The sequence below is a fragment of the Rhinoraja longicauda genome, chromosome 27, assembly GCF_053455715.1.
Source record: "Rhinoraja longicauda isolate Sanriku21f chromosome 27, sRhiLon1.1, whole genome shotgun sequence".
NCBI classification, from domain to species: domain Eukaryota; kingdom Metazoa; phylum Chordata; class Chondrichthyes; order Rajiformes; family Arhynchobatidae; genus Rhinoraja; species Rhinoraja longicauda.
Window position 1 is genome coordinate 24874090 of NC_135979.1, and position 101662 is coordinate 24975751.

The following is a 101662-nucleotide window of genomic DNA, read 5'->3' on the forward strand; positions in this document are numbered from 1 at the left end:
CTTTTAGGGCCCAGATGAGAAAGTTTTTTTTCACACAGAGAGTGGTGAATCTGTGGAATTCTCTGCCACAGAAGGTAGTTGAGGCCAGTTCATTGGCTATATTTAAGAGGGAGTTATATGTGGCCCTTGTGGCTAAAGGGATCAGGGGTATGGAGAGAAGGCAGGTACGGGATACTGAGTTGGATGATCAGCCATGATCATATTGAATGGCTCGAAGGGCCGAATGGCCTACTCCTGCACCTATTTTCTATGTTTCTATGAAACAACCAAAAAATTTTAAGAGGTTGATAAGAACATACAAAAATATTGTAATAAACTTCAATAAATCTCAATAAACTTCAAACTTTAAAATTCAAACTTTAAACAGAATACGTGAAAAACATACAAAACCTAACATCATTTATGGACACATTACACTGATGGGTAATCAGATCAAGTCCACACTTGGAATTCACTGAAGTCAGCACCGGCGACAACCTAAATCACCTGGCGACAACCTACGACAGCACCTATGTCACGATACGTCAAGCTACGCTCATTGGCGTCAAACCCACTGTTGCAGAAAAATTTCCAACATTCTGAAAATCCAGTGGCGACCAGAAAGATGCTACGACTCTTTGGAGACTATTCACGACCGCACAGGCGACACCTCGGCGACCTTATGGCGACAGCCTAGTCACCTGTAGTCGCCTAAAAAATCACCGAACTGGGACAGGCCCTTAAGGCTAACTGGTCTATAATTCCCGGTTTTCTCTCTCCCTCCTTTAATTCATGGTGCTCTTTTCATCAACTTGTCAATGTTATATGTGATGATGAAAGCATACTGTCGGGTTGCATTAGGATAACCCAGTGTTGGCTCTGCCTACGACCGCAAGAAATTGCAGAGTTGTGAATGTAGTCCAATCCTTCACACAGACCAGACTCCTGGCCATTGACACCATCTGCATTAGTGTTGCACTGTTAAATCTGCTGGGCAATACTGGTGGGCCAGATCTGTCACCAAATTACAATGGCGTACGATCAATTTTTAAATAGGGGAGAAAGTATTATTTGATTGCTTCTAATTAATTATCAACAGTCTCCAGGACCCTGTGAAACCTAGAAACAGAGGTCATCTACATTCGGCATAAACTGAAGCAATATTCCACGCCATTCGGAAAACACTTCAAAGCTTGGAGGAATCTGAAATACAAAGTACTGTTGATACTGGAAATCTGAAGCAAGGCAGAAAATGCCAGGAGTATTCGACAAGCCAGGCAGCATTTCTGGAGTGGTAACTGGAGTTAACATTCAAGTCGACCTTTCATCAGCCCTGATGTGGGACCGTCAAACTGAAACATTAACTGTATTTCTCTCCGCAAATAGTGCCTGACCTGCTGAGTATTTCCAAAATGATCTGTCTTATGAAAGACTTGAGGTCATGAGCACGGTGGGAAGGATCGCTGAGGTACATTTAGTGTCCGCCCCAGTCCCTGTTTACTGGCACGAACAGGATTAGTCAGACTCGTGCCTTAAACATGACCAAAGGTATCAGTGTCTGCTTATGTATGATTAAAACTTGACCAAAATAATCTGTTATGCTTGATTACACAATCAGGCTTCTCGTGAATGGTCTTCATGAGTACGGATGCTAATCTACCCCTTTCCTCCCCACAAAATCAATTATTGAACTATGAGTTAACCACCATTTCATTTTGACTAAACTTGGGAAAGTGATTGTTCGTATTCTTTGTGTTTTACACCCCTGAGTTTTAGTAACTTATCCCCTTACCGTGTTCCTGCGATCTTGAAGATTGAACATCAAGCTCCTGTACTTGTTCTTGTATCTGGCATTTGTGCAGAAGAACAACAGGAACAGTTCCTTCTCAATGCTTATAGCTGTGGCCTGTACCGTATCTTCATTTATATTCAAATCATTTGCTTCTTGCAACCTAATTTTAAAAAAACCAAAATAACATTACTGAGAATGAAGGCATGAACGCTCTGGACAGGAAAGATTGAGAGGAATATGGGCCAAATGTGGGCAGGTGGGACTATTGTAAATGAGGCATCTTGGTTAGCATGGACATGTTGGGCTGAAGGGCCAGTTTCTGTGCTGTATGACTCTACGCTTTTACTTCCAATGTTCCCTCCTCATTTCTTTAGTCTTTAGAGTTACAGTGCAGAAACAGGTTCTTCGGCCCACCGAAGAACGCCAACTATATTATTAACTATGTTATTCTTGTCTGCAATAAATACCTGTGCAACAGGATTGCCGTCAATGTATTGCACACTTTAATCCTGATTTCCTCGCTGGACAGCTGTGGCAGCACCACGTGAGTAGTTGAAACAATACCTCTCCTATTCCTCCTGTATCTCCTTCCAACTTGCTGCATCAGAACTGATCAAAATAAAGTAACAGCCATTATAAAATGCTCCAAACAATCCAGGCAATATCCAGACTATAAACCAGGGGTCTAGTACCGTGACTTTCACCCTTGGGCCTGGTCTCAAATCTACACTCAACCACTCCGATTAAACTTCTCAATCTGCTGTCTGCCAGAATCCTTCATGTAATGCAGTGATGATGAATACTTCATGCAAGTTGCAGCTAAACGGTAAATTCACTCAGAGAGGACTCAGAAACAGATAAGATGACAAATGAAATATTTTAGCCTAGAAAATGCCTCATTAATGCAGAGCAGAAAGATCTCTCTTCTGAAGGTGGAGCACAGCAGTTAACCAGCACGATGTTGACGCTGGATCCCTGCCCAATTTCCCAATTAATCCATTCTTCAACTTGATGAGCACAATATGTCTCTTTAAAAAAAACTAAGAGTGAGATTTGTTTCAATTATTTATCTGTGTGATTTCAGGAACAAGCAGGAAGAGGTAATGTTTGGGGTGGGTTTGTATTTCATACCTTCCAACCCAAACAAGCATGAGCAAAGGAGGAAATAATAGACAATAGACAATAGGTGCAGGAGTAGGCCGTTCGGCCCTTCGAGCCAGCATTGCAAATAAGGAATTGAGCTTTGTGTTTATACACTACCGAGAAACAGACCTGGCAAACCTCCACTGCACTCCCTCCATGGCAACCCTGTGCATCTTTGTATGAGAGAGCAGACCTGTGCACATTGTTCCAGGAGTGGTCCTACCAGAGCTCTGTATCATTGGCGCCAGACATTTCCACTCTTTTGCTCAAATCTTCATGCATTAAAGGCCAAGTCACTCCATGAGTTCCTAATTGCTGCTGTACCTACATGTGAACCTTAAGTGATTTAGAAATGGAATAGTAGGGGACAGGAAACAGGCCCTTCGGCCCACAATGTTCATGCTGAACGTGAAGTTAAATGAATCTCCTCGGCCAACATGTGATTTATCTCCCTGTATTCCCTGCATATTCATGTGCCCATCCAAAAGATTCTTACAAGCCATTACTGTCTCCATCATCATCCCTGGCAGCCACCACGCTAAAAGCTTGTCCCTCAGATCTCCTTTAAACTTTGCCCCTCTCACCTTAATGCTATGTCCTTTAGTCTTTGACATTCCACCCTGGGAAAAAAAGGTTATGACTGTCTATCTTATCATTGCCTCTCATCCTTTCATATACTTCTAACAGGTCTCCCCTCAACCTCTGACATTCCACAGAAAACAATCTAAGTCTGCCCAACCTCTCCTTGGAGTTAATGCCCGCTAATCCAGGCAGCATTATGGTAAACCTTTTTGCACCTTCTCCAAATCCACATCCACCCTTTAATGGGGTGAGCAGAACTACACATAATTTTGTGTTCATGGCCACCCAGGTTGGCCTGGACAGAAACACCTTTAAATCTTTCACTATTTAAAAAAAAGTATTCTAGCTTATTATTTTTTTATATATCACACAGTTTCCACATCATATTCCTCCTGCCCATTCACATAAAAACTGCCTAAAGTCTCTGCAATCTCCCAACACCCTGCACTGTTACCTAGTATTATTCCACAGCAAAATTGGATCTTTTACACCTGGTCCCTTCATCCAGATCAATGAAAGAGATTGTGAACTTGTAGGGTCGTTGAACTGATCCCTGCAGCGTTCACTAGCCACAGCTTACTTCTTCAGGAATGGCCCATGCATTCCTAACCTTTCTTTTCCATCCATTCCTAACCTTTCTTTTCCATCCATTCCTAACCTTTCTTTTCCATCCATTATCCAATCCTCAGTTAAGAAATACAGGCAAGTTAGACAACACATGAAAGGTACCTCCTAGACCGGGTCCATAGATGCATGCCTTCACCAGGATGGCTGTTACAGGAACAACCTACAATGGTGCTCCTGAGATCAATCAGACTTCATTTCCCCAGTGTATAAATTCATGAGGGGAATAGGTAGGGTGAATGCACAGTCTTGAACCCAGGATGGAGGAATCAAAAATAAGAGGACATAGATTGAAGGTGAGAAGGGCAAGATTTAACATGAACCTGAGGGGCAACTTTTTCACTCAGAGTATGGTGGATACATGGAATGAGCTGCCAAAGGAGGTAGTTGAGGCAGCATTTAAAAGATACTTGGACAGGGTAAAGAAAGTTTGGAGGGATCTAGGCCAAATGCGGGCAAGGAGACTAGTTTAGATGGGGCATATTGGTCGGCATGAACAAGTTGGGCCAAAGGGCCTGTTTCCATGCTGTATGACTCTATCTCTCCACAGGAGCATTGGTATGGGGAAATAATATCACCCCCTGTGTGACTGACTTGGAGATAACATCGTAGGCACAACGGGAAAAGCCTGGTTAAATTTCCAGGGTAGCAAAATTCAATCCGTTCCACTCCGGAAATAAACAATTGACTTTTGCATGGTCTTAACCAAAGTGTACGCTCTGAACCTCGACATTTAGCCAGACCAAATAAAATGTTAACAGTTGTGTACGATTGTGGAGTCACTTTAGATCAGTGGTGGTGCTCTCACCCTACCTTTGTGCAGGTATCAGGTTTGCGTGTTCTGCCCAGTACTGAGGGAGCGCTACACTGCCAGAGATGCCATTTTTCAAGAAAGACCTTAAACCAAGTATCATATCATATATATACAGCCGGAAACAGGCCTTTTCGGCCCTCCAAGTCCGTGCCGCCCAGCGATCCCCGCACATTGACACTATCCTACACCCACTAGGGACAATTTTTACATTTACCCAGCCAATTAACCTACATACCTGTACGTCTTTGGAGTGTGGGAGGAAACCGAAGATCTCGGAGAAAACCCACGCAGGTCATGGGGAGAACGTACAAACTCCTTACAGTACAGCACCCGTAGTCAGGATCGAACCTGAGTCTCCGGCGCTGCATTCGCTGTAAAGCAGCAACTCTACCGCTGCGCTACCGTGCCGCCCCAAGTAAGGACAGTCCAAGTGCTTGTACAGAGAATGGTCCACAGATCTGGAAAATGCTGCAATTTCCGATTGGCATACTGCATTTACCTCGTCTAACCTTGACTTCACGTGCGGCCGCCTACTTTAATTATTATTTTTTAAAAAGCTTTAGTAATCTAGTTTTCAACTTTTTTGAGGTCACAAAAGAAGCACTGGACATTAGCGTTGTAATCTCTACCTTGGTTTGAGAAGAAATCTGATACCACTTCTGGAATCCCTCCCAGTTCTTGATATTCTTGCTGTTGAATAATATCTTTGGCGCAATCAGACTGCTGCAAAAATAAACGCAAAAGCGCCTTACAACAAACTGAAAAGCTCAAAATGGAACAGTGTGGCTCTCTATAATTTATCCCTATATCATTTTTTCCAATGTGAATAAAAATCTGCTCCCACAACAGCCAAGTTGCCCTCACGATAGATCAATCAATCAGTCCAGCTGCTGTGTGTAATCAAACACTCCAAGCAGTATTTTTACAGAGGAAACATTCCTTGCATTGATGCATTGTGAATCTAATGTAACGATTTGATGACACAACTAATGTAAAAAGAGACATGGACCAATTTTGTTTTGAAAAATACAGAGTGGAAGCAGGCCCTTTAGTCTACCGAGTCCAATGCCTCCAATGATCACCCTTTACACCAGTTTAATGTTATCCCGCTTTGTACCTGCACACTAGGGGCAAGTTTACAGAGGCCAATAAACCTACAGGTCTGCATGTTTTTGGGATGCAGAAGGAAACCAGAGTCCCCTTGAGGAAACCCACGCAGTCACACGGTGAATGTGTATATTCCAACCAAGACAGCACTGAGAGAAGGATCGACCTCAGATTTCTGGCGCTGTGAGGCAGCAGCTCTGCCAGCTGTATCACTGTGCTGTGTATTTCTTGTTTTTAAAAAAAAATAATGAAAGGACATGTGTGACAGGAGACTTGGTGGATAAAAAGAACACAGAAGCTCAACAGCTCAGCCAACCATGCGCGGGTTCCATGCGCTGTGAACGCTATCTCTGGTTCAAACACCCACAGCCCCACCTCACTGAGATCCAGGAATGGAGATAAACCCATGAACAAAGAGGCAGTCAACACCAGCTTACTGCCAAGGACCTCCCCACTCCAATTCAGATCTTGCCGTGAGCACCCTTGACTCCATCCCACAGCAACCTATTCACACCAGTCTTGCTGCCAACAAGAAGCCCACATCCCAACTCAAAAATAATAAAGCCTCGGGAGCAGACAGAATCTCTAGCAAAATCATAAAACTAATAGCTTATATTAGTTTTAAAGTAGTTAAAGTATGGAGAAGGATTGGACTGGCCCAAAAGTTAAAGTTCTAATTTTGAACATTTCTATCAAGTCCTCTAGGGCAGCACAGTGGCACAGTGAAAGAACTGCTGCCTCACAGCGCCTGACACCTGGGTTCGATCCTGCTAACGGGTGCTGTCTGTGCAGTGTTTGCACGTTCACCCTGTGACCGCATGAGTTTTCTCCAGGTGCTCCGGTTTCCTCCCACACTCCAAAAAAGTGCGGGTTTGTAGGTTAATTGGCTTCTGTAAATTGTAAATAATCCCTAGTGTGTAGGATAGTGCTAGTGTACGGAGTGATTGCTGGTCGGCGCGGACCTAGTGGGCCGAAGGGCCTGTTTTCATGCTTTATTTATAACGTCTAAAGTCCTCCCTTCACACCATTTATTTCTGCAAGCCAACCTCTTGTTCAGTCATCTTAGAGCTGTTGCTTCTGTTCACACTGTCCCTCCATGTCCCTGTTTCGGCTGCATCTTCTCCGTTTTGGAAGAGGCCCAGCTGAGTATTTTGGTCACAGACGCCCAGCAGTTGGATCATGGGTGGCTTATTCACCTGAAACCGAGAAACAACGTCCTCGATTAAGTGAAATTTAGAAAGACGGTTGCAGATAAATCTCAGAAAGGCAACACAATTATGGATAGAGGTGTTACGACAAAGAGAAGCAACACACTTAAGCCACACCACTGAGAAAAGTCGTTATTTAAATCACCGAGGAAGCAAAGAAAGGAAAGAGTTAAAGTATAAGAAAATAACTGCAGATGCTGGTACAAATCGATTTATTCACAAAATGCTGGAGTAACTCAGCAGGTCAGGCAGCATCTCGGGAGAGAAGGAATGGGTGACGTTTCGGGTCGAGACCCTTCTTCAGACTGATGTCGGGGGTGGGACAAAGGAAGGATATAGGTGGAGACAGGAAGATAGAGGGAGATCTGGGAAGGAGGAGGGGAAGGGAGGGACAGAGGAGCTATCTGAAGTTGGAGAAGTCGACGTTCATACCACCGGGCCGCAAACTGCCCAGGCGAAATATGAGGTGCTGCTCCTCCAATTTCCGGCGGGCCTCACTATGGCACTGGAGGAGGCCCATGACAGAGAGGTCAGACTGGGAATGGGAGGGGGAGTTGAAGTGCTGGGCCACCGGGAGATCAGTGGCGTTAATGCGGACCGAGCGCAGGTGTTCAGCGAAGCGATCGCCGAGCCTGCGCTTGGTTTCGCCGATATAGATGAGTTGACATCTAGAGCAGCGGATGCAATAGATGAGGTTGGAGGAGGTGCAGGTGAACCTTTGTCTCACCTGGAAAGAATGTTTGGGTCCTTTGATGGAGTTGAGGGGGGAGGTAAAGGGACAGGTGTTGGACAACCGCACGAGATGCAACACCTGTCCCTTTACCTCCCCCCTCAACTCCATCAAAGGACCCAAACATTCTTTCCAGGTGAGACAAAGGTTCACCTGCACCTCCTCCAACCTCATCTATTGCATCCGCTGCTCTAGATGTCAACTCATCTATATCGGCGAAACCAAGCGCAGGCTCGGCGATCGCTTCGCTGAACACCTGCGCTCGGTCCGCATTAACGCCACTGATCTCCCGGTGGCCCAGCACTTCAACTCCCCCTCCCATTCCCAGTCTGACCTCTCTGTCATGGGCCTCCTCCAGTGCCATAGTGAGGCCCGCCGGAAATTGGAGGAGCAGCACCTCATATTTCGCCTGGGCAGTTTGCGGCCCGGTGGTATGAACGTCGACTTCTCCAACTTCAGATAGCTCCTCTGTCCCTCCCTTCCCCTCCTCCTTCCCAGATCTCCCTCTATCTTCCTGTCTCCACCTATATCCTTCCTTTGTCCCACCCCCGACATCAGTCTGAAGAAGGGTCTCGACCCGAAACGTCACCCATTCCTTCTCTCCCGAGATGCTGCCTGACCTGCTGAGTTACTCCAGCATTTTGTGAATAAAAGGAAAGAGTTAATGAGGGCAGGAGTGGCAGTCAGGGGAGTGATGTCTGGTTACATCAGTGCCAACTAGAAAATGTAACTAAAATGGACACAGACACATAAGACACCTATATTTTGCAGGCAGATATATTGAGATAGATCTTCCGCCAAGTTCTTCTGTGTAGGCTGGAGAACAGCAGGAAGTAGGGGCCAGTAGCCAGCATTCCCTGATTGCACAGAAATGAGTGAGTTACGTTTCCTATCATTTGTAAGAGGCACTGCTGGAGCTTTTGATCCATGTTGAGACCTTTGCCCTGACTGCTCGGGGACTCGGTGGGTGGGTGGAAAGAGTAAAGGTTTGGTTCCCAAGTAATTTAGTGTTCTGTGGAAACAAACCCGATAAAAAAGTACTTTGTTTTAACTAGCTGGTACGTGACTGTTTTTAAAAGTGAAACAATCCCCTTAAGGTTAAACTTAATGGCCTTGGATCTCTAATATGATCAATCAAAAGGATTGATCCTATTAATCCAACTGATCAGTTAATAATTAAGTGATATTGGGAAGGCAATTTAAAAAAGGAATAAGAAATATGAATTATTAAAATATTTCACTTAGCCTAGAATAAACTATTGAGAGCTGGAGAAAATGTAAAAGCTTTATTCATGTTTAGGAGGCAAGATCACTGCAGTAAGGCCATAACAAAAAAGAATCACTGTTTGATCTCGACATGAATAGTGAACAGGAGCAGATAAGCCAAATAAACAACCAGGGCCATCTGGGCCATAGGAATTATAGCAACTGCTTTAACAAATATTTATTTATTTTTGGTAGCATTGATCATTTTGACAGCTCTTGGATATATGCTCTTCTGAACAGTTCTTCTGGTTCAATTTTCTCTGATTCCATCTCTCCTTCCAATCTCAGCCAATGCCTCGATTTCCAAAGACGTACAGGTATGTAGGTTAATTGACTGGGTAAATGTAAAAAATTGTCCCTAGTGGGTGTAGGATAGTGTTAATGTGCGGGGATCGCTGGGCGGCACGGACTTGGAGGGCCGAAAAGGCCTGTTTCCGGCTGTATATATATGATATGATATGATATTAACCCCACTGACGATCTGCTCTCTGATTCAGAATGATCCAACCTGTGCATCAGTCCCGGCCTCATTCATTCACATCCCCACCGCAGTGAGCTGTGGTAAACACTGACTGACGTTTGTCACGTCAACACCACTTCTTTTTGGCCAAGGCAACCGTGTCTCCACAGCTGATCAATTATACTTCCCAGTCCTCAGGGTAGCATGAGAGCCCGGCTTCTGTTTTTAACGGGTCTGTCTAGTCCCTGTGTTACACCACCCAACTGTGCCTGGCTAAACCTGCTCTCACATTGAACAATTTATCCTACTCACTTCTCCACGATTGCTGTTACTCTGACAATCTACATGACTCCTAACAATGCTTTTGAGTCTGAAGGAGGGTCTTGACCAAAACATCGTCTGCCCATTTCCCTTGCAGACGCTGCCTGACCCGCCGAGTTCCTCTAGCAGTTTGTGTTTTGCTCAAGATTCCAGCATCTGCAGCTCCTTGTGACTCCTAACCACACATGCCTCCTTGTGGGACAGTGGAACCTTTCCTCGCCTCTATTTCTGGGTTAGAGATGGCTGTGTTGACACTGTTTCATCTTCTGGGCCAGACGTAGAAAATGTTAACAACGTGGCTTCCAAATTTCATCAACCTCTCACCCTCACATTGAACAATGTTCATGCCGAACAAAATGCCAGGTTAAACTTAGCTCCTCTGCCTGCACGTGATCCATATCCCTCCGTTCTCTGCCTCTCCATGTGTCTATCTAAATGCTTCTTAAATGCCAGCATTGTATCCACCTCCCCTACCATCATTGGCAGCACGAACTAGGCACCCACCATCCTCTGTGTAAAAACATTGCCCTGCAAATGGTCCATTTTCAATTCCATCCTTTCTTTTCTGCTATTCCTGGGGTTAATTTCCGGATATATTATCACTAGAAGCCCACGACTTTGATCACTCTTTCCCAATCCCACATTCACACTCCTTGCTTCTCCATCTGCGACTGACAAAGTTTCCACCATGCCCATCTGATTTCCCCATTTTACCCCTGTCACTTCTACTCTCATTCCTTGCCTAAATTAAAACTAAATGATATGGTTTCCTGTGTTCTCAGTTTTCACACCACCAGACTCCACATTTAACAGATCAGCTTCCATCATTTCCGTCACCCAACTGCAACAGGCCGCTAACACCAAATGCATCGCCTTCTTTCTCTAGGGAAATAACTGCAGATGCTGGTACAAATCGAAGGTATCACACAAAGCTGGAGTAACTCAGTGGGTCAGGCAGCAACTCAGGACAGAAGGAATGGGTGAAGAAGGGTCTCGACCCGAAACGTCACCCATTCCTTCTCTCCTGAGTTGCTGCCTGACCCGCCGAGTTACTCCAGCTTTTTGCGATACCTTCGTCTTCTTTGTCTCTCTTTTCAACATTGTCAAGTGAATGTTCCTTCTGGGACAGTCAGGTTCCCTTGTCCCTCACCAACAACACCTTAATTTGCTTTTGTTAGCAATCGGAGATGCAATACCTCCCCTTTTACATTCTCCCTTCCCATCTCCCACACCTTCCTTGGAGTGTAACAATGATTTAATGCCACGACCGCCCCGACGTGCAGCAGCAGCGGCAGCGACAGCGTGTTCGCCCGCCCCGGATCGCGGGGCTTGGGTTGGCCCGCTGCGGACCTTTCAACGTCCGGTGCGGCCTGCAGCCACAACAACCTGACCGCGGGAGAAGACGGCAGGGGAAGGGAAAATACATTGTGGCCTTCCATCACAGTGAGGAGAGGACTGGAGGAGACTCACTGTGATGGATGTTTCTTTTTTTTGTGTGTTTTTGGGGTTGTGTAATTTGCCTATTTTAATGCTTTATTGTGTAATCTGCCTAATTTAATGTTTTATTGTTGGACTGTGGGTGACTGAATTTCGTCCAAAAAAATCGTTTTTTGGATGACAAATAAAGCTATCTTGAATCTTGAATCTTCATACTTTAGTGGATGGGAAAAGAATGACCACTTAAGCTAAAAGTGATTTCAGTCCGGGCTCTCTGAAGAAATGGGAGTAAGCTAAAGCCACAGCCAGGGTGCTGTCAAACAATTGCCAAACAGCACAGCTAGATTATAACAGACAGTTTGTCTGTTTGTTTCTATGTTAATTGTTTTTGTAAAGCGCTTTGAGCATGCGATAAGGCGCTATATAAAATAAATGGATTATTATTATTATTATTATTATTATTATAAGTCCACCATTCTTTAAAGAGCACCAAGAGTTCAAAAATATGAAATGCAGACTGAATTAAATAGAAATTAAATAATAGAAAGACTTACATAATACACAGCCAGAACGCCGTTGTTAGAGTAACGATGAACACCTTGCTGAAGCAGGGGAAATGCAAAATATAACATAAGCAGGGTAGAAAGCAGTCTTATGCAGGTTATTGAGGCAGCGGGAATGATTTTGTACAAAAACATTTATATCAATCTTAAAAGACCCACGACAAATGTTGAGAATGTGCAAGGGATTCGCGGGTTTTGCAAGGGTTTCGTACTTTAGAACTGTTCGTAAAATAAATATTCCTTAAGACAGAAACAAAAAAATTCCGCAATATCAGAAGTGAAATCTTTTGCCTTGACATTCATTGAAGTCTGATTTACAAAGAGTACACTGGGGTAAGTCAGCGTAGGTTACAGGAGATGTATCAACAAGTGAACTATGAAGATAGGTCCCTACCCGAAACAGAGATGCTGCCTGACCCGTTGAGTTACTCCGGCACTTTGTGTCTTTTTTTGTAAACCAACCACTGCATTTCCTTATTTCTCTGAATGTTTGCCTGACTGAAACCCGGGGAGCTGATCTACTAATCAGGGATAAAATCATCGTCCGTTTAACCAAAGGAAGTGTCCGCTAACGAGAGAGGGCTCGGGATTTGTAACAGAAGGAGGGTTTGAAGAAGGCGTTGGCTTTTACTATTTGTGTTTTCTGCACTGGTTCCTGGTGCGGTGATGCAAGTACAATGCCGGGGAGCAGAGTCTGGGAGAAATTGCATAAAGCTGGATTTCTATAAAGTCAGGTTTTCTGTAACCATGGGACCCCTGTAAAGCTAAAGTAAAACATGTCTAGAGATGGACAGGAATGCCAGGTTGTACTCCCGATGACAAATTTCTCGGATGAAATGGAGGGGCAGGTAAAACAGGAATGGGTGTGGCAATGCTGGCTCAGGAAACATTTACAGCTGTGCCTGACAATGTGATGTAAGGATCAGTGAACCATGTTTGCTTCTCTGAGAGCCAGATGTCAAGGGCTGTACTTCAAAGCAGCTGCTACCCAACACGGACAATGTCCAGGTTATTAACTTGTACGTCATTACACTGTGGAGAGACTTGATCGTAATCATGCAGTCATTCCACTGTCTGGATAGCATCCAACAAAAGCTTTTCATTGTTCCTTCAGTACACGTGACAATAAACTAAACAATTCCAATTGTAGATATCACCCATTTAACAGGCATGTACAATTCTCAATAATATAACTCCTGCTGTTTCTAATCTGCCTTAGACTTGAAATGAAAACGAATCACCTTTTCTCTTCCATATCCACCTTTTTCATTTTTAATACCTTATCTACTCGAGTGCCTCCAGTATGTAGTTTCATCATCTCCTTCTCCTTTTGGTGATGTACCTCGGATTTTGTCAGTCTGGACACCAGGCCGCTCACATTTAGAATGACCTCTTCCCAAGAACGGCACCCTACGATTGCCGACGTCAGCTCTTGGTCCCCCTGCTCTGCGCTGAGGGGGGCCTCTGTGGGAAAGCAGTCTTCCTCTGAAGTTGCTGCAGTAACATCTAAAACCTCTACCTCCACTGTATCCACAGTCCAAGCCCCAGGCCTGGCGCTGTCTGGCCCATTTGCTTGCGGCGATGAGTTAGTGGAGATGCTCTCTGGAGCATTAACTTGTAAAGCCATTGCCTTTTCTTTCATGTACTCATTGGGTGATGAATTTGAAGCTCTCTCCATAGTTTCCAGTAATTAAGGATAGTGCCCTTGACTTGTTAAATAACTTCTGTGAGTCAAAAAGATAACCAGTTATGAGGAAACATTTAAGGCAAATGACAACAATAAATAAACTTACATTTCTTTGTTATAAGTTAGTCTGTTCGCTCTCCCTGTCAGTGAGGGGAAACCACCCTCCCTTATGAATACTCTCTCCACTTTACCTCTAACCCTTATTATCCCACTTATTATTTTACATTTAGGAAGCAGACTGACTGGTTGCATCATGGCTGGGTTGGCAACTCAAATGCCCCGTAACAAAGGAGATAACCAAGAGTGGTGAACACTGCCCCGGTCCATCATGGGTATTGACTTCTCCATCATCGAAGGGATCTATAAGAGGCGCTGGCCACATTCACATTTCACTCCTACCATCAGGAGAAGGCACAGGAGCCTGAAAACTGTGTCCCCCAGGTTTAAGAATAGTTTATTCCCAACAACCATCAGGCTCTTGAGGTTACACAACATTAACCTCAACTATGAACTTCTTTGGACTATCTTTGGTTGCTGAGACTATGAACTATGGCTACTAAGAACTATGGGTTTTTTGCACTCTTATTATGGTTATTCATTTACTGATGTTTATTGTTTAGAATACATATTATCTGTGTGTGTTGGGTTTACAGGCCTATTATGCTGATGCTCCAGTTTCCTTCCACGTCCTGAAGTTCCTTGTGTCTGCATTTAACTGTACAGCTCCAGCTATCCCTGCAGATGCTGTCATTTTTTCCATGCATGCTCCCTAACCCTGCCTTGCCTCTACCAGCTATAATTGCCATGCAAATAACCCAATGCACGGTCAGCTCCCAGGACTCGATCATGTCCTCCTTGAACATGGCCCACACGGTCTGAACAGTGAGTCCTTCAGCAGCCAGGACGGACAAGGCCTGGGCTTGAGTGACCAGGGTTGGAGGCTGCAGGAGGACCATCTCCAGGCCCAGGCCCAGGCCCAGAGGCCCAGAGGCCCAGGCCCAGAGGCCCAGAGGCCCAGAGGCCCAGAGGCCCAGAGGCCCAGGCCCCCAGAGGCCCAGGCCCCCAGAGGCCCAGGCCCCCAGAGGCCCAGGCCCCCAGAGGCCCAGGCCCCCAGAGGCCCAGGCCCCCAGAGGCCCAGGCCCCCAGAGGCCCAGGAGGCCCAGGCCCCCAGGCCCCAGGCCCCCAGGCCCCAGGCCCCCAGGCCCAGGCCCCCAGGCCCCCAGGCCCCCAGGCCCAGGCCCAGGCCCAGGCCCCCAGGCCCCCAGGCCCCCAGGCCCAGGCCCAGGCCCAGGCCCCCAGGCCCCCAGGCCCCCAGGCCCAGGCCCAGGCCCAGGCCCAGAATGCGCGCCCCCCCCCTCCGGCCCGCGTGCCCGCGCTCCTCACCAGCCCGCCGCGCGCCGCTCCCTCGGGGTCCGCGCCTCCCGCACGTGACCTCACCCAGCCACGTGCGGATTCGAAGCAAAGGGGAGGAGGAACTGTCCATCATTTGCCTTGTCCGGATGGTTGCAATGTTTGCACCAGCCAGTCCTGCCAACACTCTGCATCTGCTACCCGGACCGGGTAGTGCTGCATGCTGCATGTTGCATGTTGCACGCTGCAGGCAAGCAAACCTGCATTCAGTTCTCAGGCCAGGGCATGCATGCCCCACATTCAGACCAAGCAAAAGTGTAGCCAGTGCCCAGACTAAGCAAAACCACACTCAACACTCTGTGCACCACTCTGTAATATCACAAATGCACCACTCTGTAATATCATGTCCCGTATCCAATGAAGGGGAAAATGCATTCAGTTCCATGTACCATAAAATTGTATATCCAGTAACTAGTCCATGGAATACTGCATCCAAGATCCAGTGCAGGAAATTCAGCTTTCAGACCAAGATAGACTGCGGCCAGTGGTATTTTGTCTGCAGTACTGTGTCCGTGGGGATACTGCATGCTGTGCTCAGTGCAGGGAATGCTGCATCCATTCTCCAGTCCATGTATTCTGTACCCAGCACAGGGGGGCACAAGGAACTGTAGATGTTGTAATCATGAAGAAAGCGAATGGTATGTTGGCATTCATAGCGAGGGGATTTGAGTATAGGAGCAGGGAGGTTCTGCTGCAGTTGTACAGGGCATTGGTGAGACCACACCTGGAGTATTGCGTACAGTTTTGGTCTCCTAATCTGAGGAAAGACATTCTTGCCATAGAGGGAGTACAGAGAAGGTTCACCAGATTGATTCCTGGGATGGCAGGACTTTCATATGAAGAAAGACTGGATAGACTTGGCTTGTACTCGCTGGAATTTAGAAGATTGAGGGGGGATCTTATAGAACCTTACAAAATTCTTAAGGGGTTGGACAGGCTAGATGCAGGAAGATTGTTCCCGATGTTGGGGAAGTCCAGAACAAGGGGTCACAGTTTAAGGATAAGGGGGAAGTCTTAGAGGACCGAGATGAGAAAGAAAATGCATTCAGTTCCATGTACCATAGAGTGGTGAATCTGTGGAATTCTCTGCCACAGAAGGTAGTTGAGGCCAGTTCATTGGCTATATTTAAGAGGGAGTTAGATGTGGCCCTTGTGGCTAAAGGGATCAGGGGGTAGGAGAGAAGGCAGGTACGGGATACTGAGTTGGATGATCAGCCATGATCATATTGAATGGCGGTGCAGGCTCGAAGAGCCGAATGGCCTACTCCTGCACCTATTTTCTATGTTTCTATGATCAAAACACAAAGTACTAAAGTAACTCAGCAGCAATTCTGGAAGATGGATAGATGATGTTTCAGGTTTCTTCAATCAAATTCTGCAATAGGGAAAACTGCAGGATTCCTGTCTCTCAAGACCAGTGCATGGAATCTCGTTCCCAGACCAGAGAGTTCTGCATCCAGAACCCAGTTCATGGAGTTGTGGATCTGGTAGCCAGCACAGGGGATTGTACACCCAGTCCTCGGAATGCTATATTCAGTTTCATTTCACTGCACATTTATGTGTATGTGACAAATAAACGACTATTGAGTATGGAACGCAGGCAATTCTGTCATCATTGTGCCGACCTGGGAGTATAGGTGTGGAAAACTGCATCAAATATCCAGCATTGGAATTCTGCATAGTTCTTGGCCCGGGGAATACTGGGATAAAGGTTCTGACTGTCTACCCTTTCTATGCCTCTCATAATTTTATATACTTGCATATATTTGCCTTGCATTTGCCATGAAGGAACTGTCAGAAGCAGTTTGTCCTTCCAGCACAACTAATGCAACAAAATGCAGTCTGCCTTTACAGGTGGGGGAGGGAGAACATGATGGGGTGGGGGTTGCCTGGGCCTTGAGAAGTTCTTGTCCAGTTACTCATAGCTTTCTTTGTGGGCAAATGTTGGGCATCGATCAGACTTCAGTCACGGAATATTGCAAGATACAATTTTTATCATATTTTAGCAGGTGAAAGTTAGTTTTTGTGAAAGCTCTTAACAGCCTAAGTATTGAATGGGATGCAAGCTTCATGGAAGCTATTGCCTTCGGTTGCAAGGGATGAGGCCATTTTTACCAGCACTTTGATTCCCTGACTGCAGTCACGACAATAATGCTTCTGTGGCAGGAATTTCTGGAATGCCATTTAATTAGAAGCTCTGCAGCCTCATTGACAGTGCCTTCCATAATGTTTGGGACTCAGACCCATCATTTACTTATATGCCTCTGTACTCCACAATTTGTGATTTGTAATAGAAAAAAAATGACACGTGGTTAAAGTGCACATTGTCAGATTGTAATAAAAGCCATTTTTATACATTTTGGTTTCACCATGTAGAAATTACAGCAGTGTTTCTACATAGTCCCCCCCATTTCAGGGCACCATAATGTTTGGGACATAGCAATGTCATGCAAATTAAAGTTGTCATGTTTAGTATTTTGTTGCATATCCTTTGCATGCAATGACTGCTTGAAGTCTGCGATTCATGGACATCACCAGTTGCTGGGTGTCTTCTCTGGTGATGCTCTGCCAGGCCTGTATTGCAGCCATCTTTAGCTTATGCTTGTTTGGGGCGCTAGTCCCCTTCAGTTTTCTCTTCAGCATATAAAAGGCATGCTCAATTGGGTTCAGATCGGGTGATTGACTTGGCCACTCAAGAATTGATCATTTTTTAGCTTTGAAAAACTCCTGTTGCTTTAGCAGTATGTTTGAGATCATTGTCTTGCTGCAGAATGAATCGCCAGCCAATGAGTTTTGAAGTATTTGTTTGAACTTGAGCAATTAGGATGTGTCTATACACTTCCAAACTCATTATGCCACTACCATCAACAGTTGTATCATCAATGAAGATAAGTGAGCCAGTACCTTCAGCAGCCATACATGCCCAGGCCTTAACACCCCCACCACCGTGTTTCACAGATGAGGTGGTATGCTTTGGATCTTGGGCAATTTCTTCTCTCCTCCATTCTTTGCTCTTGCCATCACTCTGATATAGTTAATCTTCGTCTCATCTGTCCACAAGACCTTTTTCCAGAACTGTGGTTGCTCTTTTAAGTACTCATTGGCAAACTGTAACCTGGACATCCTATTTTTTCAGTTAACCAGTGGTTTGTATCTTGCAGTGTAGCCTCTGTATTTCTGTTCATAAAGTCTTCTGCGGACAGTGATCATTAGCAAATCCGCACCCGACTCCTGAAGAGTGTTTCTGATGTCGGACAGGAGTTTGGGGATTTTTCTTTATTATTGAGAGAATTCTGTCATCAGCTGTGGAGGTCTTCCTTGGCCTGCCAGTCCCTTTGCAATCAGTAAACTCACTAGTGCTCTCTATCTTTTTAATGATGTTCCAAACAGTTGATTTTGGTAAGCCTGAGGTTTGTCTGAGGTCTCTAACAGTTTTATTCTTGTTTCTCAGTCTCATAATGGTTTCTTTGACTTTCATTGGCACAACTTTGGTCCTCAAGTTGATAAACAGTAATAAAAGTTTCCAAAAGTGATGGAAAGACTGGAGTAAAGACTAGGTGCTGAGAGCTCTCTCATACCTGCATTAAGGAGGCAATTAAACACAACTAAGCAATTACAAACACCCGTGAAGCCATGTGTCCCAAACATTATGGTGCCCTGAAATGGGGGGACTATGTAATTTCTACATGGTGAAACCAAAATGTATAAAAATGGCCTTAATAAAATCTGACAATGTGCATTTTAACCACATGTGATTTTTTTCAATTTCAAATCTCAAATTGTGGAGACAAATAAATAAAAGATGGGTCTTTGTCCCAAACATTATGGAGGGCACTCCATAATGTATGTGGACTGCTCCAGGAAGAACAAAGGTAGGAAGAAACAGGCCGAAAGGACTAGAAGAATATTATATTTGGAATACATTAAGAAAAGGCTGGCATCACAAGCGTTGGCTTCAGTTCTTCTCTTTGCCCAAACTGGTCGAGCTGCTCCAGTGCTGTTTCACGAGTTCAGTTTAAAATAAAATGAATGGCTTTATAAGTGATGCAACAATAACATTTTTGCATTTGATCTTTGACATTGGGAAGAAATACAAGCAGTGCGATGGAGAGGGAGCGAGAGAGATTTGAATCTATCTACTCCACAGCCAAGGTCAACAGATGGTAAGACTGGAGATCTCTGTTCAGAGTGTGCATTGGGCTCCTGGTGTGCTTCCAGAGTGGATGCAGCTAAAGATCTAACCAATACAAGTGATATTTCGCCATGTAAATCGGCTCATGAAAGAGCTGTGGAATTATACAGCAAGGAACAACAGTTTAAGAATAAGGGGTAGGCCATTTAGAACGGAGATGAGGAAGAACTTTTTCAGTCAGAGAGTGGTGAAGGTGTGGAATTCTCTGCCTCAGAAGGCAGTGGAGGCCAGTTCGTTGGATGCTTTCAAGAGAGAGCTGGATAGAGCTATTAAGGATAGCGGAGTGAGGGGGTATGGGGAGAAGGCAGGAACGGGGTACTGATTGAGAGTGATCAGCCATGATCGCATTGAATGGCGGTGCTGGTTCGAAGGGCTGAATGGCCTACTCCTGCACCTATTGTCTATTGAAACAGGCCTTCTGTCCAACTTGATTATTATCTAGATTTTATTCTGTGGTATCTTATTTTGTGATATTGATCGAAGACTGAGTATTATTTCTGACGTTGTATACTTTTGGGTTCTAATATTACGCTTGCAGCACTTGCTAATTTGTAAGTAATATCAAGTATAAAATGGCCAATACAGGTGACCTCTTGGTTGTGGCACTTCAAGTAATGGAGTCACCCTAACAGTATTCATAAATCACCAACAAATATGGGATATGGAATAAAAACTCCCCCACAGAATTTGTGAAAGTGAATGAATAAACAATTTTGTTTATTCACTTTCTTTCACAAATTCTTGAAGCATGTGCAGATGATATGGGTTTGCACCACAGAAAATTACAATTCGGATTGGTTCTTTGTAATAATGGGGTCACTGCATGGTCAATTGCCATTTTGTGCTGCAGGATTTTACACATTAAATTTGCACGTTTACCTTTCAATGTACAACATTAATTTATCACAGTTGCTAATTTTTCTTGCAATAAACAGTAACCTACACACCAAACTTTTTTTAAATTTTGGACAATGAAGGAAGGAGTTGCAGATGCTGTAAGGCCAAAGAAGGGACCTGACCTGAAACATCGTCGGTCTATTCTTTCCGCAGATGCTACCTGAACTGCTGAGTTACACTAGCACTTTGTGTTTTGCTTAAGTTGCTTCTACTGTCAACAAAATTTATGATCAAAAATTCATTGGACAGCTGTTCAGGACAATCTGAAATGACCTGCTTTATAATGCATTAGCATTTCATTACATTAGATGAAAAGGCAGTGCACAATAATTGACAGAAGATTGAAGCTTCAGTAATTAATTTTGGTCAGTGGCGCAGCATTCAGCTGTCCTCAGAGGCCTGGGACTGAAGGGATGATTTCTGCTGCAAGTTGTGAGAATTGTCATTTTCTTTGGTGCAAGATCTTGAATCACCAGAATCACTGTTGAACCTTGGGTTTTGTTGGCGTTTGCTTCCCATTCTAATGGAAATGTCAGACACGTACACACCTTTCCTAACTGCATTAAGACACCTCAACACGCATTTAAACCTTGCAAAGCCAGCAAACTATTAGCTTTTATTCATTTGCTGTGCTGATTACCTTTCAGAACCTCGCATACATGGACACCACTCTGTGCATTCCCTGCTTCTGCCTGGCAGAAGGTTCAGAGCTTGAAAGCGCGCACCACCAGACTCAGGAACGGCTTCTTCCCCTCTGTCATCAGGCTTCTGAATGGTCCTTCAATAGTGTAAGAGCAAGAGAACTAAGCAATTGCAGTAGATTTGATGTCAGTGAATTTCCAATGCCACATTGGTGTCTAATTTGTGGAATATTAATTTGTTACAATACTAATTAAAACCTGCAGCTTGTGTCCTCCAGTGTCAAAAGATCAAAAAGATGAGTGCAGATGTAGTAGAGTTGTGTGAAAATTATATCTGTGCAAAAAGCCAAAAGTGACTGCCAAGCTTTCAAAATAAGCTCTTGAAAACCCAATCCAAAAGGATTACAAGGATTGATGGAAAACTGCCATAGAAACACAACAAGTAACATCTACGAAAAGAAACGGCCACTGACGTGTGTATAAGCCCGAGCTCTTGTCATAGAGCACACACACACATACCTAAAACATGAATTTTCTCTTTGTAAACACAAAACAAGGCCTTTCAGCATTTCATTTTCATACCAACATATTTCAATTTCAACATTTTGGTGAAAGGCTAATACAGTTAATATTTGCAAATTTTTGTGCTGCATTTATTAGGATTGCTACTTTGGTTGCATATTTAATTGACTGCAGAAATAACACACAGAAGGCAATCGGGACAGGGTTTGTGTGAAAACTAATCTTGCTCAAAAATGGCACTTCTCAAGTCAAGTCAAGTCAAGTCAATTTTATTTGTATAGCACATTTAAAAACAACCCACGTTGACCAAAGTGCTGTACATCTGATTATGTACTAAGGAAAAAAATGAAACAGTAGCACACAAACATAACAGCACATACAAAACAGTTCACAGCGCCTCCTCAATGAGCCTCAAACGCTAGGGAGTAGAAATAGGTTTTGAGCCTGGACTTAAAGGAGTCGATGGAGGGGGCAGTTCTGATGGGGAGAGGGATGCTGTTCCACAGTCTAGGAGCTGCAACCGCAAAAGCGCGGTCACCCCTGAGCTTAAGCCTAGACCGCAGGATAGTGAGTAGCCCCAAGTCGGCCGACCTGAGGGACCTGGAGTTAGAGAGGTGGGTTAGAAGATTTTTGATGTAGGGGGGGGGTGATGTCCATTTAGGGCTTTATATGTGAATAGGAGGAGCTTGAAGTTGATTCTGTACCGTACAGGGAGCCACTGGAGAGGCCAGAATCGGGGTGATGTGGTCCCTTTTACGGGTACCCGTCAGGAGTCTCGCTGCGGCGTTTTGGACCAGTTGCAGGCGGGACAGGGATGATTGGCTGATCCCAGTGTATAGGGAGTTGCAGTAGTCTAGGCGGGAGGAAATGAAAGCGTGAATGATTTTTTCAGTGTCGTCGAATTGGAGGAAAGGTTTGATTTTAGCTATGGTACGAAGTTGGAAGAAGCTGGCTTTTACCACAGCGTTGACTTGCTTGTCAAATTTTAATGCAGTCAAATATCACGCCGAGGTTTTTGACATGCGGTTTGACTAGGCAGGATAGGCTTCCAAGACTGCCTGTTATCGATTTGATGGAGTCGGGGGGGCCGAATAGGATGACCTCAGACTTGCTCTCGTTTAATTGGAGGAAGTTCTGTGCCATCCAACATTTTATGTCCTCAAGGCAGTGTAAGAGGCTGTTTAAATTTGACTGGTTGTTGGGTTTCAGGGGGAGGTAAAGCTGAGTGTCATCGGCATAGCAGTGGAAAGAAATGTCGTGCCTTTGAATGATTTGGCCAAGGGGGAGCATGTATAGAGAGAAGAGAATGGGGCCTAGGATGGAGCCTTGTGGAACTCCGCAGGAGAGGCTAGCTGGAGCAGAGGAATAACTGCCTATGTTGATGACGAAACTCCTATCTTTGAGGTAGAAAATGAACCAGCTCAGGGCTGTGCCATCAATGCCAACCGCGTACCGGAGACAGTCAATAAGGATGGTGTGGTCCACTGTATCGAACGCTGCGCTGAGGTCGAGAAGGAGCAGGATTGCACAGTCGCCGGTGTCGATGGCGAGAAGCAGGTCGTTATGTACCTTCAACAAGGCAGACTCTGTGCTATGGTGGGCTCTGAAACCTGACTGGAAACTTTCCAGGATGGTGTTTTGGTGTAGGTAGGGCACTAATTGGTTTAGAATTGCCTTTTCAAGGACTTTTGACAGGAATGGCAGTTTGGAAATGAGTCTGTAGTTGCTAGGCAAGGTGGGGTCTAGGTTAGGTTTTTTCAGTAGGGGCTGGACCACCGCGTGCTTGAAACAGGTCGGAACAGTGCCAGTGGCCAGAGAACTGTTGATAATAGAGAGGATGCTGGGACCGGCTATTGCAATGACATCCTTCAGAAGGGCAGTGGGGGCAGGATCAAGGGGGCAGGTTGCAGGTTTCATAGCGGAGACAAGCTTTGCAAGGGAGGATAGAGTGACGGGTTGGAAACAGTCCAATTTAGATGAACAGACTAGTGAGACAGCTAGGTCACGGGTGGGAGGGGAAATGTTCATTCTAATGTTCTCAACTTTGCTGGTGAAAAATTTAGCGAATTCTTCGCACTTAGCAGGGGACCCAACTAAGCTGGTACTGGGGGCGGGACATATGACAGAGGTAATTGTGCTAAATAGGACCTTGGAGTTATGAGAGTTTTTGGAGATAAGGTCGGAGAAGTATTGTGCTCTAGCAGACTTTACTGCTTCCTGGTATTTGAGAAGATTGTTTCTCAGAATTTCGAAAGAAATTTGAAGCTTGTCACATTTCCACCTCCGTTCTGATTTTCTGCACTCCCTTCTTAGGGCTTTGGTGGTGTCATTGAGCCAAGGCCGACCTTTGGGCTTAGGCTTTTTCATTTTAAGGGGAGCGATAGAATCCAGGATGGAAGAGCAAGTGATATTAAATAAAGAGGTGAGATCCTCAGTGCTGAGATGGGGGGGGAGAAGCCTCGATAGTGCAGATGTTGGGGGCAGCTGTGAGAGCCTCGGAGAATTTACTGGCAGTCAATGAATTTATGTCGCGGGAGTAACGAACAGGGAGATGAGATTTTGCAGGAGATAAAGGCAGAGATGCGTCAAAAATGATAGCGCTGTGGTCCGATAGACAGGCCTCAGTAGTTTCAATGTTGTAGATTGGGAATCCAGACGATAACACTAGGTCGAGAGTATGGCCTAACTTGTGAGTGGGTCCCGTGGTGTGAAGAGTCAGATTGAAGGACTCAACCAGGTGCATAAATTCACTCACAAGAGGCTTAGTGGGACAGCAAACATGAATGTTAAAGTCACCAAGAATCATGACCCGGTCAAATTTGGGCAAAATGCTAGAAATCAGATCAGCAAATTGGGTGATGAAGTCCTTATGCATTTTTGGTGGGCGATACACAAGAACAATTAAGAGGGGATAGGCTAGGTCTACTTTAATTAGTTGCACCTCGAAACTGGAGAAATGATCAGCGTTCAGGAGGCGGCAGTTGAAATGCTTCTTAAACACAGTGGCTAAGCCCCCTAGAAAGGGGAGGTAAGTCCGGAGAGCCTAGGCGAGCTGAAGAAGTTACAGTCATCAGGACAGAGTTCCACGAGTGGAGCAAGCTCACCAGGGTTAAGCCAGGATTCTGTGACAAGTAAGAAGTCCAAGTCTGATGATTTGACTCATTAGTGTGGGTTGGTTCACAAGATCCTAAATGCTAAGCTTTGACTAACTGTATTTGATCAAAGAATAAAACATGGGGAAATATGCTTTAAAAATATTACATCCAACCGCCCTCCCCCCAGAAAATGGATTGGCTCTGTGTCAAAATGGATCAATGCAGGGATTAGCTTGATAGGAAGTCACCACAGCCTATTTTATCCATGGTGTATTACAAGCATCCATTCGGCAGGAAAACCTGTGATACTTCACCTGTGGTCAGCTGCTATATTCATCAAGTGTACACGTTTTAGGTCCATATGTAGATGATCAGTTATGCTTTCATCATAAACTCATTGAATACCAGAAGTCTGTGTGCAAAGGTTACAGATCTGGGGCAAGAACACTGGTTATTCGCTTATCCTCAACCTGATTGCACTGACAATGGTGCTTTATTTTTTTTAATGGCTCCCCACTATGTCCCCATTTCCACAGTACGTGAAATCAAAGATCAATGAACTTAGCACTTGTGGGATAGTGATGTGTTTCAAATGGTCATCAAGTTACACAAATAGTCTCACTGGGATCCGGTAAAGTAACAAACTGGAATCGTTTTAACAATTTCCTAGAAAGGGGAGGTGAAGGAGAAATATACTGTTCACTGGAATCTGGTTTATCAACAGACATGAAGCATTCTGGTCCGTTGGAACTCTATATCCTCTTCAGTATATTCGGAATGTAGAGAGTGAATTAATAGCTTTTGAACTTCTGCACAAAGTGAGGTAAAATGAGGGGAACAGGATTAAAATCTCACAGGTCAGCCAGCTGATAATGATTTTATGTCAGTTGTACAAACAAGACAATATAAATGTTGAGCCTAAAACAAAGTGCTCAAGGAACTCAGTCAGTCAAGCAGCATCTGTGGAGGGAATGGTTTAGCTCAGTTTATTGTCAAGTGTACCAAGGTAGTGCAAAGTTTTTGTTGCGTGCTAACCAGTCAGCGGAAAGACAATACATGATTACAATCAAGCCACCCACAGTGTAGACACTGTATGATAAAGGGAATAGCATTTAGCGCAAGATAAAGTGCAGTTAAGTCCGATTAAAGACAGTCTGAGGGTGTGCAATGAAGTAGATAGTAGCTCAGGACCGCTCCCTAGTTGTAGATAGAATGGTTCAGTTGCCTGATAACAAGCTGGGAAGAAAGTGTCCCTGAATCTGGAGGTGTGCATTTTCACACATCTACCATTTGCCTGATGGGAGAGGGGAGAAGAGGGAGTGAGACATGTCCTTGTTTATGCTGGTGGCCTTGACAAGGCAGTGTGAGATGTAAATGGAGTCAGTGGAAGGGAGGTTGGTCTGGTTTGTGTGATGGTGTGGGCTGCGTCCACAATTCTCTGCAATTTCTTGCGGTCTTGGATGGAGCTGTTCCCAAACCATGCTATGATGCATCCCGATAAAATGCTTTCTATGGAGCATCTGTAGAAGTTGGTGAGTTGTTGGGGACTTCCTAAGCCTTCTAAGGAAGTAGAGGCATTGGTGTGCTTTCGTGGCCATTGCTCCGCCATGGGTGGTCCAGGACAAGTTCCTGGTGATACTTACTCCTAGGAATTTACATCGGAATCAGCAGACGACAGAGTCGGGACCCTTCAAATCTCAAACATGTTCTGCCCATTCCCTCCAGATGCTGCCTGACTCACTGAGTTCCTCCAGCATTTTGTTGTTGGTTCAGCATTCCATAATGTCGATCACAGTTGGGCACGATCACTCCGATCTGTTCTATTACTCAAAATTAATGCCTACAAATTGTTCACAACGGCAATGGACTCAAGCTGATAAATTTAAGAGTTGCAAGTGCCGTGGTGGAACTTTTCATACCTGTGAAATCAATTACCAAGACAGGCATTTAAACCAATGCAGTTTGCGCTGTGATATTTTGGTGCGTTGCTGTTGACTGAAGGTTATTCAGGGATATTCACTGGGTTGGATTTGACAAAGGAACACGGCTCACTAACCAGTCACAAATACCCAGCCACACTGCGGGCTTGAGTGGAAACTTTAAAAATACAGGATGATTTTTTTTTAGCTTGGTAATTTATATAGGAAACTTTTGGCATCCTCAAGTAGTGTTTCTTTAAGTCAAACTTAAAAATTATGAGTGCAATGCCTGAGTTTTGCCTGCAATTTGAATATTTGCCTGCAAAATGAATTAGGGGGAAATTGGATTGAGATACAAAGAGGCGGAGGAATAAAAATGTTTATTTGAACTTTAAAAATTGCCCAACAGTAATGTTGTAGATGCATTGACACAAGACGGAACTTTCAAAGCCAGGAAGGTTGCTTGGCTGAGATTCACTAACCTCGACTCGCATGTTGAGTGAGCTTTAGGTAGTGTGACATAATCTTTGTACTTGACTGCCAAGACTCTCGCGAGGCAGATCTGAAATGCACCTTGCACAGATGGAAATCAAATCACCAAAGTTGCCATCCAATTATGTTTAATTGTGCAAATGCAGACCCTAGTGTGAGCTGAAATAAAAACAAAAAATGCTGTTAATACCTAATTCAGATAATAGGCCATCGACCTGAAACATTAACTTTTCTTTTCACTAATGCTGTTTGCCCTGCTGAATAGACAGCCTTTTGTGTTTCGGTTTAAGAGTCCTGACATCTGCAGTGCCTCTCGTATTACAGCTGGTCAATTAATGAACAAGGACTTGTGCTGATTGTCCCAGAGTTTGCAAAAACAGCAAGTGCATGTAATGTGTTCCTATTCATACACGTCTAGGGGACTCTCTCACCAAACTGAAGCATTGGTCGGATCTTAGAGATATTATGTAAAGGTTACAAAATTGCTTCGAAACCACAAAATTAATTTTAGTAAATTGAAAAATGTAATTTAAATTGAAAAGTAGTCACCTGATTGGGATAAGTTTTAGTACAACATCTGACCTAATTGAGCAATGTAATCACCTCAGTTGTTTGGTAGGTATCAGGCATGAGTCAGTGTTAATGCAGTTGCCCAAGTCAGGAGAATTCAAATTCACATCATACTTGAACATGCAGGTTGGTAGGTTGAAGACAGACCCAAAATGCTGGAATAATTCAGCGGGACTGGCAGAATCTCTGGAGATAAGGAATGGGTGACGTTTTCGGGTTGAGACCCTTCTTCAGACTAATGTCAGGGGAGTGGGCGGTACAGAGATAAAATGAAATCGGAGACAGTAAGACTGCTAGAAGAACTGGGATGGGGATGGAGTGAGAGGGAAAGCAAGGGCTTCTTGAAGTGAGCTATTCTATTTTTCAAAATTAATGCCCACAAATTGTTCACAACAGCAATGCACTCTAGCTGATAAATTTGAGTTGCAAGTAGCCCGTGCTTTCCCTCTCTCCATCCCCTCCCCCTTCCCAGTTCTCCTACCAGTCCTACTGTCTCCAACTACATTTTATCTCTGTACCGCCCACTCCCGACATAGTCTGAAGAAGGGTCTCGACCCGAAACGTCACCCATTCCTTCTCTCCAGAGACTCTGCCTGTCCTGCTGAGTTACTTCAGCATTTTGTGTCTATTTAAACCAGCATCTGCAATTCTTTCCTACACAGGTTGGTAGACCTCTAAAAGTGCCTGTGTAGGTAGTGGATGAGAAAGTGGGATAATAAACAAGCGAGAACGGGTGATCGATGGACACCATGGACTTGATCAAAGGGCCTGTTTCTCTGCTGCATCTCTGAAAATACTAGTTGTGAAGGAAATTTTCCTCCATCAAACATGAGCAAGTATCCTTCATTTCCAGTACTTAAACACAAGCATGGGTGCCCTTAAAGGCCAAGTTGATGGGCCTTCCACAGTCTTTAGTTTTTATTAAAAAGAGAAGTAGATGACAGATCTGATTTTTGGCATCTTGATTACTGAATCCAGAATGAAAGACAATATTATAAATATATTGTAAAACGTTAGCCCAATGAATGATTAAATTGCAAAAAGAAACAAAAACACAGTAAGAGAGCTCTAATGCCGAAGTCAATTGATCTCTTTAATATCAAATCAACAAAAGCAGGATTTATACCAGAATACTATTCCAGAAAGACTGAATCCCTTTGGTCTACAAAGAAGGTAAGAGCAGCTCACAGCAGGGGCAGTTTTCCTGCAAGAATGAGCTGCGTTTCCAATGCCATTTTGTTCTGTAACGTGAGATAAAGTACACTTGGACCATAATTGGTTTAAAATACATTTTTATAAAGCTGAGTGATTGCTAGTATGCACACACGCACACATACATACAAACACACACTCTTTCCCAAACCAGGCATACATAAAATATCCACAGCAAAGACAGATAAGTGTCTTTCAAACAGACTGATTTAGGATATTAATGAGTTTCATGTCATTCCGTCATTTTAAAGAATGCACTTTTCAGCTTAAATCAAACCACAAACAACATCAGCATTCTCTCTCTCTCTCTCTCTCTCACACGTGTACACACACACACACACACACACACACACACACACACACACACACACACACATACACACTGTGCCCATTCCAAACTGGAAATATCACATTTCCAAGGTCTGCTGAATTTTCAGATTTGGTTAACTATTTTTGTCATTGAGAAACCAAACAAGCCAATTGAAAGGAATGCAGTCTTTCTAGGACAGGCATCACTAAGTTCAATAAAAATTACCATTTAGAATAGTATATTCATTTTGAAATGACAGCATATTGATTTTAAATGTGAACAGTTAGAAATTGTGAAAAGAAATGTTATCTTTTCACTCTTGTGCATTTATTTTAGCAGCCAAAAGCACAAGTTTGGTAACATGAAAATCCACAGAAAAATCTGGACATGTGTATTGGAGTTGGGATATCAAAGCTCATCACTCAAGATATCTAGGTATAACCCACTTTGATAAGATGGTGGTTGCAGTACCTTGCTTATGAGCACCAGTCCATTTTCCAACTGGTCTATATTTGTTAATGCCAATAGCGACTGTCGCAATGAGATGTACACAAGTAAAATAGTATCCAGCTGATGGTTGTGACAAAAAAATGGAAACCAGTACCAGGGCACAGAAAAAAAAATCACCCAAATAGTTGTGCTGATGAATGTTTTGCACACAATTTCGTCAAGAGCCTCACTCAACTCATTTCCAATGCATAAGATACAACATGAGTTGCACCATATCAAGCTCTCTCAATGCTAGAAACGGTTCAATCTCACTGAAGAAAGAGTTGACAAAACCCTTGAAGAAAGAGGCAAATTTGACCATGTAAACTTGGTTCAGCTTCTAAGGATCACAATTGAATTAGTGCACAGTCCAATATGGCAGGATTTGTGAGATCCAACATTTACAAGTGTGACACTTAAATACTTGATGTTGTCCTTCCAAAGTAAGGGCAAATTAAATTACACCAGCTTCCATACAGGGAGTGACTGCTTCCCTTCCCCTCCCACTTCTGTCAACCTTAATTAGCTTCCTTCTTTCCTGATCCATTTAGGTTTGTACGGAAAAGTGGTTTGCCCCAAACAGCCGGCCCAAAGCAGGTGTGCTTTCCCGCTCCCTCAAAGGCCTCCTCACTGACTCATAAATCATTCTTTACAGTTAAGTCAGCAATGCAAGGCATCCAAAGAGCCCAATTCAGCCTACTATGTAACTGATATTGCAAATGAATCCAAGGAAGTGTGAAAACAGTTTGATGATAAAGCTGCCCAAAATTCCCAAGTCAGAGTGCAATGCCCCAAAACATAGAGCGGTCAATTTTCTGTCTCAGAAACACGTGGTACAGTTGATTCAAGTCTGTGTGCTTCTTAATGTTGCGGCTACTTCGGGAGTCATTCCCACTGATGACATTTAACAATGTGTATGGGGACATCTAGGACGAAATAGAGTTGGAATTCTGACACATTCATTGTGCTGCAAATTAAGGCTAAATCCTTTGGATTTTAAAAAAAAATTTTTTTTAGGAGGTGGAGGAGAATTCACCAAATAACAAATTTCTTGTGATGGACACTTAAAAAAACCCCCAAAGATTTACAAAAAAATGGTCTAGAAAATGCAGCAAGAGCTTTACCTAGTATTGAAAAAAAGGCAAATCACACAAGAGTAGCATGATGAATTATTGGAGGATAATTTTAGAATTAACACCGTTCCAAGGATGCATCAGTTTCAACATTGCGGAAAAATATTCATTTGAAATCAGGTTTAAAAAACAGTACAAGTTCACGCTCAACAGACAAGCACTGTTAATGATCAGCCAGGTTTCAGCCAATCCAACTGGGATGGTATTGTTGCCCAGTAATTTTCATGATTCGTTACATATTGCATATTACAACATGACAGGAGAGTTGCTGCAAAATTAGTGCCCCCGACTCTAGGACCAATATTATAAGCATTTACCAGGTGCCTTTGATGAATTTAAATTTTGTTACACACTACATTTCTGTAGTTGGCCTTGCACATGTATTTTGAGCATACAGGTCACAGCTAAAGGATGGCAGCAAAGAGGCAGTGTGCAAGATATAAAATGTTCCAAAAACAGGAAGTCCTCTTAGGTACAAATGCAGCCCACGTTACCTAGCAAAGGCAAAAACCAGTTTAACCTCACATTTGGTGAGGAACTTTGAAACTCCTCTTGTAACGTTAGTTTCCAGTAGAGGTGAATAAAGGTGTTTTTTTAATTATAAAAAGGCTGGCCATAAGTTCTGCAGAATCTTAATTGTACATGCATTGCAGTGCAACTTTGCACATTTGGCCACACGTGTGGCCGAGCTCTTGCACCAGCCACGCCTGTAGGATTAAAATGCAAAACTGTTCACTGAAGGAACAAATCCAGTTGCTTTAAACCATTTGGCTGGCACATCTGCTGCTGTTCATCCAGTAGTGATGCTTTCTGTAACACAAAATGTGCCTGTACGGAGATAACAGTTTGCAACAGATATAAGCTGAAAATATTAACGAGAAAATATTTTTAAAAATTCAACCATAATTCAGAAGCATTTTCACCTCAAGTACAAGGCTGATCACAGGACACAACTCGCAAAGTACCTCTCTTCCCCAAGGATTATATACATAATTTTCACCTTACTCAAGCCATCCCACAAATTTCCTGCCCTTCCACTAGAATGAAAGTGAATAAAATTAAAATAAATCCAGCTCAATTGTCTTCTTTGATTTGTTGAAAAATGGTTTTATAGAAAATGTTGCTTGTTTAATTTTTAAGAGGGATCAGTGTTAAATACATACAAAACCATCCAGAAAAAAAACCTATGAATTTAATGGGAGCACAAAAAAAATGTCCGTTGTCAGACATGTGTTTTTACTTAAGCATTCCCACCCTTTTCTATATAAACTTCTGCCACCCACTCACTTCCAAGCTTTCTTTTAGCCAGCTAGCAAATCCATTCAGGCTGTACTTTCTGCAGATATGAAGCAGACCGATCATCCTACACCACTCTCACCTCACTACCTGTCCCAATTCACATAACTTACTCGCCACTTTTTAAAAAACTGATTGAATTGGGAAAAATGATTAAGCAACATTGCTGAGGCATCATTCTACTGTGCTCGGTGGCCACAGAAAATTGCAGGGAACACAAGATGCACAGTGGAGTGCACTTCTCGATCAACTATCTTTCTGCAAGGATTTCCTACACATACAACTCACTGACCAAGTGACACACATCCATTTTATTTTCCCAGTGTGATAATTTTATCTGTTCCTCTACTCCAAGCCACATTACCCAGGGAACAACGTAGTGAGAAACATCATCCAGTTGGCTATAAAAATCTTAATCACATTAGCACTAGTTGGAGAGTTTGCCACAAATGGAACGGAAAGCCAGTGACGTTAAAAACAAACATGAACACATGTTAGATTTTTGATGATGTTTCATGAACACCAGAATGCCATTGCATAGGCACCCCATACTAAATATTGTTCAGTTTTTGTTTTAAAGCAAAAAGGACAGATTCCTCCTTGCTTCTAAAACATTTTGAATGAAAAGGTTGGCAGATTTAAAAAAAAACAAAATAAAAATACAGATATTAGTCCAGATTTAATTCTCATGTTTTCTAAAAAAATTATAAATCAAACCAATGATTACTGCAAAGGGTTGGCATTATTTCCCGAAATCAAATACAAAACAATTACAGTGCCAGATTCCACCTTTTATTTTGCCTACCTGCTGCAACCAGGAGAAACAATTGCATCAAACCATATCCTCAGCAAGTTTTGTGCAATACAAGTGAGGTTTACAAGGTGAGGTGACAGAGTGCTGGGGCTTTGCACAGACATAATCTCAACCTCCTGCACACAGAGGCAGTGAATTCCTTTATTTACAGACTGTTTGAACCTCCCTGATAAGATCAATCATAATATGAAACATACACAATTCCTTCACCACAAAGACAGATTTCTTTTTGTAAAATTCACTCCAAGATTGATGGTCTTGACTTCACCACAGTGTGGATACGTCTCGGTTGTGTGTTCGTGTCACCAGGATGTCTAGTCCGGTCTGAGAGTGCTACTGGATGCAGCAGCTGGGACTATTAGCGGCTCGGAAGCGCAAACGCAATTTTGGCCGATATTTCTCGAGGTAAAGTAGTTGCTTTGAATTAAAAGCTCCACGCCTTTTCCTAAAATGCAAGAAGTGCAATAATATGATTTGAGTAAATTCACAATCTATAACAAAACCAAGTGAACTGTAGTTCATAATTATAACTTTTAACAAAGCCTTCTATATTCTGAATTTCACATTTTCTAAAGTGGCATTAAATTTTAACATGCACAAATGATTTAATTTCACAATTGGTTGTTGCAATAACCGGTCAATTTCAGTGTTCCTTTTGGGAATGGCTGAAGAGCAACTCCAGCACTGAACACTGATTTTTGACTAAAGATGCTAAAGTGTATCTCTTGCAGTTGGCAAGTTAATCACCTGCCAAAATAGAATTAAATAGAAACTATAGAGCATCTTCCATTATTACAAAATATATACTAATTTTCCACATTAGTCAGTCTATACCCATTGAGTGAGCTATATAATGGGGGGCTTTCTTTGTTAATGTATATCCAATGACTAGTAAAATGAATATCTCATAGGCGTCTTGGTGCCAACAGACAAAATATTTCTGCCATGTGTCTGGAATGGCTGAGAACTTGGTCTCAGAGAATTCCTACCAAAATCATTGCATCAATCTGTACTTATTCTGGTTTGCCTCAGTCGGCAGTGTCTTGCCTCTGTGTTAGCAACTTGTGGGATATTGCTGCGGTAAATTAACTATTAAGTTTTCCTACATGACAATCACCGCATCAGAAATGATCTTATCCCGTGAACACCTTTGGAACAGTTGCAGTAAAATAGCACGAATTATGATCAGATAAATAAAAATAAAATAAAATTCAGGACTTTATTTCATCAGTTGCACATAATGCAATCCACTAACCACCTACAAGAAACGGCTTAATGCATGAAGTTGCTACCAACTCTTAAGCACGATTTTAAACATTCTTGCAAATGAGAACTGTGGTATACTTACTGCCGTATAAATTGAACAGCATCTTCATACTTCATTCCTGATTCAATCAATGCTAGTGCAACAAGAACTGGAGCTCTGCAGTACAAGAAAATGGGTAGACTGAGTGCTACTGGTGCTTGTTCGGCCAGACTGCACTATCAGAGTCACAAATAGATAGTAGGAGCAAAACAAAAGCTGGGGCTCAGTAAACCCAGTTCTTCATGTAACAAATATCTTTTGCCTTTCTATCCAATTATGCACCATCTTATTTAAATTCAGTATAATGGATTTAATTTATACCATTTATGTCACCGTCTTAACTTGGGGTCAGTCTTGTTTGCTCCTCTCTAAACTTTCCTTTGTAAGTGGCAGTGATCAAACAAAATTCAAAACTTCAAGTTATATTTATAATATACTGAAAATACAACTGTATTTCAATTATTAATGCTATTAAATCTGAAGTATTCTAAAGTCTGAAGAAGGGCCCCGACCCAAGTAACCAATCCATGTTTTCCAGAGAAGCTGCACAACCCACTGAGTTCCTCCAGCACTGTGTGTCTTTCTTTTGTAATCCTTTTTAATTTATACATTTAAGTTCGAATTTCCTACAACAGTTAGACTTGGTATTATCGTGTTCAGATAAGATTTTCACTGTATCTGCACCTCACTGTATTTGTACATATTGCAATAAACTGGACTTGGCTAAACGTCAGGGTCATTTTGCATTTCTAATAATGCTTCAAAGTTTTTTATCAGCAATTCTAGTTTAGAGATACAGCGTGGAAACAGGCCCATCGTCCATGCTGACTAACGTTCACCCATACACTAGTTCTATCCTGCACACTAGGGACAATTTACAGGAGCTAATTAATCTACAAACTTGCACATCTTTGGAATGTGGGAGGAAACCGGAGCACCCGTAGAAAACCCATGCGGGTATAAACACCGTACAGACAGCACCCGTAGTCAGGATCGAACCCGGGTCTCTGGCGCTGTAAGGCAACAACTCTACCACTGCACACTGTTGTTAACACACTTGCGCCAAATCTATTTTCCTGATTTTAGTAAGTTATGGAGAAATTTCCTCGATTCAACTTTACCAAAACAAAATTACTGCTTAATGCTTATGCAAAATTCAACACCACAATTTTAAAACGTGTTCTGTGGTGCTTTTCAACATCATCCTCCAATTTATTTATTTTAGTTTGCTCAAGATCTTATTCAATTTTCTTTCTAAAATACAACATTCCTTCCTTGCCTCTCCAGCCACTTGGTCAGAGTTGTTTATCAAACATATTAATGACATAAATAACACATTTCCCAAACCACAGTGTTTAGCGGTAATGATACCCCGATGTGCAGTTGATAAAAGTTTACAGAGCATTAGGATTCCAACATATTATTTTATTCTTGCAGATTTGCCCTCACCAAATGAATTCATTTCTGAAAAGCAACAATGAACAGTGCTTGGAGACACATGGAACTGCAGATGCTGGAATCTTCAGCAAAACACCAAGTGCTGGCTGGAGTAACTCAATGGGTCAGGCAGCATCCGTGGAGGACATGGATAGGTGATGTTTTGAGTCAGGATCCTTCTTCAGACTTTGACATATCAGGTTGGGAGTCTTCTTCAGAGCAGGGAACATGTTGGGTGACTTTTCGGGTCGAGACCCCTCTTCAGCTCTGAAGAAGGACCTTGACATAAAACGTCACCCATTCCTTCTATCCAGAGATGCTGCCCGTCCCGCTGAGTTACCCCAGCACTTTGAGTCTATCTTCAGCGTAAACCGGCATATGCAGTTCCTTCCTACACAGGGACCAATGTTCGTTGTATCACAGGTATCATTTCCAGATGAGCAGTTCTAAAATGTTGTGGTCATGTTTACTCATTGACAGAACCAGTTAAAGCTCTGGGAGCTAGCACTTGCGAACAAAACATATCAGTCAACATTTAAAGACTACTGATGTTGCACCCACATTGACAAGATCTGGGCGATGTGCATAATTTCCAGTCTTGGGTGGTTTGATCAGGCAACATGGTAGGTGGGACAAACATTTCCTCATAAGCCGAAATAGCAAAATATACTAAACTACATTGAGTCCATTGCAATCGCAGTAGGGATCGGGAACAAGTTGTTGGCATTGCTTCTCGTGGGTGTTTTGTTGCATCAAATTCACTATATTAACAAATTATAGTGTAAACTCTTCCTTACCGTCCCAGTCCTGCCACACAGTGCACAGCAATGCAACATCCAGGCTCATTATGAAATCTTTCTCTCAACAGATTCAACCAATCATCCACAATTTGGGTCGGAGGTGAAGCTCCATCATCAAATGGCCAATCCTAAAATAAAAGAGAAACGTGAGACTCATGCAGAACCCATTGGTGCAGCATGTAATAGTGGGGATAATGCCTTGCCCACTCCCGTCTCATCGCAAGAGTGTTGGATGTATCACATGAATGCAATATAAGTTGCTGAACTGTGAGGAGGTCAAGAATGGTTATAGAAGCGGCAGTCATGTAAACCATGGACAGTGCACGCCATTTGAATCAATATTCCTTTTCAACAATACACAATCAATGGCATGTAGAGAAGTGGGTGCACACTTGTCACTTCACTTATTGACCCGTGTGAATTTTTTTAAATGTCCAATGAGGGCAAGCTATAAAAAGAAAATTAGCAAGATATTTCAATGTTAAGGAAAGGATGCATTTTACATACCGTTACTGTCACTAGAGGGTGATTTTATTTGATAATAACTCCTCCAGCTTTACACGGTCAAAGAGCCCTCAGTTCATGTTGTTAGTTTAGTTTAGAGACACTGCGCAAAAACAGGCCCTTCGGCCCACTGAGTCCGTGCCGACCAGCGATCACCCCGTAAACTAGCACTATCCTACACATTAGGGACGATTTCCAATTTTTACTGAAGCCAATTTAACCTACAAACCTGTACATTTTTGCAGTGTGGAAGGAAACCCACGTGGTTATAGGGAAAATGTACAAACTCCGTACAGACAGCACCTGCAGTCTGATGCTGTAAGGCAGCAACTCTACCGCTGCGCCACCAGATTTATATAAATCGGGTTCAAAGTGAAGAATGCTGTGGCAAACTTGTACTTCCAGCAAATAAGTGTTCACTGATCTTTCTTCAAACTCCAGCCCCCAAAATACTGAACAGCAGAAACTGGGCACACAACCTGCAACACTCTACATGTACAGCGTGCCACTAAAGTCAATGGCTTAACTTTTAAAACCCAATCAGCACACTCAGTTTCAGAGCAAAGGCAAACTTTTCGATTGACCAACAGTAGAATGGGCAGATGCCAGACATTCTAAGGTTTGGAGGACAGATGATATCCTCAATAGCGATAAATGCAAATAATGAATGGCGAGATGCATACCTGGTGCTAAGGTAATAGATCTCTCAAGGTAATAGGAAAGGAATTTAGAAAGAAAAACATAGTTGTTGTGGTTCGCGATGAAACAAAACAACTTGGGAAGGAACAGGAAGCAGGTCCCCAAGAGCATTACACGAGCTAACTAAATTAAAAACAAGACCAAGCTGGCATTATCCGGACTGCTGTCAAGCTTCATGCAAACTGACAATACGAGCAGGTAAATAAGCACAAGACTTAATGGATTATTTTGTGTGCAGATGTTAATCAGTATCTCGGCAGAAAAGGTCTAACGGGGAAAGTTCCACCAATGCCTTGGAGAAAGGGATAAAGAAAGAAATGTCAGTATTTAAACTTGGCAGAGAAGATAACAATGGCGTATCCTGGCAGTGGTATCTGTACTTTCAACGAGGAACTGGAGACAATAACACCCTGCAATGAATGTAATAATCCCTTCTCCCTGCATGTGATCCATATTCCTCCATATTCAGGTGTCTACCTAGGAGCCTCTTAAATGTCACTATCTTATCTGCTTCCACCACCACTCCTGGCAGTGTTTTCCAAGCTATCTACCTGCACAACAATAACTTGCCTCCTTTAAACTATACCCGTCTTACTTTAAAGCTATTCCCTCTGCATTTGAAATTTCCATCCTGTCACAGTCATGGAGCTATGAAGCATGGAAATAGGCCCTTTGGCCCATCTTGCCCATGCTAACCTAGTTGGCTAGTCCTATTTTTCAAGCAATCCAAGTTTGCCTAACCTCTCCTTTTAGCTAATACCCTCTAATCCGATCCTGGTAAACCTCTTCCGCGCCATCTCCAAAACCTCCACATTGTTCTGTAACGGGGCGACCAGAACTGCACACACTAATCTAAAGACGGCTTAACCAACACATTATAGAGCTGCAGCATGACTTCCTGACACTTGCACTCAATGCCTCAGTGGATGAAGGCAAGCATACCATACGCCCTCTTTGCCTCCTTACTTGATTTGCCACTTCCAGGAAGCTATGGAGCTGGGGCCCATGATCACTATGTGCATAAATGCCGTTAAAGGTCTAACATTAACTGTATACTTTCCCCTTACATTTAACCTCCCAAAGTGCAACGCTTCACACTAGGCTGGATTAAACTCCACCTGCCATTTCTCCACCCATATCTGTAACAGATCTATATCATTCTGTATCCTTTGACAATCCATAACCTCTCCAATTTTTTTTATGTCCCCCAATGTTATGCCAACCCATCTACATTTTCATCGAAGTCAATTAATTTATTTATTTAGAGATACAGCGCAGAAACAGGCCCTTCGGCCCACCGGGTCCACGCCGCCCAGCGATCCCTGCACATTAACACTATCCTACACCCACTAGGTACAATTTAAAAAAAAAAACATTTGCCCAACCAATTAACCTACAAACCTGTACGCCTTTGGAGTGTGGGAGGAAACGGAAGATCTCGGAGAAAGCCCACGCAGGTCACGGGGAGAACGTACAAACTCCGTACAGTACAGCACCCGTAGTCAGGATCGAACCTGAGTCTCCGGTGCTGCATTCGCTGTAAGGCAGCAACTCTACCGCTGCGCTACATCATTAACAGATGTCCCAGCACGGATTGCTGCAGAACTCCACCGGTCACAGAATGACACCCTTCCACCGCTATCCTCTGTTTTCTGCTAATTCTGAATCCAAACCACCAAATCACTATGAGTCCCATACATCTTAATCTTCAGAATCAGTTTATCTTGATGAACCTTGTCAAATGCCATAATAAAATCCATGTAGACAACATCCACTGCCTTAACCATCTTTTTCAGCTCCTCAAAAAAAAATCAATCAAGTTTTTACAGCATGACCTACCCTTCACAAAGCCATGCTGATTGTTCCCAATTAGCCCATCTCTTCAAAATGTAAATAACTGCTATCCTGAGGAATCTTCTCCAGTTGCTTCTCTACCAAAGATGCGAGACTCCCCTGCCTATAATTTCCTAGATTAAACCCATTTCTCTTCTTAAATAATGGAACAACAATGAGTACTCTTCAGTCCTCTGGGACCTATGGGCAGAAAAGATCTTCGTCAAAACCCCAGCAATCTTCTTTTATGCCTTTCGCAATAACCTGGGATAGATCCCATCAGGTCTCAGGGACCTATCCTCCTTAAAGCTCTTCAAAAGTTCCAACACTACGTCCACCTCGATCTCAAACTGCCCCAGCTGATTAGTATACCTTGTATTGACCGCACTATCCTCCTTGTCCATCTTCTTGGAGATACCGATGCAAAATACTCAATTAGAACCTCGCTGATATCCTCTGACTCCAAGCACAAAAACCCCCATTAATTTACTGGTCCTACCCTCAGCAGTTACCCTCTTGTTTTTCATTCACGTATCAAATGCCTTTCGTTTCTCTTTAATCCAATTTGCCATGGCTCCTCTGGTCCTCCTAATTCTCTGTTTGTGCTATTGCCTGCTTTCTTTATATTCCTTGAAGTTGGAGTTGAACCTAATGGAGCACATTTGGAAAAACAATGTGGAATAGCTGCCTTTAAATAACAATGGTAGAAAAACATGATGTAACCTTCAATAAGACAGAAGTACAATGTGTACACTTATAAAACAAAATATATGGTAATTGCAATAATAGGATAGTCCATGGGTCATAAAGATAGAAAAAAGTGGAATTGTAAATATACTAGGCAAATAACAAAAAGGGAAATATCAACCATCCTGACATTGCCTGGCTACAGGAGTTGGGTAAAAGGGGTGAAGATACAAAGGCACAGCATCTCAATGAGTTCAATGAGGAAGTACATGTTCCCATATTTGGTGAAGAATGAGCCAAATTAAAATAAGCAAAGTCAGGGGAATAGTTTGTAACAATAACCATAACATAAAAAATGTTATGACCAAGGTAACTTTGGGAAAGGCTGTTTTTCAGGAACTACAGAATCCAAGAGCTGTCTTGTGCCAAAATGCAAATGACAACTTTACATCCAACAAGTTGAAACCTTAACCAGTACCAAATTCTAATAATCAAAAGATACAGCAGCTATGACAAATAGAGTTCTGTTACAGTTCAAATCTTGGCAATACACAAAAATACAATAGTCACACAATTTTATTATTGTTGCCCCGGATGTGGCAAAATGCACAATTTTAGATGTTGGAAACTTAAAAGCATTTTAGACACTGAAACGCCCAATACGAGAGAATGCAGGAGCTGGAACCTTGAGTAAAAAGCAAATTACTGGTGGAACACAGCAGGTCAGGCAACATCTGTGGAGAAAAAATGGATAGACTGAAGAAGGGTACCGACTCGAAACATACAAACAGATACTGCCTGCCCATTAACACATCCAGCATAGTGGCGCAGCTGGTAGAGCTGTTGCCTCACAGCCACAGAGATTCGGGTTGCATCTTGACCTTGGATACGGTCTGTGTGGCGTTTGCACGATCTCTATGTGACAGGGTGGATTTCCTCCAGGTGTTCCGGTTTCATTTCCACATTGCAAAGACGTGCAGGTTTGTATGTTAATCAGCCTCTGTAAAATTGCCCTCCATATGTAGGGAGTGGACAAGAAATTGAGATGACATTGAACTGGCGTGATCAGGTGATCGACGGTTGGTGTGTACTTGGTGAGTCGAAGGCTCATTTCCAAGCTTCCAGGCTAATCTCAAACAAAACTGTTTTTACTCCAAAAACATGCAGCATTGAATTAACTGTTTATTACTCGGTGATATTTCTCCAGAAATCTGTACAGCGGTTCAATTGTGCCATCGTCAAAAAAAATTGTGTCTGGTAAGAAAGCTGCCGCCAAATGTCACCAAGGCAAAATGTGAAATACCGATGCTTCATCAGACTTTTCAGACCATTGCCCCATGTCCGAGATTCATGGCTGAAAATAAGGTAGATTCTAAATACCAACAACTTTCAGGTCTAAAATCAGTCATGTCAAGTAGGAGCTGAGCAACACCAATGTGTTAATTTAAATTTGTGCTTGGATAGACGAGAACAATATTGTCCATCAGATGGCACCAAAACAGGTTTGAAAAATTACCCATTTAACACCAGAAGATGGTGAGCAGGGAAGAAAAAAAAAATCAAACTGATTCTCATGAACTTCATTTCATATTTGTCAATGTGACACCTCAGGTATTACAACTGTACTTAAAAAATACTTCCATTCCTCAAAGACTAAGATTACTTTTGTGGATACATTGCAAAAATAGGTAAACGGGAACTGCGGGATAATTTTCTCTGCTACTTGTTTGCTCCTATACGTCACTAACTCTACGTTGAGAAGGTAATAGCAGCCTTAGTCCTGATACCCTAACTAACAACAGAAGTTTGGGATTTCAAGTGGAACATCATTGTCTTTCTTGGAAGAGCCATCAGGCAACTTCTAACTTAACATGCATTGAAACATGCATTGGAATTATAAATGGATAATTGAAGTGTTATATCCTAGCCTTTCTATCCATGACGTAATGTATTACTGCATCAGTAATGGCTAATTATTGAGACTATCGTGTTGAAATGCCTTTTAAATGTTGTTTAATGCGTCTTAACATTACACCAGCACTCAGTTTTAGATTAACACTCGCAGTTTTAGACTAGCAGACAATACTGTAGCATCAAGTGTGTCAAATTTTTCTTCCTCCAGGCTCTCTAACATTAAGTGTAAATGAAACTTTGCACATCTCTTGTTAAGAATCGCAATACGGTTTTTTAAATAAATAATTGCTGCCATTCTATCAACACACTGCCTTTCAGCCATTCCATTGAAAAAATAGTTGCAAAACGACCATTAAAAATATGCCGTCAGGTAGCTGTGTAGCCAAGATTACAACATTATGGCATAGTTTGCATGGATGAATCAGGATGGACGCACACGAAAGATGCAATGTGGTGTAACACTCAGCAGCTGCTCCTTTAAATCTGTTTGAACATGTTTGTTCCAACCTTGCAGACTAACAGAAGACATTCTCATCTACAAGAAAAAATACAAATTTAATTTAGTATCCAAGCCCCATCATAAGCAATTCACAGGACCATTGATAACTAACCATTCCAGCACTTGGCATGGTTTTACTAATCTTGTCAACTGGGTACAAAGGCAAAAAGACAAAGGGGAAGTGGAATCTTGCATCAGGGACTTTGTCACAGCTCAGTCACTTTATTGACAAATCACTTTCCGGGAACATCATAAACAGATTACCATTAAAACAAAAATATCTTTCATCTGCCGTTTCCGAAGAATCCAATCGGATTAACCAGAAGAAACTGGATTCATTTCCAGGAATGTAGAGGTTATAGCAAAACTTTGTTAATGGTGAAAAACAACATTGCCTGTTGCCAAAAGAGCAGAAAACTAACGCAAGAAGTGATAATAAAGGGAAACCTATCTGCCATCAGATAGATCCTTGACTTTTTGATGCAATAGACCCAATCAGTGAAGACAGGTGACAACATCTCCTCCACAATAATCTTCAACATCGGTGCCCCGCAAGGATGTGTTCTCAGTCCCCCCACTATGCTCACTCTACACTCACGGACGTGTTTGGCAAATTCAGCTCTAACTCCAACTACAAGTTTGCAGATGACACTACTGTGGTGGGCCAGATCACAAATAATGATGAGACAGAGTACAGGAAGGAGACAGAGAACATCGTAAAATGGTTTCAGGACAATAACCTCGCCCTCAATGTCAGCAAGCCGAAGGAGCTGGTTATTTACTCCATGAAGCGTGGAGGAGTACATGCCCCAATAAGCATCAAAGATGGCGGAGTGGAAGGTTGACTGAATGCAAGCTTTTCATCATAAGTATTATCAGCAATCTGTTGTGGACTAACCACATCGATAAGAGAGCAAGGAGGCACATCACGTCTCTACTTCCTCAGGAGACTGCCCCCTTGTATTTAAAAGAAACAAAAAGCAGTACATAACAGTGCATTAACACTTCAGTTTCCTGCTAGTATTTTGCAATAAGCATTCAGTGCCCAATCGCCAGCCACAGAGATAAAAAGACTGCCTCTCTGGTTCTAATGATCTTTTTTAAAGCATTACGTTTTCCAACTGTGTCCAATGTCTTTCCAGATTGGTCTACGGAAGAGGGCCCACAAGAAGATGACCGTGTAGCTCCAAAGAATCTCACGCCAGATCCTGCACTCTGACATGTTTCAATGTAATTGAAATTAATAATTACTCACCAAAACCCGGATACCTTCTTTTTCAACAGGAGCTTTGTCATAGGTGGCCTCACAAACTCGGACCAGTGTGGTAACACCGTACATTTTGAGCTCCTGGAAGGTACAATAATAGTTCACATTGAACGAGTTCTGGAGAATTAGCTGTGCCATTGGAAACACACATATCCATAATTCTGTCATAATTTCTCTCCGTATCAGAGAATATATCTAGCAAAACAAACAATAATATATCAAATGCAAAACTATTTAAATCTTTTGTTTACATGCACAAAATTAATGACGCTAATGCATTTCTGAGAATTAATTTTCGAACATCGGCCCAAGGCTATTCTGTAGATGGTAATCTGTGATCATTTAGCATGATTACACACAAGAAGCAAACAAAATCGCAAGTACATTGCAGAAGTGTCAAATGAGTTATTAGTGTCTAACAAGCTGTGGCTACCATTTAGTAGCAACATTGAAGTGTTTGCTGTTTTAACACAGTATTCTCAGAGGCTGCCTCCTGCACCAGTGCAGAAAAGGTATCAATGACTCATTATTTCCCTCTAACCTCTCCTTTAGAGCGGATGGGGAGGGTGCTTGGGCAAGAAAAGGGAGGGTGTCACAGAAGGGTAAATGGGGGTGCTTATAGAAGTTACCAAAAATTGGAGAATTCAATATTCATACTGCTGGGCTGTAAGCTGCCCAGGCAAATATGAGTTGTTGTTCCTCTAGTTTGCGTGTGACCTCACCCTCGTGATGGAGGGCGCACAGGACAGAAAGGTTCTCCCCCCCCCCCCCCCCCCTCCCCTCCCCTCCCCCTGTATCCTTTCTCCAGCCTCACAATTTTGCAACTTTTCTATCCTCAAGCTTCATAATTTGCAACTCTGCATCATTTTGGCTTGCACCTGGTTTCCCCCCCCCCCCCATCTCTGGCCTTTGTCCAACAATATGCCTATCGGAAAAAAAACGTCCACCTTTTACCTATTATCCCTTACCAAATAGGTATTACCAGCCATTACTATTACCGGCTACGTTAGGTCCTGCCCTCCACTCTTCCAGCTTTCTTTCCCGCCTACCCTGTGCAATCATTCTGAAGAAGGGCCCTGACCCGCATGTTCTCCAGGGATGCTGCCTGACCTGCAGAGTTATTCCAGCATTGTGTATCTTTCTTCGGTAAACCAGCATCTGCAGTTCCTTGTTATTATATTTGTGAACTAAGTTGGAATAGAAGATAAATGTGCTTTTACCTCAGTGAACTTGTTGCGGGTGGCATCAGTTGGGTTGTGTGTGATGAGAAATCTCATGCTCTCGGAACATATTTCTACTGGGGCTGGGCGGTTCATTGTGGCTGCAATGCTTAAATTTCAATTTTTTTTTTTTTAAATGGGAGAGACTAGTCAGAACCGAGTTTGTTTTCACTGTTGGTGCTTGTGCTTTTAAACCTCCACTCACAGCTGGATTTAGCACACAGGATGTCAAGTCCAGTTTAACCTGGCACTTTTTAAGTTGGTGTCTGTGCAATGGTGCTTCTCAAAGCATCCAAGTGCACAAAACACAAGTAGATTTACCCCATCCAGACAAGGTCACCGAAAGAGCAGCCGTTCTCTGCGTCTCACAAATTATCCAATCTTAAATCCAGTATCGAGAGGAATCCCAGTCTGTTGAGGCCACTTTTCCGTTTAAGGTAATTTCCCAATGGCGTAGTTGAAAGCAGAGACCACGTTCACTTGTCTGCAAGGAGGCCGTGCTGTGCTTGGCAATAGTCACTGCTGCCCTTCAGAAACTCCATAAATGAGCAACCGGAAATACCGCTGAATTGCTGTGGAGGAAGAGGAAGAATCACTTAGAAACAGGTCCAGCCAAAAATATATTAACCATTCTTAATGTTTTTAATAATGATGGAATAGAATGGCAATAAACTCAAGCAATAACGGTCATGCACAATTAAGACATATATCGCACGGCAATCAGTTTGTCAGTTGTGTTCAGGATTTTCAACCCAAACATCCCAAAATATGCGTGTATTTTGTAAAGCCTCCCTTCAGCCTTTCTTGGAGCCACTGTGACGTTTGGGAATCAACAAGGTTTCCTTCAGTGTTTTACTTAAATTGATTATTCTTTACATACAAACCCTATCTAGCCAGTGAGATTTTGAGACCAACATTACATCCAAAGCCATATTGCCTTTGCCACATGCCCACATACATAAAGTTCTCAGCAGCAATAATGAAAACAGGCTTATTTCCACTGACAATAACTAGCCAAATAAACATGTAATAGAAATGCCCTTTATAGCTTTAAAAACATAGTTGTGCCATTGGAAACACACATACATATCCATAATTCTGTCACAATTTCCCTCCATGTCAGAGAATATATTTAGCAAAACAAGCAAAGATATATCATATGCAAAACCACAGCCTCAGTAATAAAAATCGAAATACACAAACTTCGAATAGACAAAAAAGAACGTTTCGTTCGTTTGGTTAACAAAATCAGGAAGAAAGAAATAAAAACGGCCTATTTCTGCTGCAAAATAATCAAGAGAGCCCACAAGCTTAGGGCTGACAGGAAACTTTAGTTCTCATCTTGGCAGCAGTTTGAATTATTCAAATTAAAACTAAACTTCCCTAACCATCCATGCCCAAGGTTCAACTTAAACTGCTCAATTTAGCAAGCTCCTGTAAATCTGAAAGGCAGCTTAAGGTCTGCAATTACATGGCAGACTAGTCTTACACACACACACACACACACACACACACACACGGCACGGAGCCTTTCAGCACGAGCTGTTAACCAAAACTCAAAATATGAAGCCCAGCTACATGTTTAATGTTTGAGTGAATTTTGTTCTGATGGTACATCAGCACTTCCAAATAAATTACAAGGATCAGCTTTTAAATATATTTGCACACCCAATTGGCAGATTAAATGTATACCTATTTGGACATTGCCACATACTAATGCCAAAGATAAACTGGTAAATTGGCTGATTCTGGATTTTAGAAAAAACAATGCAAAGTAAGAAAGGGTCATAAAATAATATCATTTTAGAAATCTCATATTAAAGGGCATATCTTTGAGGCAGTAGATCGCAGACAATCCAGCAGAAATAAGGAACTTGTCAAAAGAATGACAGCTTCGAGGTTAGACTGCCCCTGAGCAATGAATTCTAACCAGAAATAAGTTTTGGGTTAGAATATTCTTTGTAAGAATGGGTTAATAAAGTAGACAAAATGTGTTGCCTTCAAAGCCCAGAACATCTCCAAGGTTCTGCATCTGTAAGCATCATCCTGATGGTTATAAAAAGGTTAGCTGTGTACTCCACAAGCCTCCATACTTTCAGTGTTAAACAGATTAAACAATGCAGCCTGCTGAGTAGTCTTTTAGCGACAGGTCAAGTTGCCCAAGCCAGCAGAGCAGCCTGAAGCAAGCCACAAAACTTAAAAGCAATTGTGCAGCTGCAAGTTCGCACACATTATTTTACTGTCGTCTGTGGGCTGTCAGAGCCCTGAATTGGTCGTGACATAAATGGCTCCTTTCCTCTGGAATATTTTGGCTCTGCTACTGTAACCTGCAATTAAGGTTTTCTCTGGTTACTAAACATCAAATTTACTTCCTGCATCATTCTGTTCTGGTTACATAATAGAAACTTCTTTCGACAGAGAATATTGTGCCCTATCTGTACAAAATCCCCTCAGTAAATAGTACAATGTATAGCAATCAACATCAAAATGTGGTTAAATATTAAGCAATAGTACTAAAGTTTAAAAACACATCATGCCTAAAGCCGGTTCACACCACAGTTCCCATTGATGACATTTTCACAAATGACACCATCAAAAATATTTTTTCCTAACATCCTTAACTTTTTGTTTTTTTAAACTTTGTAACAAGTCGGTATAATAAGTCATCTTCCTCTTTGCATCTCCTTTGGTTCTATTTCCATTTTGACCTACCGTGTTGCCGTTCCATTTTGTTTCCCAAGAAACTGGCTGTCATTTAAAGTGGAAAAACATTACAGCTGCACAACCTCTCTCTGAATGTCGACAAGACGAAGGGGATGATTGGCGACTTCAGAAGGGCTGGAGCAACTCACTCCCCCTTGCAGGTTGACGGCAGGATAGTGGAGAGAGTGCACAGTTTCAAGTTCCATGGAGTGCACATCACAGACAATCTCTCCTGGAGTCAGAACCTCCTCCTCAGTGAAGAAGGCTCAACAACGCCTGTACTTCCTAAGGAGGCTAAGGAGAGTTGGTCTGGGTACATCCATTCTCTCCAGATGCACAATCGAGTCCATTCTGACCTGCTGCATCACTGTCTAGCATGGGAGCTGTTCAGCTGCCGACAGGAAGGCCCTGCAGCGTGTTGTGAAGACAGCCCAGCACATCACTGGGACCAGATTCCCTGCCATCAGTAACATTCACAGAGGAAGGTGCAAAAGTAAAGCCTGCAGCATCATGAGGGACTCCTCTCACCCCTTCCAAGGTCTATTTGACTCGCTGCCTTCTGGAAGAAGGCTGAGGAGCATTAGCTGCAGAACCACCAGGTTCAGGAACAGCTTTTTCCCCTCGAGCTGTTCATCTACTGAACTGTCCCACCTGAATTGGGGGGGGGGGGGGGGGGTTAGCACCTCACCTACCACTCTGCACTTTATAATCTCATTTAATGTGCAATCAATAATTTACCTGCTCTCATTGATGGTTTTAAATTCACCATTTACATGCTTTAAATTCTAGGTTAAATGCTTTACCTTTTACCATTTACATGCTGTAATCCCCTGTCCATATGTATTGCATGGTATTGCACTGTCTAATTGTATTGTACTGTATCGTATTGTACTGCACTGTCATCCCCTGTCTATATGTTTTGCATTTGTATTGCACTATGGCCCCCAGAGGCATTCTGTTTCAACCCATTCGTTGCATGATCTGTAAGGAGCAGAATGACAAATAAACTAAATACAAATACAAATAGAAAAAAAACAAGAAGATCTACCAAGTGTGCAAAACAGTGTACTGGAGAAACTCAGCGGGTCAGGGAGCATCTATGGAAGGAATGGACAGGCCATGTTTTGGAACAGCACCCTTCTTCAGTCTGTCCATTCCCTTCACAGATGCTACCTAACCTGCTTAGTTACGTCAGCGCATTGTGTTTTACTCACGATTCCAACACTGTAGTCCCCTTTTCCTCCAGATCTACAAAATGTCTTGTTAGATGTCAGCAAGGATCAGGGACAGAAGAGCAAATAATCAGGGGACGTAATAAGAGTAATCGAAACATGGCATTTACCAGAGAGCATAGAACAGCAGCCTTTTGAACTTTGAATAAACCTGAATGTGCATACAAATGTGTGAATCAAGAGGCAACAAGTCTGTACTGGCTAGTTGATCTCAGCAGCAATGGCAGATGGGGTTCAATTTCAGAAGAACATTGATCAAACACTTTTCCATTTGATCTTAACCAACGATTCACACAAATTTGATATTAATATCACGCCATTGTTATGTCATACTTGATGAGTTAAAAGCCTTCCAACACCTACCACATACGCTGTCTTCAAGGACGACAACACTATACATCTTTACCCCGACACCTTTCTATCTTCATGAATGTAGAAAAATAAAATTATATGGAAGGGCTCTGAAAGTGGTAGCGGTTCTTCAGTGCTTCCCGAATGTCTACCTGGGTGATCCCAAATGGGCTGTTGGTAACAGGCTATTTCACCGTGAGGTCCAGAACAGGAACTTGGAAAAGGGACTTCTCCAGATAAGATTTATATTCTCCCCCTACTCTAAAAAGATATCATCTCAGGTTAATAATAGCTCACAATTTTTATAAATCATATTGCAGAAAGTAATTACAAAACAACTTGCACATCAACTACACCTTGGATAGAAATTCTATCTGCTCTTAAATATCTCTGGATATATGCATGGTTCTGGAATGCATGCATTGTAAAGCTCCCAGTTCAAAGACATCAGCTGCTCTTCCTACTGACTGATTAGACATTCCTCAACAATTTTTCCTCTCAGCATGTGGACCATAAAACGGTTTACAATGTCAGCCGCAACCTTTATCTGCATTAAAACCTGCCTCACAAACTTCTAAAATTGTTGAAGAAACCAGTTCAATAAATCTCCAAAAGGCTACTGTAAAGACCACTCATAGCAGGTTTTTAAACTGAAATGCTGTTCTATTTCTAATATACCATTAAACTGAAAACTAGTGTGATTAAATTTCAATGGAGGCAGAGAGAGATCTATGTAGAATTATTTTACCAGCAGATTCTCACCTATGTTTTACCTCAGCTCCATTATGAAGAGAACAACTCGGCTGCCGTCTGGAATTCATGAAGTGCAGATGAGAAAGTTAAAAAGGCTTCAACAAATCATAGCCAAAACCCTTTGCAGCAACTTAGAAACTTACCTCAGAAGTATTGTGAAATCCTGAGTATGAGTATGAATTAAAATGCTGTTTTCCTGTGGTTTGTACTCAAGTCTCTAATTATGGTCCCTAACTGAAATTTTTATTTCCTCAATCATCTGAAAGTAATCACACTTTGTTTACAGTCCAGATCTCAATGCTGCTGCCCTATTTTAATTATTTATTTGCAGCTGCCAAATTCAACACAAAGTTAACAGTTCAGAAAATTAAAATCTTATCTATATATTCCCAAATAGATGTGGAGTTTCAAATAAAGAGGATGATACATGCTACAACGTCGATTTTGCTTAACGTTCTAACGGCAGAATGTAAATAATATGAACACAGAAAGCCTGCCTGCAGGTACTTAAAAATCATTGCAGGAAACATATCTTTAAATTTCAAAATAAATGAAACAAAAATATCACACTATCACTACTTCCCCACCTACTCCATCTGCCCGTCACCCAGAAATTCCTCCCATTGGGTCTTGTTTCCCCCCCATAAAGTTAAAGCCACAACATTATTTCTCAACTACCCTCCAATCCAATCAGTAGACTAAATCTCTGTTACGGGAAATAGACACGGTAAACAGAAAGAACCTACGCTCTCATACTTTTAAACACGACAAATATATCGCTCCCATGTTATCCTTTCATCTGATGAAAATAGCCTTGACAGTCTATTGCCATTGCTATAATTTTGGAAATTATAGAAAATGGTGGAATTACTTGAGTGCTGTCATAAGAGGTCAGATTCCAGATTCAGGGACAGTTTCTGCCCAACTGTTATCAGGCAAATGAACCATCCTATCACCGACTGGAGGAGCGGCCCCGAAACTACCTCATTGGAGATCCTTGGACTATCTTTAATCGGTTATTACTGGACTTTAACTTGCACTAAATGTTATTCCCTTTATCCTGAATGTGTACACTGTGGACGGTTTGACTGTAATCATGCACAGTCTTTCCGTTGACTGAATAGCACGTAACAAAGGGGCTTTTTACGGTATCAATAAACTAAATAAACGTGACAAACTAAACTAAAAATTCTTAGATAAGTGCTTGGGATGCTTGCATTTATTAGTTGAGGTTCAGAAGCCAACTCAGAGGTCAAGTTAAACTAATTAAATTATATCAAACATGAATATAGCATGAGTAGGGCTCAGAAATAGATGTTATGGGTGGCCAGAGAACTATCCAAAAGCGAAGTATTGGAGATGATGACAAGAATTTATATACTAAAACTCTCGTTTGTTTGTTCCTGTACTGCAGCCAAAACGGTACACGATAGCGAGACAATTTTCAGCCCACCTTACTCACTGTCGTCCCTTTGGTGCTAATGGGGGAAGGGGAGGGGGTGGAGGGGGGGAAGGGGGAGGGGAGGAGGGAGGAGTGGAGGGGGTGAAGGGAGGGGAGGGGGAAGGTAGGGGGAGAAGAGGAGGGGGAGGAGAGGAGAGGGTGCTGCACCAATGCAGGAGAGGTTTGCGCCCAACGGGTCCACTTGGTCTAGTTTGAAATAAACTAGGTCAGAATTTGAGTATTAAAATATATAATTTTATTGCTAATAAACATTGGAATGGCAGTGCTGTTGATTTTAAAAACCTGTCAAAATATATATTAGCTGTTCTACGCCTACTGCCACAAAATAGCAACAACTAAGGTGAAGTGTTTGAGCAATGAGAGATTGGAAAGGTTGGTTATTTTCTTTGGAACAGAGGAGGTGAAGAACATAGAGACGATGTATTGTAAGAAATTCTTCCCCATAACAGAAGTGTGAAAAACTGGAGGACTTTAGTGGCCCAAAGGGGATGTTTCACGTTGTACAACTCTAACTCAAAACTTCCGAACAACTTTAATTAGCTAGAGTTTGCTCTCGGGTGATTGTCACATGATTTACAAATTCTTGGTGCATCAAACAAATTTGATATTCTCAAATTTGATATTTTTCAATCAAATGAATAAAGCCTCCATGATTTCTCAAAGATTCATTATGTTATTAACCAAACAACTGACACTTGAGCTTGAAAGCAAAATGAAATCACTGGTCTGGCTATATAAAATTGGAAACTTTTATTAAAATGTACACGTTGTACTTTACAAGCTTTGTTGGAGGCAGTTTTGTGAAATGCCAGACTAATGCCAACTTGCTGAACACAGCACTGCAGGTCTTCATCGGGCTGTTTCTCTTGATTCCTACTCACTAACCTCCTACGCTGTAAAGAATCTGACTCCGTATGCATTGAAAATGTAGAAATATAAAGACAAAAAGGAAGATTTTAGGAATTAGATCCACAACAGCTAACACAAAACAATTAAATTAGGGGGACAATGTCACTGTCACAGATGCAGTAAAATGCAAAACAGTTACTTGAACACAGACCAACATTAATAAAAATTGAGATAGTTAAGACAAAGGGTAGAGTTATGCTTTTGCATTTTCGCAACTGGACAATACTATTATCCCAGAACATTACTTGGCAAAATATATACTTTACACAAACTATTCAGGAAATTAATACAGGGCGACACGGAGGCATAGCCATAGAGCTACTGCCTTACAGCGACAGAAACCCGGGTTCGATCCCGACTACGGGTGCTGTCTGTACCTGTTCTCACCATGACCTGCATGGGTTTTCTTCAAGATCTCCGGTTTCCTCTCACACTGCAAAGACCTACAGGTTTGTACGTTAATTGGATTGGTACAATTGTGTGTGTAGGGTAAAGTTAATGTGCGGGGATAGCTGGTCAGTGAGGACTCAGTGGGCCGAAGGATCTGTTTCTCACTGTATCTCTAAACTAATCTAATTAGGGAAAGTGCTTCATGGTAGCAACATGTAATAAGATCCTGATATGTTGATAAACCTTGCATGCAGTAAATCATCAACACCCTATAATATGGTTGTGTTCTAACAAACTCCCATATATTAAATACTAGACCAAGTGCAGCCGTTGGGCACAAAACTCTCCTGCATTGGTGCAGCACCCTCTCCCTCTCTCCCCCCCCCCCACTCCATCCCCCTCAACCCGCCTTCTCCTCCCTCCTCCCCCCTGCCTCCCTCCCGAGGAGATATAGATTTAAACGTTAAAATGTGAATAACTTTAAAAATATAACACCGATTTCAATGAAACGTCTTCCATTAGCATCAAAGGGGATGACGATGAGTAAGGTGAGCCTAAAATTGTCGTGCTATCGTGTAACAAGAGTTTTAGTATAAAGATGTTGATGGAATAGTTGGGGGAGTGGTGGTGGGAACCTTCTGCAGAACAGTGAGCTGCAGTGATGGTCATTGCCTAGCACTTGCAATGTCACAAGTGGCAATCCCCAGTTCACGCCTGGATGTGTTTTAATTTCAGGTGAATACAGGGATGAGCTTCTCCATTGGCTGTGGAATTGCAAATCAAACTATACACCAGCAACAACAGCAAAGAGTTCCACTTCATGACAGATATACGGTCGTTTGACAGTTGCATCTACAACTCAGGTCAACTCTGTGAGTGCTATGACCCCAACCACAGGGCTATTTTTATGATATTCGTTACTGCATTGGCCACTTCCACCAGGATTCCTTGAAGATATAAACAATGCCTGAAATAGCAGTCACCTTCAGCTCACTTCTGGAATTTAGCTCTGAACTCTGCATGGACCAAGTGACGTGGAGCTGAGTAGGGTCAAGTCACAGTGTTATCGATTAAAAAACTGCTGATGATTGGTTCAATTGGGTGATAGTTAACAAGGCTGAATTTGGCTTGCTTTTGTGGACGTGGACAGGAGGATTTTGCACGGGAGTGGTATTTCTGTGATGGAATTGCTTGGCTGGTTCTTAAGTACAAGTCTTCAGTTCTGCATCTGGGATATTTGCTGGTCTCATTGTCATAAAAGTCAGTCATAAAGCACGGAAACAGGCCCTTCAGCCCCACTCGTCAATACTGACTAAGATACCCTCACAAAAATCTTGCCCTTCATCTTAAACATATGTCCTCTCCCTTTCGATTTCCCCACGGCGTCCTCGGATATATTTGACCAGGCCCAAAAAAATTATCTATCTTCACATGCCCTAGGACGTCCAGTACCTCCTTGACCGTAATATAGACTGCCCTCGACATCTCCATTAACAGTCCCAAATTCCCCGGCCTTTAAGTTGTTCTCCACAGTATAAACAGAGATATACTCATTGAGGACCTTGCTCATCTTCAGTGGCCACACATAGATGACCGTTTTGGTATCGGAGGGGCCCTATTCTCTCTTTAGTTATCCTCTTTCCCTTAATGTATACAAAATCTCTTTAGATTGTCCTTAATATTATCTGCAGGAGCCATCTTTTGTCCCCCTTTGCCCTTCTGATTGTCTTTGTCATAACCAGCCAATTATTTACAACTAATTATCCAGCTAATTATTGTGAAATTAATCAAACTGGCTGAAAATTGACCTCCATTGGTGGGGAACACAGTGGTAACTGCAGATGCATTACCTACTCAGCACTACTAGCTGAAGAACATTCCAATGTTACCGCCTTATCTTTTGTACACACTTGCAGGATTTCAGTGTAGTTATGGATGGGGATGTTCTAAGAATCTCTATCCACTTTGATTAATCAAGTGGCACAGTAATCTTGTTGCCTCAGCTACACTTCACCCAGTTCAATAACAACGCCTGATGCTATCTACATGGAGTTTGGATGTTCTGCGTGGGCTTCTGGGGACGCTCTGGTTTCCTATCCAAAGACACGTTGGTCGGTAGATTTATTGACCATTGTAAATTACCCTGAAGTAGATGGATGGTAGGGGAACCAGGGTGGAGTGAATGGGTATATTGAAGAGAAAAAGTTACAGAGAACTCACTGGGATAACAAGATTGATGGGGTTGTTCTGAGACACAACACAGGGTTGATAGGCTAAATGGCCTCCGCTATGAGAAATAATAAAAGTTAAAAGCAACACAATGATGGAGGATAAAGCATCAGAAAGCTCAAATTGTGATCAGGTAATTGAAATGGGGTTTTACATCTGCAAATACACATGTACATAAATGTGGAAGCACAAATTTATTAACAGAGAATCGGTTAAAGAATGGTCGCCGGTACAACTCCAGGAAGTAGTCATGTTTTTATGCATGTAATGATGCGGCAGACAGCTTGCAGACACTGAAGGGGTACTGGACTTTCATGAAGTTTCTGTACCGACACTTCCTGCCAATCATGACATCCCGTGCATGAGCAACTTGTGACCAGGCCACATGTCAGGGCAAACTGAAGCCCCTTGGAACACTCGCAGATTTTGAACGAACACATTAGTTACACCGATATTTGTTTGTAAGGTCATATACGTGTTCCAATACCTCATAAATCAATGATAACAACCAGAAAACATGGCCAGAAAGGTCATGAGTAAAAAGAGGATTTTGACCTTTCCCCAACCAATTAGTACAGGCAGACAAACAGCTTTAAAGCAAACAGATGCACCACAAAAGATTCTCCTTTTAAACAGCAACGGCAACACCCTCTGGATATCTCAACCTTCTGCTAAGGAAGGACATTTGAAAGTTACTGTTCCAAGGCAACTGCTGCTGGAAAATTATCAACTCTAATAAAGACACCCAATGGCCTTTCTGAAATTTGCTGCTCTTCCAGTACAAGAAATTATTTAGGCTGGCACAATCCAAAGTCAGGACCCGGGACTCTGTTTGTGGAACAGCAGCAGTATCTTTAAGAGGGAAGGCTACAGTTTAAGACCCTGATCCTATCACATACAATGGGACTGGAACCTCTCAAAAGGTTTGCTCGCGGAACTATATAAAGGAAAAGAAAGTGACATGATAATATAATAGAAATTGAAGAAGAAAATGGAGTGACATGGCTTACGTTGTTATTTTCGGTACATGTACAACATTATATACGCAATAAATACAATGTATTATATATACAATAAACTACTCAAAGAAAAATTAAGGCATTTTCTAAAATGATTTCTGAAACTTGGGTTTTCATAATTCAGGGGAAGAAATAATTTTTAGACCATGTTCTAAATCAGCTGCGTTAGCATCACAGGCTGCTGGGCACAGCCCCAACATTGATCTGAAAGGTTAAACCCATTTCTCTCTACGTAGGTGATGTCTGACGTGAATATTTCCAGGACTGTTTATTTCAGATTGTCAGCGCCTTAAGTACTTTGTTTTTGAACAGGTTACTACACCCTTTTCAGTGGTAATGCTTCCACCCAGTAATTTCATTAAAGATTTATGCAATACAAATATCGCAATTGATCCAGAAACATCAAGGCAAATAGAGTCTCTTTATTCACTCCTTCAGATTTTTTATTTAAAAGATCAGTTCGGTAACTGCTTAAAACTCGAGGAAATACATGTTTCTGCACATTTCCTCAATACAACCTTAACAACATGCACCATTTTTGTACATTAGCATTTCACCCCAACCTTCCTACAGCCTGAACTGTTTGTAATTCAGGAATCCTCAGACTGCTTCACTCACTGGGGAAAGCAAGATGTTTACTCAATTGTTTACCTCTACTGATTTGGAAATTGTATGCTGGGTTCCATCAACATGCTTGCAGAGCACTGGGAGACCATAATCGGCGGACCCAACATAGCTCTGGGTGGGCAGCTAAGGATTTTCCTAAGCCTCTCTGGGAGAGGTCCTGGGGTTGCACGTGGGGTGGAGTGTTTGTGAAGGTAACAGAGGCAGGAGTTGCTTCAAACAAAGAGTTATTCTTATGACAAATGTTCAATGAATGCAATGTGTCTCAACAACCATCCAAAACAAAGAGGAAACAAATACTGTGCAAGTGCCCAAGATTTTGTTAGCATCCCACTGGGTGCTTGAGAGATTCAATCGGTTTTTAACCCGCATAGGTAGAGTTTGTCATTTTAATCAACAAAGAGAATTGAGAAATTTTATCAATGCTGTGGTGGCCCAGGTCTTCCAACTTTTCCCCTGCTCCGTCATTACTACCATCATTTCATTAGATGGTATGAAGGAGAGTCTGAAGAAGGGTCCTGAGCTGAACATCACCTATCTATGTTCTCCAAGGATGCTGCCCCACCCCACTGAGTTACACCAACATTTTATGTGACTTTAAGAACATTTTCTATTACCATCAGAAACATAAAAATGGCAAGCAATCGTGAACAAATCAACTCTAAAGCTTTGATCAACTTATATATAAGTTATATATAATATAAAGGGTTAAGAAAAAGTAACTAGGGATATTAAAATTCAAGTAACTCTCAGTTAATTACTTGGGATCAAAGGGTATCTTTATGGTCACGTGTACCAATTAAGGTGCCGTGATACTCGATTTACCATACGCCATATTAAAAAAAGTAACAAGACACACAACTGCATAAAGGTTAACATAAACATCCACCACAGCGGATTCCTCACATTCTTCTGTGATGGAAGGCAATAATGTCTAATCTTCTTCACTGATGCTTATTATCAGGTCATCAGCTTCTTCCTGAGATATATTCCTACTGTTTTATATCCAAACATGGAAACAAATTGAAGAGCATGTCAAATGAACTTCTTGCTGCTTTGGATCACTGTTGCACCGTATGCATATATACTCCTTCAATGTCTCCAAAGTAGGACAAGATGTTCCACATTAGGCTTGATAATATTCAGCCCTATTCAAAATTTGCTTTATTCCACAATAGACCAAAATACAGAACATCAAATATAAGCCACTTGGTATAATCGTGTTAACTTCTCCCTGAAAATCTTTACAAAATTACTTGTTTCAAAACTAAGACTGATCTGGACACATGACAGTTGTTCTTGTCCTGATTTTTCTGAAACCTCAGCCTTGATAGATTTGATGACTGGAGCTAGATATCTTTCTGAAAACACACACATTGCCTTTAATTAATCTGACACACAAACAAGAAAATGAGCCCCTCAAGACTGCTTCGCCATCCAATTAAGTCAATACCCTCTTTCCAACTTCTCTTCTGTGGCACTTTCACATGAACCCCAATTCAAAGATCTTACAATCTATCCTTTGCAACCAACAGGGCAGAGAATTCCAGAGATTTACCATCCTAGAGCCAGACAGCATGGTCACAGGCCCTTCATCCCAACGTGTCCTTGCCGATCAAGATGGCATATCTACACTAATTCCTCTGGCCTGCATTTGTGCCTGTCCAAATGGCTTTTAAATGCTGTTATAGTACCTCCTCTGGCAACTTGTTCCATATACCCACCAACTTTGGAGTAAGTTACCCCTCAGATTCTTATTAAATCTTTAACCGCTCACCTTCAACCTATCTTCTGGTTCTTGATTCCTTACTGGGTAAAAGAAGCTATGCTTCTACCCTGTCTATTCCCCTCATGATCTTAAACACATCTATAAAATTAAACCGCATCCTTCTGCACTCCAAGGAATAAAGTTCTTGCCTGCCTAACCTCTGCCGATAGCTCCTAGCAATATCTTTGAATATCTTCTCTGCACTCTTTCCAGTTTAATAACGTCTTTCCTTTCGCAGGGTGGCCAAAACTGAACACGATAGTCCAAATGTGGCCTCACCAATGTCTTCTACAACTGTAACATAACATCCCAACTTCTATACCCACTACCCTGACTGATGAAAGCAAATGCACCAAAAGTCTGCTTGGCCACGCTATCTACCTGCGATGTCACTTTCATGGAACTATGTGATTGCTCCCATAGATCCCTCTGTTCTACTCCAATCCCCAGAGCCCTGCCATTCACTGTGAAAACGAAAGTAATTTCCAAAATGCAACACTTTACACTCATCCAGTACCCACTTGCTGAACTGAACAAGTTCCTGCTATAATTATTGATAACCATCATCAATGTCTAAGATAATTATCCACTTTGGTGTAATCTGCCTTGTACATTCTCGTCTTTGGTGTAATCTGCAAACTTACTTGTACATTCTCGTCCATATCATTGATAGATAGAAACCACAAACTGCATTGGGTCCAGCACCGACCCGAGGCACATCACTAGTCACAGGTCTATAGTGCATAAAACAACCTTCCATAATCACTCTTCGCTTCCTTCTTCTGGAATGCCTCCAAAGCTTGCAAATTAGATAAGGAACCAAATTTGTCCCCACTATTCCACACGTGCGCTCTCACCAACACACTGTACAAATGTAAAATTATTTCCTTATTTTAAACTCTTGCAATAAAGGCCAATTTCCCTTCTCAATTACTTTCCGCACCTGCACATTAACTTTGTGTTCATGCACAAGGACACGTAGTTCTCTGCACACCCAAAACATCTGAGTCTCTCTCCATTTGAACAATTTTGCCCTTTGATTCCTCCTCCTGGAGAGGATTAGCTCACTTTCCCACGTTAAACTCCTTTTGTCGAGTTTTTGCCCCATTGCATAACATATTCATATCCAGAAACAAGGAACTGCAGATGCTGGCTTACAAAAGACACAAAGAGCTGGAGTAACTCAGAGGGTCAGGCAGCATCTCTGGAGAACTAAGCTACAAATTATTTTTAATATGCAAAAAAAATGTGAATTGTGAGCCGATTGATAAACAAATGATCACATTTATGCTCATAGCATAACACATCGAAAGCAGAGTGTCAAAATAAACACATATTTTTCACACTGGAATAATGTTCCTGGCAAACGGATCAGTTACTGGTCGACAAAGAACACAAAAGTAGTAAAGTTATGTAAAACTGTATAATACTGGTCAGGCCACAGCTGAATTATCATGTTCACACTGATATGATGTTCCAAACGGATGTAGGAAAGATTTACTGGAATAGTTCCAGAGATGTGGGATTTCAGGCACCAGGTATCTGCAGAATCTGATGGCGTTTGCCTGGGAGAAAGCACTGAAAGTACAGTAGAACTGCAAGATCATGACTAAGAAAAAAAGGTGGGAACACTTTCCATTGGCCGATTTAAAAACTAAAAGCACATATTTATAGGCAGGATGTGAGGCAAAAATATGTTTTTAAAGTGTGTACAGCAGTTATGATACTTTTAGGATACTGGAACTTGTTACTACAACAGTGGGAACAATCACAGGGCTTTCAAGAGGAGACTGAATAAACATTTCAGGAAAATTAATTTTCAGTTTGATGCAGAGGAACAGTGGAATTCAACTGCTGGATTTCAACTGCTGGATTTCTCTACGAGACTCAATGAGCTGAATGGCCTAATTCTGTGCCATTATAAATCTATATTATGGTAATTATCAGCCCATGACTGAGTATTGTCCAGATCCTACTGCACGCAGGCATGGAGAGCCTGAATGCACGGTCTTTAGAAGCAAACTTCTAAAGCTTCTTTCCCAATATTATCTTTTATATATTAATAAAACATGTATTCTCGAATCTACAAGTGGGTAATTTACAACTAGCTCATCTGGACTATCACTCTTCCAAAGAAAGATTCACTTGTTACACAGTGGCGAGACAATCTACTTAAAAGTCTGCTGCTGCAACAACTGTGTTTTACTGGGACTAGATTGTTAATTACTGGTGAATGTACAATAGACTAACTAACCCACAGACGCCAGTCATGCAGAACAATTCAATGGGACAAAAATAGCAAAATTGCAGGCTAAATTAAGGTCATCGCCAACACAAATATAGCCTAGACTGATGTAGACAAAAATTAAGCACATCTAAAGAATTGTCTGGGCTCTCACTGCGGACTGATGGAATCTGCCAGCAGCAATATTTCGGCCAGCTTATTTCAATAATAGTAATTTGCTGTGACTGTTAATTCTAAATGAGAATTAAGTTCAAACAAAATGGATTCTGAATATATAAAATGCTGAAAAGTGTGCTACAATATGAAAAGGCAGAACTGCTCTAAATTCAGAAAGAATTGCTGAATTTAAAGGAGGAAACATGGCACCTCAAGTTATCTGGATATACCCTTTTTCTAATGTACTAAAGAGCAATGAACATCAAGGCCTTGTGTCACATTTCACATGAAAGCTGCATTAATTCCTTCACCAACACTTTTAAAAATGATCACATTGGCTTGGCTTAACTTAACTCATTTAAAATGATTTGTGATTCAATATGGCACAAAACAGAAATAGTAACATGTTGGTACTGAAGTCATTAAATCAGGTTGCTCTTACTCTTCTTATGTGTAGCATCAATAATGGAATTTGTTCATTTAAGGGCTGTAGATAATTGGCCAATTGAAGTTTTCAAGACACGAATTGCACATTCAAGAGTCGAGAATGTTTAATAGTCATATGTACCGATAACTGAACAATGAAATTCTTACTTGCAGCAGGGCAACAGACCTGTAAACACAATGCACATAAATACATAATAAGCAAAAATTAAATATAGATATCAGGGAATAGTGCCAATGAGAGGTAAATCAAATTGAGCAGCTGAAAACTGGTTCCTGAGGATATATTACCCACTCTGGTGCCAAACTCTAAATTATTAAGGGCATGGTAGGTCGATGAACATAGGTAGAATATAAATAAATAGTGAATATGAATATAGGTAGAAACAATGTCACAGTCTGGGCAGAGTAAAACATGTATTTAAGGATGGGTCCACTCAGAGTTTAGCGTATAATTTTTTTACTCCACTTATCTGCCAAATGTGAGCGTACAAACCACCCCATTCTGCCCCTGTTCTGAAGTAGAAATCACTATCTATTCTTCTGGCCTACTTACAGTACCTAATATAGAAAGACACAAGCACAGATGGGAGTGGGAAAAAACACAGTTCACGGCAGAATTAGTTGAAAACTATTGGTTGTACCTGTAGCATCGGGTATGATCCTGGACTAGAAACAGTGATCCCAAGTTTAAATCCCTCTAGGATAGGTTATAAAGTATGTTAAATCTGATAACTTGTGGACTGGCATCAAAAATGATCATGTTAGCTGCAGTTCCTTTACTCATGCTTGAAAGGAGAAACTCATCCACCTGATCCACGCAACCTCGTGCCCCGGGTCAAATATTGCCTTACTAATGTCGCCCACAATTGCAAGAAAAATAGCATAGAGAGAAGAGAATGAAAAGCTCTTTTTGTCAAATATAATTCAATGGAAAAATACAGTACAATGACAGTCTCAAAGTTATGAAAAGCAATAAGGCAACATTAGCTAGCTGGACATGTTTAAGTAAGGCGGCGAACAATTGCCACCTGATCACCAAAGAGAACCTAAATTACGAATGATAGACACAAAAAGCTGGAGTAACTGAGCGGGACAGGCAGCATCTCTGGAGAGAAGGAATGGGTGACGTTTCGGGTTGAGTCTGAAGAAGGGTCTCGAGCCGAAACGTGGCCCATTCCTTCTCTCCAGAGATGCTGCCTGTGCCACTGAGTTACTCCAGCTTTTTGTGTCTTTGGTCTGCATCCCAGGGTACTCAAGGAGGTGGCTCTAGAAATCGTGGACGCATTGGTGATGATTTTCCAATGTTCTATAAATTCTGGATCAGTTCCTGTTGATTGGAGGGTAGCTAATGTTATCCCACTTTTCAAGAAAGGATGGAGAGAAAGCAGGGAATTATAGACCAGTTAGCCTGACATCAGTGGTGGGGAAGATACTGGAGTAGATTATCAAAGATGTAATAGCGGCACATTTGGACAGCAGTGACAGGATCGGTCCAAGTTAGCATGGATTTACGAAGGGGAAATCATGCTTGACAAACCTTCTGGAATTTTTTGAGGATGTGACAAGTAAAATGGACAAGGGAGAGCCAGTGGGTGTAGCGTACCTGGACTTTCAGAAAGCCTTTGATAAGGTCTCACACAGATTAGTGGGCAAACATAGAGCACATGGTATTGGGGGTAGGGTATTGACATGGATAGAAAATTGGTTGGCAGGCAGGAAACAAAGATTAGGGATTAACGGGTCCCTTTCAGAATGGCAGGCAGTGACTAGTGGGGTGCCACAAGGCTCGGTGCTGGGACCGCAGCTATTTACAATATACATTAATGATTTAGATGAAGGAATTAAAAGTAACATTTGCAAATTTGCAGATGACACAAAGCTGGATGGCAGTGTGAGCTGCGAAGAGGATGCTAAGCGATCCTTCTGCAGTTATATAGGCCCTGGTGAGACCACACCTGAAGTATTGTGTGCAGTTTTGGTCTTCTAATTTGAGGAAGGATATTCTTGCTCTTGAGGGAGTGCAGCATAGGTTCACGAGGTTAATTCCCGGGATGGTGGGACTATCATATGATAAAAGAATGGAGTGACTGGGCTTGTATTCACTGGAATTTAGAAGGATGAGAGGGGATCCTATAGAAACATATAAAATTATTAAGGGATTGGACAAGCTAGATGTAGGAAACATGTTCCCGATGTTGGGGGAGTCCCGAACCAGGGGCCACAGTTTAAAAATAAGGGGTCAGCCATTTAGAACTGAGATGAGGAAAAACTTTTTCACACAGAGTTGTGAATTTGTGGAATTCTCTGCCTCAGAAGGTAGTGGAGGCCGATTCACTGGATGCATTCAAAAGTGTTAGATAGAGCTCGTAGAGCTAGCAGAATCAAGGGGTATGGGGAGAAGGCAGGAACAAGGTACTGATTGTGGATGATCAGCCATGATCACATTGAATGGCGGTGCTGGCTCAAAGGGCCGAATGGCCTACTCCTGCACCTATTGTCTATGTATCTATGCATCTAGTTACATTTCAAATGGTTGTGTGTCTAAATTTGATCCAAATATTTTGATGAAGGCAACTGCCGCAGTTGCTAACAGCAGCATCCCTTTTAATAGTGTGAGTCATGTTCACTCTGCTCTGCAGGTGGCTGTGCTGCAGATGACGAGTGAATGCTAGACTTAGAGCAGCTGGCACATTGGAAAAAAGGTTCATCAAAAAACACAACCATAACTGTCAAAAGGCTTGATGCTTTTGGCAAACTGCTGTTGTGTTTTACCCCCATTTGTGCAACACAAACTTGGATCCAAGTTTATCATCTAATCCAAAGTCCATTACTAATAAACTTAGACCCCATCCCATGGTCCAGGGGGCAGTTAACCCAATCATGGCCGGTAACATATGGCCTTGTCAGCAGCCAACTGATCGCGTATCACGTAAATCAGTGCCAACAGACTGACCAGTTTTAATAAACTGAAATTAAAAAAGAAAATGCTGGAAGCACTCAGCAGATCAAGGATGGGATCAAGAAGTACAACATTTCTGACATTTCCTCTAGTTCTGAAACAGAGCACACCTAGAGATGCTGTCTGACTTGTCGAGCTGCTAATGTGTCTGATCCAGAGATGCTGCCTGACTTGCTGAACACTCTCAACGTTCTATTTTCATGGCAGATTTTCAGCATTCACGGTATTTTGTTTACGATAGAAAAATGCAGTTGAAACAGCATGCACTTTATCCATTCGCTAAATACAAGATGCTTTCAGTCACACTTTTCAAACCCATCAAGTATTTTTGGTTTTTGAATTTTACAAGTATTTGTACAACTCTTATGGATTGTACCATTTGAAGCAAACACTAGGAATTACTTGCAAGCAGCCATCCACACTAACAAGTCACACATTGTTAAAAAAAAGGACTCTTAAGATTGAAGAATGGTCCCCAGTCCTAAAATAGTTAAATATTAAAGTCTAGTCATAAAATCAGTTATGTTGCCCCAGCACTTCAAACTGAGGAACTAATTTGAATTATGTATGCATAAATGAAATTAGTTCCTCAGCTAAATGTGAGGAACTAATTATGTATTGTAGCACAGTAAGGACCATCACCCCTTATAAAGTTTACTTCTATTATCACTTCATCACAAAGATCAGAAATTTGATGTTTTCCATAGTAAGACATAAGAAGGTCTCACTAAATAAAGTCTACACAAGTATAATTTTCAAACATATACATAACAGTTCAACTACATGCTATAACTACACCATTGAAAGGGTGTGATGAACAGAATGAGGGACACAACCTCCTGCAATGCAGGGTCAGCAGAAAGTTGATGTTCAAAGGGATCCAAGTGTCCTTGCACCAATTGCACTGAATGCTAATGTGCAGGTGTAGCAACAATTAGGAATACATATGGTATGTTGGTCTTAATTGCAAGTGGATTTCAATATAGAACTAAAGATGTCTCACTGCAATGATACAAGGTCCTGATAAGACTGCAGCTGCAGGAGTGTGTAAAGTTTTGGTCTCCTATGAATGAATATTCTATTGGGGGGGGGGGGGGGTCCAGTGAGGATTTCTTGGACTGGGGTTCCTGTGGAGGCAGGTTTGACCTACAAGGAAAGATTAAGACCAAGCCTGAATTCTGGAGAATCTAGAAAAATGAGTGGCAACCTCATTGAGATCTACAAAATTCTTACAAGAATTGACAAAGAGTGACTATTTCTCCTTGCTGAGGAATCTGGAATGTGGAATCACAGTCCCTGGATAAGTGGTTGGGAATTTAGGATTGAGATGAAGAGAACTATCTTCAGTCAAAGAGTGACGAATCTTTGATATAATCTACCTAATAGCTGAACCACTGCAGTCTGAGTTTATTCAAAACATTAAGGACATTGTGGAATATGGGAAAAAATAAGGAAAACTAATTCCTAGGTCACAAACTGATGCAGGCATGATTTTGAATAACCGTGGAGCCAACTTGAAATGGCAAATGTTCTTCTCATGCTTCCAATTCTTAAGTCACAAAGGAGACAATTTGAGGTAAATTAGGAGAGGTAAAGTGGATCAATTTAACTAGGCAGGCATGATTTGAAAAAGTCTGAAAAATGGTATAAAGTGATAGCAAACATGGTAAAGTGTAAAGTAAAGTGTAAATGGTAAAGTATAAAGTGATAGCAAACATTGCTCAAAAGGGTGGAGAAGGAATACTGAAAAGAAAATTAGGAATGTAAAGCATTGGCAGGTAAAACAAAATCAATTGTAAAGCCCAAGGATTTATAAATAAGTAAATGTGAATGATATCAAGGGAAAGAGGAAGGTTTATTAGACATCAAAAAGTAAACTTTGAGGCAAAAGACATGTTTACATTGAAATTAATACTTTTCTACTGTCTTCACTGAATAGTGGGCATCAATTGAGGAAAAAGGTGAAACACAATATCAAAAGCACAAATATTGAAAATTAGACGGTCGTCTTGCAAAATGAAAAAATTGCCAGCTCTGGATAAAATGTATCCCAGGAATTTTAGGGAAACAAGGGAGAAAAAAGAGAAGACTCTAATCGTCATCCACTACAGATGTTGGTTGTGCTGGCAAACTGCAATTGTTTAAAAGTATAGTGCCAAGGAATTACAGGCTCATTAGCCTAACAACAGTGGAAATTTTTTTGACACAATCTTGAGGAACAAGTTTAATACAAAGACTATCAGGGAGGGATCGCGAGTATTGATCATTCAGTGTAGTCAAAATGTGCAGGAAAGAACTGCAGATGCTGTTTTAAATCGAAGATAGATACAAAATGGTGGAGTAACTCCGGGACAGGCAACATCTCTGGATAGAAGGAATGGGTGACATTTCGACCGGTCGAGACCCTTCTTCAGACTGAAGGATCTTGACCCGAAACGTCACCCATTCCTTCTCTCCCGAGATGCTGCCTGTCCCGCTGAGTTAGTCCAGCATTTTGTGTCTATCTTCAGTGTAGTCAATGTGGATTTTAGTTAAGTTTAAATCCAAACAGGTCTAGTGATCATGAAAGTTAAAGTTGGATTGTAGAAGTGTACGGTACAGAAACAGGCCCTTGCAGCCCACCTGGTCTGCACCAACCATGATGCCTACCGATGTTAACGCCATTTGCCTGTGTTAGGCTCGCATCCCCCGGCTCCTTTCCCTATCCAGTACCTGTTCAAATGTCTTTTAAACATAACTGTCTGCCTCCATTGACAGGCCATTCTAGATATTCAACACCCTGTGTAAAAAAACTGATACCTTTGATCTCATTTAAATTTCTCCCCTTATTTTAAACCAGTGACAAGGAAAAGAGTTCTGACTATTTATCCCATCTTTGCCATTGAATCAAATTATACAGCATGAAAACAGGCCCTTTGGCCCAACTCATCTATGCCGACCAAGATGTCTTCCTGAGCTAGTCCCATCTGCCTACATTTGGCTCACATCTCTCTGAGCATTTCCTATCCATGTATCTTTTAAATGTTCTAATTGTATCTACCTCTACCACTTCCTCTGTTGGCTTGTTTTATATACCTACCACCTTCTGTGTGAAAAACTTGCCCCTCCGTTCCCCTTTAAATCTTTCTTCTCTCACTTTAAACCTATGCCATCAAGTTTCAGACTTCCCGACCATGGGAAAAAGACTGTGAGTGTATTTTATCTATGCCCCTCTTGATTTTATGAATCACTTTAGTCACTCCCAGGGCTTTTTGGCTCTAGGGAAATTATTCCCAGCCTATCCAGTCTCTCCTCATAACACAAGCCCTCCAATCCCAGCAACATCCTTGTGAATCTTTTCTACACTATTACCAGTTTAATCACATCCTTGCTATAGTATAACAACCAAAACTGTACATAACATTCCAGATGTGGTCTTACCAACATCTCGAACAGCTGTCACATGAAGTCCTAACTCTTGTGGTTAATGCAATACTCTTGTACTTGATATTGCCATGTCCATAGGTGTGTTGCTATGGGTCAGTGCCCTTTCTGCTAACCGACACAATTGAAATTCTTAAAGAGATATTATTTTTGGAAATTGGAAACTTGTCATTGCTCACATGCGGTCATGTTAGAACTATATAAAATAATTACACTGTAGCTGGAGTACTGTGCATAGATCAGGTCACCACCCAGGAAATATATGATATGACTATAGAGTGTTTGGAGATTAACAAGGATATTGCCAGAACTGGAAACATTTAGATATGTAGAGACAGCTTAGGTTGGGAATGTTTACAGTGGAACAAATAATATTGAAGTGAGATTTAACCAGTGTTTAAAATAATGAGCAACCGTGGCAGGATGGAGTGAGTGAGCCCATTTGCCGTAGCAGAGGGTTCAATACTAAGGGACAGAGATTCAAGCAGTAATATTAGGTGCTGGCATTGACACAGAGCAAATTATTTCCTTTCTATGGTGCAACTTTATGATTCTACAAGAAAATTATAGTTAAAAAAATCTTTTTAAACAAATCAAGTAAACACAGATAAAAGTTTTTGCTCTTAACTTTAAGAATTGTTTCTTGGCTCCTGGCTCAAAGCAGTCGCCCGAGTGGCTGGACACACGATACAGCACATGCTTCTGTGAGTCATTTCCCATTATGCTAACCAGGCTACTGAAGTGGATCCATGATATAATTTCCTAACAGTATCACAGCCATTCTTTTCCAAGGTCACAGCTTGTAAAACTGCATTTCCAGCAGGAAACTTCACGCAGTACATTTAATTTCAACAATTAAATATTCATCAAAGAGCTGCAGCTGCACCAGCCCATAAGGTCATCAATTTGGGGATAAATTAATCCCTGTGTGTACTCTGTCCTTCAATTTGACTTTCAACGACAAAATGTTCAAGAAACCAATAAGCAGCTGCCAAATGACTCAGTGGTAGAGTTTCCAACTCTCAGCTATTCCGAGTATTTGGAAAAAGACCAGGTTCAATCCCTGTATGCCGTGACCTACTGCTCCAGCTGACTTCGCCAAAATTCATGCAGCAGAGTCAGGTTCCCTGAATGAAGGATTCCCGGGTCTGCTACATCTGTCACTGCTATCCCTTTACATTTACCACTGCTAGACTACCCGGTGGGTGCGACAAACAGCTGAGACTGGGATCAGGTTTGGTCGTGAAACAGCGACTGCAAAGAGGCAAAGACAAAGAAAATAGAATACACACTCGGGGAGCTTCTTATATATCCATTTCTGTTGTGAACATCACCAGTCTGATATCTTTGTTATTCATGAAGCTGATACCACAGATTTGGAAGCTTACTCTGGCAATTATTGCCACAGTGACCTTTCGTAGAAGGGATGATCATTTAAAGATGCATCAGGCACTAATCCATTTTTTGGCAATCTATAGGTATCCATATACCAGCCAATGTTATGTGTCTGCTTTTCAAATCCAACAGGACCGATCTTTACACTTGAATTAGACAATAGACAATAGCAATTGGTTATTTATTAAAGATAACCACTTCAAGTGTAACGATGAGTCCTGTAAGATTCTTTCTTAATTTAGAACAAGAGATTACCTTGTTGAAACATAGCATTTTATGGGGTTTAACAGGGTAGATGTGGAGTTTGCGATACATTTGGCCAGGGTGTTTAGAACCAGGAGACATTTTTAGTTTAGTTTAGAGATATTGCGTGGAAACATGCCCGTCGGCCGACCGGGTCCGCACCGACCAGTGATCTCCGCACATTAACATTACCCCACACACACACACACTGGGGCCAATTTTATATATTCACCAAGCCAATTACCCGAGGAAACCGAAGATCTTGGAGAAAACCCATGTAGGTCACGGGAAGAACGTACCAACTCCATTCCGACAAGCACCCGTAGTCAGGTTCGAACCCGGGTCTCTGGCGCTGTAAGGCAGCAGCTCTACCGCTATGCCACCGTGCCACCAATGTCTCAAAATAAGGGGTCACTCATTTGGGGAAGGGGTAAAAAGATTTATTTCCACAATGAGGTTGAGGAATCTTTGGAGTTCTCCATAATGATGCCTATGGAGCCTCGGTATAATCTGCTGCATCCTTTGACAACCTTGCTAACTGTCCACAACTCTGCCAATTTTTGATTTGTCTGTAAAGGTAAAGGTTACTGAGCTGGATGATCAGCCATGATCATATTGAATGGCGGTGCAGGCTCGAAGGGCCGAATGGCCTACTCCTGCACCTATTTTCTATGTTTCTAACCCTACTTTTCATCCACTTACATTTTCATCCAAATCATTTATACATCACAAACAACCTAGGTTCCAGTAATGATCCCTGCAGAATACCACTGGTGACACACCTCCAGTCAGAATAACAACCGCCCATCACTACCCTGTCTTCTATGGCCAAATCAATTTGAATCCGATTTATCAAATTTCTAAGGATCGATCACACATTTCTTAAATTTCTAGATCATGAACGATCTTGTTTAATGCTGTACCAAAGCCCATCTAGACAACATCCATTATCCAACCCTCATCAATTATCTTCGAAGATAAGACACAAACTGCTGGAGTAACTCAGCAGGACAGTTGGCATCCCTGGATAGAAGGAATGGGTGACGTATCGGGTCGAGACTCTTCATCATGTCAAAATAAGACGTGACCCCACCTACACAAAGCCATACTGACTGTCCCTAGCTAGTCCATGCTTTTTTTTAAAATGGAAGTAAATCCTATTTCTAAGAATCTTCTCCAATAATTTTCCTGCCATTCTTGCATGGACGGGCTGAAATTTTCCAGATTTGCCCTCCTTATACAAACGAACAACATTAATAATTCCATATCACCAGAAGACTTTCAAAAGTTAACTTAATGTGATGCAGAAGTAACAAAAGGGTACAGTTCAACTTGCAAAAATAAACTCAATTTGTAAAACGGAACTTAGCAACACTAAATGTCAGCACTATTAAGATATTAGCAGGAAATTCATAAAAGTGGCATTAAAGTATAAAAAACATATATTTTTGTCCCAATGTGGAAGATGCAATGCATAAAGACTGGTGCAAAAAATAATTCATAATATTGGGTAGTGTCAACATTGTGTTATGAAGTGAAAATTATGTTTAACATAATTTGTTTGTAGAAACATGGAACTCCAGCTGCTAGTTTACAAAAAAAAAAGCATCAAAGTGCTGGAGTAATTTAGCAGGTCAGGCAGCATCTCTAGAGAATATGGATAGATGACGTTTCAGGTAGGGAACTTTCTTCAGAATGATTGTGGTGGCAGGGTGAAAGATGGAAGAGAGAAGGCCAGGGCAAAGCCTGGCGAGCGAAGGGAGATTTTGATAGGCAGATGGTTGGTCAAAAGCCAGAGGTGAAAAGACAGAAGGTGCGAGACGAAGGATTGAAATGTTGTGAATTGTGAAGTTAGGGAAAGGAATGTAAGTGGAAGGGGAGAAAAGGGTGTTAGTCCAGGTGGGAGGTAGGGGATCGGAAAGAACAAGCCTAGACCCGGCGACTGTTTTGCTGGACACAGTCCACCAAGGCCTTTGGGGCTCCTCCATTGCCAGAGTTGGTCCATAAGCAAACTGGTGACAGAGGGTTTGGGACCTGTTCGCCCATTCTCACACCAGGACTGGAGGAGGCATAAATGCAACACTCGGCCCTATGCAGCCCCAGATAAAGTCTCACTGACCTGATGACTCCGAGTTAAGGATGACAGATGGCACCAGCAGGGCGAGATTAAAAAAATCAGTCTGTGGGAGAGAAAACTGCAGTCAAGGCTTTACCTTGAGTATTTGAACCTTTCACAAAAAATACAATTGACAGAAGGCCTTAATAATAAAGACTGAAAACTGATAAATTTGTAGTGCAACATTGTCTGTTTCTGTGTGCAACAGTATTGTGCCAGTTTTAATGTGCTGCTGTGCAGAATCATTACAATTCATTGCACCTTCTGGTGTTAAGCCTCCTAGCTACATTTGTAGCTACACACTTGAGCCAGTTCTCAAAAGGTGCAGGGTGGTGTTGCTACTTCATGAATAGAAACCGCAATGATGAGCAGTGGATGGGAGAAGTCTCTCAGGGGTCAGTGGGATCTGCACAAGATGAGGAACATTGCCAGCACAAGCTATGTTCTTTGTGCAAGGGACCACAGAGTAACAACTGTGTGTTTCTCCTTGCAGGTTGCCAGGGAGAATAGTGAAAGAGTAATACTGCACAGGACTAACCGAAGAATGCCTGCAAGAGAAAAAGGGCACAAAGTGCTAGAGTAACAACGGGTCAGGCAGCATCTCTGGAGAACATAGAAAGGTGACGTTTTGGGTCAGGGGCCACCTTCAGTCTTATCAAGGGTCTTGACCCGAAACGTTTCCAGTCTACGTTCTCCGGGAGATGCTGCCTGACTTGTTGAGTTATTCCAACGCTTTGTGCACTTTCTTGTAAACCAGCATCTGCAGTTATTTGTTCCTACACGAAGAACGCCTGCACATTGAAGAATACCATGTTGATTAATCCACAAGTCTTCTCTCTGAATTTGTAGAGCAGAGGGATTTAGGAGTACAAGTACATAGTATCCTGAAAGTGGTATTACAGGTAGAGAGGCCAATGGAGCAGGCTTTTGGCACACTGGCATTCATCAGTTAAGGAATTGAGTACAGAAATTTATATTATAGTTGGTTAGGCCATTCTTGGAGGATTATGTTCAGTTTTATTTACCTAGTAATAGGAAAGATGTCTTTGAGGGGGGAGAGAAAAGATGGAGAGAGCGAAAAGATGATTTTTGATGATACTGTCAGGATTAGAGGGCCTAAATTGTAGAAAGAGGTGGAGCAGGTTAGATTTTTATTCCTCGGAGTTTAGAGAACTGAGGGGTGCAGTTAGATGTTTATAAAGCATGAAGGACATGGAAGGGTGAATCCAGAGTTACTTTTTTTTTTACCATGGTAGGGAAATCAGGCACTGTAGGGCATAGGTTTAAGGTGAGAGGGAAAGAAACCAAGGGGCATCCTTTTCACTAGAGGGTGGAGGGTATAAAACAACATGCCAGAAGATGTATTTGAGGCAGGTATAGTAACAATATTTAAAAGGCAAGTATATGGATAGCAAAGGTTTATAGGGATATGGGCCAGGCGCAGGCAGATGAGAGTAGCTTCGATGGGACATCTTGGTTTGTATGGATGAGCTCGGCCTAGTGTCATGTTCCTGCGCAGTAAGACTACGTTCATAAGTCATAGGAGCAGAATTAGGTCACTCGGCACATCGAGTCTACTTCCCCATTCAATCATGGCTTATCGATCTTGCCCTCTCAACCCATAACTCTTGACACACTTACTAATCAAGTTACTGTCAATCTCTGCCTTAAAATCTCCCAATGACTTGAGCTCCACAGCTGTCGGTGACAATGAATTCCACTTATTCACCACCTACTGACTAAAGAAATTCCTCTTCATCACCTTTCTAAAGATAAGTCCTTTTATTCTGAGGCTATGGCCTCTGGTCCTTGACTCTCCCACTAGTGGAAACATAGACTCTCTCCAGGCCTTTCACTATTCGGTAAGTTTCAATGGGGTCACCCCTCATCCTTCAAAACTCCAGCGTGTGCAGGTCCAGTGCTGGCAAACGCTCTTCACGTTAGCCCAATCATCCCCGGGATCATTCTCGGAAACCTCTTCTAGACCCTGTGGAATATCAGCATATCCTGCCACAGATATGGAGCCCAAAACAGTTCATAATACTCCAAATACAGCCTGACCTGTCTGTGCCTTATAAAACTTCAGCATTACACCCTTATTTTTATATTCTAGTCCTCTCAAAATAAGTGCCAACATTGCATTTGCCTTCCTTACTACTGATTCAACATGCAAATGAACCTTGGGAATCCTGCACCTGCATGCCCAAGACACTATGACTCAATCACTAATTCAAATGAAACATAACTACTCAGCATTGGAATTACTAAATAGACCATTTGCAGCAGGTAACATTCTTTTTTCATACAGACTTTTGGGCAGTGCAATATTGTTACTTTTAATTTTGAGAAATGTTATGCTAATAAAGGTGGTGGAAACAAAATTCCTGCTGAAAAGTCAGGAGTCGAATTACAGTACAGGTGCTACAACTTTGGCAGCAGCGATTCCCTGCTCTAGATTTTCAACCGCACAGCACCATTTTATTTGGGAGTAGTTCAAACTTTTCAGATCTCTATCTTGAGCAAATTAAATTTTTCTTTGCTGTAAGTTATCCCTTGGCCCTGCAATATCTCACTTATTGGCAAAGTTATCAACAAATACGCTGGAAAAAAATGGACAATTAAGGAATTGAACTTTTGGAGATGCAATTAAGAAACATTTACGCACACAAAGAACGACGGATGTTTGCAATTGTTGCTATTTTTAATTTTCAATCACACTGATATTTTTGTTAATGAGGTATAGAGCAAAGAATGGTTGCTGGGACCTAGCTTGGTATCCATAATCTGAATGATCCCAATGTCCCAGTCCTCCTTGGTGTGTCTACTTTAATTCACCCTGTCAATTAAATGGTCTACCTAAACGGCTTCTATATGCTTCAGTCTGAAGAAGGGTCTCGACCCGAAACGTCACCCATTCCCTCTCTCCTGGATGCTGCCTGACCTGCTGAGTTACACCAGCATTTTGTGATACCTTCTATATGCTACACTGTGAGCACAACTATATGGAATTCTTGACAAACACACAAAAAACAGACATCACTATTTTATACTTGTTGTTTATAGATTATACTTACAATCATTCATTTTTTGCTTTGCACCCAAGACCACATTATTTTAGAGAATTCAGAAAAAGACTTCAGAAAATTGTTTTGTAACTTGCTAAAAAATAAACTACCAACTCGCAACTACCAATGTTCAAAGGTAGAAACTAGAAGTCGCACTTGCAACTATCACATCAGCCTCGCCTCGCACACCTGTGTGCATATGAACGAACAATTACATTAAATGCGAGTAAAAAAAGTTTAAAGGGAGCACAGGAAACAGGGTCCTCCCATTCAGTGGGAAGGGCACTGGCAAGCCAGATGCACAACCATTGGCATTTGTGAATAGTTGGATAGCTGATAATCGGAGTTTTACTCTAATGGTCAGCACACTTAAGTTTCTATTTTCAATATACCCGAGGGAATAGATATGTATTTTTTTATCTGCACTCCTTTCCACTCGTTGGATGCCAATTTCCACAGTCCCTTTGAATTTACACGGTTGACTGGAAAACTTAATATAATACTGTACAATATCAAAGAAAAACAATTAAAACTATTATGGGATAACAATAGAAATAACATACAGCCAACAACTCGGGCACCAGAGGTCTGAGCATGTGAGCTGATCAGAGTTTTACTGTTTATTCACTCCCTTAATTATCAGGTGTTCATTATTCCTTGTACACTTTGAATCTAACAATGTAATAAACATCATGAGTGGTGAGCAACTATATAATACAGCCAAAATTATGGGTGTTATTATGGAGAGATAAAGTCTCAAAACTCCTTATGGTAAATATGGAATGCTAAAGTTAAAAGTTGAATTTAATGCGCTTAGAGAACAAAATAAAAACCTGGCTAAATTTTGAAACTCAACTCTAAACGATCTAATTGCTATTTTTATCTAGAATTTTACTATGAACTGCTCAGTCATCTATTCTAATTTCTCTCAGCAGATAAGCCGGCAGAAAAAATTACCAAAAATTCCATTTATTAATCTTTCAAAGTAGTGCAAGGTTCAACTGGAACAACTACAAGAATTATACCAAAGCAATTTTCTAAGTTATATAAATAGCAGCAAGAATGCCAACTTTTAAAATAAACTATCTGGACATTGATTTTTTTTTTGTGTATACATGCCTCTAATATTTGACACGCAGTCACATTTACAGTAAACCAAATTATAATTAGAAAATGTGCCAAAAACTGCAAGTAAAAGGAAGTCAAGCTTCCTTAAATAAGTGTCGCAAGTCTCTGTGTTTGCATATGTTACTGGAACAGTACCAGTTTGAATAAAACAGTTTTAACATAATTGAATAATTAACCCCAAGCACACACTGAGCAGCCCAAACATCGTGCACTTCAAGTACTCAAGGAACTCAGGATGTTATTTTTAGCACCAAATTCTTTCAGGAAGCAAGAATTTCTTTCAAATTTAAAGGATAAAGTAGATTACTAACCAAGAAGTGGTTTTCAATAAAAATGGAAATGGAACTTTAATTCTAGTTTCATTTAGGTTCATCTATAGGGATTTTTCTGAAAGAAACTAGGTATAGACGTTTTTTATCAAAACCTCCCTTCCAAACAAATGAGGGGCTTTAATACAATATAACAAAGAAAATCCTTCTGCGAAATGACAACTGTCCACTGCAGGAGTCTGAAACACTTTAATATGAATCAAATGGAATTAATTTTCACTAACCAGACATTTTTATTTGAGTGGGATCCTAAAATGTTGAAAAATTATTAGTTTTTAAGCTGCTGTTCTCTCAGGCACAAGGATTTGAAAATATCCAGAGTGGAAAAACTAATTTTAAATATTTTGCTCCAAATATCTAGTCATCAACCAACATCCAAAGCATTTAAATCACAAACTAACTACATTCTTGAAGAATTAGCAGTTGGCCATTATTTTTTTTTTACATAATCATGTATCAAAATGTTCTTTATAGACAATGGGTACACGAGGAGGCCATTTGGCCCTTCGAGCCAGCACCGCCATTCAATGTGATCATGGCTGATCATTCTCAATCAGTACCCCGTTCCTGCCTTCTCCCCATACCCCCTGACTCCACTATCATTAAGAGCTCTATCCAGCTCTCTCTTGAATGCAATCAGAGAATTGGCCTCCACTGCCTTCTGAGGCAGAGAATTCCACAGATTCACAACTCTGACTGAAAAAGTTTTTCCTCTTCTCAGTTCTAAATGGCCTACCCCTTATTCTTAAACTGTAGCCCCTTGTTCTGGACTCCCCCAACATTGGGAACATGTTTCATGCCTCTAACGTGTCCAACCCCTTAATAATCTTATACGTTTCGGCACGGTGGCGCAGCGGTAGAGTTGCTGCCTTACAGCGAATGCAGCGCCGGAGACTCAGGTTTGATCCTGACTACGGGTGCTGTACTGTAAGGAGTTTGTACGTTCTCCCCGTGACCTGCGTGGGTTTTCTCCGAGATCTTCGGTTTCGTCCCACACTCCAAAGACGTACAGGTATGTAGGTTAATTGACTGGGTAAATGTAAAAATTGTCCCTAGTGTGTGTAGGATAGTGTTAATGTGCGGGGATCACTGGGCGGTGCGGACTTGGTGGGCCGAAAAGGCCTGTTTCCGCGCTGTATATGAAATATGAAAATAAATAATAAGATCTCCTCTCATCCTTCTAAATTCCAGTGTATACAAGCCTAGTCGCTCCAGTCTTTCAACATGTGATAGTCCCGCCATTCCTGTACAACTGCAGAAGGACCTCTTTGCTCCTATACTCAACTCCTCTTGTTATGAAGGCCAACATTCCATTGGCTTTCTTCACTGCCTGCTGTACCTGCATGCTTCCTTTAGAGATACATCAAGGAAGCAGGCCCTTTAGCCCATTGTTTCCACGCTGGCCATCTTATCCCACTTTCTCACCCACGTGAGGCAACTTAGAGGTAATTAACTTGCAAACCAGCACGTCTTTTGGGATCAAGCCTCTTGTTTCAGGTAACTTAGCCTGCACTACCTGGCTTTGCCAGAAAACACACATTCCTGTCACCAAGTGTGCCAAAATTATTGGACAACTTGTAATTGTGCACAATCCTATTGGGCCAGTCCAGGATAGCAATAAATACCAGTATGCCCAGGACTGTATTCTCCACAAATATCAAAATAAATTCCCTCAACTGGATCTCTAAACTCCTAGTGTTGGATCTTGTATAAAAAAAGGTCACTTCAACGAAGAATCTCACAGATAATGATGCTTTAAAACAAAAAGCCACACAAGACCACATTGGGATCATACAATACAATACAATATATCTTTATTGTCATTGTACAGGGGTACAACGAGATTGGGAATGCGACTTCCATACGATGCAATAAATTAATTAGCTAATCAGCATAAATTTAGACAACCCAGTGAAACAAAATTAGAAACAGTTTTAAGACAGAATAAAGTGCAAATAGGTCTGTGCCGGTTCACTGTGCGATGTGACCATCCGACTCAGCAGGACCGGTTCAGAGCAGTTATGGCCCTGGGGATGAAGCTGTTCCTGAGTCTGGAGGTGCGGGCGTAGAAGGCCCTGTAGCGTCTGCCAGATGGTAAAAGTTCGAACAGACTATTGCAGGGGTGTGAGGAGTCTTTGTGAATGCTGGTGGCTTTCTTGAGGCATCGTGTGTGCAGATGCCCTCCAAGGCTGGTAGCTGTGTTCCGGTAATCTTCTGAGCTCTACGGACTACCCGCTGAAGAGCTCTCCTCTCTGCCTCCTTGCAGCTGAGATACCACACAGGGATGCCATGTGTTAGGATGCTCTCTATGATGAAGCGGTAGAAGGTCGTCAGAAGCTGTTGGGGCAGACCAGACTTTTTCAGTGTTCTCAGGTAGAACAGTCATTGCTGTGCCTTCTAGACCAGCGCAGCGGTGTTAGTGGACCATGTGAGGTCCTCCGAAATGTGAGTGGCCAGAAACTTGAAGCTGGACACTCTCTCCACACTGTCCCCGTTGATAAAGATCGGAGCGTATTCCCCATTATGTGACCTACGGACGTTGATGATCAGCTCCTTGGAGGTGTTTAGGGACAGGTTGTTATCTGAGCACCAGTCTGCCAGGTTCTGCACTTCCGCTCTGTAGTTTGTTTCATCACCGTTGGTGATCAGCCCGATCACCGTTGTGTCGTCTGCAAACTTGACAATGGTGTTGATGTCGAATGCAGGAACACAGTCGTGTGTGAAAAGGGAGTAGAGCATGGGGCTCAAAACACAGTCCTGTGGTGTGCTGGTACTCAGGGTGATCAAGTGGAGGACAGGTGCGGGCCCATTCTCACTGCCTGTGGTCGCTCCATCAAGAAATCCAGGATCCAGTCGCATAACGACAATCTGAGGCCTAGCTGGTGGGGTTTGGTGATGAGCTTGGTGGGGATGACCGTGTTGAAGGCAGAGCTATAGTCAATGAATAGCATCCTCACGTATGTGCCCTGTCTCTCCAGGTGAGTCAGGACAGTGTGAAGAGCCAGAGAGATGGTGTCCTCTGTGGATCTGTTTGCCCTGTATGCAAATTGATGCGAGTCCAGTGAGGCAGGGATGCTGGATTTGATGTGTGAGAGGACCAGCCTTTCAAAGCACTTCATGATTATAGGAATTAGGGCAACCGGACAGTAGTCGTTCAGGTTGGTGATTTTTGTTTTTTTCGGCACCGGCACTATGGTAGCCGACTTCAGGCACTTGGGGACCGTAGCCAGAGATAACGACAGGTTAAAGATCCTGGTGAATACCTCAGCCAGCTGTTCAGCACAGTCCCTAAGTACCCTTCCTTGAACTCCATCTGGGCCTGCAGCCTTGCTTCTGGGCATGCAGCTTTACGCCACTAGTACTTGTTATTTCCCCACCCTCCCATTGAAGTTGACATCAAAATATTTTGTGAAATTCAGCGTAGGCGAGCCCAATGAAAATATGATTCAGAAATCATCCCAGATACACAAAAAATTAATTTTCACGGGGATTGCTCAATCTGTTTTGTGAGACGTGGACATCGTTACTGAGGACATCGTTACATTTACTTTCAGTCGCTAACTTTCCCGTTAACTGAGTGGCTTGCCAGGTTATTTCCAAAAGCATTAATGAGTGGTCAAAATAATTGGCAGCTTGGGGTTACAGATGAGGCAGACCAGCGGAAAGCAGCAAATAATACGTGCCAAATACCGCAGACGATGCTGATGTTGATTTACGGCTCTAGCAACTTGGGTTCAATTTAAATTCATCACGACATCAATAGATTAGTTCCTTGGATATGTCCAGAAATCTATTCTCCATGCTTTTCTCTAATTTTACTCCCTATAATTTTTTTTCTTGACAAACTCCTTCAAAATTTCTGGCTTGTCCACATCTTCCAGGAATTTGAGCCATAGCCCCCATCCCAAAAACAGTCAACTTAAGTGTTCACACTATTGATTATTAAACAACGAACAAACTCAAGATATAGAACTAACCACAATAGACACTCCGCCCTACACACCGTTTGTATATTCACAGCGACTGACTCAACAGTCTACGCACAATCATGGAATAAGGGTGTTTGAAATAGATTTAATTAGGTAGTTTTATTTTAGCTCAATTCTTACACCATTGTTGTTTGTTTTGAATAGAGTAAAAATTGAAAGCACGCAAGATTACTCAAAATCCAAATTAACAATCCCAGATGTTATCAAGCTGCAACCGACCTCATTGGAGACCCTCAGACTATCCATAATCGGACTTTACTGGATGAAATGTTATCCTGCATCTGTACACTGTGCACGGCTCGATTGTAATAATGCGTGGTCTTTCGTCTGCTTGGATAGCACTGTACCTCGGTACACGTAACAATAAACAAAATGAAACTAAATCAGACCATTTTGTGTATTATTTTTGGAAAGATAAGTTTCACTAGCATGTTCTACTATTGATGTTTATTTCTAACTTCTGAAACTTGAGTACACGTTCAAATACTTGGTATAAAAGGGGTCTGCTATACCTTGGATAATAAGCATATTTATTCATGTGTATTTTATAACATGATTCTGAATGATTTTATTATGCCAGATCACGTTGCAGCTTTAGCAATTTTTGCAATGGTCTTCAGAAAAGACGACTAACAAGCAAATCCTATATTTTTCAAATTTGGTATTTTGTGGTCACTGGAGAAATGGGATTATATTTTATCATGGAAACAGACATGCTAATCCAAAATTTTTAAATTGAGCTTCCAGTTGCAGGTCATTTCAACACCCCCACTCATTGCTACACTGACTCGTCTGCCCTTCGCCTTCTCCACTGCCACGGTGAAGCCAAATACAAATCACAACGCATATTTTGCTTGGGCAGCCTATAACACAATTGTACGAACAACAAATTTTCTATTCTTCACCCATTCCCTCTATGTTCCTTTTCCATTTTCACCTGTTCTTTGTTCTTTTCCACCTTTTTCCTTCCACTACACCCAAATCACCCAGACTCACTCCCACCCCACTCCCAACCCTCACTTGGTTCCATCTCTCTATCAACCACAATATTTATAATGCAACTTAATCAATCCGAAGAGATCAATCTGCAACAAATTTGCACAGATTGGGTGCTTTTACAAACTTGGAGAGATACTTATTTTACAGACTGACAGGCTTTCCCAAGTATGCACATATTTGCAATGGATTCAGGTCAATTTGAACAGCCTATTATAAGAGTATTTGAAAGACAATAAGTGATTATGTTATTTTTATGCAATATTTTCATTATGGTCATGCAAAGTTAGTGTACTCCTATGAATTTAAAATTAAAAAAATCTTTAATTAACTATTCAAGGAAAAATCTATGAATTCAGTTCATTTAAGAACATAAATTGCCCATCAAGCCAAGAATCAAGAGTGTTTAATTATCATATGTACCAACAGCAGAACAATGAAATTCTTACTTGCAGCAGCATAGCAGGCCAGTAAATACAATGCACATAGACAACATACAACACAAAATTAAATAAATAACCCCAATATTAGTGCACAAATATCCCCAATGTCCTCACTGAAACCAAAGATGGTCCATAGTTCATAGTTGAGGTTAGCGTTGTGTAATGTTCAAGAGTCTTATGGTTGTAGGGAAGAAGCTATTCTTGAATCTGGTGGTCATGCTTTTCAGACTGTCTTTGGCTGCAACGAGGACTTCGGGGGGGGGGGGGGGGGGGGATTTATGCACTAGCATTCGGGTTATTTATTGAGTTTCGGGTTGTATATTACCTATGTGTACAGTATTTACAGGTTTATGGTCGAAATATGTTTATTCTTCCCAATGTTAGCAATAAAATGAGAGCATGGCCAGGGAGATGTGGGTCTTTGTGCCTACCCTGCCGTTTGATCCGATCATGGCTGTCCTGCCCCAGGCCTCACCTCCTCTCCCTGTGACAGATCCCCACAGTGCTCAGTTCCCGATCTTTCAAATATTTACCTACTTCCTTCTTTAAATGATCCAGTATCCACCACCTTCGGGCAGAGAATTCTAGAGATTCACCTCTTTGAATCAAAATGTAAAAAGTACAGAGATGTAAGATTTCCTGACCGCATCCTAACTTTGCCTAGTATTCTTAGATTACCTGAAAAACTATATTTTAGGTATTTACACTAAATATTAGAATAGTGGGTTGTGCATTAGTATTCCATCAAAAAGCTACTTAAATTTATCACCACCCAGCTCCAACACTTACAAGGCATAACATTTGGTTCTTCTCCATCCGAACTAATTAAATTATAAGGACAGGAGGTACATAAGACAAAAGTAAAATCAGTATTTTGCTCATAGATGTTTTTCCTTTCAATTATATTGGTAATTAGCAATACTGTATTTATAAAAGTTCTAAAAACCTCCGTTTGTAATAGTCAAGAGTGCAGTTTGAAATGGCTTCCTCAATATGTAAAAGAAAATACTGTATCAAACTACAAAACAGTATACACATTTCTCAAAAAAGAATCTGGATAGTTACTATTGCATGCTCTAGTAAGGATCCCAATGCTCTCCCTCCAAGTATATTGGAACAGTTAAAAAGACGGAGGTTTCCAAAGTAAACTACTAAGCTTTTCCCATCCGTAACTGTGCTAACTGTAGCTGTAGATAACAAATTTAAAACCAGTACACACCTTTTGTGACAAACCAGTCAATCAGTAGTTACTGGAAATGATGCATCAATCGTCAAGCTGCACACTATTAGATCGGCGCCAAATATATTTCGTTTCAAAAGGCCCTGTTTGAGAACTTAGTGTTCTAAATGAACAAAACCTGGTCTGAAAGAAGAGCAGCACCCTGGACTATATGCTTATTACATTCTTGTCATTATTCTGTTGAAAACTAGATGATCCTTTTCATGGAGTAGTTTATTCTCTGTCCTACATTGGCTAACTTTTCACAGGTAGGAAACATCTTCCTGAGAAAATCTTTTGTATATCTGCTCAGAGTGTAAAGCCTTTATGTCAGTCACTGTGCCACGTTGGATGTCAGCAGGGTGATCCATTAGAGATTATTGCCAGCAGAGCAGCAGATAGCATGTGGTCTGATTAACATCAGCTGGTTGCTTTTCTGCTTTTATTGCGATGTTCTGTCAAGAATTAAATCATTTTCACTACCCACTGCCAATATAACATGAAAAAAACTTTCCAGCCTCATTAGAAAATGGACAGTTACACGTCCCCAGATGTACTTTGCCGAGAAAAAAAAAATGTAGACTACTTTACAGACATGAACTCTGCTTTAAACTGTTGGATTTACACGCTGAAAATAAATTAGTTTTCAACGAAAAGTTAATAAAAATACATATTTTTTGAAAAATCATTGTTTAAGCTGATAAACAAGGACTTTCATTGAATTTTTAGCCACCAATATTTAGCCACAGATCTTACTCAACATATGATTATATCAAAACTTTAAAAATCATTTCATCCACAGGTCTTCAGTTCAATTTCAAAGTATTACCATCTGTCAGAAATTGGTCAATTGAAACCATAGCCTACAATTTAGAAAATCTTAAAAATTAAAAAAAGAAACAAAATAATATACGAGATATTAATCTTTACAAGCTGTTTTAAAAAAAAATACAAATTCTGCATTTTCTACAATGGTATATGAAGTTGGTTATTGTTCTAATTCAAAGTGTACAGCTTGGGTAACGACCAAATGAAGGAGATCTGGTCCAAGCTCCCCATCAGTCTCACCAGGGTTATGTCTGGTCTGCAACCCTACAACCTGGCACAATAAACAAGCATCATACAAGCAGCTTTCCCAATCAAGGGCCACCACCTTCTTCAGGGTATCATTTAAAGGGACTCAAAGAAGAGACCAATAAACACTGGCCCATGTCGAGAAAGGTAAATTGCTACACCCAAAATATGACAACAGTGAGCCACTTAGTGCAGGACTAAGAGATCATTCCTTTGGGCAGAAACTGCAAAAGGACTGGATGGCAATGAAAAATCATTTAGTGTCAATGAGTCAGTCACAGAACATGGAAACAGGCCCTTTGGCCATGTCTGTGATGACCAATCTACACTAATCCTCATTTTCCTCTTGCATCCCCATAAACCTCACCTCCTTATACTTGAACCAATTTACAGCGGCTAATTAATCTACCAAGCATCCATGGCATGTGGGTGGAAACTGGGGCACTTGGGGGATGATGTCCAAATTCCACTAAGATAGCACCCAAGGTCAGATTGAACAAGTTGCTGGAGCTGTGTTACCCACGGTAGACACAAAATGCTGGAGTAACTCAGCAGAACAGGCAGCATCTCTGGAGAGAAGGAATGGGTGATGTTTCGGGTCGAGGCCCTTCTTCAAACTGATTCTTCAGTCTGAAGAAGGGTCTCGACCAGAAACGTCACCCATTCCTTCTCTCCAGAGATGCTGCCTGTCCTGCTGAGTTACTCCAGCATTTGTGTCTACCTTCGATTTAAACCAGCATCTGCAATTCTTTCCCACATACACTGTGTTACCCACCATGTCTTTGTGCCATTCATATGTGCTGTTTCTTTCACAACTTATGCATAATTTATAGATACACACAGATTTTTGACCCTGCTTTATCAAAATGTCTGGTGCATATATAATGCAAACCTCTGGGTAACTATGCCAACAGCTTACAATCCCTCCCGAGGGGTTCCATTTTTACAGACATCTACAAGTCAATTTTGTATGTCAGAAAATACACAATCATATGATATTTTAACTGCACCTCCACAGTATTATAATGAATGGCACCAAAAGTACATAAGACTGATTTGAGGGAATCATTTCTAGATATGGATAGAGGGAAGAGACCAATTTCATAAGAACAAACATATTTAGGCACAACGGACTTCCGGAATGAACAATATCATAGGAGTTTATTCATATACAAGGGAGATCACATCGACGTTTGGTAACCCAGAACAGCCTGTATAGATTTACTTGGGTTTGCCTCTCTTCCCCTCCCCCTCCCCCCTCCCAGATCTCCCACTGTCTTCCTGTCTCCACCTATATCCTTCCTTTGTCCCGCCCCCCTGACATCAGTCTGAAGTAGGGTCTCGACCCGAAACGTCGCCCATTCCTTCTCTCCTGAGATGCTGCCTGACCTGCTGAGTTACTCCAGAATTTTGTGAATACTTGGGTTTGGTGATCACAAGTAAAGTTTGCGAGTCAGATGCTGAAACCTATTCTCAAGGAAGTGGTAACAGGACTGTAAATTTTAAGTAGTTCACTAGCTTCTAATCAATATCACTTTATAACCAATTCAACCCATATAATACAAATAGTATTCCCTAATTTATCGATCATTTTATATTCAATTTGTGATATGGAAACATGCTTTATAGCAGAACTACCTGTACTTGTGATTGATGGGAGTGCAGTGTTCGTTCACGAGATGGTGGGTTTTGCTAGCAAGATCTTAAGCAAACAGCACCACTGAGATTGGCTACATCACAGATGGTGCTGAATCAATATGCAGGTGAGAAAGAGTGGTCAAAAAAAGACACACAGTTCTGGAGTAAATCAGCAGATCAGGCAGCATCCCTGGAAAACATGGATTGGTGATGTTTTGGGTCAGGATCCTTCTTCAGACTTTATAGGGATGGAGCAGTGCCTGGTTGAGTGGTGCTACAACAATGGTGGCTCGCTCAACATCAACAAGGCCAAAGAACTAATCGTTGACTTCAGAAAGAAGTCGGGAGAATTCGATTTTTTTTTGTAGAAAGCAGTCTTAACCTGCATGATAATCAATCTTTGAATTCTTTATCCATGAGGACAGAGAGACCTTGGCCATTGAGCATATTCAAGAATTAATAGACTTTAGATATTAAGGGAATCAAAACATATGGAGTTACGGCAGAAAAATGGCAGAGGGAAAAGATCAGTCACAATTTCCTTAAAGGGCAAGCAGGTATGACAAATTTATTCCCAACTTTTGCTTCTATTTCTTGGGAACTATCCTTGGATTCCATATCTTCACAACAACTTTAGATTTTGTATGTAATCACCAGGTCTCAAAAATGGAAACTAACCCCCTTTTAACTCCTTGAAATAACCTGCATTAAAAAATACTTTAATTCAAATAGATGTTCCAGGATTCCATACACATCGGTATGGAGCACATCAAGTCAGGCCTCCTAGATGACCTTGCCTACTGCTATCCCTCTGGACCTACACTCACCCCCATCATCTGGCCAATAGGGACAACTATGACTGACTCCTATTCATTGACTATGGCTCAGTCTTCATAATTCAATCTAAACTCACTCCAAACTCCTGGATCTGGGACTCTCAGCAACCCCCTCTCCAACTGAATCTTAATCCATGATAATTCTCAACACTGGCTATCTCCTCAGCCCTTTACCGCACTCCCAAAACACTCACAACTGTGCAACCAAATTCTGCTCAAATTCCATTTGCAAGTTTGTAGATGACAAATCAGTTGTCTGCCAGTTCTCGGACAATGAAGAGCCGAACTATAGGACAGAGATAAAGAGCTTAGTAACATGGCACTGAGACAACCTCTCCATCAATGTTAGCAAAATGAAGGAGTTAGTCACTGACTTAAGAAATTGGGTTGAGTACATGCTCCATAATCAAAGATGCTGAAGTGGAAATGGTCAAGACGTTCAAATTCCTAGGTGTAAATATCACCAACATCTTGGTCCAATCATATTGATGCTATGGCCAAGAAAACACACCAACCTCCTCAAAAAATTAAGGAAATTTGGCTTGTCTCATATGACTCTTACCAATTTCTATAAATGCACCACAGAAAGCAGGCTATCAGGGTATATAATAGCTTGATTTGATCTACCCAAGACCACAAGAAATCAGAGTTGTGGACATAGTTCACCATGCAAACCAGCCTCTCGCACATTGAATCTATGTACATTTCACATTGCTCGGAAAAGCAGCCCATAAAATCATGGACCAATCACACCCCTGTCATGCTATTTTCCCCCTCTCTCGTGTGGCACAAAATACAAAAGCATGAAAGAACACATATTGCCAGATTCACAAAAAGCATCTTCCCTACTGTTTTCAACTCTTTCATAAGTGAAGAATGCATTCTTGATCTCCCAAACGAACTCATTGCTGCCCTTGTATTTTTTTGTTAGATGCACTTACTCTATAATATAACACAATATTCTGTACTCCATTTTCTTTCTCTGTTTACAATACCTGGTGTAAATGTATGGTATGATTTACCTACATAACATGCAAAACAAAGTTTTCCCCTGAATCTTGGCACATGTGAATAATGTCAAGTCAAGTCAAGTCAATTTTATTTGTATAGCACATTTAAAAACAACCCACGTTGACCAAAGTGCTGCACATCTGATTAGGAAAAAAAAGAAACATACAGTGTGAATCAATCGTCATCATACGGGACAGTGATGCAACTTTTTAAAGCAGTGAAGTGACCTCAAAGTTTCCAAAGCTAAGCTTTTCTGTTTGGGAATTTCCAAACATATGTCATGTGTTATATATTTAAACATTTTAGCCAATGACTTGGCTTCAGCTTGGGTATCCAAAGCTTCTCATAGGGATACTGTGCTGCTCTTATGCAAGTGAACATAAGATGCTCGTCCAGCAGATAGGTACAAAATGCTGAAGCAGGAAACATGTTCCCAATGTTGGGGGAGTCCAGAACCAGGGGCCACAGTTTAAGAATAAGGCCATTTAGAACGGAGATGAGGAAAAACTTTTTCAGTCAGAGAGTTGTAAATCTGTGGATTCTCTGCCTCAAAAGGCAGTGGAGGCCAGTTCTCTGAATGCTTTCGAATAGAGCTAGATAGAGCTCTTAAGGATAGCAGAGTCAGGGGGTATGGGGAAAAGGCAGGAATGGGGTACTGATTGAGAATGATCAGCCATGATCACATTGAATGGTGGTGCTGGCTCGAAGGGCCGAATGGCCTACTCCTGCACCTATTGTCTATTGTATCTCAGCGGGTCAGGCGGCGCCTCTGGAGAAAAGGACTAGGTGACGTTTCGGGGCGACAAGGGCCCCGACCAGAAACATCACCTATTCCTTTTCTCCAGAGATGCTGCCTGACCCACTGAGTTACTCCAGCATTTTGTGTCTACCTTTGATTTAAACCAGCATTTGCAGGGTTTTTTCCTACACAGCTTGTCCTCTGACTTTTGTTCAATGACTCGGAAGCTTCCAAACAGTACTGTGAGTTGAACACTTGCCTGAACATCTCTGGTGGATGAAATGGTCAGCCTCTAGAGAAGGAGACTGTGAGAAAAGAAGGCAGACGGAAAGTTCCAATAGTATGTAGTCAACAACAGATGTGACATCTTCAAAACCCATGTTCTGTTACAAATTGCCATTCACTGTGGACACACACTTTTAAATGGTGGAAAAGTGTCACTAAATGACACAGATTTTCCTACTGGGATAGTACAGTTCCAATGGCGATATTCTCCCAGGAAAAATTAAACTAAAGTGACTACATTTTTGATATGATATTCCAAATTCATCACATATTACATTCAATTCTGTCTCAGTTAACCCCAGCTTTGTACTTAAGTTTGGAACCTCAAAATCCTTCTTGCTGTAAAATTTGAAAAACAAATTATGATTTGAAATTTCATCTGACCAGGTTACTGAAATCCAAACAAACAATAAAATGTCCACATGAAGAATGAAAGCAGAAAAAAATCTTCTCAAACTGTGTCACTTTTACAAGGTGCCACCATGTTCTATGAGAAATCTAAGCTTCTGCATGATGGATCGTAATAATTCAATGTAAGCCTGCTATTATGGATTTATTTGTCTCATTCATACCATCCTACAACTACTTTGCAAATAACTCCTGAATTTTTAACAGATCTGAAAATACACTTCACACTTGTCATTAATCTATAAATCTGCAATGTCCCACTGAGATCCAAGTGTTAGGAACACATAAGTACGTCTGAAGTGGTAGAGTTGCTGCTTTACAGCGAATGCAGCGCCGGAGACTCAGGTTCGATCCTGACTACGGGTGCTGCACTGTAAGGAGTTTGTACGTTCTCCCCGTGACCTGCGTGGGTTTTCTCCGAGATCTTCGGTTTCCTCCCACACTCCAAAGACGTACAGGTATGTAGGTTAATTGGCTGGGTAAATGTAAAAATTGTCCCTAGTGGGTGTAGGATAGTGTTAATGTACGGGGATCGCTGGGCGGCACGGACTTGGAGGGCCGAAAAGGCCTGTTTCCGGCTGTATATATATGATATGATATGATAAGAAGGGCAGAGGAATCAAGAACCAGAGCTCTTGATCAGTCTAAGGAAGGGTCTCGACCCGAAACATCACCCATTCCTTCTCTCCAGAGATGCTGCCTGTCCCGCTGAGTTACTCCAGCATTTTGTATCCACCTTCGATTTAAACCAGCATCTGCAGTTCTTTCCTACACACAAGTATGTCAAATATGTACAACACTGACCAAATTGGTGAATTGAATGTAATAAAAGCAGCTCATTGTGCTGAATGCATCCTATATTTTAGAAAAGTAAATAAAATATTATAGCTTACTCTCTATTTATCTTGAGTAGTCATACTATAACAGTTTCCTCCCTACCCAGATTTGGGAAAATATTTTTTTTTAAATCAAAGACTTTGAACGTCAGTAATATTTGAGGGACTGATTATCCATCCCAAGTCACGAGAGCACATTTACTGACTATTCTTGGGAGACAACAAAATGAAATTGTTTGATAAACTTACAATATCAACAAATATCAATTTTCTTATGACTATACTATTCCATATTAACTACATTCTGCTGGTTGATCAAAATTTGCAAAGAATGAAAAATAATAATGGTAGATTATGCCTCTACCACACTTCAAAATGCATTTTGTTGTCTGCATATGAAAACAAAAAAATACTGCGGGCGGTAGAAACTGGAAATAAGAGCAAAAATGGTGGAAACACTCAGAAGGTCAGACAATATCTGTGAATATAGAAAAAAAGTTAAAATTTAAAGACCCTTCATTGGAATTGACAAAAAATCTTCAACTTTATATATAAGCAGTTTCTACCCATTTCTCTATTCACAGATGCGGCCCGAGTTGCTGAGTGATTCCAAAATGTTCTGTTTTTATTATTTGTTTTCTGCATAGTAACTGGGGAGTTCCAAGGATGTGAAAGTTACGTGTACTTTTTACTTAAACTATTAGTTATGGTCATGCACCATAAAGTACTATTTTACAGTCACCAAAACTGATCATTATGTTTTTTACTCTTAATCTCAGGAGACAGCATTCTTTGTAGTTCCTGAAGGAACCTCCGTTGAGCAGTAATTTCTGTTTTTAATTCTCAACAATTCTTGTTCACACCCCTGCCATATTTGTGTCTAAAGAAGTTCAGTTCTTCAGCACAACACTTCTCAGAGAAGCTACCTAATATCTCGTGGACATGTCTCATTTCAAATTCCAGACAAGAATTGCCACCAGGATAAAAGATTATGACCCTATTATCTGGCAAGAATTGGTATTACATTCCACTTGTCAGAAACACTTGGTTGCAGTTATGAGTTCCTGATACCATGAAATACATTCAACCAGTGAACTACAGTTTGCAGAATGACCAACGGCACACTTTTAAAGTACCGAAAGCATGAAGCGTGAATTTAAATGACACTTGGTTTTATAGACATTTACGTTTCACAAGTGCTTTCTGCAATGAGACAGGTTACAGTAATCAAGAGATAGAAACAAAAAGCTGGAGTAACTCAGCGGGTACAGGCAGCATCTCTCCAGAGATACTGCTTCTGAGTTACTCCAGCTTTTTGTGTCTATCTTCGGTTTAAATCAGCATCTGCAGTTCTTACACATACGGTAATCACTAGCACCTTTAAAAGTATTACATTTCAGTAGCCAAACCATACTGAAGCATCAATTTAAGCCACTTTCATAGCTAAAAATACTTTCATATGCATAATGTCAAAACAGCAGTTCCAGAGCAAAATTCAGGAAATAACACCAAGCATCATATCTTTGAAATAAGTAGCTAACTAAATATTCTAAAATTAAAAAATATCATGGTACCTTAAAAACTCTCATTTTTAATGAGAAAGATCATTCAACTACACTTCCATGTCTTAATTATCTCTCTATTCTTGTTATTCTGCCCTTTCTCATAAATGCTGCCAGTACAAGAGTTCACCTAGAACAGTAAATGATAGGCCATTATATTCTCCCTACTTCAAATATTTTGGAAATGCTCTTCTTGCCAGTAATATATTTATCTGGCATTTTCATGACACAGGAACTGACTAACCACACCCATGCCCTCCCAGGATCAGGGAATAACGGTGATCTGATGACTAAATACTTCCTTCCATCACTCTTAATCTATTTTTTAAAAATTCTACACATGCTAGAAAAACAATGATTAAGTTGTAACTGGAGCAGTGTATCTCATTCAAACCACAACACTGTAGCAAGTTTGTGAAGATCCTAAAGGGAGCGAGGAAAAGATTGAACGGAATATCGCCTAGGTTGGGGAATTCAGCTACAAAGTTGGACTGGTAAAGGAGTGGTTTTTGGACCAGAAAAAATGACAGAGGTTTAAAGGGTCAGATTTAATAAAGGCAAACAGAGAGAAGCTATTCCCATTTATTCACAAAATGCTGGAGTAACTCAGCAGGTCAGGCAGCATTTCGGGAGAGAAGGAATGGGTGACGTTTCAGGTCGAGACCCTTCTTCAGACTGAAATATATAATAGCATGCTTGGGCGGAACTAACCATATCGGGTTGGTTCATAGACTGCTGAAGCACACTATTAGTGACAGGTATGAGGGGGTATGTTATGATAGAAGGCAGAGTGGAAAGTTGGGGACAAATGTGAAGGGGAACTTATCTTGTGTATCGAAAGGTAAATATGTAAATCTGACTATAAGAGTGGTAGAAACAAAGACAATCAGGGCTTTCAATGTGGGATAAGATAGGCAATTCAGGAAAATGTGCACATGGAAATAAACGTGACTGAATTACCCTTCAAACAGTTGGCAGTTACAATTTCACCATTCTACACATTTACCATTTTAATGAAATAGATCTGCAGGAAAGCCATAGAGTCAATATGTGCATCCGCCTTGTTTTGCCTTCAGACCCACCATACTTCATTTCTCCCACAAAGCTTTATCCAGACACGTGCATAAAGGATTATTGAATTGTCTAACCTTGTGGTAGTTGTATAATAATCAGTTTGTCTAAGACAGGCTGGAAAAGTTCCGTACTAAATAGTTTTCGGAAAGAGTCGTTAGTTCCGCCCAAGCATACTATTATATATTTCCAGCTTTCTACCCCATGCTCCTAATCAAGTCAATGTGCTGAACTTTGCTCGATCACTACTCCATCCCACGCCACACATAAAATACAAACACCCACAAGAATTAACCAAACAGTAGCCCGCATCCTTTTCCTCTTCCATGGCCAAGCCGCAGCCTGCGATAATTCCATTAGTAACCCGGAAACAATGCAGGAGTCACTCCCCGATCTGTCCTGGCAATTCACTCCCATCTCCAACCTGTTCTGATGTGGCCGGTGCCTGCTCTGCTCTACTCGGCCCGGCCCTGCCCCACCACCGCACGGCACTGTTCTAAGCCGCCGTCTTCTTACTCTCCCTCCTGCATTGATCCAGGCCCGGGACCAGCTCAATCCCCGGCCCAGGACCCGTCTCCCCTGCCCTGCCGGCCGGCCAGCGACCACCCAACAGCCACAGCCCCAGCCCCGCCGCTCGCTTCAGCACAGAGGCTTCGGGCCGGCGCACATACACGGCACGGCCAGGCCAGGCCCGAGGAGAAATGGCGGTGCCGCCTTCACTCCAATCCAGTTCAATCAGTGCAATGTCGGCTCGGCATACTTACAGCGACCAGCCCGTTCATTGAAAACTACTAAAAGGAGTGAGGTTCTGAGCAGCGATTCCAACACACACCGCCTCGCACGCAGCGTCACACGGTCTCAGGGCGGCTAGCAGCTCCAAGTCTCCGAAAGTTCACGACTTGCTCCGAGGATTGCCGAATGCCCCCAGTCCACGCCGAGTGACGCCGGGCGTTGCCGAGGGACGCCGGCCCTTTCCATGTGACGCCGAGCGTTGCCGAACGCCCCCAGTCCACGCCGAGTGACGCCGGGCGTTGCCGAGGGACGCCGGCCCTTTCCATGTGACGCCGAGCGTTGCCGAACGCCCCCAGTCCACGCCGAGTGACGCCGGGCCTTTCCGTGTGACGCCGAGAGATGCCGAACGAAGCCTTGCGTTTTGGACTCACAGGGGCAATAATGCTTCCCATCTCGAGTGCTGCCAACCCATCAAGGAACGCGGCGGGCTGACGAACCTGCCATATTAATTCACATCCCAGGCACTGCGGGGACACCAGACGACACTCCGCACATGTCTCTCTCGTCGAGTGCGAACGTCGTCTAACGCCCTTGCCGAGGCTCGAGGTTGATGATAAATCCTCCTGCAGTTTCTTCAACCCAATGCTGGTCGGCGGAGAAATACCCCTCTGATGGTGGTGTTGGCCACGATGCCCGAGCACCGGCCTCCGCCGTCGTCGAGTGGAGCAGCCGCAAGGAAATGGCGCCTGTCACTGGCTGCAGGGAGAGACAGGCTCCACCACCCCTCAGGTTCATTGAACTGCCGTTCTGGCCCACTGCCGTGTTTCAACATAGAAAAATAGGTGCAGGAGTAGGCCATTCGGCCCTTCGAGCCGGCACCACCATTCAGTACCCCGTTCCTGCTTCCCCCCCCCCCCCCCCATATTCCCTGATTCCTTTAGCCCTAAGAGCTAAATCTAACTCTCTCTTGAACATATCCAGTGAATTGGCCTCCACTGCCTTCTGTGGCAGAGAATTCCACAGATTCACAACTCTCTGGGTGAAAAAGAAGATCCTCATCTTAATCCTAAATGTCATCTTAACCCCTTATTCTTAAACTGTGACTCCTGGTTCTGGACTCCCCCAACATGGGGAACATTTTTCCTGCATCTAGCCCGTCCAATCCTTTAAGAATTTTATATGTTTCTGTAAGATTTTCTAAATTCCAGTCAACACAAGCCCAGTCAACCCATTCTTTCATCATATGTCACCCAGGGAATGAACCTGGTGAACCTACGTGGCACTCCCTCAATAGCAATAATGTTCTTCCTCAAATTAGGAGACCAAAAATGCACACAACACTCCAGGTGCGGTCTCACCAGGGCCCTGCACAACTGCAGTAGGACTTCCTTGCTCCTAAACCCAACATGCTATTTGCTTTCTTCACTGCCTGCTGTACCTCAATGCTTACTTTCAGTGACTGATGTACAAGCACACCCAGGTCTTGTTGCACTTCCCCTTGTCCTAATCTGACACCCTTCAGATAATAATCTGCTTTCCTGTTCTTCAAGATTCAAGATTCAAGATATCTTTATTTGTCATCCAAAAAACAAGTTTTTTGGACGAAATTTCGTCACCCACAGTCCAACAATAAGAGCAATAAAATAAGCAAATTACACAACCCCAACCAACACAAAACCCCCCAAAAAGAAACATCCATCACAGTGAGTCTCCTCCAGTCCCCTCCTCACTGTGATGGAAGGCCAGAATGTCTTTTCTCTTCCCCTGCCGTCTTCTCCTGCGGTCAGGCTGTTGTCGTTGCCATGTTCCAGGCTGCGCCGGACGGTGAAATGTCCGCAACGGGCCGACCCAAGCCCCGCTGCAAGTCGGGGCGGTCGTGGCTCCCGACATTGAAGCCCCCGCCGAGCAGAGAAAATTCCGTGGCCTATTTCAGGCCGCGCCGGACGGTGAAATATCCGCGGCGGGCCGACCCAAGCCCCGCGATCCGGGGCGGGCGAACACGCTGCCGCTGCCGGAGCTCCCGATGTCGGCATCCACGCGGCCCGAGCCTAAGGCGAGTCGCAGCCGCTCCCGCAGCCTCCGAGAACGGCCGGCTCCGCTGATGGTGAGTCTGGTCCGCGGGCTCAGCGAACCAGAGCCCTGGAGGCCGCCAGCTCCAGGAGTTGGGCCGATGGTAGGCCGCAGCAGGAACGGAGACACGGCCCAGAACACAAAGGTCGGGTCTCCGTTCGGAAGGGACACATATTTACAATGTTACAGTTCCCCCCCTCCCCCCCCACATACACACATAGTACACAACCACAAAAACACCACATCACAACTACAATTAAGACAACAAAAACAACAAAAACACAAAGACAAATGGACTGCAGGTAAGCCGCAGCTGCTAGGGCAGCGCCGCCATCTTGCAGGTAAGCCGCAGCTGCTAGGGCAGCGCCGCCATCTTGCCACCAAAGTGGATAACATCACATTATACTGCATCTGCCCACTCACCCAACCTATCCACATCACCCTGCAGCCTCATTGCATTTCATCGCAGCTCACACTGCCACCCAGCTTTGTGTCATCCGCAAACTTGGAGATTTCACATTTAATTCCCTCGTCTAAATCGTTAATATATGTAAATAACTGGGGTCCCAGCACCGAGCCTTGTGGCATCCCACTAGTCGCTGCCTGCCATTCTGAAAAGGACCCATTAATTCCCATTCTTTGCTTCCTGTCTTCCAACCAGTTCTCTATCCATGTCAATACCAATAAGAGATCAAAGGAGATAAGAGCTCAAGGAAAATGTAGAACAGATCATTGTTAGCTCGGAGAGGGTGACAACGAACAAAACAGAGATAACATTTAATCAGGGACAGTCAAACTGGTTGACGGACTAGGAAGGGAGAGGGAAAGCAAGGATTTCTTGAAGTTAGAGAAGTCAATATTTATACCACTGGGGCGTAAGCTGCCCAAGCGAAATATGAAGTACTGTTCCTCCAATATGCACTGTGCCTCACTCCGACAGTGGAGGAGGCCCAGGAAAGAAAGGTCAGTGTGGAAATGGGAGGGGGAGTTAAAGTGTTTAGCAACCCGAAACGTCACCCATGCCTTCTATCCAGAGATGCTGCCTGTCCCGTTGAGTTTCCCCAGCATTTTGTGCCTATCTATGGTGTAAACCAGCATCTGCAGTTCTTTCCTATACCACAACCAAAAAAAAGCTGGGGGAACTCAACAGGTTAGCCAATATCTCTGGAGTACATGGGCAGGCAACATTTCAGATTGGGACACTCTTCAGACTGATTGTAGTAGAGGGAAGAAAGCTGGAATATCTCTGCTACTACAATGTCTGAATAAGGGTCCCAACCTAAAATGTCATCTGTCCATTCCCTCCAGAGATGCCCGCCTGAGCCGCTGAGTTTCTGTCGCACTCTATTTTTTGCTTAAGATTCGAGAGGCTAGAGTGTTTTATTGTCATATTTCCCAGATAGAAAAATGAAATTCTTACTTGTAACAGCACAACAGAATATGTAAACATAGTAGACTGTAAACAATATAATAAATGAGAAAAAAAGTTCAGTGTGTGTACATACACACACACACATGCATCTGTACTCTTAAAAATAATAACAGTGCAATAGTAACAATAATAGTCTATGTAGTTCAGAGCTTATTTAAGGCTGTAGTGTTTAATAGCCTAATGGCTGTAGGGAAGAAGTTGTTTCTGAACCTGGACGTTACAGTTTTCAAACTCCTCTACCTTCTTATCGATGGTAGAGGTGAAATGAGTGTGCGGCCAGGGTAGTGTGGGTCTCTGATGATGCTGGCTGCCTTTTTGAGGCAGCGATTCCGATAAATCTCTTCTATGGTGGGGAGGTCAGAGCCGGTGATGGACTGGGCAAAGTTCACAACTTTTTGCAGTCCTCTTCGCTTCTGGGCATTCAAGTTACCGAACCTGGCCGTGATGCAACCAGTCAATATGCTCTCTACTGTAGTGTAAGAAAATAACTGCAGATGCTGGTACAAATCGAAGGTATTTATTCACAAAATGCTAGAGTAACTCAGCAGGTCAGGCAGCATCTCGGGAGAGAAGGAATGGGTGACGTTTCGGGTCGAGACCCTTCTTCAGACTGAAGAAGGGTCTCGACCCGAAACGTCACCCATTCCTTCTCTCCCGAGATGCTGCCTGACCTGCTGAGTTACTCTAGCATTTTGTGAATAAATACCTTCGATTTGTACCAGCATCTGCAGTTATTTTCTTACACTACAGTAGAGAGCATATTGACTGGTTGCCTGACCTGCTGAGTTACTCCAGCATTTTGTGAATAAATGCTCTCTACTGTACATCTGCAGAGGTTCAAGAGAATCCTCCCTGACATACCGAATCTCCGTAATCTTCTCAAGAAGTTGATGTGCTTTCTTTATAATTGCATCAGTGTGCTGGGTCCAGGAAAAATCTTCAGAAATATGCACGCCCAGGAATTTGAAGCTTTTAACTCTCTCCACCATCGTCCCGTCGATATAGACAGGTTTATGGGTCCTCATCCTTCGTCTTTCAAAGTCCACAATCAGTTCCTTGGTCCTACTGACATTGAGCGCCAGGTTGTTGTGCTGGCACCATTTGGTCAGTCGATCTATCTCACTTCTACACTCTGACTCATCACCAGATTCTCCGATACTCTGATTCCAGTTTGGCAGTTACTCGTGTTTCCAATTTGTTGGAAGAAGTCAATGGGTTGAGCAGCATCTGTGGTGGAAAAGCAACAGTTGACAATTTTGGTGGAAGCCCTGCATCAGGATAGAATGTAGCATCTGCACTTTCACATGCCTCCATTATGCTTCCTCCAAACATGCCTTCCGTTGGGACACCATTCCCTTCTCCCAGTGCCTGAACTTTAAGTTGGCTCTGAACCTTCACTTTCCATCCCATTCCCACTTGGATCTTTCTGTGCCCTGGCACAATATGAGCCCAACCTATACTTCCACCTGGAAGCATTATATCCTTCCAGCCAATTTAGTGTAAACGGTATAGGCAGAAGTGCTACCAGGCTCCTGCACACCATTAGGAATGGAGCCATGGTGCAAATGCTGATGTTGTGGGTTGAAGTTTCACTCCATAGATCTGTATAGTAATATTGGCTGTCGCATCTTTAGACATCAGTATGTAGGATGGTTGAACTGTGGAACACATTATCTGAGTGGGTGGTGGAGGCAGGACACTACAGGGTACTGGTAAATGAGATTAGTATAGATAAGCATTTGAAGATTGACATGGATATGGTGGGCAGCAAATTCTGTCTCTGCTAAATGAACTATGAAACGCTGCCTGACCTGAAAATGCTGTTTTCAGCATTTTCTGCTAAAAAATATACTTACAGTATCTGCAGATTTTTAATATTCATTTTTTAACTTACTATCTGTGTCACTTTTAGATTTAATTTCATACTGTAAGCTTGGATTATTGCAATTAGCTTTCTTTGACACTTTGTGCTCAGACCCACACTGGTGATCTTTGATTTTTCTTTTGATCTCAGAAGCTCAATTCTTGACACTGATCTGTAATTACAATTTAATTTTCTCTACTTTCAACTAGGTGTCACATTGAAAACTATCCACTATTCTGATACATATATATATATATATATAGACAACAGCCTTGTCTAATTGGAGGCGAACAAGCATTCCATAGTAACTTTGATGTTTGGTTTCATCCTGAACAATGATGCTTGTCATGGTATGTTATCCTTTGCCACCAGCTCTGGCAGGTAGCCCAGGTCTTAATTCAGGTTGTTCTAAAAATCCAGGTGAGCAAAAATTACATTCTTTGTTCTTGTTCTTGGCCTTTTTAAGCCCCACAGAACAGCACCTGTTTGTAAGGACATTTGCAAAAGACCTGACTTATTTATTTGCCCTTTGGGCTTCTCTTTTTTTTCAGTCCTTTGATATGAGGTTTCTAGTCTGCAAACAACCTCATCTATCTAATATTATAATCGAAAGACCAATATGTTCTGATCACCTCCCTGAAGATTTTCTTCAGCATTCACTTTTGAATAATAACCTGAGAGTCAAATGTCACTTGCTGCATTTCACTCCACATAGTGTGAGCTCAGTGTGAGGTAATTTGTGAAACGTAAGGAATTACCTTTATATCTAAAAAGTGAAATGTGGTATTTTAAGGGGTGAGTATTACCCTTTTAACAAAGCAGTGAAGTAACAATAATAAAAAATCACATTTAAAAACAATTAACAGAATGGGGAAATGAAGATGGACACAAAGATGGCACGGCGGCAGAGTTGCTGCCTTACAGCACTTGCACCACTGTAGACCAGGGTTCAACCCTGACTACGGGTGCTGTCTGTACGGAGTTTGCACATTCTCCCCGTGACCGCGTGGGTTTTCTTAGAAATCTTCAGTTTCCTCCCACACTCCAAAGACGTACAGGTATGTTGATAAATTGGCTTGGTAAATGTAAAAATTGTCCCTTGTGTGTGTAGGATAATGTTAACATGTGGGGATCGCTGGTCGGCGCAAACCTGGTGGGGCGAAGGGCCTGTTTCCGCGCAGTATCTCTAAACTAAACTAAAATGCTGGAGTAACTCAGCAGGACAGGCAGCATCTCTGGAGAGTTGGAATGCGTCACGTTTCAGGTTGAGACCCTTCTTCAGACAGGACTGATGAGCTATTTTAATATTTTTCTACGGAAGGTGCAATGAGCAAAAAATCATTTAAGATTGGCTGATTCCCAATTGAATTTTTTTATTTTTTATTGCCATGACGTTGTATGTCTGCTGATCTTTGAGTTTCTGTGTTGATTAAAGTTTGCTTTGAAGCCAGAAGGTAAATTAGAATGTGGAGCATATCATCGAGATAGACTCAGCGGGACAGTCATCATCTCTGGAGAGAAGGAATGGGTGACGTCTGAAGAAAGGTCTCGACCCGAAATGTCACCCATTCCTTCTCTCCAGATATGCTGCCTGTCCTGCTGAATTACTCCAACATTTTGTGTCTATCAAAAGTTCCTTTCATCATTTTGAAAACAATATTTGCTCACTAGTTGGTTCGAATGGTTCTACTTATACTGCAGCTTCGATTGATCGATTACATGGTTTTCTTACTCCAGAATATAATCATATTTTACAACCAGTTTTTGGAACTGATATGCTTCAAGTTTTTGGTTAACGTTGATTCTAAGGTGGAGATTGAATGAAATATAAGAACCAATGATTAACATATAACATATAACATATAACTACAGCATGGAAACAGGCCTGTCCGGCCCTACCAGTCCACGCCGACCATTCTCCCTGACCTAGTCTCATCTACCTGCACTCAGACCATAACCCTCCAATCCCCTCCTATCCATATACCTATCCAATTTACTCTTAAATAATAAAATCGAGCCAGCCTCCACCACTTCCACCGGAAGCCCATTCCATACAGCCACAACCCTCTGAGTAAAGAAGTTCCCCCTCATGTTACCCCTAAACCTTTGTCCCTCAATTCTGAAGCTATGTCCCCTTGTTGGAATCTTCCCTACTCTCAAAGGGAAAAGCCTACCCACGTCAACTCTGTCCGTCCCTCTCAAAATTTTAAAAACCTCTATCAAGTCCCCCCTCAACCTTCTACGCTCCAAAGAATAAAGACCCAACCTATTCAACCTCTCTCTGTAGCCTAAGTGCTGAAACCCAGGCAACATTCTAGTAAATCTCCTCTGTACCCTCTCCATTTTGTCGACATCCTTCCTATAATTTGGCGACCAGAACTGCACACCATACTCCAGATTCGGCCTCACCAATGTACAATTTCAACATTACATCCCAACTTCTATACTCGATGCTCTGATTTATAAAGGCAAGCATACCAAACGCCTTCTTCACCACCCTATCCACATGAGATTCCACCTTCAGGGAACAATGCACAGTTATTCCCAGATCCCTCTGTTCCACTGCATTCCTCAATTCCCTACCATTTACCCTGTACGTCCTATTTTGATTTGTCCTACCAAAATGCAGCACCTCACACTTATCAGCATTAAACTCCATCTGCCATCTTTCAGCCCACCCTTCCAAAAGGCCCAAGTCTCTCTGTAGACTTTGAAAATCTACCTCACTATCAACTACTCCACCTATCTTAGTATCATCTGCATATTTACTAATCCAATTTGCCACACCATCATCCAGATCATTAATGTAAATGACAAACAACAGTGGACCCAACACAGATCCTTGGGGCACTCCACTAGACACTGGCCTCCAACCTGACATACAATTGTCAACCATTACCCTCTGGTATCTCCCATTCAGCCATTGTTGAATCCATCTTGCAACCTCACTATTAATACCCAACGATTTAACCTTCTTAATCAACCTTCCATGATTGGAAGAGAAAATAATTATTCTCAATGGGTATATCTGGATTTTCTAGTACAACCCTCAGTGAAGTTCTACAATTAGATTAATTAATTATTTATCCCAAAACTATTCTAGTTTAAGGATATAAACACTGCAAAAAATAGTTTTTGAGTTATCAGCCAATTGTAGTCTTATCAAATATTTGTGCAAGTTTCCGGTACAGCAGTTAGCCCTGTCCTCTCACAGCTGTGAGAGGACAGGGCTAACTGCTGTACCGGAAACTTGCACAAATATTTGATAAGACTACAAATGGGACCTGGGTCCCATCCTGATCTCGGCTGTTGACTGTGTGGATTTTGTATCTTTTCCCAGTTACCACATAGGTTCCCCTCAAGTGCTCTGATTTCCTCACACATCCCAAAGATGTCTTGAATGGTAGGTTAATTAGTTACTAAAAATGTCCAAGTGCAGGTGGAGTAGTAGCATTAGGTAGGTATTGATGGGCACATGAGGGACAATAGATGACAGGAGTTTGAATGGTGCTGATGGCAATGTCCAATGCCAGCATAGGCATGGGGCCCAATTACCTAATTTTACATCATGAAACATCAAATATTGGTACTAATTACATAATTTAGGTGAATGATGATGCATACACGATAAAGAATTGTG

General features: G+C 42.0%; 1 protein-coding gene across 2 annotated transcripts; it reads right to left on the bottom strand.

The window, feature by feature from the left end:
- Window positions 1-30629: 30629 nt before the first annotated feature.
- Window positions 30630-92824, bottom strand: LOC144606923 (protein tyrosine phosphatase type IVA 2-like). Of its 2 annotated transcripts, XM_078423423.1 has the most exons (7): window positions 92689-92812; window positions 71299-71359; window positions 44872-45443; window positions 43640-43732; window positions 36246-36376; window positions 34054-34128; window positions 30630-33150 (listed from the first exon to the last, which is right to left on the bottom strand). In XM_078423423.1, the coding sequence occupies exons 3-7, from the start codon at window positions 44965-44967 to the stop codon at window positions 33039-33041; spliced, it is 507 nt and encodes a 168-aa protein (XP_078279549.1). In that variant the 5' UTR covers window positions 44968-45443; window positions 71299-71359; window positions 92689-92812; the 3' UTR covers window positions 30630-33038. The 2 variants fall into 2 exon arrangements, with proteins under 2 accessions (XP_078279549.1, XP_078279548.1); XM_078423422.1 differs by lacking the exon at window positions 71299-71359 and having other exon boundaries at window positions 92689-92824.
- Between the last annotated feature and the right edge of the window lie 8838 nt (window positions 92825-101662).

Coding starts and splice junctions, on each gene's coding strand:
- LOC144606923 (XM_078423422.1), bottom strand. CDS start 44,967: ATGAACCGCCCAGCCCCAGTAGAAATATGTTCCGAGAGCATGAGATTT. Junction 36,377..43,639: donor AAGAAGGTATCCGGGTTTTG/GTGAGTAATTAT, acceptor CTTTTATTTTAG/GATTGGCCATTTGATGATGG. Junction 34,129..36,245: donor TGTGTGGCAGGACTGGGACG/GTAAGGAAGAGT, acceptor CTTGTACTGCAG/AGCTCCAGTTCTTGTTGCAC.